The sequence below is a fragment of the Theropithecus gelada genome, chromosome 20, assembly GCF_003255815.1.
Source record: "Theropithecus gelada isolate Dixy chromosome 20, Tgel_1.0, whole genome shotgun sequence".
NCBI lineage: Eukaryota > Metazoa > Chordata > Mammalia > Primates > Cercopithecidae > Theropithecus > Theropithecus gelada.
This window is the reverse complement of record NC_037688.1, coordinates 72,223,477-72,367,655: the sequence shown is the minus strand read 5'-3', so window position 1 is coordinate 72,367,655 and position 144,179 is coordinate 72,223,477. Positions and strand designations below refer to the sequence as shown.

The following is a 144,179-nucleotide window of genomic DNA, read 5'->3' as shown; positions in this document are numbered from 1 at the left end:
AAGACAGGGGAATTGCAATAGAGAAAGGGTTTAATTCACACAGAACCGGCTGTATGAGAGACCAGAGTTTTATTATTACTCAAATCAGTCTCCCCAGAAACTCAGGGATTGGGGTTTTTAAGGATAATTGGGTGGGTGGACACTTGGCAAGTGGAGAGTGCTGATTGGTCAGGTCAGAGATGAAGTCATAGGGAGTGGAAGCTGTCCTTTTGCGCTGAGTCAGTTCCTGGGTGGGGGCCACTAGACCAGATGACCAGTCTATCAATCTGGGCAGTGCCAGTGGATCCATCAAGTACAGGGTCTGCAAAATATCTCAAACACTGATCTTACATTTTATGATAGTGATGTTACCCCCAGGAGCAATTTGGGGAGGTTCAGAATCTTGCAGCCTCTAGCTACATGACCCGTAAACCATAATTTCTAATCTTGTGGCTAGTTTGTTGGTCCTGCAAAGGCAGTCTCGCCCCCAGGCAGGAAGGGGGTTTGTTTTCGGAAAAGGCTGTTATCATCTTTGTTTCTAAGGTAAACTATAAATTAAGTTTGTCCGAATGAGCAAGGACAGCTTGGAGGTTAGAAGCAAGATGGAGTCATTTGGGTCAGATCCCTTTCACTGTTATAATTTTCTCACTTATAATTTTTGCAAAGGCAGTTGCAATCAGCCAGAGAATTCCTTTCAAGCGACCTGCCCGCCTCAGCCTCCCAAAGTACCAGGATTTTACATGTGAGCCGCTGGGCCTAGATCGGGTGGTGAACTTTGAAACCCACAAAGACCTGTGAGAAACAGTTCTCTCACAAACAACCATGCTCTCGACAATATACAATACAAGGAAACTGGTCCTCATCTTTGGGAACACTCTGTATAGTTTTTTCCTAACTGACCCAAATGTACCCTTCACCAATGACTAACGACTTCATTGTTTAATCCATCAATAAAATAATCTGGCAATTTATGTCATCTAAAAAATTTCCTATAAGCCTTTCTTGCCCATCTTGGGTGGTGGTCTCTGGGGCCTGGTTGCAACCCCCATTCCTGAGTAAATGCTTATTTTCCTCTGACCTGTTGATTCCTTTTAATTTTTTTTCTTTCTTTTTTTTTTTTCTTTTGAGACGGAGTCTCGCTCTGTCGCCCAGGCTGGTGTGCAGTGGCGCGATCTCGGCTCACTGCAAGCTCTGCCTCCCGGGTTTACGCCATTCTCCTGCCTCAGCCTCCCGAGTAGCTGGGACTACAGGCGCCCGCCACCTCGCCCGGCTAGTTTTTTGTATTTTTTAGTAGAGACGGGGTTTCACCATGTTAGCCAAGATGGTCTCGATCTCCTGACCTCGTGATCCACCCGTCTCGGCCTCCCAAAGTGCTGGGATTACAGGCTTGAGCCACCGCGCCCGGCCTTTTTCTTTCTTTTCTTTCTTTCTTTCTTTCTTTCTTTCTTTCTTTCTTTCTTTCTTTCCTTCTTTCTGTCTGTCTGTCTGTCTTTCTTTTCTTTCTCTCTTTCCCTCTTTCTTTCTTTTTTTGTAGCAGTACGGACAAAATCTGAACAGAATTTACAGAAAAGTAGAAGAGAGAATAATTGAAGCAGCTCTTATTGGGTCAGGTGCAGTCACTCACTCCTGTATTCCCAGAACCTTAGGAAACTGAGGCAAGAGTATCACTTGAACCCAGGAGTTCAAGACCAGCCTGGACAACAGAGCAAGACCCCACTCTACAAAAAGTAAACAATAAATTAGCCAGGCTTTTTGTGCGCGTCTGTAACCCAGCTACTCAGGAAGCTGAGGCAGAAGGAGCACTTGAGCCCAGGAGCTTGAGGCTACAATAAGCTATGATGGAACCACTGCACTCCAGCCTGGGCAACAGAGTGAGACTTGTCTCCAAAAAAATAAAAATTGGAAAGAAAATTTGATCTCTGGATTGCCTCCTGTAGTCCTCCTTCTATGTCAGCCTTGGAGGTGCGTGTTTACAGTTCCAAGGATTAGAAAGCCCAGAATTTTTTTTCTTTTTCTTTTTCTTTTTTTTTTTTTTGAGACAGTCTCATTCTGTGTCGCCCAGGCTGGAGGGCAGTGGTGTGATCTTGGTTCACTGCAACCTCCGCCTCCCGGGTTCAAGCAATTCTCCTGCCTCAGCCTCCTGAGTAGCTGGGGTTACAGGTGCACATCACCACACCCAGCTAATTTTTGTAATTTTTGTAGAGACAGGGTTTCACCATGTTGGTCAGGCTGGTCTCAAACTCCTGACCTTATGATCCACCCGCCTCCTCAGCCTCCCAAAATGTTAGGATTACAGGCATGAGCTATCGTGCCCGGCCTCAGAAAGTCCATAATTATGTGCTATGAAATCAAAAGGCTGGACCTTGTAAAGGAGCCAGTGGTCACCTCCAACTCCCCTTTAGCTCCTATGTGGGCTCTTTGGCTGGATCTAGACACCAAATTGACACCATGTAGATTAACAAAAATATGCACATTTTATTAGTTTTACCTGTACATGGGGGTCTTCACAATAGCGTGAAGTTCAAACAAGTGGCTAAAGAAAGATGCCTGTATACTATTTAGATAAAGCATGATACATTTGAGAAGAAATGACAGGAAAACCTGGCTAGGGCAATAAATTTTCTAGGGGAGTTGCTAGGAGATATATAGGGGTGTCAAACAGTGAAAGATAAAGGTTGTTTCATTAAGTATGTTTATTCAGGTCCGCCACAGTCCCCAATTCCCAGTCTCTGGCGATAACGGCTGTTTTCTCACCCTGGTATGTGAGGGCCCTCCTCCCAGAGGAATTTTTATGGCCTGCTGCATGCAGGCAGAGACAGGTCAGTTAGCCCTTTTTTTTTTTTTAGAGACAAGGTCTTGCTCTTGCTTTGTCACCAGGCTGGAGTGCAGTGGCATGATCATAGGTCACTGCAGCCTCAAACTCCTGGGCTCAAGCCATCCTCTTGCCTCAGCCTCTCAAGTAGCTGGAATTACAGGCATACTCCACCAAGGCCAGCTCATTCTTTCATGTTTCTTTTTATAGAGATAGGGTCTTGCTATGTTGCCTAGCTGGTCTCAAACTCCTGAGCTCGACCAATCTTCCTGCTAATGAAGAATCACTCTCTTGGGGCCAAGCGCGGTGACTCACACCTGTAATCCCAGCAGTATGGGAGGCTGAGGCAGACACATCACTTGGGCTCAGGACTTCAAGACTAGCCTGGCCAACATGATGAAACCCCCTTCTGTACTAAAAATACAAAAATTAGCTGGATGTTGTGGTGTGTGCCTGTAATCCCAGCTACTCAGGAGGCTGAGACAGGAGAATTGCTTGAATCTAGGAGGTGGAGGTTTCAGTGAGCGGAGGTTGCAGTGAGCTGAGATCATGCCACTGCACTTCAGCCTGGGAAACAGAGCGAGACTCCACCTGAAAAAAAAAAAAAAAAAAAAAGAATCATTTTCTTGTGAAGATCCCCATGTACATGTAAAACTAATAAAATGTGGGCCAGACGGGGTGGCTCACACCTGTAATTCCAGCATTTGGGGAGGCTGAGGTGGGCGGATCATGAAGTCAAGAGATCGAGATCATCCTGGCCAACATGGTGAAACCCCGTCTCTACTAAAACTACAAAAATTAACTCGGCGTGGTGGCGCACACCTGTAGTCCCAGCTACTCGAGAGACTGAGGACGGAGAATCACTTGAACCCAGGAGTCAGAGGTTGTAGTGAGCCAAGATCACATCACTGCACTCCAGCCTGGGCAACAGAGCGAGACTCTGTCTCAAAAAAAAAAAAAAAATGTGTATATTTTCTCTTGTGTCGGTGTGGTGATGCACACCTGTAGACCCAGCTACTCACGAAGGCTGAAGTAGGACGAGTGCTTGAGCCCAGGAGGTGAAGGCTGCAGTGAGCTGTGACTGCGCCATTGCACTCCAACCTGGGTGACAGAATGAGACTCTATCTCAACATAAATAAACAAGCAAACATACCAACCACAATTTCATCAGTGTTTTCAACTCAAAATAATCAATATGCCAATCTAATGTATTTTGGGATGGCACGTTCTTTGCTCCTTCAACTTTTCGTGGGGCCTGTTATGTTTTTAAGGAGACACGCTGGGAAGAAGGGGGAGTAGGCCATCACCTCCCCCCTCATTTTTAAACAAAAAAAAGGCTGATCCCCTTGTCCCTCCTCTGTCCCACTGGTGCCTCTTCTGTCAATTCTGCCAAGGTTCCACCCTCAAATCCAAATCCAGCAATGCATCTGAGGCCACTACATGTGTGAAAAAACCTTCCTGAAGGGCAGGAGAACTCAGGAGGGATTATACATTTCATCCATGCACTGTCAACCAACACTGGGGAGCCACAAAAAAAGGGAGGGACTTTTTATTTTATTTTATTTTATTTTATTTTATTTTATTTGTGTTTTTTGAGACAGAGTCTCTCTTTATCTCCCAGGGTGGAGTCCAGTGGCGCAATCTCGGCTCACCAAAAGCTCCGCCTCCCGGGTTCAAGTGATTGTCCTGCCTCAGCCTCCCGAGTAGCTGGGATTACAGGCATGCGCCACCATACCTGGCTAATTTTGTATTTTTAATGGAGAGGAGGTTTCACCATGTTGGCCAGGCTGGTCTCAAACTCCTGACCTTGTGATCTTCCTGTGTTGGCTTCCCAAACTGCTGGGATTACAGGCATGAACCACCATGTCCTGCCCATTTTATCTTATTTTTGAGATGGAGTTTAGATCTGTCACCTAGGCTGGAGTGCAATGGCATGATCTCGGCTCCATGCAATCTCCACCTCCTAGGTTCAGGTGATTCTCCCGCCTCAGCCTCCTGAGTAGCCGGGACTACAGGCGCCCACCATCATGCCCGGCTAATTTTTGTATTTCTGTAGAGACGGGGTTTCCCCATGTTAGCCAGGTTGGTCTGGCATTCCTGACCTCAGGTGATCCACCTGCCTTGGCCTCCCAAAGTGCTGGGATTACAGGCGTGAGCCACCACACCTGGCCCGGGAAGACATTTTAATCAGGGTTTTTATGCATTGCAATTCAGGAGAAACAAATCTAGCAAATAGCTAAAACGTGTTCCATCCAGGCAAGACTAGGCAGGTGTTTCTCAAAGTTTACTGCAAGTTCGCCTAAGTGGAAGACAGTAGCACAGTCTATGATTGACACATAACCTGTCAACCTCAAAGGGAGAAGCTGAGGCCATATTAATATAAAGTTTATTTGGGTCAAGGTTGAGGGCGGCAGTCCAGGACATACTTCCAACTTGCCGTGGGGTGTGCTCCAGAGGATATTAGAGAGACTGAAGTTTTTAAAGAAAAAATAACCAATCAGGAGAGAGGGTGATTACATTGTTAGGAATTCTCATTGGTTTACAGAAATAACATTGGCTAGTGATTGGCTACACATTGGTGAACTGTAGAGCATTTGGCATTTTAGGGGTACTTGGCCTCGGTTAAGTGTAGAAGCCACATAGCAAGTGGCTTCAAGAGGTGATTATTATTTTATTTGGCTGGGTGCAGTGACTCACGCTTGTAATCCCAGCACTTTGGGAGGCTGAAGTGGGAGGATTACTTGAGCCCAGGAGTGTGACACCAGCCTGGGCAACACAGGGGGACTATATCTCTACTGAAAACTTTTTAAAAATTTAGCTGGCGTGGTGGTGCACACCTATAGCCCCAGCCACTCAGAGGTGAAAGCTGAAGGATTGCTTGGGCCTAAGACTTTGAGACAAACCTGGACAACACAGAGAGACCCTGTCTCTACAAAAAATGTAAAAATTAGCCATGCAGGGTGGTGTGTGCTGGTAGTCCCAGCTACTCAGGGGGCAGAGGTGGGAGGATCACTTGAGCCCAGGAGGTTGAGGCTGCAGTGAGCCACTGCACTCCAGCCTGGGCCACAGAGGCAGACCCTGTCTCTGAAAAAAAAAAAAAAATTAAAAACAAGGTGATTATTAATTGAAGGCGAAGTAACCTAACTGCTGTTTCATTTCAATGCCTCTTTGGCCTGATGGCTTAAAGGGGCTTGTATTCCTTGGATAAAACGCTTCTTTTCTTCTTGTTTGTTTTTTCCTCCCCCTATAGGCCAGTTGACAGCTTAGAAAGTCTCTAGGCCACGATCAGCTTAATTCTCACAGCTGTGTCCTCAGGAGGTTTGTGATCTGCCCCGTGTGAGCAGTTCAAACCTAGTGAAGCTGCTTCTCCAGAACGCTTGGCATTTGGCCCAGTTCAAACAGGTCCGATCCCTCTGGATCCATATATGACTGAGGGCCAACTTTTGCCCTCCTGGCTCCTTGACAGAGACCTCCAACAAATCTCCATGTCGGCTTTCTTCTTCTTCTTTTTTTTTTTTTAAGACAGAGTTTCACTCTTGTTTCCCAGACTGGAGTGCAATGGCGCAATCTCAGCTCACCACAACCTCTGCCTCCCAGGTTCAAGCGATTCTCCTGCCTCAGCCTCATGAGTAGCCGGGATTACAAGACTGCGCCTACACACCCGGCTAATTTTGTATTTTTAGTAGAGACAGGGTTTCTCCATGTTGGCCGGGCTGGTCTTGCACTCCCAACCTCAGGTGATCCGCCTGCCTCGGCCTCCCAAAGTGCTGGGATTGCAGGCATGAGCCACCACGCCTGGCCTCCATGTTGGATTTCTTTTCACAGCACTATGTGTCAAAATATAGCAGGAATTATCGCAATGGCAACTGTTATTCATCACAGTGTAGAGCAAATCACAGGCAAATTGCAAGAACATCTTTTTTTTTTTTTTTTTTTTTTTTTTTTTGAGACAGGGTCTCACTTTGTCTCCCAGGCTGCAATGCAGTGGCATGATCAGGATTCCCTGCAGCCTCCACCTTCCAGGCTCAAGTGATCCTCCCACCTTAGACTCCTGAGTAGCTGGACTGCGTGAGTGCCACCATGTCCTGCGAATTTTTATAATTTTTGTAGACAGAGGATTTCGCCTTGTTGTTCAGGCTGGTCTCAAATTCCTGGGCTCAAGCTAACCTCCCAAGTGCTGGGATTAGAAGTGTGAGCCACCATGCCCAGCACCAGAAGGTCTTATATGCCATACGTCTTTATATATTCACAGAAGCAATGGGTAAGTATATTCCAGTAACATTTTTCAAAACTTCCCCACCCACAACCCACCCTCCACCCCCGCTATTCTTTCTTTCTTTCTTTCTTTCTTTTTTTTTTGAGACAGAGTCTTGTTTTGTCGTCTGGCATAGAGTGCAGTGTCATGATCTAGGCTCACTGCAACCTCTGTCTCCTGGGTTCAAGCGATTCTCCTGCCTTAGCCTCCCCAGTAGCTGGGATTACAGGCACGCACCACCACACCCAGCTAACTTTTTGTATTTTTGGTAGAGATGGGGTTTCACCATGTTGGCCATGCTGGTCTCAAACTCCTGACCTCAAGTGATCTGCCCGCCTTAGCCTCCCAAAGGGCTGGGATTACAGGCCTGAGCCACTGCACCCGACCCAAGTTCATTATATTTTAAGTGCACTTCCTCTTGAGTGCACTTCCAAAATTCACATCCAAAATAGTTTTAAAACTAAATTGATTTTTTTTTTTCCAGCAAATTCATTTGGTAGCAAAGCCTGACTTGTGACTATTTATGGTGTGAAGGAGGAAAATCTTTTCCCCTACCCTTTTAGGTTCTTTTTGGTGGTGGGGGGTGGGGCAGGCTGTTAATTAAGCTGAAGAAAGCTAGATTAACAAGAGAAAAAAGGCTTATATGTATGCATACAGGAGCCAACAAAAGAAGTAGCTTGCAGGCCCGCATGGTGGCTCATGCCTGTAATCCCAGCACTTTAGGTGGCTGAGGTGGGTGAATCACCTGAGGTCAGGAGTTCAAGGCCAGCCTGGCCAACATGGTGAAATCCCATCTCTACTACAAATACAAAAGTTAGCTGGGTGTGGTGGCACACACCTGTAATCCCAGCTACTTGGGAGACTGTGGCAGGAGGACTGTTCCAACCCAGGAGGCAGAGGTTGCAGTGAGCCAGGATCATGCCACCGCACTCCAGTCTATGTGACAGAGTGAGATTCCATCAAAAAAAAAAAAAAAAAAAGCAGTAGCTTGCTGACCGGGTGCAGTGGCTCACGCCTACAATCTAGAACTTTGGGAGGCTGAAGCAAGGAATTGCGTGAGCTCAGAAGTTTGAGACCAGCCCAGGCAACATGGTGAGACCCCGTCTTTACAAAAAGTTAAAAAAAAAAAAAAAAAAAAAAAAATTAACTGGGTGTGGTGGCATACACCTGCATCAACTGCCGAGAAGGCTGAGGGGTGAAAAGATTGTTGAGCCTGGGAGGTCGAGGCTGCAGTGAGCCGTGATCGTACCACTGCACTCCAGTCTGGACGACAGAGTGAGACTGTCTCAAACAAAACAAAAAGTAGCTTGTTTGTTTAATGATTAGAGTTGAAGGCTTATACACCTAAGGGAAAAGGGAGGGGAGAGAAAAGGCTCTTATGAGAAGAACAAATAGGTTTCTTTAGGAAAGATAAATAGGATTTTAGGAGAAAAAAAATGAGAAGTAAAGTCTGCAGTAATGTTTGTTTATGCAGGTGCAAGTGTCTTTCTTGTTCTTGGCTATGATGCTCTGAAAGAGAGAGGGTTTATGGTAGCCTTATTTCCCAGAAGATGCTGCTTTTAGTCAAATGAAGGCAGCTCCCAGAAGGCTTCTTTCCACATCTGTTGAATCTCAAATGTCTTCAGCTTAAAATAATAAGCAAGCTAGGGCTGGCTGTCAGCTGGGAACCCAGCCAGGGCTGGGAGGGAGGGAGTTCAGTTCCTTTCCACACGAGCTCTCTGCAGGCTATTCGGGTTTCCTCAAGGCATGGTGGCTGGGTTCCTAGAGAGTGTCCAAGGGACAAGAAGCAGAAGCTGCCCCTGTCTAAAGGTGGTCCCAGAAACTAGCACAGCATCAATTCTACTTCATTCTAGTGGTTGAATCATTAAATATGAGTACCACAGGCCTGCTGTGGTGGCTCACGCCTGTAATCCCAGCACTTTGGGAGGCCGAGGTGGGGAGAGCACGAGGTCAAGAGATCGAGACCATCTGGCCAACATGGTGAAACCCCGTCTCTACCAAAAATACAAAAATTAGCTGGGTGTGGTGGTGCGCACCTGTAGTCCCAGCTACGCGGGAGGCTGAGGCAGGAGAATTGCTTGAACCCAGGAGGTAGAGGTTGCGGTGAGCCGAGATTGCGCCACTGCACTCCAGGCTGGGTGACAGAGCAAGACTCCATCTCAAAAAAAAAAAAAAAAAGATCAGCAGTCACAGATCATGATGGGAGCAGGGCCATAGAATTTCAGGATCTGGTTTTAAATAGCCATACTACCCTACTCATTCTTCAAGTACAAGTTCCAATACCAGCCCTTCCAAAACGTTTCCTACACTCTTGAAAGAGTGCATGTGACTGAGCACAGTGGCTTATAACTGTAATCGCAGCACTTAGGGAGGCTGAGGTAGGAGGATTGCTTGAGGCCGGGAGTTTGATACCAGTCTAGGGAACATGGCGAGACCCTGTCTCTACAAAAAATGAAAAGTAAAACTTAGTCAGGCTAATTTTGTACACCTGTAGTCCTAGCTACTCAGGAGGCTGAAGTGAGAGGATTGCTTAGCCCAGGAGTTTGAGGCTGCAGTGTGTTATGATCATACTCCAGCTTGGGTGGTAGAGTGAGACCTTGTCTCTCAAAAAAAAAAAAAACATTCTTCTGAAAAAGTGCGAAGTACTCCTTTGTGTTTACCTGCAGTGCATAGTGTTACACACGTCTGTATAAGAGACCACCTGAGCAGGATTAGTGTGAGCAACAAGGCTGTTCATTCACTTGGGTGCAAGTGGGCTGAGTCCAAGAAAGGAGTCTGTGAAAGGTGGTGGGAGTGGAACTGGTTTTATAGGTTTGGGGTAAGTAGTGGAAAGTTACAGTTAGGGGCAGTTTTTTCGGGCAGGGGAAGAATGTCATAAGGTGCATAGTCATGAGGTGGGGAGAGGTCACAAGGCACAATATCACAAGGTCAATTGATGAGTTAGGGTAGGGCAGGAATGGATCACAATGGTGGAATGTTGCAAAGTCGGTTAATCAGTTAGGCAGGAACTAGCTGTTTCTTCTTCTTTAGTGGTTCTCTTGTTGCTCCAGGCTTTGTGACACCAGGAGGCCTGTATGTGTGGGTCACAGGGGTCACAGTGGTTTGACCATGGTATAGCCCATTCAGAGGACCTTATACATAGAGAACCTTACTTTTAAAAATTAACTTTAAGGAGGTATTGAAGCAGAAGACATAAAAAGAAAAACAAGTTTTCCTGTACTAGGCTGACTCACTCTTATGCCCAGTGATGGGCAGGGCTCTGTTGGGACTTTGATAGCACTATCTACAGAGCCTGGGCCCAGAACGGATGGGATCCAGAGCCTCTCCCTCCCATTCCAGAGCAGGGATGAAGAAAACAAGTTTTTCTCTTTCAGCTTCCCCCTTCTGATTCTTCCCCCTTACCATTGTTCCTTGTTCTGTTCTCATAATTATTTTTGCAAGTTTTGTAAGTTCCTGTGTTTCCCTTCTGTGCAGCACGGCAAGGTCACAAGGTATGAGTTGTAAAACCTGTCACTGTTTGACAAATTGCCTTTGTTCTGCTTCTGTAAGCTCACTTGCCCGCTCTACAGGTTTTGCACCATCAAACTGGCCAACCGCATTTCAGATGCATGTATAAAAGTCAAGCCCTCTCTTTGTTCAGGTCTCAGTCTTTGGATGTTAATCCGCTGGGCAGGTGCACACCTAATAAAATCCTCCTATCCCACTCATTGGTCTCTCCTGCCCCTTGATTCCTACAACAATATAACTTATAATAAAATTCCCCTATTTTGGCTGGGCACAGTGACTCATGCCTGTAATCCCAGCACTTTGGGAGGCTGAGGTGGGTAGGTCACCTGAGGTGAGGAGTTTGAAACCAGCCTGGCCAACATGGTGAAACCCCATCTCTGCTAACATATAAAACTTAGCCTAGTGTGGTGGCAGGCACCTGTAGTCCCAGCTACTCAGGAGGCTGAGGCACAAGAATCGTTTGAACCTGGGAGGCGGAGGTTACAGTGAGCCAAGATCATGCCACTGCACTCCAGACTAGGCAACAGAGCAAGACTCTGTCACACACACAAAAATAATCCCTATTTTTAAAAGTATACAAGTCAGGTGTGGTGGCTCACACCTGGAATCCCAGCACTTTGGGATGCCAAGGTAGGTGGATCACTTGACGTCAGGAGTTCAAGACCAGACTGGCCCACATGGTGAAACCCCATCTCTACTAAAAATTACCAACAAAATATTAGCCAGGCATGGTGGTGCATGCCTGTAGTCCCAGCTACTTGGGAGGCTGAGGCAGGAGAATTGCTTGAACCTGGGAGGTGGAGGTTTCAGTGAGCTGAGATCACACCACTGCACTGCAGCCTGGACAACAGAATGAGACTCTGTCTCAAAAAAAACAAAAGTGTACTGTTTCATGGGTTTGACAAATGTTTATACCTGTGTGATAGCCACCACAATCAAGATATAGACTATTTCTATTACCCCAGAAAGTTATCTCAGGCCCTATAGGAAACGTCTTATGTCTTTTTTAAAAAATTCTTTTTTTTTTTTTAATTCTTTTTTTCACTCTTGTTGCTCAGGCTGGAGTGCAATGGCGCAAACTTGGCTCACCGAAACCTCCACCTCCCAGGTTCAAGTGATTCTCCTGCCTCAGCCTCCCAAGTAGCTGGGATTACAGACAAGTGCCACCACACCCAGCAAATTATTTTTAGCTCTGTTGCCCAGGCTAGAATGCAATAATGCAATCTTGGCTCACTGCAACCTCTGCCTTCTGGGTTCAAGCGATTCTCCTGTCTCAGCCTCCTGAGTAGCTGGGATTACAGGCACCCGCCACTACGCCCAGCTAATATTTGTATTTTTAGTAGTGACAGGGTTTCTCCATGTTGACCAGGCTGGTCTCAAACTCCTGACCTCAGGTGATCCACCTGCTTCGGCCTCCCAAAGTGCTGGGATTATAAGCATAAGCCACCACACCCGGAGATAACATCACTATTATAATGCCTAAGATTGTGAATGTTTTTCATACTTTTGCATTCTGGCAACCAATTGACCCTACCTGGACCTGTGACTCATGACTCAACCAGTCCTGTGGCCCTCAGCCAGAGGCAGACTGAGTGCATGAGGACCGTTTTTCATACCGCTATGATTTCATCCCCCACCAGTCAACAACATCCATTCCCTAGCCCTGCTGCCCACCGAATTATCCATTAAAACCCAACCTCTGAGTTCTCAGGAAGGCTGATTTGACTCATAATCACTGGGCTGCATTCCCAGATGGTTAAGACATTCTAAGTCACAGGATGAGATAGGAGCTCAACACAAAATACAGGTCATAAAGACTTTGCTAATAAAACAGTTTGCAGTAAAGGAGCTGGCCAAAACCCAGCAAACCAAAATGGTGACAAGTGACCTCTGGTTGTCCTCACTGCTACACTCCCACTAGCACCATGACAGTTTACAAATGTCATGGTAACATCAGGAAGTTACCCTATATGGTCTAAAAAGGGGAGGCATTAATAATCCACCCCTTGTGTAGCATATTATCAAGAAATTACCATAAATGGACAATCAGCAGCCCTCACAGCTGCTCTATGGAGTAGGCATTCTTTTATTCCTTTACTTTCTTAATACATTTGTTTTTACTTTGCACTGCAGACTCACCCTGAATTCCTTCTTGCGTGAGATCCAAGAACCCTCTCTTGGGGTCTGAATCGGGACCCTGTCCTGTAACACCTCCACTGCCGCACGGTCTCTTCCATAGAAGCTGAAGTTCCTCCATCTGCTTAAGATCTAGACCTACCACAGAGAACAATTGTTTTTTCTTTCACTGCCTATAAGGCTAATAATTTAGCCACACCTGAACAGTATAATGACTGTCTCCAAGGATCATTTAAATCATAAAGATAATTGTTTACAAGTTAATCTCTGCTCCACTCATTCTTCCTAGCAACAACTCCACCAAATTCCTCCTTTCTTCCTTCCCATCACCTGTTTTACCAGGATCCAAGCTCCCATTCTCTCTGTAACCTCAAGATGAAATAGAAGCCTTTTTACTTCACTGAGGTGTCAGATCTTCATTTTGAAAGCTCTCATGTAAGGCTGAAGCAGGAGATATAAAAAGAAAACATGAATTTTTCCTTTAGGCAGCTCCCCACCCACTCCATGCTATTGCACCCTGTTCTGCAAGTTCTGTAGGCTTGTAAATTCATGTGCTCTGCAGCTGGTTTCTTTAAGTACCTGTTCTCCATCAAGGCAGCACAGCGAAGGTCACAAGATAAGCTTGAGCAAGCCTAGAGTGCAGCCATCTGGGCACCACAGTGAAGGTCCCAAGATGTGCTTGAGCAAACCTAAATTACAGCCATAGAGGCCATACAGCAAGGGTCACATGACATGCCTAAGTGAGCCTGAGTTGCAAGCCTGTTACTGTTTGATAAACTGTCTTTGTTCTGTTTCTGTAAACTTGCTTTCACACCACTGCGTTTTGCACCACTGTAAGCTTGTTTCAAACTAACCAACCACTCTTCAGATGCATGTATAAAAGTCAAGCCATCTTTGTTCACAGCTCAGCCTTTTGGATGCAAATCCACTGAGTTGGTGCACACCTTAATAAAATCCTCCTGTCCCACCTGTTGGTCTCTCTGGTCTCCTGATTCCTACAACAAGGCTAGGCACGGTGGCTCACACCTGTAATTCCAGCACTTTGTGAGGCCATGGCGGGTGGATCACCTGAGGCCAGGAATTTGAGACCAGCCTGGACAACATGGTGAAACACTGTCTCTACTAAAAATACAAAAATTAGACTGTCATGGTGGTGTGCACCTGTAATTCCAACTACTCAGAAAGCTGAGGCAGGACAATCGCTTGAACCCAGGATACAGAGGTTGCAGTGAGCCGAGATTGTACCATTGCACTCCAACCTGAGCAACAAGAGTGAAATTTCATTAAAAAAAAAAAAGAAAAAGAAAAAGAAGGCTGCCTTGTATATGTGTTAAATAAATTTGTATGCCTTTTCTCCCACTTAAACAACCTCATGTCAGATTTTTCAGCAAACCTTTAAGGAGCCAAGTGCCTTGGCCTTGGAGTGATACAGCTGCAGGTCAAGGAGTGCCAAGGAACACCTGGAGCCATCTTTCTAGAAGGGGTGAGGAAGGATCCTCCCCGGAGGCCTTCAGAGCAAGCATGGCCTGACCAACACCTTGAATTCAGACTCCAAGCCTTCTAAACTGTAAGATAATACATTTTTGTTTTTTCAAGTCACCCTGTTTGTAGTAATTTGTTATGGTTACCGTTACCAGAAGAAGGTCCTGATCCAGACCCCAAGAGAGGCTTCACGGATCTTGAGCAAGAAGGAATTTGGGGTGAGTCCACAGAGTAAAGTGAAACATGTTTATTAACTAAATAAGAGAATAGTCCCAGCACGGTGGTTCATGCTGTAATCCCAGCATTTTGGGAGGCCAAGGTGGTTGGATTGCTTGAGCTCAGGAGTTTGAGACTAGCCTGGCCAACATGGTGAAACCCTCTCTCTACTGAAACACAAAAATTAGCCAGGCATGGTAGCAGGAGCCTGTAATCCCAGCTACTCTGGGTGCTGAGGCAGGAGAATCACTTGAACTTGAGAGGCAGAGGTTGCAGTGAACCGAGATTGTGCCACTGCACTCCAGTGTGGGTGATCAAGTGAGACCTTGTCTCAAAAAAAAAAAAAAAAACAAACAAAACACTAAAAGAATATAAGAATGGCTACTCCCTAGACAGAACAGGGTATTCCCAAAAGCAAGAGAAGGAAGGTGACCACCTTAGGTACAATGCCTGTTTATATATAAGATAACAAGCCAAAAAATTAAGGGGGAGATTTTCTCTAACACAAGCTCTTGTGACAAAGAATTGTTAACCTTTGTGTAACTATAGACTTTTGCAAGAATCTATTATTTTTATTTATTTATTTATTTAAGACACATTCTTGCTTTGTCACCCAGGCTGGAGTGCAGTGGTACAATCGCAGTTCACTGCAACTTCCACCTCCCAAGTTCAAGTGAGTCTTATGTCTCAGCCTCCCCAGTAGCTGGGACTACAGGTGTGTACCACCACACCTGGCTAATTTTTGTGTTTTTAGTAGAATCAGGGTTTCACTATGTTGGCCAGGCTGGTCTCGAACTCCCAAGCTCAAGTGATCTGCCTGCCGTGGCTTCCCAAAGTGCTAGGATAACAGGCATGAGTCACTGCGGCCAGACTAAAATCTTATCTTTAAAATGAAACTTATTCTCGAAAAGAATGCTTTTATCTTTAAGATATCGGGGCATTGGGACATTTCTTGGGTTTGTTAAGTCCTGGATCTGTTTAGTAAACTTTATTTTATTTTATTTTTTTGAGATGGAGTCTCACTCTGTCACCGAGGCTGTAGTGCAGAGGTGCAATCTGGGCTTACTGCAACATCTGCCTCCCATGTTCAAAGGATTCACCTGCCTCAGTCTCCCAAGTACCTGGGACTACAGGTATGTGCCACCACGCCTGACTAATTTTTTATGTTTTTAGTAGAGACAGGGTTTCATCATGTTAGCCAGGATGGTCTCGATCTCCTGACCTGGTGATCGCCAGCCTCGGCCTCCCAAAGTGCTGGGATTACAGGCACGAACCACCACACCTGGCCTATGTAATGTCTTCGAGATTCATCCATGTTTTTGTATTGTTCCTTTTCATTGCTCAGTAGAATTCCATTCAAGAATGTGTGTAAATTTATCCAATTTTGTGTTGTGGATATTAAAATTGTTTCCAGAATAAATCTGCTAATAATATCCATCTCAAACATTTTTTGTGAATGTAGCTCTCTGGGATACATACCTAGATATAAAAATACTGAGTATTCAGCTATAAAGAAGAACAAAATCATGTTCTTTGCAGCAACATGGATGCAGTTGGAGGCCATTATCCTAAGGGAATTAATGCAGGAACAGAAAACCAAATACCATATGTTCTCACTTTTGAGTGGGAGCTAAACACTGGTTACTTATGGACATAAAGATGCCAACAGTAGACACTGGAGACTCCTAGAGAGGGGAGGGAGAAGAGGAGGCAAGGGCTAAAAAACTCTCTATTGTGTATTATGCTCAGTACCTGGGTGGTGGGATCAATCGGACCCCAAACCTCAACATCACACAATATGCCCAGGTAACAAACCTGCACGTGTACCCCTGAATCTAAAACAAAAGTTGAAAGTATTTTTAAAAAGAAAGAAAAAAAGAAATGACTGAGTGGTATGGTAAATGTATGTTTAATTTTATTTAAAAACAAAACAGAAAAGCTGCCAAACTGTTTTCCAAAGTGGTTGCATCATTTTATGTTTCCATCAGCAGTGCATAAGAATCCGGGTATGGTACATCCTCCCCAACACTTGTTACTGCCAGTCGTTTTAATTGTTGCCTTTCTAGAGGATGTGTAAAGGCATCATATCATGGTTTTTTTGTTTTGTTTTGTTTTGTTTTTGTTTTTTTTTTTGAGACGGAGTCTCGCTCTGCCGCCCAGGCTGGAGTGCAGTGGCCGGATCTCAGCTCACTGCAAGCTCCGCCTCCCGGGTTCACGCCATTCTCCTGCCTCAGCCTCCCGAGTAGCTGGGACTACAGGCGCCCGCCACTGCGCCCGGCTAGTTTTTTGTATTTTTTAGTAGAGACGGGGTTTCACCGTGTTAGCCAGGATGGTCTCGATCTCCTGACCCTGTGATCCGCCCGTCTCGGCCTCCCAAAGTGCTGGGATTACAGGCTTGAGCCACCGCGCCCGGCCCATATCATGGTTTTATATGGAATTTCTCTGATGACTATGAGGACTATGTTGAGCACCTTTTCATGTCATTATAAGTCATTCCTAGGTAAAGCGGAATAAGTTAACTTAAATACAAAGGCAAAAAACAACTTTATTAGTCTGTTCTTGCATTGCTATAAAGAACTACCTGAGACTGGATAATTTGTAAAGAAAAGAGATTTAATTGGCTCATGGTTCTGCAGGCCGTACAAGAAACATGGCTGGGGAGGCCTCAGGAAACTTAAGGTCATGGCAGAAGTCAAAGGGGAAGCAGGTACATCTTACATGGCTGAAGAAGGAGGAAGAGAGAGAAGGAAGAGGTGCCACCCACTTTTAAACAACCAGATTTTGTGAGAACTCACTCACTATCATGAGAACAGCAAAGGGGAAGTTTGCCCCCATGATCCAATCACCTCCCATCATACCCCTCCTCCAACACTGGGAATTACAATTTGACATGATATTTGGGCAGGGACACAAATCCAAACCATATCAGTAACCAAATTTTGAAAAGGTCACAAGCTTCCAACTTGTGCCCCAGGATCTCCAGGCAATGGATTAAAGGATGCATGCCTCTACTGGATAGTTGTGTCTACTTCCTGATGTCCAGAGGTGTGGTGAAACCTATCCTAGCATCCCTAGTTTATAGAAAAGACTATGCAGGCTGGGCGCGGTGACTCAGGCCTGTAATCCCAGCACTTTGGGAGGCTGAGGCAGGCGGATCAAAAGAGCAGGAGTTCAAGACCAACCTGGCCAACATAGTGAAACCCCATCTCTACTAAAAATACAAAAATTAACTGGGCGTGGTGGCAGGCCCCTGTTGTCCCAGCTACTCGGGAGGCCGAGGCAGGAGAATTGCTTGAACCTGGGAGGCGGAGGTTGCAGTGAGCCGAGATCGCGCCACTACACTCCAGCCTGGGAGACACGACGAGACTCCACCTCAAAAAAGAAAAAGAAAAAATCCATCCATGTACTTTTAGACATTTAGGTTTTCTCTGCATATCAGCTATTGTGAATAATGCTCCCAAGAAATATGAGAGTACAGACATCTCTTTGGCATACTGTTTTCATTTATTTTGGGTATATATCCAGCAGTAAGATTGCTGGATCATATGGTAATTCTAGCTTAGTTTTTGAAGGCACCTCCATCCTGTTTTCCAAAATGGCTTTACTAATTTACAAATACGGCCAATAGTGTATATTGGTTTCCTTTTCTCCACATTCTTGACAAAACTTGTCTTTAATCTTTTTTAACAATGGCCAATCTAACATGTGTGAGGTGATATCTCATTGTGTTTTTAATTTGCATTTCTCTGGTGATTAGAGACGTTGAGTATTTTTTCATATATCTTTTGGCCATTGTGTGTACGTGTGTGTATATATATGTGTGCATATATATGTGTGTGTGAATGTGTATCTATTTGTATTATATATGTGTGTGTGTGTGTGTGTGTGTGTATTTTTTGAAATGAGGTCTTGCTGTGTTGTCCAGGCTGGAGTGCTATGGTGAGATCTTGGCTCACTGCAACCTCTGCCTCCTGGCTCAAGTGATCCTCCACCTCAGCCTCCTGAGTAGTTGGGGCCATAAGTGCATGGCACCATGCCTGGCTAATTTTTTGTATTTTTGGTTGAGATGAGGTTTTGCCATGTTGACCAGGCTATTGTTTAATTCCTGTCCTCAAGTAATCTGCCCGCCTCAACCTCCCAAAGTGCTGTGATTACAGGCACGAGCCACCGCACCCAGCCTCTGTATTTCTTCTTTTGAGAAATGTCTATTCAAGTCCTTTACCTATTTTTAAATTGGATTTCTTGTTTTCTTGTTATTGAGTAGTTTAAGTTCCTTGTATATTTTATATATGAGTCCCTTATCCAATATATGACATGCACATGTTTTCTCTTAGAAACAGATTGATTCATTTTTTTATTTACCTTTTTTTTTTTTTTTTCAAGACAGAGTCTTACTCTGTCGCCCAATTTGGATTGCAGTGACTCAATTGCAACTCACTGCAGCCTCCACTTGCCAGGTTTAAATGGTTCTCCGGTCTCAGGTTCCTGAGTAGCTTGGATTACAGGCATGTGCCACCATGCCTGGCTAATTTTTGTATTTTTAGTAGAGACAGGGTTTCACCATTCTGGCCAGGCTGGTCTCAAACTCCCAACCTCAGGTGATCCACCCATCTAAGCCTCCCAAAGTGCTGGCATTACAGGCATGAGCCACCATGCCCAGCCAGATTGATTTTTTTTTTTTTTTTTGAGTGGAGTCTCACTCTGTTGCCCAGGCTGGAGTGCAGTGGCTCAGTGTCCGTTCCCTGCAACCTCCACCGTAGAGACAGGGTTTTGTTTCTACTAAAAAGGCTGGTCTGGTCTCAAACTCCTGACCTCAAGCGATCCGCCTGCCTCGGCCTCCCAAAGTGCTGGGATTACACATGTGAGCTGCTGTGCCCAGCCCAGATAAATTTTTTTTTTTTTTTTTGAGATGGAGTTTTGCTCTTGTTGCCCAGGCTGGAGTGCAATGGTGTGATCTCAGCTTACTGCAATATCTGCCTCCTGAGTTCAAGCGATTCTCCTGCCTCAGCCTCCCGAGTAGCAGGGATTACAGGCATGCGCCATCAAGACTGGCTAATTTTGTATTTTTAGTAGAGATGGGGTTTCTCCATGTTGGTCAGGCTGGTCTCGAACTCCTGACCTCAGGTGATCAGCCCGCCTCGGCCTCCCAAAGTGCTGGGGTTACAAGCGTGAGCCATTATGCCCAGCCCCAGATTGATTCTTAACAGGAATTCTATCATCATGAGACAATGCAGGTTCTGTACAAACATGACCCTGAGGCAGAAATCCCTAGCACAGACTGAGTTATGACATGTGATGAAAACTGTTATGCAGTAGAACTTGATACATGACTCATCTGAATGGATGTTTTAAGAGCTATAGTTGGTTCTATCACAGGAATAGCACATGATAAGTAGGGGCCACTTCGTCAGTCTACGTCCAACTACATCCAGCAATGGAAAGAAGCATCTGGCAGAATAAGAGCCATGACTGACCTGCAACTGTTGTGGGTTGCACTGTGTCCCCTAAAAAAGGTACATTCAATTCCTATCCCAGGTACCTGTGAATGTGACCTTGTTTGAAGATAAGGTATTTGCAGTTATAATTAAGTTAGAATATGAAGTCATACTGGACTAAGGTAGGTTTTAGATCTCATATGACTGGTGACCTTATAAGAAGGGAGAACACATGGAGACACGTAGTCAAGAAGGCCATGTGACAATGGAGGCAGAGACTAGAGTGATGCAGCTAAGAACTCCAAAGACTGCGCAAACCAGCAGAAGCTAGCAGAGAGGCAAAGAACAGATCCTCCCTTAGGGTACCCCGAAAGAACCTGCCCTGCTGAAAATTCAATTCCAACTCCTGACCTCCAAAACTGTGAGACAATACATTTCTGTTGTTTGAAGCCTCCCAGTTGGTGGGACTTAAAACAGGCAGGGCTGGGTGTCGTGCCTGTCATCCCAGCACTTTGGGAGGCTGAGGCAGGCAGATTGCTTGATTTTAGGAGTTTGAGACCAGCCTGGCCAAAGTTGTGAAACCCTGCCTCTACTAAAAATACCAAAATTAGCTGGCATAGTTGCCTGCACTTCTAGTCCTGACATTTGAAGACTGTGCCTGTCCCCTTCTCCTGCCACCATAATTGTTAAGTTTCCTGAGCCTCCCAAACATGTGGAACTGTGAGTCAATTAGATTTCTTTTGGTTATAAGTTACCCAGTTTCAGGTAGTTCTTTACAGCAGTGTGAAAATGCACTAATACAGTATTATTTTACTACCTCTGCTTTTAACACACTTCATGTACTTCTAAAGATCTACAGGCTGGGTGCGGTGGCCCACACCTGTAATCGCAGCATTTTGGGAGGTCAAGGCAGGAGGATTGCTTGAGTCCAGGAATTGGAAACCAGCCTGGGCAACACAGTGAGACCCCATCTCTGGAGAAATTTTAAAATTAGCCAGGTGTAGTGATATATGCCTGTGGTCCCAGCTACTTGGGAGGCTAAGACAGGAGGATCCTTTGAGACCAGTAGTTTGAGGCTGCAGTGATCTCTGATCAAGCCACTGGGTGACAGAATGACATCCTGTCTCAAAAAAAAAAAAAAAAAAAATTCTAGAAAGGCTTAATGTTTTAAACAATGACTTAATTTTGCCTACTATATACACAGTAGTATGGAATCAACTTCACATATAACCATGGTTATATCTGAAAGTGGCTTCTAATCAGGAACAGTCTGGTCTATAATTCATTTCTCCCAATTCCTTCTTTCTGAAACCAATCCAATGAATGAGATGTGTTTTTACAATTTCATTTCCAAAAGTCTCTGTCAAGAGACAACCTAAGTACTTTAACGCAAAATGAACAAAATGTGTTAGTCTACTACCACTATTTTTGTCATTATTGGAGAAATAGAATTAAAAACAAAATCTTCTCCCACAAAAGTAATCTCCCAGAAATCCTCTCCAGAAAAGTAGTAAAGAAAGAAAAATAATTTTATCACTATTATTATTGAATATACATTAAGAAATAACATGATATGCGTCACTGGCAATCCATAAAGAGATTGCAAAGATAGAAATATTTTTTTTGTTTTGTTTTCAAAATGGAGTCTGGCCCAGGCTGGAGTGTGGTGGTGTGATCTCAGCTCACTGCAACTCTGCCTCCCTGGTTCAAGTGATTCTCGTGCCTCAGCCTCCGAGTAGCTGGGAATACTGGCGCGCGCCACCACACGCAGCTAATTTATGTATTTTTAGTAGAGATGGGGTTTCACGGTGTTGGCGAGACTTGTCTCGACCTCCTGACCTCAGGTAATCCACCCGCCTTGGCTTCCCAACGTGCTGGGATTACAGGCATGAGCCACCGCACCCGACCTGTTTTTGTTTTTGTTTTTTTGTTTTGAGAAAGGGTCTCACTCTGTCACCCAGGCTGGAATGCAGTGGTACAATCACAGCTCACTGCAGTCTTGACCTCTCGGGCTCAATCCATCCTCCTACCTCAGCCTCCCAAGTAGCTGGGAGTGCAGGGGGCGTGCCATCACACCCAGCTAATTTTTGTATTTTTGTAGAGACGGGGGTCTTGCCATGTTGCCCAGGCTGGTCTGGAACTCCTGGGCTCAGGTAATCCACCCACCTTTGCCTCCCAAAGTGCTGGGATTACAGGCATGAGTCACTGCACCCAACCAAGGAAGGGATAAATTTCACCCTTTTTTCCTGGCATCTTTTGTGATGTCAAGCAGATACAACCTATAACATACATATTCTCATGATAAATGATAACTTGTCCCCAAGTAAGAGGAGTCGACAGCATCATTCATCACATATAGTCCATTTTAAATTTGTCTGTTGATTGGGGGTGGTCTTTGTTTGCTCGTCGACTTTATCCAAAGAAGAAACAGATGTTTCATATCTCTAAGACAGTAGGCAGTTTTGCAACTTGGAGTAAGTCACCCACTGAAGTTAGACTCCTACCCTCCCACAAAAGTAAGAGTTAGGAAAACTATCCCCATGGAAGATTATATTTCAAAGAGGCAGCTGCCATGTCCTTGAGAAAAGCATTCCTGGCTTTATACACAGTATAGCAAAGTTTAAAGAAGTGCAGCTACTATACCAGGCAACGAGTAATCTGAAATCTTGTAGTACGCACTAGCAAAACACCTTTTGCGATTTCTTCCCTCCAATCTCCCTCAAGCAAATGATCAAGTACAAAGGCGGTTTGAACAATTAACAAACTACTTGCAACTATTCCATTGCAAAGACAGTATTTCCCATCAATTTTTTAAAATGTTGTTATGGTAAAATATATTTGACATAAAATTTACTATTTAAGCATTTTAGGCATGCAGTTCAGTGGCATTAAGTATATTCACACTGTTGTGCAATCATCACTCCCAACAGCTCCAGAATTTTTTATCATCCCAAACTGAAACTCTGTACTCTCTTAGCAATAACTCCCCGTGAGCAGCTCCTCCATCCCCTTGGCCTCTGATAACCACTGTTCTACTTTCTGTCTCTGTGAATCTAACTATTGTAAATACCTCATATAAGTGGAATCATAAAATAGTCACATCAATTTTTTTTTTTTTTAATTGAGACAGAATCTCGCTCTGTCACCCAGGTTGGAGTGTGGTGGTACAATCTTGGCTCACCGCAACCTCCCTCTCCTGGATTCAAGTGATTCTCCTGCTTCAGCCTCCCCACTACCTGGGATTACAGGTGTCCACTAGGACACCGGCTAATTTTTTTATGTTTAGTAGAGATGAGATTTCACCATGTTGGCCAGGTTGGTCTCGAACTCCTGACCTCAGGTGATCCACCCACTTTGGCCTCCCAAAGTGCTGGGATTACAGGTGTGATGACCCACCATGCCCAGTCAGTCCCAGCAATTTTTAAAAACTGTCTACAAAGTGTTTTACTACTACCTCTAATTTCCTTTTTTAAAAAAATTTAGGGACCTATCAACCTAACGGATATCTCTAATTTTAGATACATGAAATACTTGAAAATATCTGGAAAGACTAGATATTTCAAATAAGAGCTTACTTACCTGTCCACTAGATATATAATACTGCTAAATAAAACTGCACACACATAGCAATAGTTATAATAAGGTATCTTCTAAATATGAACATTTTGGCATAGATATTTCAAAAAATACTCATCAATTGTATATACAGGGAGAAATAAAATTCACACAGAGAGCATAGTTATAATATGAAGATGACTTCTAAATATGACCAGACTGCTGTCACAGAAGCTTCTTCTCTTTCTCCTCAGGCCTTTTTTTTTTTTTTTTTTTTGAGACTGAGTCTTGTGCTGTCATCCAGGCTAGAGTACAGTGGCGTGATCTCAGCTTTTTGCAACCTCCGCCTCCTGGGTTCAAGCGATTCTCCTGCCTCAGCCTCCCCAGTAGCTGGGACTATAAGTGCATGCCACCACTCCCAGCTAATTTTTGTTTTCTTCAGTAGAGACGGGCTCTCACCATGTTGACCAGGCTGCTTTCAAACTTGCAACATCAGGTGATCCATCCACCTTGGCCTCCCAAAGAGGTGGGATTACAGGCATGAGCCACCCTGTCCCATGTCTTCTAAATCATTGAACAAAAGTGGACATGTGTTGCTTCTACTGGTGGTCTAACAATTCCATTTCAAAAGGTTGTTTCCAAAAGACATTTCTTTTCTACAATTAAAAAAAAAATAAATGGCCATTTACAAGTTATGTGATTTTCTAGGTCTACTTTAGCATGTCAGCAACCTTTCTATCTAGAAGGCCTAGATATAGCAAACATTTTATTTGTTTATATTTTTATAGAGACAGGGATGTCATTTATTTTCCAGGCTGGTCTCAAACGTCTGGCCTCAAGCAATCCTCCCACTTCAGCAAATGTTTTTTTTTTTCTAATGTACAAAAATTTTACAAAAAAACCTTTTAGGCCGGGCACAGTGCCTCACACCTGTAATCTGGCACTTTGGGAGGCCCAGGCAGAGGGATCAACTGAGCTCAGGACTCCAAGACCAGCCTGGGCAACATAGTGAAATCTGATCTCTACAAAAAAATACAAAAACTAGCTGGGCATGGTGGCACGCCCCACCTGCAGTCCCAGCTACTCAGGAGACTGAGATGGGAGGATCACCTGAGCCTGGGAGATCAAGGCTGCAGTGAGCCATGTTCACACCACAGCACTCCAGCCTGAGTAACAAAGTGAGCCCCTGTCAGGGGGAAAAATAGAAAAAAAGTTTTCTTTTAAAAGGTGTGAGAGGCAGCCGTGGTGGATTACTCCTGTAATCCAAGCTATTCTGGGTCTGAAGCAGGAGGATTGCTTTTGGATAGGAGTTTGAGACCACTCTGGGCAACATAGCAAGACCCCAATCTCTACAAAAAACAAAATATTAATCACACCACTGCACACTAGCCTGGGTGACAGAGTGAGACCACGTCTCTAGAAAAAGATAAATGTAGGCGAGGGTGTGGTGGGTCGAGCCTGTAATCCCAGCACTTTGGGAGGCCATAGTGGGAGGACTGCTTGAGCCCAGGAGTTGGAGACCAGCCTGGGAAACATAGGATGCTGTCTCTATTTAAAAAAAAAAAAGCCTGGGGTGGTGGGGCATACCTATTGCCCCACCTAATCGAGAGGCTGAGATGGGAGGTTCACTTGAATCTAGGAATTTGAGGCTGCTGTGAACCTCAGCAGTGATTGCACCACTGCACTGCAGTCTGGGAGACCCTGTCTCAAAAAAAGAAAAAAAAAAGTGGGATGTGGAGAATGGAGATCAACTTGTTCTTCTCATATGCACAGGACTTCTACACTGCCTCCTAAATCTCCCCGAAGGATGCTGGGCACTTCTTTTTCTTGACCCAGCGCTGTTAAGTTTTTCTACCGTTTCTGGCTTCCACTGCCAGGACCATGCGCAGGAAGGTTGCTAACGGTTTTAACGGTTCTAACCGTCGCTGGGCCGCTCGTTTCCTGGCCTGTAAGGCCTTTTTCGTTATTGTTCCATCTCAGGGGCACTAAGCAGCCGCCCCAAGTCCCCCATCCGCGCGGCTCCTTGGCCAGTCGCTGCTCCACACAGCTTCGCCTTCTGGGCCGGAGGTCTCAGTTGGGCCTTCCGGTGCCGCCATTTTTGTCACCCTGCCTTGTCCACTGCCCAAAGATTCCACGTCCTAGGTGGCCTGGCGGGTGTTTGCTGCCGTCCAACCAATATGAGTCGAAGAGTCCAGACTCGAGGAGGCCACTGGGGCCATCAGGTCGCAGGGCCTGCAGGGTCTGTTGCTTCTAGGCCTGGACCTGGCCGGTGGGTGCAGCCGTCCCTGGGCCTCAGCTGACACAGGTTCCTGAGGCACAGTCCTTGCCCCCTCTGGAGCTCTCTGCAGCAATTATGTCATTTTTTCTTGTTTTTAATAAATGCCAGCAAAACTAACACTATCAGGCTGAAGTTGCTAGCACTGTATAACCCTGTGTTTCTTTTCTATACTTTTTTTTTTTTTTTTTTTTTTTGAGAGGGGAGTCTCGCTCTGCCAGGCTGGAGTGCGGTGGTGCGATCTCGGCCCACTGCAAGCTCTGCTTCCCGGGTTCACGCCATTCTCCTGCCCCAGGCTCCTGAGTAGCTGGGACTACAGGGGCTACCACCACGCCCGGCTTATTGTTATATATTTAGTAGAGACGGGGTTTCACCATGTTGGCCAGGATGGTCTCGATCTCTTGACCTCGTGATCCACCTGCCTTCGTCTCCCAAAGTGCTGGAATTACAGGCATGAGCCACCGTGCCCGGCATAACGCTGTGTTTCTACCCCACATTTTTGAGACCAGGCTTGAGCACAGTGGCACAGTCTCAGCTCACTGTTGCCTCTGACTCTGGGCTCAAGTGATCCTCCCACCTCAGCCCGCCAAGTACCTGGGACTGCAGGTGTGAGTGCATACCACCATGCCCAGCTAATTTTTGTACTTTTTGCACAGAGATGGGTTTCACTATGTTACCCAGGCTAGTCTCAACCTCCTGGGTGCAAGTGATCCTCTCACCTGGGCTTCCCAAAGTGCTAGGATTAAAGACATGAGCCGCCCTGCGGGCCCCACATTTTCAATTACTCTGAATACACAGGATCTTAGTCCCTGCACTGAGGAGGTGACAGGAAACGATAGTTTGCAATCACTAACTACAGAAGTAGTATAATTTTTTTTTTAATCATTAAGTCAGGTGCTTAGTGTTAGAGTCCTCGCCAATACAGCACAGTCTCTCATTGCGAGGTATAACCTGGAGTCCTTTGTCTCATGACCAAGATAATTAAGGACCATGGATACAAAGGGTGAGGTTGGAGCAAAAGTTTAATATGCGAAAGAAGAAAGCTCTCCACAGCAGAGACAGGTGAATGGGTTGCCAAGTATGAAGCTGGGTCCAGGGGGTTTTATGGACTGGGAAGGGAAGAAATGTGCTGACTGGTCTTGGAGAAAGCCCTACTCAGGTTGGCCTGGGACCAATCAGGGGCTGAAGTGATGATTCACAGAGGCTTGGCTCACAGTCCAAAGCATGTCCAAAAAAGAAAAGGAAATTACCCACCAGAACCCAGTGGAGCCCACCGTGTACATGCCCCCAAAAGGAGAACAGGCTGTTTCCTGGAAGCCTGCTGATTATACAAAGGAAAAAGGCATTTCTATGTTGGGTCTTGTTCCCATATCAGTGTAGCTGTGGGCATGTCTTACGACACAAACGACAAAGGCATTTCTATGTTGGGCCTTGTTCCTTTATCTCAGTGGGCCATAGATTTGTGCAAGTTTCCTTATCTGTGCCTTCAGCCTGATTTTTCAGGCTGTTTCTCTGTTTAAAGGAGTTTTACCAAGGACCCACCCTAACTGCTTAACTTTTTCTCTCATTAGTTCTTAGAGCAGTAAATGTTTTTTGTTTTTAAGTATTTTTATAAATGGTACTGGCTAGGCAAGGTGGCTTACGCCTATACTCCCAGCACTTTGAGAGGCTGAGGCAGGAAGATTGCTTTAGCCCAAGAGTTCAAGAACTCATAGGCAGTGCACCCAGAGTCAGCCTAGAGCAGTATATTTAACATATGTATGCTGTCTCTTTTCCCATGATGTTGTCTCTACTCTGGAAGCAGTTTACTCTCAAACCTGGTGTTTTATTAAGAGTGGAAGGATGTGTCCTGGTAGTGGGATGTCCCATGTTTGTAGTGCAGGATGCTTGATCATCTTCAACTTAACAGGCCCAGTCTGAACCAAGGAGGCCCTCTCCTTCTGGAATCTGGGGTTCCACTTTAGATGGATCTCTTGGACAGAGATGTAAATATGGAAGCTTTGAGATTGTAATAGTCTGTCTATTTTATGGATGGAGAAGCCAGGAAAATTGGACTAGGGAAAGAAGCACAGATGAGAGAGAGTCCGGATGGCTTATCAATTCTACATTCCCTTATGCTACCAAAGCCTGGCTGCATTCCTCTGTCTTTTAATAAATATCTTTTCTTTTCCTGTGAGTCACTTTGGGTTGTTTTTTGTTACTTGCCAACAGGCTAACTGGTAAAGATTCTGTCCTTTTTCCTGGAACAACTTCTCTTTCAGAGAATTTCCCCCAACTTGACATTTGACAATTACTGTTAAACTTTAATATACACGTACCCTTTAATGCAGCACTTTTTTCATTCCAAGGTCTCACAATTTCTAGAACTAGAAGGGCAAGACTGAAAAGATTTCACTGCAACAATGTGTACAATAGAAAAAAAGGCAAAAAGGTACATTATCTATGCCTGCCTACTGGGAATTGATTAAGTAAATTACTGTGCATCAACACAATGAAATGTGGTGCAGTTTTCAAGAAGAATGACTTAGCTCTATGCGTACATGGAAAGATCTTCAAGACATGATTTTTTTTGGGGGGGGTGATTGTTTGTTTGTTTTTGAGACAGAATCTTGCTTTGTTGCCCAGGCTGGAGTACAGTGCTATGAAATCAGCTCACTGCAACCTCTGCCTCCCGGGTTCAAGTGATTCTTCTGCCTCAGCCTCTCGAGTAGCTAGGATTACAGGTGCCCACTACCACCAGGGGACTAATTTTTTTGTAGTTTTAGTAGAAATGGATTTTCACCATGTTGGCCAGGCTGGTCTTGAACTCCCGACCTCAGGTGATCCGCCCGACTCAGCCTCCCAAAGTGCTGGGATTACAGGTGTGAGCCACCACACCCAGTCAAGACATGATGTTTTGATTGATAAATGGCATAGTAGGACAAGCCCATTCATATAATAATCAAAACCCCAAACCTCTCTCTCTCTGTCTCGTGTGTGTGTGTGTGTGTGTGTGTGTGTGTGTGTGTGTGTGTGTATTTAGGGAAGTCTGTGAACTTATGCAAGGAAGGTTGGAGTGGAGGTGTGAGTAGGTTTTGTTGTGAAGACGTCATTTCAATTTCTGCTGTATGGAACATGCTTTTATATTGTTTGAGTTTTATAAGGATGTCTACAGATGGAATATCTTTTAAAAAATCAAAATCATTTAATGAATTTGTGGTGGTTTCAAAATATGTTCACAAATTCTAAGATACTCCTCCATTTAAGTGATGAAACTCAATTCCCCAACCCTTTGAATGTGGGATGTTCCAGGTTAAATTGTACTTTCCTGTCTGAGACCTGCAGTCAACTATTTCTTCAGGAAGCTCTGGTTTGATGGAGTGGGAAATAACATTTTAACTGAACACTGGGGGAGTTCATAGCCATTAGGTCAGTCATTGTTCCTGGGTTTTTCAGTGTGGAAAGCTACGAAATGCATATTGTTTTTGCTTTCAAAAGAGTAAATAGATCATGAGTTCAGTGTATGAAAGAGTTATTTCGATAAAGGTGCTTTCCTGATATAGATGAATGTTAGGTTCCCTGTTCTCCTTTTCTCAATTTCCTTTGGGAAACTTAGTTGTCAAGTACACACCATCCAATGTTTTCTTTTGGTGATGAATTTTCTATGTTAGTTGAAAACGGAAAAATAATTATCCTCTCTTTTTCTAATGTAGTTACTTGTCTCTGAATTATCCAAACTAAATTGAGCTGTTGCATGACCAAAATTAGTATCTTTTTTGGGTTTAGCTAAATATTTTTAAAATGATATTTTTGATACTGAAAAGTAAAAAAGAAGCCAGGCACAGTGGGGATTGCCTGTATTCCCAGCTACATGGGAGGCTGAGGGAGAATCGCTTGAGCCCCAGAGTTGGAGACTGCGGTGAGTTATGATTGCACCACTGCGCTCTGGATGACAGAGTGAGATCCCAGCTCTTAAAAAGAAAAAAAAAAAAGTTATGCTGAAGAAAAGAATAATAAATTTTAACATACAGTACTGCGTAATCCAACTTAGAATAAATTCTAAAACAAGTGCAACTAATACATTTTAATTGAAAGAAGGTGAGGAGTTTTATGGCATTGGGGATCAGTGGTTGGAGGATGACTGCAAAGGGCATAAGGGAATTTGGGGTGGTGATGGAAGTGTTCATCTTTGGTACGACAATGTCTATACTTCTCCAAACTCGTTGTGCACTTAAAACATGTGCCTTTTGTTTTATGTAATTTTTACATCCATAAAGTTGACTTCAGTAAAAAAAGAAAGAAAAAAATTTTGGAATGAGTCAAACTTAAACTCATACAGTGGAAAAAAATATTCAAGCAAAGTCTCACTTTAGTAAAATATTTGAAATAATCTATGCAGAAATGGAACTCAGATGCAGAACCTACTTCTGATGTAAACATCTTGGAGACTAGCCTTTGATCCCTTTAAGTAAATGGCCAGGAATATGCTGGGTTTGTTTGTGCTGGCTACTAGACTGATAAGCATGAAGTCATGTCAGCGTTTCCCATCAACACACTGTAGACGGGAGACTGATAACAAGCATATGGTAATCAGGCAGACAGATAACCTAAGTCTATTCCCTCCAGGGAGGGACCATAAATGTACAAAAACTCTCCCAAATCTGGAGGGGTGATATGGTTTGGCTCTGTGTCCCCACTCAAATCTCTTCTCAAATTGTAATCCCCAAGTGTTGAGAGAGGGATTTGGTGGGAGGTGATTGGATTGTGGGGATGGTTTCCCCCATGCTGTTCTTATGATAGAGAGTTCTCATGAGATCTGATGCTTTAAAAGTGGCAGTTTTGGCCAGGTGCAGTGGCTCACGCCTGTAATCCCAGCACTTTGGGAGGCTGAGGTGGGCAGATCACAAGGTCACCAGATCGAGACCATCCTGGCTAACAAGGTGAAACACCATCTTTACTAAAACTACAAAAAATTAGTTGGGCATGGTGGCAAATGCCTGTAGTCCCAGCTACTTGGGAGACTGAGGCAGGAGAATCCTTTGAACCCAGGAGGTGGAGGTTACAGTGAACCAAGATCGCACCACTGTACTCCAGCCTGGGTGACAGAGCAAGACTCCGTCTAAAAAAAAAAAAAAAAAGTGGCAGTTTCCCCTGCACTCTCTCTCTTTCCTCACACCATGTAAGACGTGCCTTGCTTCCCCTTCACATTCCGCCATGACTGTGTGTTTCCTGAGCCCTTCCAGACATGCAGAACTGTAAGTCAATTAAACCTCCTTTCTTTATAAATTACCCAGTCTTGGGTAGTATTAGTATCTTCATAGCCGTGTGAGAATGGAGTAATACAAGGGGGAAAAGCAGTGGTCTCCTGCTGGACTGATCACTCTGCTTGGGCCTTATCTTCGGTACTGATACCATTGTCGCAGTTTCCTTATCGGACACAGGAGGGTAAGGCAGAGTAGAGTTTTTTTTGTTTTTTTGTTTTTGGGTTTTTTTTTTTTTTTTGGAAACAGTTTCACTCTTGTCACCCAGGCTGGAGAGCAATGACATGATCTCAGCTCACTGCAACCTCTGCTTCCCGAGTTCAAATGATTCTCCTGCCTCAGCCTTCTAAGTAGCTGGAATTACAGGCAACTGCCACCATGCCCAGCTAATTTTTGTGTTTTTAGTAGAGACAGGATTTCACCATGTTGGCCAGGTTGGTCTCGAACTCCTGACTTTAGGTGATCCACCCGCCTTGGCCTCCCAAATTACTGGGATGCCAGGCATGAGCCACCGTGCCTGGCCCAGAGTAGAGTTTTATTAAGCAACAGAAAGTTCTCAGGAAAGACAGGGCTCCTGAAAGTGGGTTGGTCATCCCCAGGGTGTTTTGTTTTGTTTTGTTTTTTGAGATGGAGTCTTGCTCTGTTGCCCAGGCTGGAGTGCAGTGTCACAATCTCAGCTCATTGCAATCTCCATATCCCAGGTTCAAGCGCTTCTCCTGCCTCAGCCTCCCAAGTAGCTGGGATTACAGACATGCACCACCATGCCCAGCTAATTTTTGTATTTTTGGTAGAGACAGGATTTCACCATGTTGGCCAGACTGGTCTTGAACTCCCGACCTCAAGTGATCTGCCTGCCTCGGCCACCCAAAGTGCTGGAATTACAGGTGTGAGCCACCATGCCCGGCCTCCCCAGGGGTTTTTATCCTTCCTTTCTAGGGGTGTTTTTCTCATTTGCATCCTACACAAACCTCTGCTTCCTGGCTGCTTCCTGGTCCCAGTTGTTAGTGCGCAGGTGCGTTCTTGTCTATAGTTACTCCATCTTAGTTATTAGCCATAAGCACCACAGAAAAGCCCACTTGGGGGTAAAACTGCACTGCAGATCTCATGTTAATGATATTATAATGAGCTTGGGTCAGGTTAAGGACATTTAGTTGATTTATTGTGCCTGTGTCTAAGTTGGGACAAATATCCTTTTGATCAAAAATTCTGGTAAAAGAGGAAGTTCTTAACCACATTTCCATCTGCTAGCTGCATAACAGGGGTGGTGCGGGTGCATTCCTGTAGGCATTATCTTTCTTCTGAGGTCCTCCCTCTCTATCTGCCTAACCAGTCCCTGTCTCCTCTCTCACAGTCATGTGGGGAGTCCAGGGAGCTAGGAACCTGGTACCTTTACCCATTTGCATAATTTTCACTTTGTAAGTATTTCCTTAAACTATGTTATCAAAGACATAGCTGCAACACTATCTGTGATGAGGCACCTTTCTTTATTATTCTTTTCTTTTCTTTTCTTTTCTTTTTGAGACGGAGTCTTCCTCTGTCACCCAGACTGGAGTGCAATGGCTCGATCTCAGCTCACTGCAACCTCTGCCCCCAACCCCAGGTTTAAGCAATTCTCCTGCTTCAGTCTCTCGAGTAGCTGGTATTATAGGCTTCCGCCACCAAACCCGGCTAATTTTTGTATTTTTAGGAGAGACAGGGTTTCATCACATTGGCCAGGCTGGTCTCAAACTTCTGACCTCAAGTGATCTGCCCACCTCGGCCTCCCAAAGTGTTGGGATTACAGGTGTGAGTCACTGTGCCCAGCCGAGGCACCTTTCTTTTAACCACATCACTGTGCCTAGCTCTGATACGATTGATGTGAATTCCCCAAAACTAAAGCTTTAACAAGAATGGAACAATTTTACAGTTCACAGGGTGAGTGCATTCTAAGAGTATATAAGCTCATTCTATTTTAGTTATGTCAACCTGAAATAATTGAAAGGCTCAAAATCCAGTTTTAAAGAGTTTATTCAAGTGAAAATCTGGGAAAGCTTTTCACCTGAATAAACCTTTCTCACACAAAGACTTCACAGCTATCACAATGTCTAAGATGGAATGTTAAATATACTCTTTTAAATTGGAAAGGAAGCCAGGCAAGGTGGCTCACGCCTGTAATCCCAGCACTTTGGGAGGCTGAGGCAGGCAGATCACCTGAGGTCAGGAGTTCAAGACCAGTTTGGCCAATATGGTGAAACCCCGTCTCTACTAAAAATATAAAAATTAGCCAAACGTGGTAGCACACGCCTGTAATCCCAACTACTCGGGAGGCTGAGGCAGGAGAATTGCTTGAACCCGGGAGGCAGAGGTTGCAGTGAGCCGAGATCACACCACTGCACTCTACCCTGGGCGACATCTTGAGGGAAAAAAAAAAAAAAAACATGGAAAGGAAACAGTCCCTCAAAGTCTTACCTCATTCTAGAATTAACCCAAAAGTGTGACTCCAAAAGTCTCATTGGAGACAAGGCAAGTCCCTTCTGTCTAGGAGCCTGTAAAATCAAAAGCAAGTTAGTTATTTCCAGGATGCCATGGAAGTACAGACATTCGTTAATTGTTCCCGTTCCAAATGGGAGAAATTGGCCAAAATAAAAGGGCTACACACCCTATTAAAGTCTGAAACCCAACAGGGCAGTCATTTTCTTGTCTGGAGACATGAGCACCAGAAAAAATGGAATCAGTGTACTCAAGTTAAAAGTTAAGTTCTAGCTCACATATGCAGAAAACAAAGGAAATTAATAGGATTATGTTTTATTTTCTTTCTTTTTTTTTTTTTTTTTTTTTGAGATGGAGTTTTTTGCTCTTGTTGCCCAGGCTGGAGTGCAATGGCCAGATCTCAGTTCACTGCAACCTCCACCTCCCAGATTTAAGGAGTAGCTGGGATTACAGGTGCCCACAACCACACCTGGCTAATTTTTATATTTTTAGTACAGAAGGGGGTTTCACCATGTTGACCAGGCTGGTCTCGAACTACTGACCTCATGATTCACCCACCTCGGCCTCCCAAAGTGCTGGGATTACAGGCATAAGCCACCAAGCCTGGCCTGAGGATTATAACGTTTTCTATATAAGACTAATTTAACAATTTAATCTGTTACAGATTGTATTCCTTTTTTTTTTTTTTTGATATGGAGTTTCACTCTTGTTGCCCAGGCAGGAGTGCAATGGTGCAATCTCGGCTCACCCCAGCCTCCACCTCCCGGGTTCAAGTGATTCTCCTGCCTCAGCCTACCAAGTAGCTGGGATTACAGGCATGCGCCACCATACCCAGATAATTTTTGTATTTTTAGTAGAGATGGGGTTTCACCATCTTGGCCAGGCTGATCTCAAACTCCTGACCTCAGTTGATCTGCCTGCCTTGGCCTCCCAAAGTGCTGGGATTACAGGCGTGAGTCACCGTGCCTGGCCTCATATGGCTTTTGAAAGAGAATCAATCTGGGCCGGGTGCGTTCAGATGTGGCCTCCCAGGTTCAAGCGATTCTCCTGCCTCAGCCTCCCGACTATGTGGGATTACAGGTGCCTGCCCCCTCACCATCCAGACAGGGTTTCACCATGTTGGCCACACTGATCTCAAACTCCTGACCTCATGATATACCTGCCTTGGCCTCCCAAAGCTCTGGGATTACAGGCATGAGCTGCCATGCCCGGCCCCCTTTTTTTTCTTTCTTTTTTTTTTTTTTTTGGTCTTGCTCTGTCACCCAGGCTGGAGTGCAGCGGAACAATCAAAGCTCACTGCAGCCTGGAACTCCTGGGCTGAAATAGTCCTCCCTCTTCAGCTTCCTGAGTAGCTAGGAATATTGGCACACACCACTACACCTGGCTAACCCCCCCCCCCCAAAAAAAAAACAAAAAACTGTAGAGACAGGGTCTCTCTATGTTGCTTAGGCTGGTGTATGTTTGTTTTCAAGTTAGGAATGTTCAAGATAGGTTAGAGAAAAGGTAGAATAAACTGGCATTTTTTTAGTGCCAATTTGGTAATCACAGTAATAACCCTTTAGAAAATAAAATAGTAACAATCGTTTATCGAACACTTACTGTTGGTTAAGTACTCTATTGAACACTTTACATGAATTGAGTCAATGTAATTTAATTCATGCAATAATTCTAAGTGGTTACATTTTTACTATGTGTTATGTATTGTTAGTCATTTCATTTCATATGTCAGGAAACTCAGGCATGGAGAAGTCTATTAATTAGGGTTCAGTCATGGAAAAACGAAACCACTTCACATATTTCAAACATAATGGTATTTAGTACAAAGAATTAGATGCTCATAAGTTTGTAAGGGCTGGAGGAGCTACTGTCACATTGATTTTCTTTCTTTTTTTTTTTTAGACGGAGTTTCACTCTTGTCGCCTAGGCTGGAGTGCAATGGTGTGATTTCAGCTCACTGCAACCTCTGCCTCTGGGTTCAAGCAATTATCCTGCCTCAGTCTCCTGAGTAGCTGGGATTACAGGTGCCCGCCACCATACTCAGCTAATTTTTGTATTTTTAGTAGAGACAGGGTTTCATCATGTTGGTCAGGCTGGCCTTGAACTCCTGACCTCAGGTGATCCACCTGCCTCGGCCTCCCATAGTGCTGGAATTACAAGCGTGAGCCACTATGCCCAGCCTCATTGGTTTTCATTTGTGCCACTGCCTCTGTGGTCCAGAGAATAAGAAGGGTGCTGCTTCTGCTGCCCAAAGGGCAGAAAAGTTCAGAAAACCACTGTTGTCACAGCTGCTTTTAAGTAACTGAGACAGGGACTGGTGCGAAAGAGAGCCAAAGCCTAAGTAAAAACCCACAACAACATGTATCTCTGCCACTTTCCAAATTTCAGGAAGTGTATTCCATTGGGTAAAACACAATAGAATCCAGAACACAGGAGGCAAGGGTTCCTGGGAAATGTAGTTCATAGGGTTTCCGCCTTGCCTTAGGGAGTGCCGAGAAGAGTGTGGAATGAATGCTTGCATTTGTTTTCTATTGCCATGAAAAGTTACCACAAACATAATGGCTTAAAACACTACACACTTATCTCACAATTCTGTAAGTCAGAAGTACAGTGGACTCAGGTGGGAACTCTGCTTAGGGTCTCAATAGGCTGTCAGTCAGCTAAGGCTATGCAGAAGAATCTGCTTCTGGGTTCATTCAGGTTGTTGGCAGAACTACTTTCATTCTCAAGATTTGCATGTGGTCCCTCTCATCTTCAAGCCAGGAACCATGGGTTGAGTTCTGCCTGTGCTTTGAAAATCTATGAATTTCCTTTCTGCTGCATCTATGTGACTTGTCTTTTGCCTTTAGGGATTCACATGATTACACTGTACTCACCAGGAAAATCTAGGTTAAGTCCTCCATCTTAAGGTCAGCTGATTATAACCTTAATCATATTTGCAAAGTCCCTTTTGCCATGTAAGGTAACTTATAACTGTAAGAGGCATACTAGGAGACAAAGATCATGGGAGTACAAATTCTGCCCACCACAATCCTCAATGGAAGAAAACGAACAAACAAGAAAGCATTCCAACACAAAAATCTAAAGAATTTACTCAAGATCATTGATAGTCTCAGCTTCATTAATTTTAGTAATAGTTACTATACATCAAGTGTCTACTATAAGTCAGGAAATGTACAAGAAACTGTATCTGTTATTATGTTAAGCATTATTTATTTTAAGAAGTCAAATAGCAAATTGAGAGACTTCATAGTACTTCATGTAGCACATTATGTGAATGAATGAATTTATTTATTTATTTATTGAGACTGAGTCTCGCTCTGTCACCAGGCTGGAGTGCAGTGGCGTGATCTTGGCTCATTGCAACCTCCTTCTCTGGGGTTCAAGCGATTCTCCCGCCTCAGTCTTCCAAGTAGCTGGGACGACAGGTGCGCACCATCATGCCCAGCTGATTTTTGTTTTTTTAGTAGAGATGGGGTTTCACCATGTTGGCCAGGATGGTCTTGATCTCTTGACCTCAAGTGATATGCCCACCTTGGCCTCCCAAAGTGCTGGGATTACCGGCGTGAGCCACCACATCCGGCCAACAATAATAAACTTTATTAACATAATGTCCAGTAAATATCAATTATTTTTTTTTTATAGAGATGGGATCTCGCTATATTGCCCAAGCTGGTCTCAAACTCCTGGGCTCAAGCTATCTGTGGGTCTTGGCCTCCCAAAATGCTAGGATTACAGGTGTGCACATGGCCTATTATATTACTATTATTAAAATGAAATACAAGATATCCTAGTACCTTAAATAGACATAACAAAATGCTAGGATTACAGGAGTATGCCTGGTCTGTTTTATTACTATTGTTAAAATGACATACAAGATATCCTAGTACGTTAAATAGACATAACATTTCTAAAGGCTAGTTACTCACTGTTAACTGAATTAAGTCCAAATTCCTTATCTGACTGCAACTTACTACCTTCCACTCCCTCCCACACTATCTCTCTTAGTAACCCTATAATTATTTTCAAAATCATGTTCCAGAACAACAAAAAATGTGCAAAGATTAGGATTGTTTTACATTTTACTAATTTCCTTAATGTCTGACTTAATACAGTAAGACTCTCTCTCTGTTTTTTTTTTTTGAGATGGAGTCTCATTTTGTTGCCCATGGTAGGGTGCAGAAGCGCGATCTCGGCTTACCACAACCTCCACCTCCCAGGTTCAGTCTATTCTCCTGCTTCAGCCTCCCAAGTAGCTGGGATTACAGGCATGTGCCACCATGCCCAGCTAATTTTTGTATTTTTAGTAGAAATAGGGTTTCACTATGTTGGCCAGTCTGGTCTTAAACTACTGACCTCATGATCCTCCTACCTCAGCCTCCCAAAGTGCTGGGATTACAGATGTGAGCCACCGTGCTTGGTCTCTCTCTCTCTTTTCTAAGACAGTCTCTTGCTGTATCACCCAGGGTGGAGTGCAGTGGCACTATCACAGCTCACTGCAGCCCCTAACTCCTGAGCTTAAGTGATCCTCCCCTCCTCTCAGCCTCCCATGTAGCTAGAAGGATGCAGCTTTTTATTTTTACTTTTGTAGAAAAGTGGAGATCTCACTTTGTTGCCCAGGTTGGTAGTTAAATTCTCATGTCTGCTTCTATATTCAATCTGTAGCAGTATCACACATCAATTTTCCAGAGGCTTCTAGAAAATTCCATTGACTCTTCTGACTCAGAGAATGAAAAAAGCAAAAACATCTTTATATTATAAAAATAGTATAATTATAAAAATAGGATTGACATTAAAGATTACCCCTAGATCCCTGGAGCATATTCGGGGAACTGGCTGGTTGGAATATGTTATTCTGTTGATGACCTAACCTAGATTGTCTGGACTCGCCTCATTTTTCTCCTAACCTGAAGTGACAAGGCAGGCAGCTCTAACCTCATGACAAGCGTGGCTGGCTCACGCCTGTAATCCCAGCACTTTGGGAGGCCGAGGCAGGTGGATCACCTGAGGTCGGGAGTTCATGACCAGCCTAACATGGAGAAACCCCGTCTCTACTAAAAATACAAAAAAACTTAGCCAGGCATGGTGGTGCATGCCTATAATCCCAGCTACTCGGGAGGCTGAGGTAGGAGAAGCACTTGAATCTGGGAGGCGGAGGTAGCGGTGAGCCGAGATCGCGCCATTGCACTCCAGCCTAGGAAACAAGAGCGAAACTCTAATAAATAAATAAATAAAAGAGGGCATTATGGACCTAATCTACTGTTGTATTTCCTGTATTTTCTACACAGTGGACATTCAGTAACCACCTGTTGAGTGAGTTCATGGCATCCAAGTGGGCAGCCACCTAAGGCATCTGGCCTCATGAAATCACAGGCAGCCAAGGCTGGCAGGTTCCTGGGACAATTTAGCGAATTCAAGGATCTGGTGCAGGCTGGTGCGGTGGCTCACGCTTGTAATCCCAACACTTTGGGAGGCAGAGGAGGGCGGATCACCTGAGGTCAGGAGTTCGAGACCAGCCTGGCCAACACATTGAACCCCCATGTATATTAAAAGTAGAAAAATTAGCCGGGCATGGTGGCACACACCTGCGGTCCCAGTTACTCGGAAGGCTAAGGCGGGAGACTCGCTTGAACCTGGGAGATGGGAAATGGGGATTGCAGTGAGCTGAGATCACGCCACTGAACTCCACCCCGGGCGACAAGAGCAAAACTCCGTCTCATAAAAAGAAAAAAAAAATAGTACGGTGCTAGGACCAATCTCCTGAGTCGCAAAATTTAAGGAGTCGTCAAAAAAAGTAAATAAGATAAAGTATTTTCAAACAATATTTAAAAAATTCAAATCGCAAACTACCGATCAGGATGAGGAGTTGTTTTTGTAAATACGGTTATATTCCCAATAAGTTTCGAAAGTCTAAATCTTCACACTAGTCACTGAAAAGAAAGGCCCAGCTCAGGCGCCTCCATCTGCGCTATGGCGGGAAAGCCCCGGTGACTGACCGGAAGAAGCGCTCACGGAGGCGAACCCCAGGCAACCCTCAGCTTACTTCCATTTCCCCTCGCGGCCCTTCGCCCCGCCCACTCTAGCTGGCTGTGCCTGATTGGGCTGGGCTGCCGCACATTCGCGCCGCCATTGGTCCATAATCAGCTGGGGGTGGGCGTTGGGAGACCTACTTCAGCAGGTCTGGGCCGGACCACCATTGTTAGCGGCTGCGGTTCGAAGTGGCTTTGGGTATTGCTGCGGCTGGCGCGGTGCCGCTCTAGGTACGTTGGACCCGGGCGAGTGTCCTGCGGGAGCGGCGATTGGCGGGGTGGCGGCTCTGGGGGCGTCGGTCGCCTCTCTGAGGGCAGGTCTCGGAGGCCTCGGAGCGCCGGGCCGACCGGACGTTTGCGGCGAGGCTGCCCTGACTGAAAAGCGCCCGCGGGGCCGTCTGACCCGGCCGGCAAGGGGCCCCTGAGGGGCTGACGGGCGCGTCTGCACAGTTTTCGGAGAGGGGTGCCGGTGAAGCGGGAGTGGTGTGCGGCCCCAGGTCCGGGCGGCACTGGGGTTGGGGACTGCGGAGGGAAGTGGTCCGTGTTTTTTGTTCTGAGGGGTAACTAAAAGCTCGCTCTTGTCCGGAATGCTTTTAGAAATTAATGGATCAATCTCCACTTCCACCAACTTTAGTGTCCCATTGCCAAGTTTTCTTGAGTCGTTTTAATCATCTAATGAAGTCAGGTGCCAGAAGGCAACTGGATCTTGCCAGGCGGCCTTGAAGTTTGTTAAAAAGTGGGGACCAGAGCATCAGGAAAAAATACAAAATTCTGAGTAAAATGCCGAAATCCCGTACCTCTGAGCTTGCCGGTGTAGGGGTGGTAGGATTTAAGGAAGACGACTTCTTTACGGTAGAAGTTCGTTTTATGATTTTTTTAAAGAAAATTCCATCTTATCGCCCTTCTGTAACCACCTTTCTCCAAGTTTGGCAAGCAGGTTTAAGAAAGAGAGGAAGCAGTAATTATTTTTGCTTTATTTCTGTTAAAACCTTACCGCATTTAGGGAAACGGAGTTCTACCTTTCCATGTTCCTATGTTGAAAATGAAGTTTCTAACCACGTGTTGCTTCCTTTAGGACACAATGGCTTTTTCTGCTCTGAAGACTTGTATATGGTTAATATGTATAGAAGAAGAGGACAGTTGTACTGAATAGTCCACATTAGAAAAACTGTCATATTCACTTAAATTGTTATTCTAGATTGCGACTTAATACTGTTTTTATTATGATTTTGTCGTATTTATTGTAGCCAGTAAATGACCTGCGACATAACTATTTGCAAAACAAATGGGAAAGACCAAGATAAAGATAAGTTATATCACAGGAAAGCAATTGAAAAATGCAAAAATGAAGCATCAGAATGAAGGACTAATAACACTGAATTCAGCTTTTGTGAAGTATGCCTTTCTTCTTAGCTTGTTTTTTCTGCAATATGTTTGTAGAAGTGTTGACTCCGATCTTAATCAAATTTACTTCACTCTCAGTCTTATCTGCAGATATGTACAGACCACATCCTAAGATTGACTTCTGCCTCAACAGAAATACATGAGCCAGTGCCTTATTGGAAATGATTTGCGTGTTTTAAGAACTGGTGTATATAGGTACATCTTGAATGTTGTGCTTTCCTTGCCTTATGCCTGTACTTCACCTCAGCCTTCAATTCCATTGTGTTTCCTTGCTACTTGATATCTTGAAATCTGGTACGAAACTATTGCATGATCCCTGCATCTTTGCTTGTGCATATATCATAGTTCTCTTAGAGTGAGTGTGCACAATCTATTTCATTTTATGTAATCAAAGTTTAAATAATATATTGGATAGTTAAAAATAAAATATAACTTTAAATGCACAAGAGTACTAGTTCTCATTGTTCAGTGAGATAATACAAAATACAAAAAACCGTATTCTCTCATTCTATGTCATAGTCTATTTATTTTACTTCCCCCCCCCCCCCGCCCCACACACACACTGCAGTGACTTATCTATCTCTTTTATTTTATTTTATTTTGAGGCAGAGGTTCGCTCTTTGGCTCAGGCTGGAGTGAAGTGGCACAATCTCGGCTCACTGCAACCTCCGGCCTCTGGGTTCAAGCAATTCTCCTGCCTCAGCCTTGCAAGTAGCTGGGATTATAGGCGCCCGACTAATTTTTGTATTTTTAGTAGAGACAGGGTTTCACCATGTTGGCCAGGCTGGTCTCAAATTCCTGACCTTAGGTGATCCGCCCGCCTCCGGTATCTCATGTTCATATATCATTTAGGTACTTATTCTACATTACAGTAGACTAGGAGAGTTCTTTATCTTCATTTTTACCAATTGTGGGACAGATTGAAATCAGCCAGTATCTAGAGAGAAATAATCTCATGACTTTTTGGAGGACAGAGAGATAATGTATTGGATTTTTTTGAACTCCTGATTAAGTTATGAAATGTTTAGAGAGGTGTTACTAAAGTTAGCCATTAATTATTTAGAGGCATTGTATGTGTCTACTAAATGTGGTAATTTCCATTGGTATACCTCTGAGGCTCTAGTGTATACAGTATGCTGATTTGAAATAGCTTACCAGATAGCCATGGCAAAAGTTGCCGACGCCTTTTTAGTACTCTTTATTAAGGAGACAGTGACTTTGGGAGGCTTTTCAGTACTTGTTACTAAGGAGAGAATAATTTTGGGTGGCTTTCCAGAGGTTTGTTTTTAAGTGAATATTCATTAAACAGCATTTATTAAAACTACTGTAAGAAAGGCTATATCACTGAAGATATAAAAAATATTTGTAGTAGGAAATTTAGATAAAGAAGAGGTGATCTTTAAGCTTGATCTTGAAAGAGCGTAGACTAGGGGGAAAGGTTGATAATATGACAGTTCTGGTCAATTTGGCAAGTGAAGGTTAGGTTTATAAGAAGGTTCAGTTGATATCTCCAGGAAAAGACAAACTACTGTTAAAGATAATGTAGTCATGGTAGTCTATCTCGCTATATAGAGAATATTTATAACAACTTAAATATTGATTTAACTGAAAATATGATGAGCTGTAAGAGACGTGTGAACTACAGAACTGGATCTATGAGTGCACGGAAGGGCAGATCACAATGCTTTTCGCATCCTCCCCTGCTTCCCATGGGCAGAAGACCTGGCTGTAGGAAATCTAGCTAATTACAAGAACGTCTTTATAATTTGGAGGGAAACTCTTGGAACTGTGAGTGCTCCCTGTCCAGTGTTACCATTCCCTACCATCCGATTAAAATGTTTCCTCCCCACCTTCAAAAAAATTGTATGAGTTAAATCTTCATCTTCAATTACAGGAAATTGACATGGCTAAAATTTACGAAATACTGAGATTTTAAAAACGGGTTGTTAAAGTGATTGCCATTAGATATTTGGGAGTGCTGGCAAACAACTGCTTTGTTTCATAATGAACATTTTGTACTATTACATTGATAAAACTTGGAAAAAGTAATGTCAGAATTCTATTAGCATTCAGTTGATGCGGATGCTACTGGTCTATGAACCACACTTGGGATTATTTCATGCTCATTATGAGATTAACTGCCACCTGGCCTGAGTTTTGTCATTTTGTTAACCACTATATAACTGTTAAAGCAGGCCTGTTGCTTCATAGTAACGTACCTGTTTTGTGTTTATGATAGATTTCTTTGAGCCTTGAGACCCTCCGTTCAAATATTGGCTGAAGTATCTGACTTTGAACAAGTTTAGTTAAATGGGTTTTTTTTCTAAATTTTTACTTTTTAAAAACAGTAACAGTAAAAATTCAGTTCAGTAGTTTTTTATTTTTTAATGAGAATTGCTCTTTTAAAATGTATACTATCTTGTAGAACATCATTGGAGAACAGAGATGTTTTATAATGGAGAAACCCAATGAAGCAGGGAAAAAACCAACTAAATCAACATGCACCCATAGCTTTGAACTGTAAAAGGAAAAAAGACTAAGGTAACTTTTAACCACAGAGATACAGGAAATATGCTATTGCTTGGAAAGTAACATACTTTTGAATAATTTACAGGTTAAGAAATTACAGTGCGTCTTAGAAAATATTGGATAAGTATCAAATTATAAGGTAGAATTTTTCAAAACTTGGGGGCCCAACTAAAGTAGGGCTTAGAGGAAAATTTACAGCTTTAAGTGAGAAATTAGAAAAAAAGGCTGGGCATGCTGACTCATGCCTGTAATCCCACCACTTTGTGAGGCCAAAGTAGAGGATAACTTGAGGTAAGGAGTTTGAGACCCGCCTGGGTAACATTACAGGACCCTGTCTCTACAAAAAAATGTTTTGTAAAGTTAGCCAGCCATGGAGGCACACACTTGTAGTCCTAGCTACTTGGGAGGCAGTAGGATTACTTGAGCCCAGGATTTTGAGGTTGCAGTGAGCTATGTTCATGCCACTGCACTCCAGCTGGGTGACGAAGTGAGACTCTAACAATAGAAAAGGAAAAAGACTGAAAAATATCTGAGTTTTTACTTGAAGCTGGAGCAAGAACAGCAAAGCAAATGCAAAGAAAGCGGAAGGAGGATAGGGCATGGTAGCTCACATGTGTAATCCCAATGGTTTGGGAGGCCAAGACCGGAGGATTACTTGAGCCCAGGAATTACAATCCAGCCTGGGCAGCATAATGAGACCCCATCGCTATGAAAAAAAAATTAGCTGGGTGCAGTAGCACGCACGGGTAGTCCTAGCTACTCTGGAGAACGAGATGGGAGAATTGTTGAGCCCAAGAGTTCAAGGTTACAGTGAGCTATAGTTGCACCATTGCGTTCCAGCCTGGGCCACGGAGAGACCCTGTCTCAAAAAAAAAAGAAAATGTGCCAGGCATGATGGCTCACACCTGTAATCCCAGTACTTTGGAAGGCTGAGGTGGGTGGATTGCTGGAGCCCAGAAGTTGAAGAGCAACCTGGGCAATAAAAATAAAAAAAAAAGGCCAGGCACTGTGACTGCCAGCTACTCAGGAGGCTGAGGTGGGAGAATCACTTGAACCCAGGAGGCAGACGTTGCAGTGAGCCGAGATCGTGCCACTGCACTCCAGCCTGGACAACAAGAGTGAAACTCTGTGTCAAATAAAAAAGGAAAAGGAATATGGCGGGAAATAATGAAATGGAACACTGTATAATAGCAAGCTAGCAAACTTAAAATATTTTGGCAATCTTTTTGTCTTTTTTTTGTAGTTTACTTTGACAATCTTGATACATGTTTAATAAAAATGATCAAGTAAAAAGAAAAACACATCACTAATATCAAGAATGAGGCCAGGTGCAGTGGCTTGTGCCTGTAATCCCAGCACTTTGGGGGGCTGAGGCAGGAGGATCACCTGAGGTCAGGAGTTCAAGTCCAGCCTGGCCAACATGGAGAAACCCCATCTCTACTAAAATAAAAAAATTAGCTGGGTGTGGTGGCACATGCCTGTAGTTCCAGCTGCTGGAGAGGCTGAAGCAGGAGAATTGCTTGAACCCAGGAGATGGAGGTTGCAGTGAGCTGAGATCGTGCCACTGCCTTCCAGCCCGGGTGACAGAGCAAGACTCTTTAAAAAAAAAAATGAGAAAAAAAAAATGAAAAGAGGGACAGCACTACAGGTATTACAAATACAATTAGAGAATACTGTAAGAACTTTGTGTTGACAAATTTGAAATTGTGTTGAAATGGAAAAATAGATAAAATTGACACCAAAAGATATAAAAAGTATGAATGGTTGTATATATCTTCTTCTTTTTTTTTTTTTTTTTTTTTGGACAGGTTTTCACTCTTTTCCCCCGGCTGGAGTGAAGTGGCAAGATCTCAGCTCAGTGCAACCCCTATCCCCCAGGTTCAAGTGATTCTCCTGCCTCAGCCTTCCAAGTAGCGCCTGCCGCCATGCCCGGCTAATTTTTGTACTTAGTAGAGATGGGGTTTCGCCATGTTGGTCAGGCTAGTCTTGAACTCCTGACCTCAGGTGATCCACCTGCCTTGGCCTCCCAAAGTGCTGGGATTACAGGCATGAGCCGCTGCACCTGGCTTTTTTTTTTTTTTTTTTTTAAACTGGAGATGATGTCTCACTATTGCCCAGGATGGTTTTGAACTCCTGGGCTGTTTGAGTCTTGACCTCCCAGAGTGCTAGGATTACAGGTGTGAGCCACTGCTCCCAGCTGGTTCTACCTCAATTTTAATTGAAAACTTTTACCACTAAGTTAACCCCAGGCCCAGATGACCTTAGTGGTGAATTATTCTAATATTTAAGGAAAAATAACACCATTCACACACAAATTGTTCAGAGACTAGAAAGACTGTAGTTTATATGAGGCCAACAAACCTTTGATATCAACACCCTATAAAAACAGACCCATTTCTCATTAACACTGATATAAAAATTATAAACATAATGTTAGCCGTTTATAGGCCAGGCACAGGCCTGTAAATTTCTAATCTCAGCACTTTGGGAGGCCAAGGCAGGAGGATTTCTTGAGCCCAGGAGTTTAAGACCAGCCTGGGCAACTTAGTGAGACTGTCTTTAAAAAAAAATTAACTGCGTGTGATGGGCGCCCCTGATGTCCCTGCTACTTGAAGGGTCAGGTGAGAGTCTCGTTTGAGTCCAGGAGATTGAGGCTTCAGTAAGTTGTGTTCGTGCCCACTGTACTTTAGCCTGAGCAACAACGTGAATCCCTGTCTCCAAAAGAAAAGAAAAATGAAGTTTTAAAAATGAAACTATTAGGCCAGACATGATGGTTCACACCTGTAATTTCAGCACTTTGGGAGGCTGAGGTGGATGGATCACTTGAGGTCAGGAGTTTGAGACCAGCCTGGCCAACATGGTGAAACCCCTTCTCTACTAAAAATACCAACATTAGCTGGGCATGGTGGTGGGCACCTGTAATCCCACCTACTCAGGAGGCTGAGGCAGGAGAATCGCTTGAACCCAGGAGATGGAGGTTGCAGTGAGCCGAGGTTGCCTCAATGCCAGTATACTCCAGGCTGGGTGACAGAGTGAGACTCTGTCCCAAAAAAAAGACACCATTAGAAAAGTTCTATGGCAGTAAAGGAATAGAACAAAAGGCATGAGATGTAAACTAAAAAGTGAAAGGCCGACATAAATCAAGCTACAAGTGGATCCTGAATTATGATTTGACATGATTTTTAGTTTATGATGCTATGGAAAGTGATAGGCACTCAGTAGAATATAAATAAATTACATGAGAAATTCAAGACATTAGTATAACATCAACTTTGGGTTAAATTATTTTGCTCGATTGTAGGCTAATATCAGTGTTCTGAACATGTTTAAGATAGGCTTAAGCTTAGCTATGATGCCTGGTAGGTTAGTTGTACCTGTATTTACTGCCTCTTTGACCTAGGATATTTTCAATTTCAATTTCTGATAGGTTTATTGGGATGTAATACTATTGCAAGTCACACAGCATCTGTATATCAATAGTAATATAAAGGCCAGGTACGGTGGCTCATGTCTGGAATCCTAGCACCTTTGTAGGCCGAGGATCATTTGAGGCAGGAGTTTGAAATGAGCTTAGGCACCATAGTAAGACCTTGTCTCTACAAAAACATTTTAAAATTAGCTGAGTGTGATGGCGCATACCTGTAGTCCCAGCTGCTTGGCAGGCTATTTGAGCCCCGGAGTTCAAGGCTGCAGTGAGCTTTGATCTAAGCACTGTGCATGATAGAGAGACCTGTCTCTAAACAAACAAAAACAACCAAGTAATGTCAGGTGTGAAAGGATTAAACAATCCAGTGTAATGGCAGAGATTTTCAGACTAAAGGGAAAAATAGCCTTGGCCTATAGGCTGTTGACAGGAGACAGACTTTGGATTCAAAGATGTAAATAGGCTGAAAGTAAAAGGGTAGATGAAGATACAACATGCAAATAGCAACCATAGTAAATCTAGCATGCCTGTACTGATTTCAGACAAAATATACTGAAACAGTATTGCTGGCGATAAAGAGGGACATTCTATAATGACAAAAGAGTCGGTGCCTCAGAAAGGCATACATATCATAAACATATGCACCTAATAAGAGAACAGCAAAATATATAAAGCGACTATTGACAGAATTGAAGGAAGAAGTGCACAATTCAGTAATAACTGGAGAATTCAATGCAACACTGTCATAATGGATAGAAAACTGAGGAAATCAGCAAGACAAGAGAAGACTTGAGCGACACTAAACCAACTAGACTGAAGAGACATCTTTGAACAGTCCACCCAACAACAGCAGAATAGACTTTCTTTTTGAGTGTATGTAGAACATTCATCAGTATAGTCACATTAGGCCATGAAGCAAACGAACACATTTAAAAGGATTGAAATTATGAAAAAGCATTATCTGACCGGTGAATAAAATCAGAAATCAGTACTAAAAAGAAACTTGAGAAATTTACAAATACGTTGAAATTAACACTTCTAAATGAGTCAAAGAAGAAATCATGAGGTTAATTAGAAAATACTTTGAGGTGAATGAAAATGAAGACAAACATATCAAATGTTTTGGAGGGTGCAATTACAGCAATTCTTAGAAAATTTATAGTGATAAATGCTATATTTAAAAAGACCTCAAATCAGTAACCTAGACCTTTTAAGAAACTGGAACTAGAAGAGCAAACTGAACCTAAAGTCAGCAGAATGTAAGAAAAAATTAGTGTGGAAATTAATAGAGAATAGGCAAAAATAGAAAAGGAAAACCTTTTTTTGAACGATCAACAAAATTAAACATTCAGTAAACTGAGCACGAAAAAGGGAGAGAAGACTCAAATTACTAAAATCAGGAATGAATGAGGGGACATTACTACAGACCTTCCAGTAGTTAAAATATATAAGGGAATACTGTAGAATAATTCCAATTGTATGATACTCCATTTAATAGGTGAAACAGACAAATTCCTAAAAAGACGCAAAACTACCAGAACTCACTGAAGAAGAGGAAAGTCTGAACAAACATAAACAAGTAAAGCAGTGGAATTAGGACAAAATGAAAAGCCCCAAATCAGATGGTTTTATTAGTAAACTCTACGAAACATTTAAAGGTACAGTTCTTCAATTCTTCCAAGAAATAGAAGAGGATGGAACATTTCTCAAATAATTCTTTAAGGCTACTATTATTTGAATACCAAAAGCAGACCCCAACACTATAGGAAAAGAAAACTGAAGAATGATATTTTTTTAAAGTATGTAGATGTGAAAACCCTTAACCAAATGCTAGTAATTTGAAACTAACATAAAAGGATTATACACCATGACCAAGTGAGATTTGTCTCAGGAAAGCAAAGTAAATTTCTCGTTATGTGCCATATCAAAGAGAACAAAGCTACATGATCTTTTTAAGAGATAGTGAAAAGCATTGATAAAATCCAATGTCCCTTCATGATAAAAACATTAAACAGCAGGGAAAGTTTGGAACTTTCTTAACTTGTTAAAAAGCATCTGTAAAAAACCCACACAGCAGGCCGGGCACGGTGGCTCAGGCCTGTAATCCCAGCACTTTGGGAGGCCGAGGTGGGCAGATCATGAGGTCAGGAGATCGAGACCATCCTGGCTAACACGATGAAACCCCGTCTTTACTAAAAATACAAAAAAGAAATTAGCCGGGCTTGGTGGCAGGCGCCTGTAGTCCCAGCTACTCGGGAGGCTGAGGCAGGAGAATGACGTGAACCCAGGAGGCAGAGCTTGCAGTGAGCCAAGATAACGCCGCTGCACTCCAGTCTGGGCGACAGAGCGAGATTCCGTCTCAAAACAAAAAACAAAAAAACAAAAAAAACAAAAGAAGCAAAACCCACAGCTAACATCGTGGTGGAGGATTGGAGGTTTTCCTGCTAATTCAGGAACAAGATGACCCCTCTCTGCATTTCTATTCATGATTGTACTGGAGGATCTAGTCAGGAAAATGAAGCCAATTTTTTTTTTTTCAAATAATAAAAGCATCAAATTGGAAAGGGAGAAGTAAAACATACACACATAATGTGATTTAATATGTAGAAAATTCTAAGAGATTCACAAATCATTAAAGATAAAAGTCAGTGCAACAAAGTTGCAGGATGAAAGATCAGCATACATAAATCTATTTTATTTCCATATACTTGCAAAGAGGAATCCAAAACTGAAATTGAGGAAAGCATATATAATAGCATCGAAAAGAAGTACAAAACATATACTCTGAGAACTGCAAAATCCCATGTTCATCTAACCAGAGGACTCATATTTTGAATATTAACCCCTGATCAGATGTATGGTTTGCAAATATTTTCTCCCATTTCATACATTGTCTCTTCATTCTGTAGATCTCTTCCTGTACAGAAGGTTTTTAGTTTCATATGTAATTCCAGTGCTCTATTTTTGCCTTTGTTCCCTATGCTGTTGGGATCATATCTAAAAAAGGTCATTGTGCTGACCAGTGTCATCAAGTTTTTCCCTATGTTTCCAGTAGTTTTATAGTTTTGGGTCTTACATTTAAGTTTGTTTTCTTTTTTTGAGATGGAGTCTCGCCCTGTGGCCGAGGCTGGAGTGCAGTGGCATGATCTCGGCTCACTGCAGCCTCTACCTCCTGGATTGAAACGATTGTTGTGCCTCAGCCTGTTTTGTTGTTGTTGTTGTTGTTTTAATTGAGACAGTGTCTCACTGTCTCACAGGAAGACAAGAGGCACATGACACCATACCTAATTAAAACAAAATTTTTTTTTAAAGGTTTTTGTAGTGACAGGGTTTCCATGTATTGCCCAGGTTGGTCTCAAATTCCTGGGCTCAAGCAGTCCTCCTGCTTTTTTGACCTCCCAAAGTGCTGGGATTACAGGCATGAGCCACCACGCCCAGCCTACATTTAACTTTGTAGTAATGCATTTAAAGTTGACTTTTGTTATGTGGTGTGAGATACTGCCTAGTTTCTTCTGCATGTAGATACTCTGTTTACCCAGCACCATTTATCATAGCAGCTGTTCTTTCCAAATTGTACGTTTTGCCTTTTGGTTCAAAATCAATTTAATATAAATATGTGGATTTTATTTCTGGGTTCTCTATTCTGTTCCATTGGCTATATCTGTTTTTATCCCAATACTGTAGTGTTTTGTTTACTGTAGCTTTGTGGTATATTCTGAAATTGTCTAGCATGATCCCTCCAGCTTTATTCTTTTTGCTTAAGATTGCTTTGGCTATTTGGGCCCTCCTGTGATTCCACATTAATTATCCATTTTAGGATTATATTTTCGATTTCTATGAAAAGTGACATTGGAATTTTTATAGGGATTACATTGTCTCTTTAAGGTGTTCTGGGTAGTATAGTCATTTTAGCAATATTAATTCTTCTAAAATATATGAGGAACTCAAATAACAAGAAAACAAATAAGCCAATTAAAAAATGAATTCCAGAGTTTGAGATTACGGTAAGCTATGATCGCGCAGTTGCATTCCAGCCTGGACCACAGAGAGATCGAACCTCAAAAGAAAATGGGCTGGGCGTGGTGGCTGATGCCTGTAATCCCAGCACTTTGGAAGGCCAAAGCGGATGAATCGTTTGAGCTTAGGAGTTTGAGACCAGCCTGGGCAACATTGCAAAACCCCATCTCTACAGGAAATTAGGTGTGGTGGTGCACGCCAGTGGTTTCAGCTACTCAGGAGGCTGAGGTGAGAGGATCTCATGAGCCTGAGAGGTGGAAGTTGTAGTGAGCTGAGATCGTGCCACTGCACTGCAACCTGGGTGACAGAGTGAGACCTCATCTCAAAAAAAAAAAAGGCAAAGGACCTGAAGAGACATTTTTCAAAAGAAGACATGCAAATGGCTAAAGTGCACATTACTAACATTCATGGAAATGTAAATTAAAACTACTATGAAATATTTCACACCTGTTGGAATGACTTATCAAAAATAAAAGATAAGACCAGGCGTGGTGGCTCACACCTGTAATCCCAGCACTTGGGGAGGCTGAGGCAGGTGGATCATGAGGTCAGGAGTTTGAGACCAGCCTGGCCAAGATGGCGAAACCCCATCTCTACTAAAAATACAAAAATTAGCTGGGTTTAGTGGTGGACACCTGTAATCCCAGTGACTCGGGAAGCTGAGGCAGGAGAATTGCTTGAACCCAGGAGGCAGAGGTTACAGTGAGCCAAGATCACACCACTGCGCTCTAGTCTGGGCAACTGAGCAAGACTCCATCTCAAAAAAACAAAAACAATAACAAATGTTGGCAAAGATGTAGAGAAAAAGGAACTGTTGCACACAGTTCATGGAAACATGAATTAGTACAGCCATTATCATTTTTTAGAAGTTCAAAAAATTAAAAATATAACTATGATCCAGGAATCTTATTATTGGATATATATCTAAGGGATATTAAATCACTATATTGAAGAGATACTTGGACTCACATGTTTATTGCAGCATTATTCACAGTAGATACAGAATCAACCTGTCTATCAAGGAATGAACGAAGAAAATGTGGTGTATGTACGTAACGGAATATTTTGCCTGTCATTTGCAAGAACATGAATAAACCTGTACATTGTGTTAAGTGAAATAGTCTAGACACAGACAAATACTGTATGATATCTCTCATTTTTGGAATCTAAGACTCATTTAAGGAAGAAGTAGAAAGGTGATTATACAGCTAGGGGGTGGGGTTGAATAGATAATTGGTCAAAGGATGTAGAATTTCAGTTAGGGAAGTATATTCAAGAGATCTGGTGGGGCGAGGTGGCTCATGCCTGTAATCCCAGCACTTTGGGAGGCCAAGGCGGGCAGATCACCTGAGGTCTGGAGTTCAAGACCAGCTTGACCAACATGGAGAAACCCCATCTCTACTAAAAATACAAAATTAGCTGGGTGTGGTGGTGCATGCCTGTAATCGCAGCTACTCGGGAGGCTGAGGCAGGAGAATCGTTTGAACCCAGGAGGCGGAGTTTGCAACAAGCTGAGATTGTGCCTGGGAAACAATGAAATTCCGACTTAAAGAAAAAAGAGAGATCTATTGTGCAAAACCTGACTAGTCAGGAACAATATGCTGTATACTTAGAAAATTATACAGCAGTAATGTCAAAATTCATAAATAATAACTGCAATCTTAAATGAAAATAGTAATACTAAACTGATTACAAATTCAACACAATGCTTATGAAAATTGCAGCTGGCTTGGGAGAAATTTATGATTTTTCTTTTCTGTGTATATTTAAGGTGAGTTTATTTTTAAGTATTGTGAGAGATAGGGATTCAGTTTCATTCTTACACATAGGTCAATGCAGTTTTCACAGCACCATTTATTGAAAAGAGTCTGTCCTTTCCGCAGCATATATTCTTGTTAACTTTGTCAAAGATCACTTGGCTATAGATATGTGGCTTTATTTCTGGGTTCTCTGTTCAGTTGATCTGTATGTCTATTTCTATACATTGCTGTTTTGATTACCATCAGCTTTGTATTATAATATTGTTAGAAGTCAGGTAATGCAATTATCTTCAGCTTTATTGTTTTAGCTTAGGATTGCTTTGGCTATTTGGGCTCTCTTTTGGTTCCATGTGAATGTCAAGACTGTTTTTTGTAATTCAGTGAAGAATGACATTGGTACTTTGATAGTGAATGCATTGAATTTGTAGATTGCTTTGGGCAGTATGGCCTTTTTAATAATATTAATTTTCCTGATCAGTGAGCATGGGATATTTTTCCATTTGTGTCAGCTGCAGTTCCTTTTGTCAGTGTTTTATAGTTTTTCTTATATAGGAGGTCTTTGACCTCCTTGGTTGAAAACATTCCTGAGCATTTTATTTTATGTTTTGTAGCTATGGTAAATGGCATTGCCTTCTTGATTTGGCTCTCAGTTTGATTGTTACTGGTGTATAGAAATGCTACGCATTTTTATTTGTTGATTATTTTATTTATTTATTTTTTGAGACAAGAGTCTTACTCTGTTGGCCAGGCTGGAGTGCAGTGGCATGATGTCGGCTCACTGCAACTTCCGTCTCCCAGGCTCAAGCAATTCTCCTGCCTTAGCCTCCCAAGTAGCTGGGATTACAGGCATGTGACAGCACGGCCGGCTAATTTTTGTGTTTTTAGTAGACATGGGGTTTCACCATGTTGGCCAGGCTGGTCTTGAACTCCTGATCTCAGGTAATCCACCTGCCTCGGCCTCCCACAGTTTTGGGATTACAGGCGTTAGCCACTGCTTCCAGCTATTTGTTGATTTTTGCATCTTGAAACTTAGTTTGTTTATCAAATTAAGAGTTTTTTGGTAGAGTCTTTAGGGTTTTCTAGACATAAGATCATGTGTCATCAGCAAACAGATACATTGATATCCTATTTCCTTTTTCTTTCTTTCTCTTACCTGATTGCTATGGCCAGGATATATATAGTAGTATGTCGAATAGAAGTGGTGAAAGTGGGCATCTTTGTTTTGTTCAAGTCCTTAGAGGGGGTTCTTTCAACCTTTCTTGATTTAGTATGATTTTTGGCTGTGGGTTTGTTGTATATGGCCTTATGGCCTTTATTATTTTTAGCTATGTTCATTCCTTTTTGTTTTGTTTTATTTTGTTTTTGAGATACAGTCTCACTGTGTTGCCAGGTTGGAGTGCAGTGGCACGATCTTGGCTCACTGCAACCTCCATCTCCCAGGTTCAGGTGATTCTCGTACCTCAGCCTCCCGAGTAGCTGAGATTACAGGTGCCTGCCACCATGCCCAACTAAATTTTGTATTTTCAGTAGAGATGGGGTTTTGCCATTTTGTGGCCAGGCTGGTCTCGAACTCTTGACCTCAGGTGATCCACCCGCCTCAGCCTCCCAAAGTGCTGAGATTATAGGCATGAGCCACTGCACCTGGCCTTAGCTATGTTCATTCTATGCCTAGTTTATTGGGGGTTTTATCATGAAGTGATGCTAAATTTTATGAAATGCTTTTTGTGCATGTATTGAGATGATCATATGGTGTTTGTTCTTAGTTGTGATATATCACATTTATTGATTTGCATGTGTTGAACCATCCTTGCATCCTTAGTGTAAAACCCACTTGATTATGGTTTATTTTTATTTATTTATTTATTTATTTTTGAGTTGGAGTTTGGCTCTTGTTCTTGTTGCCCAGGCTGGAGTGCAATGGTGTGATCTTGGCTCAGTGCAACCTCCACCTCCCAGGTTCAAGCAATTCTCCTGCCTCAGCATCCCAATTACCTGGGATTACAGGCACACTACCATGCCCAGCTAATTTTTTTGTATTTTTAGTAGAGACGGTATTTCACCATGTTGGCCAGGCTGGTCTCGAACTCCTGACCTCGTGATCCACCCACCTCAACCTCCCAAAGTCTGGGATTACAGGCATGAACCACTGCCCCTGACCTATTGTCTTTTTGACGTGCTGTTGGATTCAGTGTGCTAGTATGTTGTTTAGGATTATTTCATTTATGTTTATCAGGGATATTGGTCTGTAGTTTTCTTTTTTTGCTGTGTCCTTGTTTGGTTTTGATATCAAAGTGATACCACCTTCATGGAATGTGTTAAGAAGAATTCCCTCCTCTTTTTTTTCCTCTTTTTTTTTGAATAGTTCCAAGAGGATTGGTATTAGTTTAGCTTTGTATGGTAGAATTCAGCTGTGAATCCATCTGGTTCTGGGCTTCTTTGTTGTTGGGAGAATCCTTTTTTTTTTTTTTTTTTTAATTGATTCAATCTCACTAATTATTCATCTATTATTTAGGATTTCTGTTTCTTCCTGGTTAAGGCTTGGGAGATTGTATGTTTCCAGTAATTTATCCATTTCCCATAGGGTTTCTTGTTTGTCAGTATATACCTGTTCATAATAGTCTCTGTTGTTGTTTTGTATTTCTGTGATATCAGCTGTAATGTGTCCTTCTTAATTTGATTTTGTTTATTTGGACCTTACCTATTCTTGGTTGGTGTAGGTAGTAGTTTCCCAATTTTGTTTACGTTTTCAAAAAACTAACTTTTTGTTTTATTTATTCTTCTTTTTGGTCTGTATTTCATTTAGTTCTGCTGTGACCTTTATTTCTTCTGCAAATTTTTGGTTTGATTATTTTTCTAGTCTCTTGAGGTACAATGTAAGATTCTTAATTTTTGAACTTTTTTTTTTTGATGGAGACGTTGAATGCCATGAAGTTCTCTCTAAGGACTGCCTTTGCTGTATCCCAGAGGTTTTAGTATGTCATCTTTCTATTTTTGTTTGTCTCAAATATTCTTAATACCCATATTCATTTTTTCAATGACTCAGTGATAGTTCAGAAGCATGTTGAATTTCCATATATTTTTATAGTTCCAGAGATTCTCTTGGCATTGATTTCTAGTTTTATTCTGCTGCAGTCTGAGAAGATACTTGATATGATTTTGATTTTTGTTTTGTTTCATTTTGAGACAAAGTCTTACTCTGTCACCCAGGCTGGAGTGCAGTGGCATGATTTTTGATTTACTGCAGCCTTAACCTCCCGAGCTCAAGCAATTCTTCCACCTCAGCCTCCCAAGTAGCTGGGACTATAGGCATGTGCCGCTATGCTTGGCTAATTTTTGTACTTTTTTGTAGAGACAGAGTTTCACCATGTTGCCAGACTGGTCTAAAACTCCTGAGCTCAAATGATCCTCCCACCTCAGCCTCACACAGTGCTGGGATTACAGGCATGTGTGACTATGTCTGGCCTGGTTTTGTTCTTTTAAAAAATATGTTCATAGCCAGGTACAGTGGCTCCCCCTGTAGTCCTAGCATTTTGGGAGGCTGAGGCAGCAGGATTGCTTGAGGTGAGTTCGAGACCAGCCTCTCAACACAGTGAACCCTTTCTTAAAAAAAAGAAAAAAAAAGTTGTCTTGTTTCGTGGTCTAATGGTCTGGCTTGGAGAATGTTCCATGTGCTAATGAGAAGAATGTATGTTCTGCAGGTAGAATGTTCTGTGAATGAATGTTAGGTTCATTTGATTTAAAGTTCAATTTCAGTCCAGTATTTGATTTTTCTGTTTCCATCTGTCTAGTGATGTTTGTGTGGAGATGAGAGATTTTCCAGGTTAATGGATGTCAGGTATAAACCCTACTGCTACCACTGCAGCTGGCTCTTAACTGTAAGTGCCACCCTACTGGCCTGGAGGTCAGCCCACATAGCTTATTACAACATGTGACACAGTGCACAGAGCTCAGGAGTGTGAGGTGAGTTCCATGCTGGCTACTCAGGAGATTGTGAACCTGCTCACCTACCTGTTACACAGCTACTACTACTGGCATTTGAGAAAACTACCACACTAAGGCTTTTTAGAACCAAGGTAATAATAGAGTTTTCACCACTGAACTCGTCCAGAAGCAAAGTCACAACCTCAAGAAAAAAAACTTCTCTCCTAGCAAAAGTAAGTTTAATAATAGCAAGAAGCAAATACGTCTCTGGATGTGCAGAAATAATCATAAAGTTACAGGAAGCATGAAAAAGTAAGGTATTATAACACACTCTCAAAGGAACATAGGAGTTCCTTAGCAATGGATTCTAACCAAAAATAATAATTGAAATGCTGAGAAGCTCAAAATGTTTTAAAGGAAACTTAATGAAATGCAAGGGAAATCTGAAAACCCATACAAAGAAGTTGGAAAATCAATTTAGGTTATGAATGAGAAATTTACCAAGGAAATTAGATATGTTTTCATAAAACCAAACAACTTTATGGCAATGAAAAATTCTTTGAAGGAATTTTGAAATGCATTTGAAAGCCTCAAGTATAGACTAGACAAAGCAGAAGAAATAATGTTTATGAATTAACCTAGTCAGAGAAAAATAAAGAATATGTAAGAATGAAGAAGGCCTTTGAAACATACGAGACTACATAAAGCCGCAGAACTAATGAATTAACAGTATTTCCAAAGGGAAAGAAAAAGCAAATATTTAGGGAACCTTTTTCAGGAAATAATTAATGAAGACCTCCCTAGTCTAGCAAGAGATTTAGACATCTTAGATACAGGAGGCCTAATGATTCCTAGGAAAATATGTGGCAACATGGGTTTAATGCCATATAGTCATCAGACTGTCTCAAGTCAAGGTGAAGGAAAGAATTATAAAATCAGCAAGAGAAAAGTGTCTAATCACATAAAAGAAACCTCATTAGACAAATAGTGTACTTGTCAACAGTAATCTTTTGTTTTTTCCTTTTTGGGACAGAGTCTTGCTCTGTCACCCAGGCCGGAGTGAAGTGGTGTGATCTCGGCTCACTGCAACTTCCACCTCCCGGGTTCTAGCGATTCTTCTGCCTCAGCCTCCCGAGTAGCTGGTATTACAGCTGTGTGCCCCCACACTCAGCTGATTTTTAGTGGAGATGGCGTTTCACCATGTTGGCCAGGCCGGTCTCAAACTCCTTACCTTAAGTGATCCACCCACCTCAGCCTCCCAAGGTGCTGGGATTACAGGCGTGAGCCCTGTGCCCAGCCTTTTTTTTATTTTTTGAGACAGTGTCTTACTCTGTTGCCCAGGATAGTGTACAATGGCAAAATCATAGCTTACTGCAACCTCTGCCCCCAGGTTCAAGCAATTCTCATGCCACTGCCTCCAGTTGGGACTACAAGCATGTGCCACCATGCCCAGATAATTTTTTTGTATTTTTAGTAGTGACAGGATTTCCCCACATTGGCCAGGCTGGTCTCAAACTCCTGGACTCAAGTAAACCACCCACTTTGGCCTCCCAAGGTGCTGGTTTTACAGGTGTGAACCACTGGGCCCAACCAAAAGTAACCTTATAAGTCAGCATGGGATGAGATGGGATGGGATGGGATTGTCAAAGTGCTGAAAGAAAAAAACTGGTGAACCAGGAATTTTTTATCCAACTAGATTAAGTTTCATAAATGAAGGAGAAATAGTTTTTCTTACAGAAGCAAATGGTGAGGGAATTGATCACCAGTAAGTAGACCCTCCCTACAATAAATCCTCAAAGAAATCCTAAGCATCTTAATGAAAGGTCAATATTTGGCTGGGTGTCATGGCTCATGCCTATAATCCCAGCACTTTGGGAGGCTGAGGTGGGTGGATTGCCTGAGGTCAGGAGTTCAAGACCAGGCTGGCCAACATGGTGAAACCTGGTTTCTACTAAAAAAATACAAAAAATTAGCTGAGTGTGGTGGTGGGTGACAGTAATCCAGCTACTCGGGAGACCTGAGGCAAGAGAATTGCTTGAACCCAGGAGGCCGAGGTTCCAGTGAGCCGAGATCACACCATTGTAGTCCAGCCTGGGGGACAACAGCAAAACTCCATCTCAAAAAAAAAAAAAGTCAATATTCATTATCATGAAGACACCTGGAAGGGGTAGAGCAAGGTGGCTGAATGGAAGGTGTTAGTCCAAGCTGCATCATTTTGTAAGCCTGCCGCCATTTTACAGAGCTTGCTCAGAGTGAAACATTCCACAGGGGCTTGGGCTGTGAGAAACATCCTGCCTAACCACCTGACTACAGAAACATTCTTATCACATCCTGCTGGACAAAGGCCCAAGGAGCATTCTTATCACATCCTGCCGGACAAAAAGGCCAAATCACCTGACCACAGGAATATCTATCAACATCCTCCCAGGCAGCAAGCCATACCACCTAGATCCCTCCTGCCCAGACCTATAATTACCCCAGCCTGTAAGTGGCAGTGGGCCTTGACACTAAGTTGGTCCCCCTATGTAGGTTTCTACTGACAATAAACCTGTGTTGCTGTTGAGCTGCCAACTCTCTGTTCTTAACCCTTGACTTTCCTTCAAATCTAACAGAAGCTTTCACTTGAAGTCAGGAGTTCGTGACCAGCCTGTCCAACATGGTAAAACCCCATCTCTACTAAAAATAAACTAGCTGGGTGTGGTGGCACATGCCTGTAATCCCAGCTACTCAGGAGGCTGAAGCAGGAGAATCGCTTGAACCCAGGAGGCGGAGGTTGCAGTGAGCCAAGATCACGCCACTGCACTCCAGCCGGGGCGACAGAGCAAGAATGCCTCAAAAAAGAAAAGAAAAGCTTTAAGTAATTTTTTTTCATAGACTATTTTGCTCTGTCACTCAGGCTGGAGTGCAGTGGCGCAATCACGGCCCACCATAGCCTTGACCTCTACAAGATCAAGCAATCCTCCTATCTCAGCCTCTCGAGTAGCTGGGACTACAGGCTTGCACCACCACCCTTGACTAATTTTTTATATTTTGTAGAGATGGGGTTTTGCCATGTTGCTTGGGCTGGTCTTGATCTCCTGGGCTCAAGCTATTCACTTGCCTCGGCCTCCCAAAGTGCTGAGATTACAGGCTTGAACCACCATGCCCAGCCAACTTAAACTAATTAACCTAATGATGCATCTTAAAGAACTAGAAAAGCAAGAGCAAACCAAACATAAAAGTAGTAGAAGAAAAGAAGTAATAAAGATCATTGCAGAAGGAACAAAAGATCATTGAAATTAAAAGTTAGTTTTTTTTAAAGATAAAGCAAATGTTTATGCAGACTATGAAAAATAATACCTCAGACATTCAAAGCATCATTTGTGGCTACTGTGAGCAACTTTAGGCCAATAAATTGGAAAATCTAGAGGAAATGGATACATTCCTGAGCGCATACATCCTACGAAGATTGAACCATTAAGAAATCCAAAACCTGAACAGACCAGTAACAAGTAATGACATAAAAGCTGTAATAAAATGTTGCCCAGCAAAGAAAAGCCTGCGCCCCAATTGCTTCACTGCTGAATTCTACTGAACATTTAAAGAAGTAATACCAATCCTACTGAAACCATTTTGAAAAGTAGGTGAGGAGGGAATACTTCCAAACTCATTCCATGAGATTACCCAATACCAAAACCAGACAAAGACACATTAAATAAATAAAACTACAGACCGATATCTCTGATTAGTATTGATATAAAAATCAGCAAAATGGTAGGTAGAAAACTGAATTTAACAATGCATTAAAAAGATTATTGATCATAACTAAGTAGGATTTCACTCAGCTTCAACATATGCTAGCTATCAATGTGATACATTATATCAACAAAATGAAGGACAAAAATATGGTCGTTTCATTTGATGCTGAAAATGCATTTGATAACATTCAACTTCCCTACATGATAAAAACCCTCAAGAAACTGGGTATAGAAGGAATGTATCTCAATGTAATAAAAGCCATATATGACAGACCACAGTATCATACTGAATGGGGAAAACATACAAAAAAACTAGAAACCTTTGGTTTGAGATCTGTAACAAAACAAGGATGCCCATTTTCACCACAGTTACTGAACATAGTACTAGAAGTCCTAGCTCAATGAATCAGAGGAGAAATGAGGGGCATACAAATTGAGAAGGAAGAAGTCAAATTGTGCTTATTTACAGATAATAAGATCTCATATTTGGAAAATCCTAAACAATCCACCAAAACTAGTAATACTGATAAATTGAGTAAAGTTGCAGTATACAAAATCACCGTACAAAATTCAGTAACATTTCTATACACTAACAGTGAATGATATGTAAAGGAAATCAAAATAGTCTCATTTATAATACCCACAAATAAGATTATTTAAAAAATTTTTTATTTCTGTGGGCTATTCAGGAACAGGTGTTACTTAGTTACATGAGTGAGTTCTTTAGTGGTGACTTGTGAGATTTTGGTGCACCCATAACCCAAGCACTATATACGGAACCCAATTTGTGGTCTTTTATCCCTCATCACTCTTTCCCCTGAGTCCCCACAGTTCATTGTATCATTCTTAATGCCTTTACATTCTCATAGCTTAGCTCCCACTTGTGAGTGAGAACATGCAATGCTTGGTTTTCTACTCTTGAGTTCCTTCTTTTCTTTTTTTTTTTTTTTCTTTTTGAGATGGAGTCTTGCTCTGTCACCAGGCTGGAGTGCAGTGGTGTGATCTTGGCTCACTGCAACCTCTGCCTCCTGGGTTCAAGTGATTCTCCAGCCTCAGCCTCCCTAGTAGCTGGGACTACAGGCATGCGCCACCATACCCAGCTAATTTTTGTATTTTTTAGTAGAGATGGGGTTTCACCATGTCGGCCAGGATGATCTCGATCTCCTGACCTCATGATCCACCTGCCTTGGCCTCCCAAAGTGCTGGGATTACAGGTGTGAGCCGCCACGCCCAGCTTATACCACAATTTCTTTATCCACTTGTTCATTAATAGGCATTTGGGCTGGTTCCATATTTCTGCAGTTACGAATTGTGCTGCTATAAACATGTCTGTGAAAGTGTCTTTTTTGTATAATGACTACTTTTCCTCTAGGTAGATACCCAGTAGTGGGATTGCCGGATCAAATGGTAGTTCTACTTTTAGTTCTTTAAGGAGTTGCCACACTGTTTTCCATGATGGTTGTACTAGTTTACATTCCCACCAGCAGCATAGAAATGTTCTGTTTATAGCACATCCACACCAACATCTATTATTTTTTGACTTTTTGATTATGGCGATTCTTGGAGGAGTAAGGTGGTATCTCATTGTGGTTTTGATTTGCATTTCCCTGATCATTAGTGGTGATGAGCATTTTTTCATATGTTTGTTGGCCATTTGTATATCTTCTTTTGAGAATTGCCTATTTCCTTAGCCCACTTTTTGATGGGATTATTTGTTTTTCTTGCTAATTTGTTTGAGTGCCTTGTAGATTCTAGATATTAGTGCTTTGTTGGATGTATAGGTGATAAAGATTTTCTCCCACTCTGTGGGTTATCTATTTAGTCTGCTGACTCTTCCTTTTTCTCTGCAGAAGCTGTTTAATTAAGTCCCACCTATTCATCTTTGTTGTTGTTGCATTTGCCTTTGGGTTTTTGGTCATGAAATTCTTGCACGTCAGTGTCTATGCTGGAGATACATGCCTGGTGTCACAAAGTGAAACCAGCACTCAGGCAAAAGTTTTCTCAGCAAGGCAATTTAGTTCTGCGGAAGGGTGCTTGTGTCAATCATGATCTCAAGAGCACACTGAACAAAGGAGGGAAAGGGTTTTTATTCCTAACATGGCCCCTGCATCTGTGTCAATCCCCTATGGGTAGGGGGTAGGTGGGTCGGACTGCACATTCTAAGTTGACCTGATTGGCTATTTGTGAATATTTTCCCAAATAAGGAAGGGAAGGGGGATGTGAGTTACAGTGGTGGGACATGCGGTTTTAAAGGGTGGAATGGGCGCAGAGTGAGCAACCAAGGGAGCAGATGTGAGTTATTGATTAAAGCTGATAGGAAGGTTGTTTACAGTAATTAGGGGCAAGGAGGCATGTAGAACAAGAAGGCTGAGTTTGAGAACAAAGAACAAGGAAGTTAACAGGCTAAACCTTTGAAGGGGAATATATTATATCCTACATCTAGAAGGGTTTTTCTGATGTTATCTTCTAGAATTTTTATACTTTCAGGTCTTAGTTTTAAGTCCTTGATCCATCTTGAGTTGATTTTTGTCTAAGGTGAGAGATGAGGATCCAGTTTCATTCTCCTACATGTGGCTTGCCAGTTATCCCAACTCCGTTTGTTGAGTAGAGTGCCCTTTCCCAACTTTATGTTTTTGTTTGCTTTGTCAAAGCTCAGTTGACTTTAAGTATTTGATTTTCTCCGTTCTCTATCGTGTTCCATTCGTCTTTGTGTCTATTTTTATACCAGTAGCAGGCTGTTTTGGTCACTATGGCCTTATAAAGTAGTTTGAAATCAGGTAATGTGATGCCTCCGGATTTGTTCTTTTTGCTTAGTCTTGCTTTGGCTATACAGGGTCTTTTTTGGTTCCACGTGAATTTAGGATTCTTTTTTCTAGTTTTGTGAAGAAGATGGTAGTATTTTGATGGGAATTGCATTGAATTTTTAGATTGCTCTTAGCAGTGTGGTCATTTTCACAGTATTGTCTCTACCCATCCATGAGCATGGGATGTGTTTCCATTTGTTTGTGTCATCTCTGATTTATTTCAGCAGTGTTTTGTAGTTTTCCTTGTAGAGATCTTTTGACTCCTTGGTTAGGTATATTCCTAAGTTGTTGTCTTCCCCCCCACCCCGCCCCGCCAGCTGTTGTAAAAGGCATTGAGTTCTGGATTTGTTTCTCAGCTTGGTTGCTGCTGGTATATAGGAGAGCTACTGATTTGTGTACAGTAATTTTGTATCCAGAAACTTTGCTGAATTCTTTGGGAGCTTTTTGGAGGAGTCTTTAGGGTTTTCTAGGTATACAGTCACATCATCAGCACACAGCGACAGTTTGACTTCCTCTTTATTGATTTGGATGCCCTTTATTTCTTTCTCTTGTCTGATTGCTCTGGCTAGGAAGAGAAGTGGTGAGAGTGAGCATCCTGGTCTTGTTTCAGTTCTCAGAGGGAATGCTTTCAGCTTTTCCCCGTTTAGTATTATATTGGCTGTGGGTTTGTCATAGATGGCTTTTATTACATTGAGGTATGTCCTTTGTATGCCAATTTTGCTGAACGTTTTAATCATAAAGGGATGCTGGATTTTGTTGAATCCTTTTTCTGTGTTTATTTAGAGATGAGTGTATAATTTTTGTTTATAATTCTTGTTATGTGATGTATCACATTTATTGAATTGCATGTGTGAAACCACCCCTGCATTTCTGGTATGAAACCCACTTGATCATGGTGGGTTATCTTTTTGATATGTTGTTGGATTCAGTTAGCTAGTATTTTGTGAGGATTTTTGCATCTATGTTCATCAGGGATGTTGGTCTGTAGTTTTCTTTTTTGATTATGTCCTTTGCTGGTTTTGGTATTAGGGTGATACTGGCTTCATAGAATGATTTAGGGAGGATTCCCTCTTTCTCTATCTTTTGGAATAGAGTCAGGATTGGTACTGATCTTTCTTTGAATGCCTGGTATAATTCAGCTGTGAATCTGTCTGGTACTGGGCTTTTTTTTTTTTTTTTTCTTTGAGACAGAGTCTCACTGTTTTGCCCAGGCTGGAGTGCAGTGGCACAATCTTGGCTCAAGCGATTCTCCTGCCTCAGCCTCCAGAGTAGCTGGGATTACAGGCGTGTGCCACCATTCTCGGCTAGTTTGTATTTTTAGTAGAGATGTGGTTTCACCATGTTGGCCAGGCTGGTTTGAACTCCTGACCTCTGGTGATCCACCCACCTTGGTCTCTCAAAGTGCTGGGATTACAGGTGTGAGCCACTGCGCCTGGCCTATGTTGATAATTTTTTAATTGCCGTATCAATCTCGCTGCAAGTTATTGGTCTTTCAGGGTATCTACTTCCTGATTTAAGCTAGGAGGGTTGTAACTTTCAAGAATTTATCTATCTGCTCTAGGTTTTCTAGTTTACACGCGTAAAGGTGTGGAATTAGCCTTCAATGGTCTTTTATATTTCTGTGGTGTCAGTTGTCATATCTCCTGTTTTGTTTCTAATTGAGCTTTTTTGTTTTTTGTTTTTTTCTCAGCTTTTCTTGGTTAATCTTGCTAATGGTCTATCAATTTTACTAACCTTTTCAAAGAACCAGCTTTTTGTTTCATTTTTCTTTTTTTGTTGTTGTTGTTGTTTGTTTTTATTATACTTCTAAGTTCTAGGGTACATGTGCACAACGTGCAGGTTTGTTACATAGGTATACATGTGACATGTTTGCTGCACCCATTAACTCGTTTCATTTTTCTTTTGTATTTTTTTTTTGTTTCAATTTCATTTAGCTCTGCTGTGATCTTAGTTATATTCTTTCTTCTGCTGTGTTTGGGTTTAGTTTTTTCTGGTTTCTCTGGTTCCTTGAGGTGTGACCTTAGATTGTCTGTGCTCTTTCAGACTTTCTGATGTAGGCGTTTAGGGCTATGAACTTTCCTCCTAGCACCGCCTTTGCTATATCCCAGAGGTTTTAATAGGTTGTATCTCTATTGTCATTCAGTTTGATGAACTTCTTAATTTCCATCTTGATTTCATTGTTGACCCAATGATCATTCAGGAGCAGGTTATTTAATTTCTATGTGTTTGCATGGTTTTGAAGGTTCCTTTTGGAGTTGATTTCCTGTTTTTTTCCACTATGGTCTGAGAGAGTGCTTGATATAATTTCAATTTTATTTATTGAGGCTTGTTTTGTGGCCTATCATATGGTCTATCTTGGAGAAAGTTCCATGTGTAATGAATAGAATGTATATTCTGCAGTTGTTGGGTAGAATGTTCTTTAAATATCTGTTGAGTCCATTTGTTTCAGGGTATAGTTTAAATCCATTGTTTCTTTGTTGACTTTCTGTCTTAATGACCTGTCTAGTGCTGTCAGTGGAGTATTGAAGTCCCCCATTATTATTGTATGGCTATCTATCTTGTTTCTTAAGTTTAGTAGTAATTGTTTTATCAATTTGGGAGCTCCAGTGTTAGGTACTTCCATATTTATGATTGTGATATTTTTCTGTTGGATAATGCTTTTTATCATTATATAATGTCCGTCTTTGGTCTTTTTTAAGTGCTGTTGCTTTAAAGTTTGTTTTATCTAATTTAAGAATAGCTACTCCTGCTCGTTTTTGATATTCATTATGCATAGAATGTATTTTTCCACCCCTTTACCTTAAGCTTATGTGAGCCTTATGTGTTAGGTGAGTCTCTTCAAGGCAGGAGATAGTTGGTTTGTGAATTCTTATCCATTCTGCAATTCTGTATCCTTTAAGTGCAGCATTTAGGCCATTTACATTTATTTATTTATTTATTTATTTATTTATTTTTTTTTTTTTTTTGAGACGGAGTCTCGCTCTGTCGCCCAGGCTGGAGTACAGTGGCCGGATCTCAGCTCACTGCAAGCTCCGCCTCCCGGGTTTATGCCATTCTCCCGCCTCAGCCTCCCGAGTAGCTGGGACTACAGGCGCCCACCACCTCGCCCGGCTAGTTTTTTGTATTTTTTAGTAGAGACGGGGTTTCACCGTGTTAGCCAGGATGGTCTCGATCTCCTGACCTCGTGATCCGCCCGTCTCGGCCTCCCAAAGTGCTGGGATTACAGGCTTGAGCCACCGCGCCCGGCCGGCCATTTACATTTAATGTTAATGATATGGTTTGGCTGTGTCCCCACTCAAATCTCAACTTGAATTGTATCTCCCAGAATTCCCATGTCTTGTGGGAGGGACCCAGGGGGAGGTAACTGAAACATGGGGGCTGGTCTTTCCCATGGTATTCTCGTGATAGTGAATAACTCTCATGAGATCTGATGGGTTTATCAGGGGTTTCCGTTTTGCTTCTTCCTCATTTTTCTCTTGCCACCGCCATGTGAGGAGTGCCTTTCGCCTCCTGCCATGGTTCTGAGACATCCCCAGCCATGTGGAAATGTAAGTCCAATTAAAACTCTTTTTCTTCCCAGTCTCAGGTATGTCTTTATCAGCACATGAAAATGGACTAATACAGTTAGTATTTAGTTGTGAGGTACTATTCCGTTCATCATGCTATTTGTTGCCTTTATACCTTGGTTTTTTGTTTGTTTGTTTGCTTATTGTATTTTTGCTTTATAGGTCCTATGAGATTTATGCTTTAAAGAGGTTCTGTTTTGATGTGTTTCCAAGATCTGTTTCAAGATTTAGAGCTCCTTATAGCAGTTCTTACAGTGCTAGCTTGGTAGTGATGAATTCGCGCAGCATTTATTTGTCTGAAAAAGACTGTGTTTCCTTAATTTTTGAAGCTTAGTTTCACCGGATACAAAACTCTTAGCTGATAATTGTTTTGTTAAGGAGGCTGAAGATAAGGCCCCAAATCCTTCTAGCTTGAAGAGTTTCTGCCAAGAAATCTGCTGTTAGATTACCTGTTGCTTTTGCCTTACAGCTCATAAGATTCTTTCCTTTATCTTAACTTTAGATAATCTGATGACAGTGTGCCTAGGTGATGATCTTTTTGCAATGAATTTCCCAGGTGTTCTTTGAGCTTATTGTATTTGGATGTCTAGGTTTTTAACAAGGCCTGGGAAGTTTTCCTTGATTATTCTCCCAAATACGTTTTCTAAACTTTTAGCTTTCTCTTCTTCCTCAGGAATGCTGATTATTCTTAGGTTTGGTTGTTTAACATAATCTCAGACTTCTTGAAGGCTTTGTTCATATTTTCTTATTCTTTTTTTTTTTCTTTGTCTTTGTTGGATTGGGTTAATTTGAAAACCTTGTCTTCGAGCTTTAAAGTTTTCTTCTGCTTGTTCCGTTCTATTGCTGAGACTTTCCAGAGCATTTTGCATTTCTATAAATGTGTCCATTATTTCCTGAAGTTTTGATTGTTTTTTATTTATGCTATCTATTTCACTGAAGATATCTGCCCTTATTTCTTGTATTTTTTTGATTTCCTTAAATTTGGGCTTCACCTTTCTCTGGTGCCTCCTTGATTAGCTTAATAACTGACCGTCTGAGTTCTTTTTCAGGTAAATCAGGGATTTCTTCTTGGTTTGGATCCACTGCTGGTGAGCTAGTGTGATTGTGTGATTGTGTGTGTGTGTGTGTGTGTGTGCAGGCGGAGCAGGGGAGGGGAAGTTAAGGAACCTTGTTTTGTCATATTACCAGAATTGGTTTTCTGGTTCCTTCCCATTTGGGTAGGCTCTGTCAGAGGAAAGGTTTAGGGGTCAAGACTGTTGTTCAGATTCTTTTGTCCCATGGAGTGTTCCCTCAGTGTAGTACTCTTCCCCTTTTCCTAGGAATGTGGCTTTCTGAGAGCCAAGCTGTAGTGATTGTTTCTCTCTTTAAAATTAAATACCTACTAACTAACCGAAGAAAGATACCTACAATAAAGACTGTAAAACCCTGATGAAAGAAATTTAAGAGGACACAAAAAAATTGAAATATATTTCATGTTTATGGATTAGAAGAATTGATATTGTTAAAATGTTCATACTAGTTAAAGCAGTCTGCAGATTCAGTGCAGTCCCTATCAAAGTATGGATGACATTCTTCACAGAAATGGAGAAAACAATCCTAAAACTAGTATGGAACCACAGAAGACTGAGAATAGCCAACAGTATTCTGAACAAAAAGAACAAAACTAAAGGAATCACGTTACAACTTCAAGTAAGAGCTATAGTAACCAAAACAGCATGGTACTAGCATAAAAACAGACCGAACAGTAGAACAGAATACGTATCCCAGAAACAAATCCATATACCTACAGTGGGTGAACTCAGTTTGACAAAGGTGAAACATTTGCGAGAAGACGGTCTCTTCAATAAATGGTGCTGGGAAAACTGGATATTCACATACAGAAGAATGAAATTAGATCTGTTATCTCTCACTGTATATAAAAAGGCAAAATGGATTACTTAAATCTAAGTTCCCAAACTATGAAAGTGCTAGAAAAAAATCATTGGGGAAACTCTCTAGGTTGTTGTTCTGGGCAAAAAATTTTTATAAGCATTGGTAACCAAATGAAAAATTGACAAATTGGATCACTTCAAGTTGAAAAGCTTCTGCACAGCAAAGGAAACAATCTACAAAGTAAAGAGACAAGGCACAGAATGGGAGAAAATATTTGTAAACTACATGTTTGACATGGCATTAATAACCAGAATATAAGAAGTTCATACAGCTCTGTAGGAAAGAGTCTAATAATCCAATTATACAATGGTAATACCTGAATAGACATTTCTCAAAAGGAGAGATACAAATGGAAAACAGACATGTGAATAGCTGCCTAACGTCATTGATCATCAACAAAATGCAAATCAAAGCAACAGTGAGATATCATCTTACCTCATTTAAAATAGCTTTTATTCAAAAGACAGGTAATATGAAATGCTGGTGAGGATGTGTAGACAAGGGAATCCTTGTACATTGTTGGTGGGGATGTAAATTTGTACAACCAGTATGGAGACCAGTTAGGAGGTTCCTTAAAATCTAAAAATAGAGCTACCATGCAATCCAGCAATCCTGCTGCTGAATATATACCCAAATGAAAGGAAATCAGTTTATCAAAGGGATATCTGCAGTTTCATGTTTATTGCAGCACTGTTCACAATAGCCAAGATTTGGAAGCAACCTAAGTGCTCATTAGCAGATAAATGGATAAAGAAAATATGGCACATATACACAACAGAGTACTATTCAACCATGAAAAAGAATGAGATCTGTCATTTACAACAATGTGGATGGATCTAGAGGTCATTATCTTCAGTGAAATTAGCCAGGCACAGAAAGACACACTTATGTTCTCACTTATTTGTGGGAGCTAAAAATTAAAACATTTGAATTTATGAGAGTAGAAGGATGGTTACCATACACTGGGAAAGGTATTTGGTGTTGGGGAGGAAGGTGGGGGTGGTTAATGGGTATAAAAAGTAGTTAGAATGAGCCAGGCACAGTGGCTTACACTTGTAATCCCAGCAGTTTGGGAGGCCAAGGCGGGTGGATCACCTGAGGCCAGGAGTTCGAGACCAGCCTGGCCAACATGGCGAAACCACCTCTCTACTAAAAAACACAAAAGTTAGCCTGGTGTGGTAGTGGTGGGCACCTGTAATCCCAGCTACTCAGGAGGCTGAGACAGCAGAATCACTTGAACCCAGTAGGCAGAGGTTGCAGTGAGCCAAGATCACACTGCTGCACTCCAACCTGGGCGACCGAGCAAGACTCTGTCTCAAAAAAAAAAAAAAAAAAAAAATATTTAGAATGAATTAAGACCTAGTAACCTAGTATTGCACAAGTGGGTGACTATAGTCATCAATAACCTAATTGTACAGTTAAAAATAACTAAGACTATAATTGGATTGTTTGTAACACAAAGGATAAATGCTTGAGGGGGTAGATACCCCATTTACCAGTGTGATTATTACACATTGCATTTCTATATTAAAGTGTCTTACGTACCCACAAAAGTTACAAATTAAAACTGGAAATAAAAAGAAAACCTCATGAAAGTCTAAGAATCAGAGGTCATATAAAACAATCACATAAAGGAAGAAGAGAAAGGAATCAAATGGCAACACAGTACAATTCAATTATACCACAAATACAGAGGAAGACAAGGAAAGAATTTATAAAACAACTAGGTAATAATAATGTGACAGGATCAAAACCTCTCATATTGATATTAACATTGAACATGAATGGATGAAATACTCCACTGAAAAGAGAAACTGATGGAATGGATTTTCAAAACCCATCAACCAAGTATATGCTGCTTACCAGAAACTCATCTTACATGTTAAGACACATTTAGACTCAAGTTGAAGGGGCAGAAAAAGATATTCTGTGCAATGGAAACCAAAATTGAGCAGGAGCAGCTATACATATCTCACATACAATTAGCTTTGAATCAAAAGCAGTAAAGAAAGACAAACATCATTATTTGGGATCATTTCAAAAAGGGGATACAGCAATCCTAAATATGCATGCACTCAACACTGGGCCACCCAAATTCATTAAATATTACTGTAGTTAAAGAAAGAGATAGACAGCTGAACAATAATGGTAGGGAACAACACCACACTCATACTAGACAGAAACTGATAATCTGATCCTAAAATTTATATGGAAATTCAACGGACCCACAATAGCCAAAACAGTCTTCTCCAAGAATAACAAAGTTGGAGGACTTACACATCCTGAATTCCAAACTTCTCACAAATGATAGTAATCAAGATAGTGTGATACAGACCTATACACAAATGTAATAATTGTGAACCCAGAAATATACCTTCTCATTTAAAGTCAATTTGTTTTGTATGAAGGTGTCATAAGAAAGGAAAGTAACAGTGTTTTAAAATTGTGCTGGAACAATTGGATGTCCACTTCAGTCATAGAGACCCTAACCCTGTGGCACTAGAGGAATTAAAGACACATACATAGAAATACAGAGTGTGGAGTGGGCATCAGGGGGCTGACAGCCTTCAGAGCTGAGAGCCACGAACAGAGTTATTTACTGACAGCAAGCCAGTGATAAGCATTGTTTCTATAGATTATAGATTGACTAAAACAGGAAACAAAGGGATGGGCTCTGGCTAGTTATCTGCAGCAGGAACATGTCCTTAAGGTACAGATTGCTCATACTATTGTTTATGGTTCAGGTATCACTTAAGTGGTTTTCTGCCCTGAGTGGGCCAGGTGTTCCTTGCCCTCATTCTGGTAAACCAACAGCCTTCAGCGTGGGCATCATAGCTATCACGAACATGTCACACTGCTGCAGAGATTTTGTTTATGTCCAGTTTTGGGGCCTGTTTATGGCCAGATTTGGGGGCCTGTTCCCAACATATCCCCCTTTTTTGTTTTTGCAAGACGATGAAAGCAAAGGTGGCTTTATCACGGTGAGCTGCTTCTCTCAGGAGTCAGGATCCGCATCTGCAGACTATACAAAGACAACACAGATTAAAGGCACAATCATTATTGAAATCACAGAGCCTCCAAGTGTTTTTATCCATTTTAATGGGTTAATAGCTGCTAATCTGTCTGCAGCTCCTTCAAGCACTCTAGCTCCTGGTATTAAGGTTAGGTGTGCCTGAGATGCTTTAAATATTTGTTCTTTTAATTTTGCAATGTCCAAAAACAAGTTTGTAGAGGGTCCTTCTAGATGCCTTTTTATTCTTTCCCAAATTTTGATCCTATTAAGAGCCATTAATAGTTTCCACAAATCCTTGTGTTTAGCTCCTAGAGCAGGCCATATCATTTGAGGTTGAGGTGCCACTATACTGCCATGTTTCCAGATAATAGGCACTCTTGTCATTCTTCTTACCATTTCTGCCATCTGACCACTTTGTTCAGACCAGCTGAATATAGTGTGACCATGGCATGCTGACTGAGAGGTACAATTCATGCTAAACATCCCCTTCAGGGACCAATCAATAATGATTCCATGGGAATCATTGCGCAGCACCTCTGCCTGTTCTGCAATGCAATTGTCCCAAACAAGTACGTTCATTTTTTTGGGCCAGGTCCAATTCTGTTTACAAATAGGACCAGAAGGCACATGTAACTGTGTCATCTAGTAATTATGTCTAGGCACTATTGCCAGCCAGGATTGATAGCGAGGGGGTAGGCAACTAGTGGCCTTTCCCAAACAGATAGGTGAATGTTCAAATCCTAAAGAAATATTCTTAACAGCTCCTTCCTCATGTGGGTGAGACGGGCCTCTATCATCTGTAGGACCAAGCATCCAAGAGCTATCATTAGTGTATACCTCCACTGGGGGGTCCAGCCAAGTTACAGGCTGTAAAAATGGTGGAAAAGGTAAATATGCCCAATGACTATAATTGTTGTCTGTGTCAGCCCTTGCTAAAGGAATACTCAGGGCAGTGGTGATCACTGCTGTCATAGCTATCATTAAATTACTCATTGTGACTGGTTGTCCCACTTTCCTCAGGTTTTCTTCCGCCATCTGTGACAGCTTCTTGATCTGTCCCCAGGTAGGTGGCTGCATTCAACAGGTGTTGCTTGTGACAGTTGGGGTCCTCCTAAGTGTCAGTCTCAACATGACTGCAACTGGTGGGTCTTTGGGATCCTCCCAAAACCTCTTCCTGAGTATCTGGCTCATAGTAAGGCTTTAGGTGTCTCAGTGGCACCCAGATTGGCTGTTGATTCGGTCCTGGCAAAACACAAGCATAATCTCTACCCCAAGTTATTAATTTACTTGGGGGTAAAATAATTAGTTTCCCAATTTTTTATCGGATCTCTCCACCAAACCAGTTGTTCTGCTTCTGTCTTTGCAGCTGGTTCCTGTAAGTGCTGTTCAGCTGCTGATAGCATCTGGCCTTTAGGAAGGCTCAAAAAATTTAGTTGATAATGCTAGATTCAATTGCATATGTGGTGTCCTGTAGTCCCTGTTTCCCCACTTTTGCTTTTGCAACTGCTGTTTCAGGGAGAGATTCATTCATTCCACAGTGGATTGTCCTTGAGAGTTACATGGGATGCCAGTAATGTGTTTAATATTCCATATAGAGAAAAATGTAGCTAGAGCTTGGTTAGTGTAGCCTGGGGGCATTTTCCATTTTAATAGAGACTGGGATGCCCGTCACCGCAAAACACTGCAAAGGTGACATTTAACACAGGCAGAAGACTGTCCTGATTGGCATGTAGCCCAGACAAAGTGAGAAAAGGTATCTACACATACATGCACATATGCTAGTCTCCCAAATGAGAACATGGGTGACATCCATTTGCCAAAGACAATTAGGTTCCAGTCTGCAAGGATTAACTCCTCCTGTAAAAGATGAGGAATGTACCATTTGGCAAGTTGGGCATCGCTGGATAATAGCTTTAGCTTCTTTCCAGGTAATGCTATATCTGCGTTTGAGACCAGAGGCATTCACATGGGTTAAATTGTGAAAGTGTCTGGCATTAGATATTGCAGTAGCAACTAGGCAATCAGCCATTTGATTCCCTGCAGTCAAAGGTCCTGGAAGAGGTATATGAGTGCTAATGTGAGTGATGTAAAAGGGTGCATTCTACTCCTAACTGCTGTTTGCAGTTGGGAAAATAATCAGTTGTTCATCTATATGAAATCATAACTGAGCATTTTCAATTAATTGTGTGGAATGAACCACCTATGAAGAATCAGAAATCACATTAATAAGTATATCAAAAGCGGTCAATACCTCAATTATAGCTACAAGCTCTGCTTTTTGAGCTGAAGTATAGGGCGTCTGAAAAACTTTACCTTTCAAGCCAGAATAAGAAATTTACCATTACTAGACCCATCTGTGAAGACATTTTGAGCACCCTCAGTTGATTTAAATTTAGTTATTTTAGGGAGAATCCAATTAAATTTTAAAATTTTCAAAAATTGGAACAGTTTTGTTTTAGGAAAGTGGTTATTGAGAATACCCACAAAGTTAGCTAAATGGGTTTGTCAAGTAGGACTATTTATAAAAGCTTGCTGTATTTGTGCCTTCATAAGAGGGGCAGTAATTTTTCCAGGATTATATCCATGTAATTTAACAATCCGAGTTCTCTCATTTCCTATCGTAATAGCGATTTGATCTAAATGAGAAGTTAGAGTCCGTGAATTAGTATGTGGAAGAAAAAACCACTCTGCAAGATCGTGCTCTTAAACAGTAACACCAGTAGGTGAATCTGAGTTGAAAAAATTAGCAAATCTAGAGTCTTCTCTGGATCTTTTCTACTTATTTGAGCCTTATGCACGTGGTTCTCAATTAGCTGTAACTGTCTCACCCTCCTTTGTTAATTGCTGAGGGCTACTGAGACTAGGATCTCCTCTAAGGATAGAAAACAGATTACTCATGGCATAGGTAGAAATGCCTAGAGCAGGTTATATCCAGTTAATGTCCCCTAGTAATTGTTGAAAGTAATTTTTGAAACATTTAATGTTTTCAATTGATCTCTACGTATGGTTACTTTCTGTGGCACTATTGTGTCATTTACTAAGGTCCCCAAGTAGGAGTAAGGAGCAGTAGTCTGAATTCTGTCAGGAGTTATAATTAAACCAGCGTAAGCAATCGCAACTTGCACGTGATCATAAGATTGGAGTAATAATTCTCGAGTGGGGTCAGCACAAAGTACATCATCCATATAATGAATAATGTAACACTGTGAACATTTTTTATGAGTAGATTCAACTGCTTGCCCTACATACGTCTGGCAAATTGTTGGACTGTTTAACATGCCTTGTGGCAACACTTTCTAATGAAAACGCTTAGCAGGCTGCAGGTTGTTTAGTGCAGGAATTGTAAATGCAAACCATTCAAAGTCTTGCTCAGCTAAGGGGATAGTAAAGAAACAGTCTTAAATCTATGACTGTTAAAGGCCAGTTTTCCAGAATGATAGCAGGAGAAGGCAATTCTGGCTTTAATGCCCCCATAGGTTGTATAACTGATTTAATGGCCTTGAAGTCAGTTAACATTCTCCATTTACCTGATTTTTTCTTAATTATGAAAACTGGAGAATTCCAAGGGGAGATTGTTGGAGCTATGTGTCCTTTTTCTAATTGTTCAGTAACTAAGTCCTGTAAAGCCTCCAGTTTCTCTTTGCTCAGCGGTCATTGTTCTATCCAAATTGGCTTATCTGTTAACCATTTTAAAGTATAGGTTCTGGAGGCTTAACAATGGCCACCATCAAAAATGATATCCTAAACCTTGGCGGAAACTTTCTTTCCACTTGAAGCGGTTCCTTCAAACCTTGCAAAATTTTTCCAGCCCCATACCAGGGACATACTCCGTTTCATGCATCATATGTTGACTTTAAGGGCTGTATAATTGCTCTGGAATTAGAATTTGTGCTCCCCATTGTTGTAATAAATCTCTCCCCCATAAATTTATAGGTATAGAAGTTACAATTGGTTGAATAGTCCCAGGTTGTCCATTGGGCCCTTCACAATGTAAGATACAACTACTTTGATATACTTCCGGTGCTTTACCAGCTTCAACTGTGTTAAATTGAGCAGGTTGAATTGGCCACGCAGACAGCCAGTGCTGTAGAGAAATGAATGAAATGAAATGTCCGTTCCTGTGTCTACCAAACCTTTGAACGTCTTTCCCTGAATAGTTACTTCACAGATAGGACATTTGTCAGTAATTTGATTCACCCAGTAAGCTGCTTTGCCTTGTTTATTTGTGTTTCCAAATCCTCCTGTTCGTTTAGTTTCACTTTTCCCCATTTCCACATACGGCACAATCAGGAGCTGTGCTATATGCTCTCCTGGCTCTGCTTTCCAGGGAACAGAAGTAGATATAACAATCTGAATTTCCCCATTGTAATCTGAATTAATGACTCCTGTATGTACTTGCACTCCTTTTAAATTTAAACCAGAGGCCGGGCACAGTGGCTCACGCCTGTAATCTCAACACTTTGGGAGGCTGAGGTGGGCGGATCATGAGGTCAGGAGATCAAGACCATCCTGGCTAACATGGTCTTGATCTCTACTAGAGATCTACTAGTAGAACTCCATCTCTACTAGAAATACAAAAAATTAGCCGGGCGTGGTGGTGGGCATCTGTAGTCCCAGCTACTCAGGAGGCTGAGGCAGGAGAATGGCGTGAACCCGGGAGGCGGAGCTGTCAGTAAGCCGAGACCTTGCCACTGCACTCCAGCCTGGGTGACAGAGCGCAACTTCGTCAAATAAGTAAATAAATTTAAACTAGACCTACCTAGAAGTAATCCTACCGTCCTGACTGCTGGCATCATCTAACTGGAGACAGCAACATTCTTTAACAGTCCTATTATAAAAGGAGAACCTGGTCTATATTGATTAATAACTTGTTTAAATTCTTTAAGTATTTTAAAAAGAAAAGGCTCAAAAGTAGCTGTAGTATTTCCCTGTTGATCTGGGTGGTGTATTCTAACAGGGAACTGCGAAGCCTCTATATCACCCTCTTGTCTAGCTTACTGAATTCCTGAATAGAACTGAGAGTGGTCGCTTGAGGCGCTGCATGAACAGTTACTGCGGCAACTACTTTTCACCCACTGTCCTCTGGAAAAGAAAGATCTGGAGGGTCAGGCCACTCTTTTTCTTCAAAATAATGAGGGGGTACAGAAGGGTAGGGACAAACCTCTCCCTCCTTTGCTGCTTTAGCTTTAGCTGATCAACAGACCTGCTCTGTCACCTCTTATGTTACTTTGTTATACCCTCCTTCCTCCTCATCAGTGTGAAAAGGTTCCAAGGTGGAACGAACCAGAGCCCACACTTGTCCCACTGTGTTATCCTGATGCTTCTAAGCTCCCCTTCTTACTCACCACAGGGATTGCTTAAGAGTACTCGGGTGTCCTCCAGCGTAGTTCCAGGTTCTCCAGTCATCACTCTGGCGACCCTTCGACCTGGGTTCAAGCCCCACATATGGGGCTCAGTCATGGAGACTCTAACCCAGCGACACTAAAGGAATTAAAGACACATAGAAATATAGAGTGCAGAGTGGGAATTGGGGCTGACAGCCTTCCTAGCTGAGTGCCACAAACACAGTTTTATCCACATATTTATTTACAGCAAGCCAGTGATAAGCATTGTTTCTATAGATTATAATTTAACTAAAACGGGAAACAAAGGGGTGGGCTCTGGCTAGTTATCTGCAGCAGGACCATGTCTTTAAGGCACAGATGGCTCATGCTGTTGTTCTCGGTTCTGGAACACCTTAAGGGATTTTCCGCCCTGGATGGGCCAGGCGTTCCTTGCCCTTATTCTGGTAAACCAACAACATTCAGCGTGGGCGTCATAGCCATCACAATCATGTCACAGTGCTGCAGAGATTTTGTTTATGTCCAGTTTTGGGGCCTGTTTATGGCCAGATTTGGGGGCCTGTTTCCAACAGACCCCTATCTCTCACCATATGCAAAACTTAACGAAAATGGATCAAAAACCTAAATATAAGCACTTATAAAACTTCAAAATTCTTAGGACCTTGGATTAGGCTGTGATATCTTTGCTAAAAACACATGTAAATGTGTTTTCAAATCTTTAGAAATTATGCTTTATGAAAATTTTACACTGTTTTCTAAGCATGCCATCAAGGAATGGGAAAGACAATCCATAGAATATGAGGGAAAGTTTGTAAATTATATCTTATAAGGGACTTAATCTAAAATATATGAGGAACTCTTACAAGCCAGTAATAAAAAGGCAAATAACACAGTTTTTAAATTCTCAAAGAATCTGCATAGACATTTATCTAAAGAAGATGCACAAGCCTCCAAGAAGTATGTGAAAAGATGCTCAACATCATTAGCCATCAGGTAAATGCAAATCAAAATGGCAATAAGGCACCACATCAGTTGCAACAGGATAACTATACTAAGACAAACAGATAAGAAGTGTTGGTGAAAAGGGTGTTAAAATTGGAACTCTCATTCACTGCTGGTTTGAGTGTAAGTTGTTCCAGACATTTTTTAAAACAGTCTTGGTTGGTAGTTCCTCAGAAGGTTAAATCTAGAGTTACCACATGACCAAATAATTCTGCTGCTAGGTATATAGAACAAAGAAACATGAAAACATTATGTCCACATAAAAACTTGTACATGAATGTTTATATCAATTTTTTTTTTTTTTTTTTTTTTTTTTTTTGCGACTGTTTCGCTCCTGTTGCCCAGGCTAGCGTGCAATGGCTCAGTCTTGGCTCACTGCAACCTCTGCCTCCCGGGTTCAAGTGATTATCCCACCTCAGCCTCCTGAGTAGCTGGGATTACAGGTGCCTATCACTATGCCTGGCTAAGTTTTTTTTTTTTAGTAGAGACGAGGTTTCACCATGTTGGCCAGGCTGGTCTTGAACTCCTGACCTCAAGTGATCCACCCGCCTCGGCCTCCCAAACTGCTGGGATTACAGGCGTGAGCCACAGTGCCTAGCCAGAAATCTTTAAAGGTAGTCAGTTCCATGCAATTGTGAAGCAGAGTCAGATCTTTTTTAAAAAAAAAAAAAAAAAAGACACCTTAATATTAAATAATATAGAAACAATAATGTAAATTAGGGTTTTAATATGTTATGTATAACTAATGTAAATGGATTAAATTCTGTTGAAAGACATTAGATGAAAATTTTTGGGTATTACAAGAAACAAATTGATAAAAAAATGTTAAAGGTAGGCCAGGTGTGGTGGCTCACATCTGTAATCCCAGCACTTTGGGAGGCTAAAGTGGGCAAATCACCTGAGATCGGGAGTTTGAGACCAGCCTGACCAGCCTTGAGGAACCCCATCTGTATTAAAAATACAAAACTAGCCAGGCGTGGTGCCACACGCCTGTAATCCCAGCCACTCGAGAGGCAGGAGAATCACTTGAACCCTGGAGGCAGAGGTTGTGATGAGCCGAGATCGCACCATTGCACTCCAGCCTAGGCAACAAGAGTGAAACTCCGTCTCAAAAAAAAAAAAAAGTTAAAGGTAAAGGATGGTCAACATCATATTCAGTAGAATTTACATCATCATAAAACAGATGAAAAGTACAGATTAGATTATTTTATGATTTTAAAATGAAGTTAACAGTGAGGATACAGCCAAGCAATTGTACATCTGAGGGAAAAATGAAAATAAGTCCTTTCCTCTATGTGCTAAAATAAATTCTAGATGGATTAAGGACTTAAATTGTAAAAGACTTGAGAAAATATAATTAAAACTTGAGAAAATATAATTCATCTTTTGCAGTGTGTTTATAGGACAGTGTTTCCATCTCAAAGATCTGTGAGTTTTGGTTTATGTGACAGCAAAGAATTCAAGTTGGCTGAAGAGAGGAGTTCTGGTGATGGTAGGGATCCCCAATTAGTTTGGGTGGTTATTTTTTATTCTCAGCAATGAATTCAACTTCACTAAACAGTTTCAATGATAGGCAAACTATATAGTTAGAAATATTTAACTTACTTGCACCTTTTATTGGCAGTTTTGCTTGTCTCCCCTAAGCATTCTCATGCAGACGTTTTCCAGGTGAAATACCTCTCCTCAGAGCCGTAAGTTTAACCAGTTGCGAAGTATGTAATGTTAATGACCATTTAGTTCATGTTTTTTATGAAGTTTAACAATAATGTACTCTGAGCTGGCACTCTGCAATCCTACTGTATATTGTAATAATTGCACAGCCGTGGTATAGCACCATGTCCTTAAATAACTTACATCAGTGAAAGGCTTCTTTACCACCAGTAGGCTTCACTATTTCACACAACATCATGGGGTAGAGAAGGATGTCACAAGGAAGAGAGATGAAACTTTAACCATAAAAGAAAAAAATATATTTAATTTGACTATATGAAAATTAGGAAGAGCCTGATAAGACACCTGTAACTCATATAACAAAGGATTGACGAAGGAATATGTTATTGTTTTTGGTTTTTGTTTTTTTAAGACAACGTCCAACTCTGTTGCCCTGGCTAAAGTACAATGATGTGATCTCAGCTCACTACAACCTCCACCTCCTGGGTTCAAGTGGTTCTCTTGCCTCATCCTCCCAAGTAGCTGGGAATACAGGCGTGTGCCACCACGCCCAGCAAATTTTTGTAGTTTTTAGTAGAGACAGGGTTTCACCCTGTTGGCTAGGGTGGTCTCGAACTCGCCTCAGGTGATCCGTTCACCTCAGCCTGCCAAAGTGCTGGGATTACAGGCGTGAGCCACCACACCTGGCTGGAATATGGTTTATAATATGTTAAGTATGCTTTAAAAATGAGAGAGGAAAAACACCCAAGAAGTCATGAGCAGGAAATAACCAGGAATTTTTACAGACAAGTAAACATAGCTAATAAACATAGGAAAAGATGACAGTAATTAGGGAAAGGCAAATTAAGACAATGAGAGCTAATTCTTTATCCAAGTAGATTGACTAAAATCAAGTCTGGCAGTACCAAGGGTTCAAGAGGATGTGGCTCAGTGGTAACTCATATATTGACTGTATAGATGCAAACTGGTAGAACTGCTCCAGGAAATAATCTGGCTTTCTTGCCGGGCGCGGTGGCTCACGCCTGTAATCCCAGCACTTTGGGAGGCCGAGGCGGGCGGATCACAAGGTCAGGAGATCGAGACCACAGTGAAACCCCGTCTCTACTAAAAATACAAAAAATTAGCCGGGCGCGGTGGTGGGCGCCTGTAGTCCCAGCTACTCAGGAGGCTGAGGCAGGAGAATGGCGTGAACCCAGGAGGCGGAGCTTGCAGTGAGCCGAGATCGCGCCACTGCACTCCAGCCTGGGCGACAGCGCGAGACTCCGTCTCAAAAAAAAAAAAAAAAAAGAAAAGTTGAACATAGATACCTTATTAGCATCCAGAAATTCACCCAGGAAATGCTTACACATAAGCACCTTGAGACAGAAGTGTTCAGAATAGTGTTGTTGTGTCAGAACATCAACAAGAACTGGAGATGTAATCCCAGCACTTTGGGAGGCTGAGGCATGAGGATCACTTGAGTCCAGGAGTTTCAGACTAGCCTGGGCAACATAGTAAGACCCAATATCCACAAAATTTTTTTTACAAATTAGCCAAGTGTGGTGGTGCATGCCTGTAATCCCAGCCTCTTAGGAGGCTGAGGTGGGAGGATAGCTTGAGCCTGGGAGGTTGAAGCTGCCGTGAGCCATGCTGCACTCCAGCCTGGGTAACAGAGCAGCAAGACCCTGTCTCAAAAAAAAAAAAAAAAAAAGGCAACTGGAGGTGACCCAAAGATCTTTCACAAATGATCAGATAAACAAATTTTGGAATATCTGCCCAATGAATTATTACAGTGCAAAGAAGAACATGAATTATTGCTATACAGAAGCACATGGATGAATTTTATACATACATATAACTGAAAAAACAAGTATTAGCTATAATTTGCTCAACAAAATTAAACAGTATATTTGTTTACATATGACATTTATGATGAAACTGTAGAAAAAGTAATAGAATTATAAACTAAGTTTAGGAAACTTCATCAGGATGGAGAAGAGGTGCAAGGGGCATTGTTTGGAGAAACATGAGTAAATGCAGGTTACTGATAGTATTCTACTTATTTGTTGTGGGTGTTTCAAAGATGTTCACTTTATTATACTTTGTAATTAACACATATTACAAGTCTTTTGTATGCATCAAATGTAGAGGTACTTTTTTACTCTAGAGCTTAAATTCCAGCACTTTTTACTAGTTTGGGCCTTTTCCAAAGGCCCTTAGAAGGGCCATAGTAACAATATGTTCGCGTGGTTGGACGTTTTCATCAGATTTACAATAGTAAGATATTTTAAGTATAGTCATTTGAGACCCCTGTCTCTCTTCACCTTGATTTCTTCTTTGTGTCAGCTGGCAGTAGAGTGGTTTCAGGCATTTTGTGATTGGTGGCTTTGTTTGTGTTTAGTGGGATGTGTTTGTGATTCAGAGTCATTTCTGGATGTAGGTAATTATAGCCTGTCAACCTGATTGTGTTGGGAATGTGGTCTCTGGTGCCTGGCACCTGTAATATGTGAGTATTAGAGAAGCCAAAGTTTGAAATTTATGAAACCAGAAGGTAATCAGGAAAAAATTCCCAATTATCTGATGTTTAAAATTTTAAGTATAGGATTTCGTTCTCATCAATTTCCAGTCAAAACAGCACTTTTCTCCTGTCAGAAATAACAACATACCACATTCAATTATAAATTCACCATATTTTTATTTTCTTTTTTTTATAGGAATCCTGCTTTTTTTTTTTTTCTTTTTCTTTCTTTGAGACAAGGTCTCGCTCTGTCACCCATGCTGGAGTGCAGTGGTGCAATCACAGATCACGGCAGTGTCTAATTCCTGGGCTCAAGTGAACCTCCTGCATCAGCCTCCTCAGTAGCTGGGACCACAGGCATGTGCCACACCTGGTTGAATTCTCCCTTTAAAATAATATAAGAATGTTTTTATTTGTAGGACACAAAACTGTAGCAGTGTCTTCAGGTAAAGCTGCTAGTTTTATGCATCATGATTATCAGTTTTAGCAAATACATCATTAAACCATGCTAGAGAAAAGATTTGATTTGTTCATTTTCTTTGGAAAATAATGCAAGAATTGTATTCACGAAGAGACAATCAAATAATACACAGTCCTATAGGAAAAATATAATTATATAGGCACATTAGGGTCTTAATGAAGAGTGTTCTTCTGTTTTTCTGGATTTATTTAGTATACATATCAGGTTTGTTTGTTTGTTTAAGACAGAGTCTCGCTCTGTAGCCCAGGCTGGGGTACAGTGGCACTATCTTGGCTCACTGCAACCTCTGCCTCCTGAGTTCAAGTGATTCACTTGCCTCAGCCTCCCAGAAGGTGGGATTACAGGCATGTGCCACCACGCCCTGCTAAGTTTTGTATTTTTAATAGAGATGGTGTTTTGCCCTGTTGGCCAGGCTGGCCTGAACTCCAGACCTCAGGTGATCCACCTACCTTAGCATCCCAAAGTGCTAGGATTACAGGCGTGAGCCACTGCGCCCGGTTAGTTGGCTTGTTTATTTAAGCTGGAATGTTAGGTATCTTAGTGCTTATTTTATTTTATTTTATTTTTTTTGAGACCATCTCACCCTGTTGCCCAGGCTGGAGTACAGTGGGGCGATGTTGGCTCACTGCAACGTCCACCTCCCAGGTTCAAGTGATTCTTGTGCCTCAGCCTCCCAAGTAGCTTGGGATTACAGGTGCATGCCACCATGCCTGGCTAATTTTTGTATTTTTAGTAGAGACAGGGTTTCATCACGTTGGCCAGACTGGTCTCGAACTCCTGACTGCAAATAATTCTTCCGCCTCAGCCTCCCAAAGTGCTGGGATTACAGGCATGAGCCACCACACCCGGCCACATTTATTTTAGAAACTTGAACATTAGGAAATCTTAAACAGATGCCATTATGTATAGAAAATGGAATGTTTTATACAAAACTTTTTTTTTTGTTTTTATGAATTAGTACAATTTAATCTTTAGATTATTTAAACTCTGACTTACCTTGATGAGTAAATAGTGAATGGTTATGGCACTGAGGTGATACAACAAGAAGTGGCTAGATAAAACTATCAGGTAGAGGCTTACTAGCAATACAGATTTTGAATTTATATAGTTTTGATTTATAGAAACAATAGAAATGATTTCTGTTTTCAGTAACATGAAAATGGATATAATTTTCATTAAGGTGATTATCTGGAGAGACAGTATCAATGTTATTTTAATATTCTAAATAAATAACTTTATTTCAGTAGTAAATAACTTTTATTCACTAGAGGAATGCACTTAAATATGATGTCTTGAATTCCAGGATATGAAAGATGGCAAGTCCAGATAGAATTAAACGGAAGATATTAAAAGCAAAAAAAACAATGCCCCTAAGTTGCCGGAAGCAAGTAGAGATGCTGAATAAGTCCAGGAATGTTGAAGCACTGAAAACAGCAGCAATTGGGAGTAATGTTCCAAGTGGTAATCAGCGTTTCAGTCCTAGTGTCATAACTACCAAATGTAGCCCTTCTGAAAATGGTGCATCCTCACTGGACTCTAATAAAAATTCAATATCAGAGAAAAGTAACGTATTCTCTCAGAATTGCATAAAAGCAGTAGAAGAAATCATTCATTCAGAAACAAAATTGGAACAAGTTGTTGGTTCGGACCAAAAGCCAAGTAAAACAACAGATTCCCCCAGCAAAGTCTTCATAGAAGAGGCAAAAGATTCACTGAACACTTCTGAAAATGATTCTGAGTGTCAGACAAATGTAACAAGATCCCTTTTTGAGCATGAAGGGGCTTGTAGTCTGAAGTCCAGTTGCTGTCCACCCAGTGTATTGAGTGGTGGTGTTCAGATGCCAGAGTCTACAGTAACCAGTACCGTGGATGATAAAACTGACCAGATGGTTTTCCATTTAGAAACAAACTCCAATTCAGAATCACATGGTAAAAAGCAAGGTGACAACATTTTATGTTCAGAAGAGTCAGGTTTTGTGCCTGTTGAGAAAACACCTAATTTAGTGAATTCAGTCACTTCTAACCACTGTGCTGATGACATTTTGAAAACCAATGAGTGTAGTAGACCCTGTCCTTCCAGTATTTCAAATTGTGAAAGTGCAGACTCAACATGGCAGTCATCACTTGACACTAATAACAACAGTAAGTATATACTTATGCACCTTTTAGAAAAATTAAAATAGTCAGTTTTCCTTGGGGTATTTTAAAGTCTCAAATATATGAACAAGTAGAATATAGACAGGAAAAAGGTAAATGGTGACAACAATATCACAGTATCTTGTTTCTGAACCATTCTTGGTGAGGTGGGGGACAGGTATCCACTATATTAAAAGGGTAATTATTGCAAAGAAGGAATCGATCACTTTTCCTTAAGTACAAAATATCAAAAGGTGGTTTATAGCAATTATTTGGTTCATTTCATATACATCTCTTCTTATTTTGAAGTTTTATTAGATTAAGAAGGAGGCTAGTTTAAGGAGAGTGGGTTTTAAAAATTGTTGGTAACCCTATTTCTTTCTTTTTTTTCTTTTCTTTTTCTTTTTTGAGACGGAGTCTTGCTCTGTCGCCCAGGCTGGAGTGCAGTGGCACAGTCTCGGCTCACTGCAACCCCCACCTCCCAGGTTCAAGTGATTCTCCTGCCTCAGCCTCCTGAGTAGCTGGGATTACAGGTGGGCACCACTACGCCTGTCTAAGTGGTTTTTTTTTGTTTTTTTTTGTTTTTTTTGTATTTTTTGTATTTTTAGTAGAGATGGGGTTTCACCGTGTTGGTCATGCTGGTCTCGAACTCCTGACCTCGTGATCCACCCGCCTTTGCCTCCCAAAGTGCTGGGATTACAGGCGTGAGCCACCGCACCCAGCCAACCCTATTTCTTTCTGTAGAATTGACCTGTAAATCACATGCTAAGTATAAGATGATAGATAATATATTCACACGTGTATATATGTGTATGTAGAGAAAGAGAAGCACCCCAAATAGTAAAATGAAGTCCTTGGGTTATAACATCATTAAAATAGCAAAAGTGAATTTCATTTGAAGTAGGGTGTTTTGTTAATGAAATAGAAAAAAACTGATTTAATGCTATAAATATTGTGTTCTTGTCCAGATTACAGAATGGTCTTTTAACAAGATGAATTTAAAATTACTTAAAAATAATAACAGTATCATCTATTTAAAATATGTATAATACGACTGGCTGGGTGCGGTGGCTCATGCCTGTAATCGCAGCACTTTGGAAGGCCAAGGCAGGAGGATCGCTTAAGCTCTCCAGACCAGCCTGGGCAACAGATCCAAGACCTTGTCTCTTAAAAAAAAAAAAAAAAAAAAAAAAACACGCACTGTGCCTAGCAACTATAATCCCAGCACTTTGGGAGGACAAGGCAGGTGGATCATCTGAGGTCAGGAGTTCAAGATCAACCTGGCCAACATGGCGAAACCCCGTCTCTACTAAAAATACGAAAAAAATTAGCCAGGCATGGTGGCGGGCACCTATTATCCCAGCTACTCGGGAGACTGAGACAGGAGAATTGCTTGAACCTGGAGGGGCGGAAGTTGCATTGAGCGGAGATCGTGCCACTTCACTGTAGTGTGGGCGACAAGAGCGAGACTCCTTCTCAAAATGAAAAAAGAGTACCTTTATATAAAATAACGTAGAACCACTTAAGTCACTATAAATAGAGAATTAAATGCCATAATTTGTTAAGTTTTTGTTCGTATATTTGTATTGAATTGGAGACCAGAACCCTACCTAAGATAACTCATTTTTTTTAAGATTAGTTTGTGGGTATGTTTTTATTCAGTTGAACATTCTAAAAAATGCTGCAGTGTCACATTTTAGTTTTTCCATTTGCTCAGAGGGTCTCTAAGTTAGAGAATTCCTATTTCCTTCTCTTTTTTTCTTCCTTGAAACGGGGTCTCACTGTGTTGCCCAGGCTGGAGTGCAGTGGTCGAGGTGCTCACTGCCACCTCAACTTCCCAGGCTCAAGCAATCCTCTCACCTGAGCCTCCTGAGTAGCTGAGACTACAGGCATGTCCCACCATACCCAGCTAATTTTAAATTTTCTGTAGAGATGAATTTCCACTATGTTGCCCAGGCTGGTTTTGAACTCCTGGCCTTAAGCCATCGTCCCTCCTTAGCCTCCCAGAGTGCTGGGATTACAGACATGAGCCACCACGATGAACTTGTTTTTTTCTTTAAAATATCTTTCTAATTTTTCCATCTCCTCAAGGCCATTATCAAAAGAAGAGAATGTTTTCAGAAAACAAAGAAAATGTTAAACGCATGAAAACTTCAGAGCAAATTACTGAAAATATTTGTGTAAGTTTGGAAAGGCAAACAGCATTCCTGGAACAGGTAAAATATTGGGGCTTAAATAAAACTTTTACTTTTGATTAGTAAAACATGGTAAAAGTTAATTATCTGGTCTCCACAATGACATAACACAGACAACTTTGACTTGATGCAAAGCTGGTATGTGAAAGCCAAGTTATCAGACAGACTGGGGAGAGAGAATTATTTACATCACCAAACAGCTCTGGTTTCTTGAAAATGCTCTCATGCAGAATAACCTAGGGATCATGTGTAGGTAGAGTCCTGTTGCAAAAAGAGAATGGGCTTTCAGTCAGTATTACACTCAGATTTGTCTGTAAGTCAGACACTGCATGACCTTCAGCTTTGTTAAACAATCCAGTGTCTTTTGTACTAGTCATGGGGTTCTTAGATCTGCAGCTATATCCGTTTGTAGATCTCACCACAACCCAGAAGACTCAACCTGAAAGTCCATTGCCAAGTCCCTCTGCATTCAGGTTTCCTTGCCCTATTTTCCAAACTTAAACGGATATGGTGCATTATCTGACATTTTGCTTTATAGCATCATTAAATACACTTCTTGCTTTCATTGTGGCCTCATTTTACCTCATTGTACTACAGTCTCAATATGTGTCTGATCAATTTTTAGCTGAAGTGTAGCGTGTTTCAGTTCTAGTAGAATGGCTATACTCAGGACGCGTTTTGATGACCATGTTTTCCTATTTCACTACCACTAGAATGCCACCACTATAAATCATTATGTGGTAGACTAATGTCTCCCAGCTGTAATGGACCAAAATGTCCCCATCCAAACTGCCCTGCAACTGTTTCAGAAACAGAAACACTACTTTTGAAAACAGACCATTACAATTACATAGTTACATATACTATGAATGTGTATTCTTCACCTAATAGTAAGGGAAAATAAAGAGAAAGACTTATGCAGAACCAGCTTAAAGGGTGAGTCGGCAGTTTTTCCCGGTCTACCTTTTGGTTTTCTTCAAAGAAGAGCAAAGGAGACACAATAAAAAATATGTAAGTGTTCTGTTGTTGGCAGGGAAAGAGTAGAAGTATGGTAAGCATAGATCCTAGCCCTAAGGACCATGTTATTCAAGAAGAAGGTTGGGGATTCCAGCTGTGTCTTGTTTCCAGTAATTAGTAGCTGAAGTGAGAAGTTTCTGTTTGCTCATTTGTTTGAGGCAGAATCTCACTTTGTCACCCAGACTGGAGTGCAGTGGCACAGTCTTGGCTCAGTGCTACCTCCCCCTCCTGAGTAGTTGGGACTACAGGTGTGCACTAGCATGCCCAGCTAATTTTTTGTGTGTATTTTTAGTAGAGACAGGTTTTGCCATGTTGGCCAGGCTGGTCTTGAACTGCTGATCTCAAGTGATCCGCCCGCCTCGGCCTCCCAAAGTGCTGGGATTACAGGTGTGACCCCCACACCCAGCCAGAAGTAAGTTCTGATGTGTACATAACCATCTCTAAATAGCTAGCTTTTCCTCACTTCTTATTCCTGTCCAAACAGTTATCTCTCTAAACCATATCTATATGTTTACTTTGTTTGAATCTCAATGAGATAGCCCTCCCCATCATTCTGACATTGTTCTCCCCTACTGAAAGAGTCCTACAGTGATCGTTTCTTAGCCTTTTGAGGTTTCATAAGGAGCATGGCCTGGTTAATTCCAGTTAAATTACTGAAGAGAAAGGGTTTTTCCTTTACAGTCTTAAGTTATTCACTCTACCCACTATCTCAGAAAGTTGGCACAGATTGGAGATAAGTTTATACTTTCTGCAAACTTCAGGCCAGTTTGGCTGCCATCTCCACTTTGAAACCAAGACTTCAATCTGATTCCCTGTTCATGGGCACATTACCATTGGTAAAAACATTTATGAGGTATTTGATGGAGGTTATTGTGTCTTCCTTCTGTATAAGGAACATTACCATTAAATTAGAACAAATGTATAGTCTAACCGACAGGAGTTACCCCATGGTGGGTACTTAGTCTAAAATGATCAAATTTAAGGACCTGTCCCAATCTGAACCACCAGGGAGTACTTGTTTAAATTGTGGTTTCTTGAACTCATAGTTGAAGACTGTTGTTTTAGACTACTGCTTTCTCAAACGTACCTGATAAAAACAATTTGTAGTAACTGTTTAGTATACAACTTTCCAGGCTCCTTTCCAAAAGATTGTGTTTGGTGGATCCAGGATGGGGCCTAGGAATTTGATTTTAACAACCATTCCCTGTGATTGTTCCTCACCAAGGATGAGGAACACTGTTAGAGAAACACTGTACAAAACAGTGTCTCCACGATCAAAACATTTAGATCTGTTTCTCCAAGATTCATGTGGGTATGAGCTTCACATATTGAACCCAGCCAGTGAACTAACAAACATGTGATCATAAAACACCACACGAATAATAGGTAATGGTCATCGGTAAAAATAATAGTATTGGCTGGACATGGTGGCTCATGCCTGTAATCCTAGCACTTTGGGAGGCCAAGGCGGGTGGATCACTTGAGGTCAGGAGTTCAAGACCAACCTGGCCAACAATGGCGAAACTCTGTCTCGGCTAAATATAAAAATTAGCTGGGCATCGTGGGGCATGCCTGTAGTCTCAGCTACTAGGGAGGCTGAGGCAGGAGAATCACTTGAACCTGGTGGGTGGAGGTTGCAGTGAGCTGGGATCACGCCACTGCATTGTAGCCTGAGCAACAGATTAAGACTCTGTCTCAAAAATAATAATAATAATAATATGTGTTTCTAAGCCTTTTTTTAAACATAATACATTTTGAGCACATTCATTTGCTCACCTGTTTAAAAGTTACGAAAGTAAAGTGACAATCATGTCTAATAATGTAGAGAAACCATGGAAGAAATGTTAGTGAAGCAAGCATTAGAGAAGAGATCAAGTAGACAATGTTGAAGAGTAAGAACGCTTGGAAACAGGAAGGAAGAGCCTTGGGAATGATCAAAATTAAAGAATATAATCATCCAGGTGATATCAATATAAGAGTTTAACGTGGGAACTATGTGTTCTGTTTTGAGCATCGTGAAGCAAGATACTGGAGGAAAAAATATGTAAATATTTTAAATACTTTAAATGTAGCATAGCAGGTCATATTAACAAAGACTACATACACTGTGATGAAAATTGCTTACCAGAAGGATACACACTGAGTAAAAAACTACAGTGAATGTTTCTGAATGTATGGTTCAGCAGAGCTGCTCATATCAGTGGCATTGAAGTTATTTTCAATGTATGGCTCAGCAGAGCTGGTCCTATCAGTGGCATTGAAATTATTCTCCCTGAAAATGGGCCAGTCTGTTTTCAAAAAAAAAAGATAATGAAGTTTGTTAATTTTTCATATTATAACTACTACGATTTGTTAGAACGGCATGCATGATGCCAGATAACATTGGTAACTACATAATTGTCCTTGGCTTCCCCCCTAATTTTTTTTTTTTTTTTTTTTTTCTGAGATGGAGTCTTGCTCAGTCACCCAGGCTGGAGTACAGTGGCGTGATCTCGGCTCACTGAAACCTCCACCTCCCGGGTTCAAGCAGTTCTCCTGTCTCAGCCTCCTGAGTAGCTAGGACTATAGTCGCCTGCCACAATGCCTGGCTAATTTTTGTATTTTTAGTAGAGTCGGGGTTTCACCCTGTTGGTCAGGCTGGTCTTCAACTCCTGAGCTCGTGATCTGCCCACCTCGGCCTCCCAGAGTGTTGGGATTACAGGCATGAGCTATTGTACCCTTCTTTCAGTTTTAGCACCATGCTCTAACTAGCTGAGCTAACCAGCTGATTGATATTTAAATTTTAACAATAAGAAAGCCACGCCCTAAAAAGTTATGGTAGTGGTGGTGATTATCTTGCATATTTATTTCTTTCATATCAATTCAGTGTTTTTTATTTTATGGTACTCTTTTGCGTATTACTTTATGTTCCTATAAAAATCCTTTGAGTATCGCTTGTTCAACATTTATTATATTATCTACTCATTTGTCAAGAAGGAAAATGAAGCTCAAAAATAATGCGACTGACTAAAGGTAGCTCATTAGTGGTAATGTCCAGTCTCACACTTGTGTAATTTGTTCTATATCTACTACAGACCAACCATTTTCATCAGGCTCTGGTTTTCAGATAAGTAGAGTTCCTTTATGTGGAATACTAACTAGGAGTTATAGACATTAAAAAATATAAATGGTATATAGTCTTTTAATTGTTTCTATAATGTATAATATGGAATTCAAGTGGAACTCTAGGAAACTAAAGTTAGCATTATGAGAATAAATTTAATTTCTAACATGTCCAGTATACTTAAATATTGGGTGTGTTCTGAGTTTAATATTCAAGTTTTATAAAACTTACTGGTATAGTTATATGAACATACAAATATAAATAAATAAACTATAATTGGTTATAGTAAATCTGGAAAAGAGCATGGCTTTTTTTTTAAGTAGAAAGTAAAATTGCTTTTAAATTTGAAACGTGAGGTGTTTTGGTTTTTATTTTAAAATTCTAGGTCAGACATTTGATTCAACAGGAGATCTATAGTATAAATTACGAACTATTTGATAAGAAACTGAAAGAATTGAACCAACGCATTGGGAAGACAGAGTGCAGAAATAAACATGAAGGAATAGCTGATAAACTCTTGGTAAGTTTTGATTTCATTTTAGTCCTTTTTAGGGGAGTGGGGGGTGTTCTTGCTCTGTTGCTCAGGCTGCAGTACGGTGGCTCACTGCAGCCTCTGCCTCCTGAGCTCAAGCAGTCCTCCCACCTCAGTCTCCAGAGTAGCTGGGACTACAGGCGCACAGCACCATGCCCTGCTAATTTTGGGGATTTTTTTGTAGAAATGAGGTTTTACCAGTTGCCCAGGCTGCCCTCAAACTCCTGAGCTCAAGTGATTCTCTAGCCTCAGCCCCGCAGAGTGCTGGGACTACAGGTGTGAGTCACCACACCTGGCCCATTTGAGTCCTTTTAAAAGGAAGAATTTGGTGGTATTTTTCATATTCGTAAAGGAAAACAGTAAGGGAAGACATACCTGATTCCTGGCCATTAGCCTAATGTAAGAACATATCATAGACAATGTAATTTATTATAGCTTAGCAATATTGGCTTTTGAGAAATATTCATAGAACTGTTAGGCATTCTGTGTCAATTGACAGGCTTAATACTTAGGCAATTTTGGCCGGGCGCAGTGGCTCATGCCTGTAATGCCAGCACTTTGGGAGGCCAAGGCGGGTGGATCACAAGGTCAAGAGATCGAGACCATCCTGGACAACATGGTGAAACCCAGTCTCTACTAAAAATACAAAAATTAGTTGGGCATGGTGGCATGTGCCTGTAGTCCCAGCTACTTGGGAGGCTGAGGCAGGAGCATTGCTTGAACCAGGGAGGCAGATGTTGCAGTGACCTGAGATTGCACCACTGCACTCCAGTCTGTTGACAGCAAGACTCCATCTCAAAAAACAAAACAAAAAAATTACATAGGCAGTTTCTTTTAAATCTAAATATATCCTTTATTAGAACTCATATAACCTGTTTCAAACTTTTTTTTACTTTTTGTTTTCCTCTTCTAGGATTACTTGCTAACTGATATTTTTACCCACATTAATTTTATTGTAGACCAGTTAGAAGTTTTGTTTTGTTTGTTTGTTTGAGATGGAGTCTTGCTCAGTCTCCCAGGCTGGAGTGTAGTGGTGCGATCTCAGCTCACTGCAAGCTCTGGACTGCAAGTCCCAGTAGCTGGGACTACAGGCGCCTGCCACCACGCCTGGCTAATTTTTTTGTATTTTTAGTAGAGACGGGTTTCACTGTGTTAGCCATGATGGTCTCAATCTCCTGACCTCGTGATGTACCTGCCTTGGCCTCCCAAAGTGCTGGGATTCCAGACGTGAGCTACTGCCCGGGGCCTTTTTTTTTTAAAAAACAAAACAAAAAAAAAAACAGAGTCTTACTCTGTCACCTGGGCTGGAGTGCAGTGGCATGATCTCGGCTCACTGCAACCTCCACCTCCCAGGTTCAAGCAGGTGTCGTGCCTCAGCCTCCCGAGTAGCTGGGATTACAGGCCCCTGCCACTACATCCAGCTAATTTTTTGTATTTTTAGTAGGGATGGGGTTTCTCCATGTTGGTCTGGCTGGTTTCAAACTCCTGACCTCAAGTGATCCGCCCGCCTTGGCCTCCGAAAGTGCTGGGATTACAGGCGTGAGCCACTGCGCCCGGCCGAAGTTTGAAATTTTTGTGTTCCTTAACTTTAATATTATAGAAGCATAGGCTGGGCATGGCGGCTCATGCCTGTAATCCCAGCACCGTTGGAGGCAGAGGCAGGTGGATCACCTGAGGTCGGGAGTTCAAAACCAGCCTGACCAACATGGAGAAACCCTGTCTCTACTAAAAATACAAAATTAGCCAGGTGTGATGGCACATGCCTATAATCCCAGCTACTTGGGAGGCTGAGGCAGGAGAATGGCTTGAACCTGGGAGGCGGAAGTTGCAGTGAGTCGAGATCACACCATTGCATTCCAGCCTGAGCAACAAGAGCGAAACTCTGTCTCAAAAAAAAAAAAAAAATATATATATATATATATATATAGCATAAAATGTTATTTCAAGCTTTTGCATATATTAGAATTTCTCATTTGGATAGATGTGTAAGTCTTACACAACTACTTTGGCAAATAATTGACCCTCCATCTCTATATGATATATAGCACTCTGGCTTAGTATTTCTTTTCTTTTTTTCTTCTAGGCAAAAATAGCAAAACTTCAAAGACGTATTAAAACAGTATTATTATTTCAAAGGAATTGTTTGAAACCAAACATGTTAACCAGTAATGGAGCCTGTAAGGTTCGTATAAACACACAGGAATTTTAGTAATTTAGTTGACTCATATAAGCGGTTTGATTATAAGAAATGAATATATTTCCAAGCTAGGACAGAAGGTGTAAAGGTAAGTAAGTTTTTACTTAGAGTGTTCCCATGAATCTGTCTCTGGAGAAGACACCCTTAGGTAGTAAATGCCACTTGTATTTCTGTAGTAAAGGGAGCAGAAAGAGGATTGGTGATTGCCAAGATTGTCTTCCCCCACCCCCATTTTATCATGAAAAGTGTCAAATATGTACAGCGAAGTTGAAATTACTTATTTTTAATTATAGTTTAAGTTCTGGGGTACATGTGCAAAATGTGCAGTTGCATTACATAGGTATACACATGCCATGGTGGTTTGTTGCACCTGTCATCTACATTAGGTATTTCTCCTAATGCTATCCCTCCCCTAGCCCCCCACCACCCAACAGCCCCTGGTGTGTGATGTTCCCCTCCCTGTTTCCACATGTTCTCATTGTTCATCTCCTACTTATGAGTGAGAACATGTGTTCAGTTTTCTGTTCTTGTGTTAGTTTGCTGAGAATGATGGTTTTCAGCTTCATGTCACTGCAAAGTACACAAATTCCTTTTTTTTTTTTTTTTGACTGCATAGTAGTCCAAGTTATATACATGCCACTTTGTCTTTATCCAGTCTATCATTGATGGACATTTGGGTTGATTCCTAGTCTTTGCTATTGTAAATAGTGCTGCAGTAAATGTACATGTGCATGTGTCTTTATATTAGAATGATTTATAATCCTTTGGGTATATACCCAGTAATGGGATTGCTGGATCATATGGTAGTTCTGGTTCTGTAGATCCTTAAGGAATCACCACACTGTCTTCCACAATGGTTGAACTAATTTACACTTTCACCAACAGTATAAAAAGCATTCCTATTTCTCCACATCCTGTCCAGCATATGTTTCCCGACTTTTTAATGATCGCCATTCTAACTGGCATGAGATAGTATCTTACTGTGGTTTTGATTTGCATTTCTGTAATGACCAGTGATGAGCTATTTTTCATATGTTTGTTGGCTACATGAATGTCTTCTTTTGAGAAGTGTCTGTTCATATCCTTCACCCACTTTTTGATGGGGTTGTTTTTTTCTTGTAAATTTAAGTTCTTTATAGATTGTGGATATTAGCCCTTTGTCAGATGGATAGATTGCAAAAATTTTCTCCCGTTCTGTAGGTTGCCTGTTCACTCTGATGATAGTTTCCTTTGCTGTGCAGAATCTCTTTAGTTTAATTAGATCCCATTTGTCAAGTTTGGCTTTTGTTGCTGTTGCGTTTGGTGTTTTAGTCATGAAATCTCTGCCCATGCCTATGTCCTGAATGTTATTGCCTATGTTAAAAACAAGAGCTCGGAGTCGCAAAGAAAATGAGCACTCAAACAAAAGATTTCTCAGCAAGGTAAATTTACTTCCACAGAAAGGTGCTGCCTGCATCAGTGATGATCGCAAGAGCACACTGAACAAAGGAAAGCAGGGGTTTTTATTCCTAATGTCATTCCTGTTTCTGTGTCCTCCCGCCATTAATTGGGGTCGGATTGTACAATCCAAACTGATCCCAATTGACTAGATTTAGCATTTAGAATAGGACAAAGAACCAGGAAGTTTATTGTTTGTACCTAACAACTTCAAGTAAGGTGGTGTGGGTCAGCTACAACCATGGTAAATGGAGGCATGCCTGGGCGTGTTAAAGGCAGGAAAGCTTACTTACAAAATAGAATGAAGGACTAGGGGGGTGAAACCCTTTGAAGAGAAACTGTTCCTAATACTTTTCCCCCTCTGAGAATTTATACATTTTCTTCTTCAAACTTATTTAACATGTCTTGACTTTGCTGTTCTTTTTGATTGTCTAGAAGTAAAAGCTTGTCAGAATAGGGTGGAAAAGAAATGAAGTTTTAGTAGGGTCTGTTTTGTTTTTGTTTTTGTTTTTTGAGATGGAGCCTTGCTCTGTCTCCCAGGCTGTAGTGCAGTGGCATGATCTCAGTTTATTGCAACCTCCACCTCTTGGGTTCAAGCCATTCTCCTGCCTCAGCCTCCCCAGTAGCTGGGATTACAGGCACGCACCGCCATGCCCTGCTAATTTTTGTATTTTTAGTAGAGACAGGGTTTCAACATCTTGGCCAGGCAGTTCTCAAACTCCTGACCTTGTGATCCACCCGCCTCGGCCTCCCAAAGTGCTGGGATTACAGGCTTGAGCCACCGTGCCCAGCCAGTAGGGGCTGTTTTTATAAGTTATTGTTTTATTGAACTAATCCATGAATAGAGGGTATGATAGAGCAGCCAGTGGGAATGAGTACCCTAACTATAATTGCGAGGGAAGTAAAAATAGAAGCCGTGAGTCCTTTCCATTTACCAAACCACCTTTCTAATCATCCTGTAAAGGGTCATTTACCCCAGAATTCCTGGTTTAACTCATTAGATAAGGAGGTAAGACCTTGTAGAGGTTTATTGATTGTTCTATCAGGGGCTGTATTGTTAGGGATGAAGGTACAACATTGGGTTCCTATCATGATACAGACTCCATCTTTTTCTGCTAGTATCATATCTAGTGCCATCCTGTTTTCACAGGCCATTTGGCTAGTAGGCCCTAATTGCTTAGCTATTCCTTTAATGGCATCCTTAGTATAATTGACAAATTGTTGTTGGTTATAGTAGATATAATTTATCAAATCCACGTTTTTATTAACAGTTACCCACCAGAACAAGGATTCAAACCTTGCAGCTGTTTAGTTTCATGTTTTAATTTATCTGGTACCCCTTGTGGGACTCCAATGGTATCTGTATAAACGTGAGAATCAAAAGATCCATGAGGGGCCTCTCTTGTTTTATGGTGTTGTTTTTCCTTTTTCTGGTTGATGGAATGCCAGGGTGAAAGGGATGGCCAATTGAATTAGAGTGCAAGTACTGCTCCAGTTGTTTGGCAGTGTCCAGTAAGGGTCCACCACAGTACCACCATACATCCACTCAAGGATGAGTAAGGGCAGACTGATTGGTAAGCTCTTGGAAAGGCTTAAGCTCACTGCATCCCTTTAGGTCTCCAAGGAAGGCTCAATTTTCTCCCTGTCATGAGAGACACAAAGTAAAATTGGCATCAGAAGATGGAAACTGGGTGGCCCTCAGGGACTGACCTACAGGGTGCTGGACTTCGGGGAATAACAGAGAAAGAGCTTGGCATGACTTATTACCCCAGGCTGTGGGGTGCTAGAAGAGAGCTACCATACAGTCCATGCCCGGTTGATTTGAAGGCCATGTGAGTAGAAAGGGGACAACATGGGCCTCTGGCCTACCATTTGCACAAGTGTAACAACTGCTTTTGTTTAGAGTGTTAACAGAATATTCAGTTCATTCCATGCAGGCATTTGCTTCTTGGTATCGAGTCTCAATTGCTAAAGTCTGTTCTAAATCTTTTACTTTTACAATAGCTACTTTAGTTTTGTCATTGGGAAGGGGGTGAGGAGTGGCACCCACTATTTGATTTGGTGGATTTAGGGAAGGTGAAGTGGTAGGAGGTGGAGAATGGTGGACAAAAATGTATTTCAAGGAGGCTATAGGGTCCCTTCCAGCAACATTTGCTCCTAAACCGTAGAGACAGCCTAAGGTGGGCTTAGGGTCAATGGAAGTAGAAGCAGTAGTGGAGATGAGGACTGGGTTACATTGGTAGGATTGACAATTAGAAGGGGTGGTTCATTTAGCGATGTGGAGATAAGGCTTTAGGGCGGCACAGGGACCTTCCGTGAAAGTCCAGCCTTGGTACTGGGTGGTCCAATAAAAATGTTCCCAAGAGCTACAGGATTTCAAGTACTATGCTAGATGGTCACAACGGTGAAAATTAGGGGTGGGTTCTGTGAGTTCTAGAGGACCAGGGCAAAGGTACTTCCCTAAAGAGGCTAGTTACCTTTGGGTTTGTAGGTCCCCACAGGGCATAACAAGACAAGCATCAAATGTAATTGTTTGAGGAAATGATGATCGGGTTACATTGATAATAAAATGTTCCTGGGTAGCTAACAGAAGAAAGAGGAAGCAAATTAGACAGGTTAAGCTTTTCTGAATATTAGTTTGGAAGGTGTTGGCCCGGGAGTGATGACCCATGACTCCAAAGGGGGTGATGCCTTTTTCACCTGAGTGTGGTGGGTCTACCCTTTCTTAACGGTCCAGACTGCTGTCTCAGTGGCTAGGAGCACTAGATAAGGTCCCTCCCAGGTTGGTTTGAGTTTTTCTTCTTTCTGGCTTTTGATGAGGACATAATCTCCAGATCGACATGGATGCACTGGGAACTCAAGAGGTGGTGTTTGTGCTAAGAGACCCTGGGTCCTAAGAGAAGACAAAGTAGAAGATAAACCAAATATATAATGTCTTTTTGAGGGGCAGTTCGAATTCCGAGCAAGGCAATGGGGAGACAGGTGGTCCAAGGCAATCAAGTTTTCAAAATCAATTTAAATGATTCTTTAAAGTTTGGTTCATTTTTTTCTACCTTCCTTGATGAAGGTGGATGCCATGGAATATGTTATTCACAATTTATTCCTAGAGTTTGAGTAAGCCCTTTAACAATATTTGCAGTAAAATGAGTTCCATTATGTGAATCAATGTTTTTTATTATTTCAAACCTGGGTACAATATTTTCCATTAATGCCTTAACTAGATTATTAGCAGTTGTGTTTGAAAAGGGAATAGCTTCTACCCAGCGAGTGAGGTGATCTACTATTACTAATAGGTATTTTAGGCAACCAATTGAGGCATTTCTGTATAATCAGTGTGGATACTATGGAATGGTCTTAGTCCTGGACGTCTTCCCCCAAGGGGTGATTTTTTTAGCGTTTGCTTATTAGTATTCTTACATAATAAGCAACTATCTGTAACTTGTTTGGCTAGGGTATATACTCCTATACACCCATAAACTCTGAGAACTGCATCACACATAACTTGGGGTCCCCAGTGGGCTCCTTGATGTAGCTGAGACAAGACCTCCCTCATGAGGGGTTTGGATAACATTTCTCTTTGGTCTGTTAATACCCATTTCCCTTCTGAGTTTTCTTTAGCCCCTGTTTTTATTAATTTTTCTTTTTCAGTAGAAGAGAAAATGGGGAATGCGGTAGGGGGAGGAAGGCAAGGAGTTAAGTGAAAAACAGGCCTCTCAGAGGAAACAGCCACTTGTTTGGCTATTTGATCTGCAAGGTTATTTCCCCGACTTTCAAAAGAAAGGCTTTTCTGGTGTCCTGGGACATGGACAATAGCTATTTATTCTGTCAACTGGAGATTATTTATTTATTTATCTATTTATTTATCTTGAGACAGGGTTTTACTCTTGTTGCCCAGGCTGGAGTGCAATGGCGTGATCTTGGCTCACAGCAATATCTGCCTCCCGGGTTCAAGCAATTCTCCTGCCTCAGCCTCCCAAGTAGCTGGGATTACAGGCATGTGCCACCGTGCCCGTCTGATTTTTTTGTATTTTTAGTAGAGACAGGGTTTGTTTGTTGGTCAGGCTGGTCTCGAACTCCCGATCTCGGGTGATCCACCCACTTCGGCCTCCCAAAGTACTGGGATTACAGGCATGAGCCCCCGCGCGTGGCCCTGGAGATTATTCAATACATGGGTGATTAATTCTTTGTGAACTAGGTCTTGACCTTTGCTATTAATAAGGCCTTGTTTGGTCCAAATTTTTCCAAAAGTGTGAGCTACCCCGAAAGTGTAGTTGGAATCAGTATAAGTAGTCCCTTCTTGGTTCTGCAAGTGCTTTAGGCTTGATATAATGCAAACAATTCACATGTTTGGGCAGACCATTATTGGGCAGTCTTCCTGACTCTACTTCTTCAAGGGCTTCCCCAACGATTGACTACTGAGTACCCATTATATCTTTTTCCTTCAATTACTTGGGAAGAGCCATCTATAAATAAGTGCTGCCCTGTTTTGAAAGGGGTCTCTCTTAAATTAGGCCTAACTTTTGTATGGTAATTAATTAAATCTAAACACTCATGTTCATGTCTCTTTAGATTTGAATCTCCAGTCAAGAAATCTGCTGGGTTAAGTGAATTATCACTGGATAGTGTTAAATAATCTCTTTCTAACAGGATAGCTTCATATGTTAAGTAAGTTGGTAAGCCACCTTCCTGCCTTTTAAGATGGTTCTAACTTGATGAGGTGTGATTACAACCAACTTTCCACTGAAAATTAGTTTTTGACTTGTTCCCTCCAGTCTTTCAGGGGTAAAGGAGTGTACAGGTCCTTGCCACCAACATATGGCATAACCTATTTCCTCTTGGGAGGTAGGGCTCTTACAATTAATATGTCCTATTGAAAGCTGACAGAGCCAATCCTCATATGACCCAAACTTTGGCCAGAAAACGGAGGGTTCGAGGATTGGTTCCTGAGTCTAGATGTAACAAAAATATTTTGTCATCTGTTGCTTTTTCTTGTGTTTAGTCCTTTCATTATCTTTCCAATATTTTAACATAAGCCCTAGGGAGCAATCGGGGAATGTTATTCCTGCTAGCATTATCCTTTTTATGCCCTACCTTATTTGGGGTATTTCCCATCTTGGGGGTTTTGTGGTGAGGCTTAATTTTCCCTGTTGGAAATTTCTTGCCTTCCCGACTATTGGAGGTTTGTGTGAGGCTCAGTGCCCCCTACTGGAGATTTTTTGCCTTTCCTTTCCTAGAGCCTCCACGGACCCCCACCACTGGAGGTTTCTTGCACTCTTCTCCTTTTGCTTCATCTTCTCTGGCCACTTCCCCAGAGGAAATTTAGGTACCTCTTAACATTGGTGGATCAGTACAAACCCCTTATGGGACCTCTGAAGGGCCACCATAAGCCATATGAGTTGACCACGGAACCGTAGATTGGACTCACTCACTCCGCACAGCAGTAGTGCTTGTTACCATTCACGCGCTTTCAACCTCCAAGATATCCAGACCATCAAGGAAGCACTTCACTGCCCCAGTGGCTTTTCTTACCTTGGTCTGTGCACAGAGTTACCTGGTCGCCATGGTATTTGTAGGCCTTCTCTTCTCACATTGCTGAGATTCCAGGTTTATTCGTCACAGCGGGTGGGTCTCGATCTCCAGCCTTTGAGGCCACTGCACCGAGTCAGTGGGATGCATCCCCTCCCAGAAGATGACTAGAGACCCTTCCCTGGAGGAGAATGGGATCCTGGGCAGGGCCCCCAAATTGTTAGAAATGAGCTGGGAGTCGCAAAGAAAACGAACACTCAAAAGACTTCTCAGCAAGGCAGATTTACTTCTGAGAAGGGTGCTGCCTGTGTCAGTCACAATCACAAGAGCACACCAAACAAAGGAAAGCAAGGGTTTTTATTCCTAATGTTGTTACTGTTTCTGTGTCCTCCCTGCCTCCCCCCCACTTTCCACATTAATTGGGGTCAGACCTCACAATCTAAACTGATCCTGATTGACTAGATTTAGCATTTAGAATAGGACAGAGAACCAGGAAGTTTATTGTTTGTACCTATTAACTTTAAGGCAGTGTGGGTCGGCTACAATCTTGGTGGATGGAGGCATGCCTGGGCATGTTAAAGGCAGGAAAGATTACTTATAAAATAGAACAAAGAACAAGGGGGGTCAAACCCTTTGAAGAGAAACTGTTCCTAACAACTAGGTTTTCTTCTAGGGCTTTTATGGTTTTAGGTCTTACGATTAAGTCTTTAATCCATCTTGAGTTAATTTTTGTATAAGGTGTAAGGAAGGGGTCCAGTTTCAGTTTTCTGTATATGGCTAGCCAGGTTTCCCAACACCATTTATTAAATAGGGAATCCTTTCCCCATTGCTTGTTTTTGTCAGGTTTGTCAAAGGTCAGATGGTTGTAGATAGGTGGTGGTATTTCTGAGGCCTCTGTTCTGTTCCATTGGTCTATATATCTGTTTTGGTACCAGTACCATGCTGTTTTGGTTACTGTAGCCTTGTAGTATAGTTTGAAGTCAGGTAGCGTGATGCCTCCAGCTTTGTTCTATTTGCTTAGGATTGTCTTGGCTATGTGGACTCTTTTTTGGTTCCATATGAAATTTTAAGTATTTTTTTCCAATTCTGTGAAGAAAGTCAATAGTAGCTTGATGGGGATAGCATTGAATCTATAAATTACTTTGGGCGGTATGGCCATTTTCACAGTATTGATTCTTCCTATCCATTAGCATGGAATGTTTTTCCATTAATTTGTGTCCTCTCTTACTTCCTTGAGCAGTGTGGTTTGTAGTTCTCCTTGAAGAGGCCCTTCACATCCCTTGTAAGTTGGATTCCTAGGTATTCTCTTTGTAGCAATTGTGAATGGGAGTTCACTCATGATTTGGTTCTGTCTGTTATTGGTGTATAGGAATGCTTGTGATTTTCGCACATTGATTTTGTATCCTGAGACTTCGCTTAAGTTGCTTATCAGCTTAAGGAGATTTGGGGCTGAGATGATGGGGTTTTCTAAATATACAGTCATGTTATCTACAAAGAAAAATAATTTGATTTCCTGTCTTCTTATTTGAATACCCCATATTTCTTTCTCTTGCCTGATTGCCCTGGCCAGAACTTCCAATACTATGTTGAATAGTAGTGAGAGAGAGGGCATCCTTCTCTTGTGCTAGTTTTCATAGGGAATGCTTCCAGTTTTTGCCCATTCAGTATGATATTGGCTGTGGGTTTGTCATAAATAGCTCTTATTATTTTGAGATACGTTCCATCAATACCTAGTTTATTGAGATTTTTAGCATGAAGTGTTGAATTTTGTCAAAGGCCTTTTCTGCATCTTTTGAGATAATCATGTGGTTTTTGTCATGGGTTCTGTCATATCTTTGTTTTCCATTAGTTCAAAATGATTTATAATGTTCCTTGTATTCTTTGACCTGTGAATTATTTGGAAGTGTGTGTTTAATTTCAAAATATTTGTGACTTCTAGGTATTTTATTTTTCTAATACCTGATTTCATTTAGTCAGAGAACATACTATGTAAACCTTAAATTTTGAAAGTTGAACTTATTTTATAGGCCAGCATATTCACTTGATGAATGTTCCATGTACAGAATGTTGGCTGTAATGTTCTGTAAATGTCATGTTTGAGTTAATTGTGCCAAGATAGTTGATAGTGTTTTTTCGACCTTCTACAGCTGTGGTAGATGGAAAAAATGGTCCCTGCAAGATGTCCATGACCTAATTGTCAGAACTTGTGAATATGTTACCTTACATGGTGAAAAGAGTCTTTGTAGGTATTATTAAGTACCTTGAGATGATGGGTAGTTAATCCTGGATTATCTGTGCGGGCTCATTTTAATCAAAAGGGTTCTTACAAAACATGTGGCAAGGTCAAAAGCAGAAAAAAGAAATGAGACAATGGAAGCAAAGGATGGAGAATGAAGTACACTGAAGATGGAGGAGGGCCTCAAGTCCAGAAACAGGCAGCCTCCAGAAGGAAGGCCAGTACCTTGATTTTAGCTTAGTAAAACTGATTTCAAACTTTTGGCTTCTAAAACTGTGATAAAATAAGCCATGCAGTTTGTGGTAATTTGTTAAGGTAACTTCAGGAAACTTACAGAGAATTTGGTATCGGGAAGTATGGGATGCTGCTATAACCAATACCTAAAAATGTGAAAGTGGCTTTGGAGTAGGGTAGTGCTTAGAGACTAGAAGAGTTTTGAGGAGCATGCTTTATAAAAAGGCTAGATTGACTTGAACAGACTCTTAGTAGAAATTTGGAAGTTAAAGACTGCCCGTGGGGGTTAAAAGGAAATGAGGAGCACAGTGGAGAAAACCTACCATGGACTTAATACCTAGATCATAAACAAACTTTTGGTAGAAATATAGACATTAAAAGCATTGTTGGTGAGGACTTGAAAGGAAGTGAGGAACATGTTATTGGAAACAGGAGGAAAGGGGATTTGTGTTATATAGTGGCAGGAAGTTTAGTTGCATTGTATCTTATAGTTACATGGAAAGCAGAACTTGTAAACAATGAATTTGGATTTTGTTTGACTTATGAGATTTTATTTCTTCTTTTTATTTTTTGGAGTCAAAGTCTGGCTCTGTTGCCCAGGCTGGAGTGCAGTGGCACAATCTCGGCTCACTGCAACATCTGCCTCCTGGATTCAATCAATTCTCATGCCTTAGCCTCCTGAGTAGCTGGGATTACGGGGCGTGTGAGTTTTCTGAGCAAAGTGTTGAAGGTTTGGCCTGATTTCCTCTTGCTTCTTTTTACAATGTGAGAAAAAGAAAAACTGAAGAAGAAACTGTTTAGCAGAAAGGAATCAGGACTTAATGATTTAGGCAATTCTCAACCTGTCCAGATTGCAGAAGACTCTAGGAGGCTCACTGTCAGAAGAGTATGCAGAGAAAGTCAAGATTTTGGCTGGACACCCTTTTAATACTGCCTTGGAAGGATCAAATGTCTCAGTATCCAGTCACATGGAGGGCTCTTTGAAAACACTAACCATAGGACTCTTTCAGCAGGAAGTTCCCCTGTTTAGCTTTAGTGTATAGATCCTGGCCTCTTCTTTTAAGCTGCGGTTTCAATGACAGTTTACTTTTCAGAGCTCTTACAGTGCCATACTGCTTAGCTTCACTCTTCTGGCTCCACAGGGTCTCCCATTTAGCCCTTGCAGGTGCCACCTCAATCCCCAGTGCTATTGGGTGGGAAATTCAGGAAAAGTTGGCCTATGGTCACTACCACTGCAACGGATTGGGCCTGCCATTGCCCCAGATGTCAGATGAGCACCCAACTGATAGTGCTGCTGTGGTGAACTGGGCCCCCGATCCTGCAAGTATAGAATTGGGGGGTTAGCCACCACTGCTACGGGTTTGGGGCAACAGACAGGTGCCCTGGCTTCCATGGCACCCAGTACATTTTTGTTCATGCTGTCCCTTGATCCTTTTGAATTAATGTACATATATATTTACATATATATAAAATGCTGCAAATTCTTAACCAAAGCTGAGAACACTGAATGTTTCAGCTTCAAGTTTTAAATAAACTCAGCAATTGGAAGAGCAAGTTAGCAATCTGAGTTATTTTTAGTCTTATTAGAAGTATAACAAAAGTAAAATTTTCTTAAGTTATTAGTTCCTAAAACTTAGTCTAACAGGAATACAGTGTTGTCTAAGTACCTGAACATTTGTTTTTCCTTCTTTCCATCCAAGCTAGGAAGTTGATGTATACCATCATTTTTATTTCTTCAGAGTTTTTAAAAATTCATTTTGGCAGGCAAATCACAATCATGGTCATCAGCCATCGAAATACATGTGATTTAACTTATGTTTTGCCATATGTATGCAAGAATACTTTGAAAATCCTTATTTTGTTTGGAAGGATACGATTGGTAAAATTCCCCTCAACTGCTTTTTTCTCACGTATTTAATAGGTTGCAAATTCAGAGGCTATGATTTTGGATAAGAATCTGGAGTCAGTTAATAGTCCAGTTGAAAGGCCTTCTGTGAATTATGAGCCTTCTAACCCTTCAGAAAAAGGAAGTAAAAAAATTAATTTGTCAGCAGATCAAAATAAGTCTGTTTCTGAAAGGTAGGTGTTTCTGCAAACATGCATAAATTTATCTAAATCTATAATAATGAATTTTTTCTTCATCACAGTTTTGGATCTTTATAATATTGATTATTCTTAACATTGACTCTTAAAATGTCCTATAGTTTTACTTTTACATATTATACTTCAGTTGTGGGTTTTTTTTGGTTTTAGGGTTTTGTGGGTGTTTTTGAGATAGGGTCTCACTTTGTTGCCCGGGCTGGAGTATACTAGTACAATCACGGCTCACTGCAGCCTCGACCTCCTGGGCTCAAGTGATCTTCCACCTCATCCTCCCAGGTAACTGGGACTACAGGTGTGCAATCACCATACTGGGCTAATTTTTTGTATTTTTTTGTAGGGGCAGGGCTTCACCATGTTGCCCAGCCTGGTCTGGAACTCCTGGGCTCAGGCAATCTGCCTGCCTCTGCCTCTGCCTCCCAGAGTGCTGGGATTACAGGCATGAGCCACTGTACCTGGCCCTATACTTGAGTTTTTAAAAAGAGGAAAACATAAAATCAAAGATAAGTAGATTGAATGATGGCCATTGTTTGAAGAACACCCTCTCCCACAAATAACTATGCGTACACAAGGAGGCTCTAAAACAAAGGAGAAGCATTACAGATCTAAACCATTTATGTTTGTGTTGGGGGATTTAACATGCAGTTGTGACCACATTTTGTTTTAAGCCAGGAAGCCTCTGTGAAGGAGGCATTTAGTTCATGAAGGCAAGAGCCGCATTTCAGTGACACTTTGTGGTGTGACTTATTGATGCATGTGCTGAAACTCATGAAGTAACAAAAAATAAAAAGTGGTAGTGATGGAAGTGAAAAAGACACCATTAAAATAGCACTTTATAGAAAAATATATCCAATTTAGCAGTGGTTTGTGTCTGTTATATGAACAAATCTATCTCATGTTCTATTCTGAAGGAAGAACCCTGGGATTTATAAAACTGAGGCAGCACTCTCAGCCCATGGTGAATGTGCGGATAGGTGTAACAAATGTGTAACTTGAATCTGATGGCTTTAATGGTGAGTTCTATAAAATATTTAAGCAAGAAATAACACCAGCTTTAAGCAAACTCTTCCAAAGAACAGAAAAAAAGGGAACGTTCTTCAGCTCATTTTATGAGACTAGCATAACCCTAATACTATTATAAAATCAATTTTAAAATTTTACAGAAATGGAAAATTACAGCCTGCTTTAAACCACAAAATAGATGCAGGTGTCCTAAACAAGATAACTAGTAAACCAAGTTCAATAGTCTACAAAAGTTGAGTTTGACTCAAGAGTATGGGAACCTTGGTTTAACAATTAAACATCAATTCATGTGGCTGGGCGTGGTGGCTCATGCCTGTAATCCCAGCACTTTGGGAGGCTGAGGCAGGTGGATCACTTGAGGTCAGGAGTTTGAGACCAGCCTGACCAACATGGTGAAACGCCATCTCTACTAAAAAAAAAAATTAAAAATTAAAAAATTGGCCAGGCACGGTGGCTCATGCCTGTAATCCCAGCTCTTTGGGAGGCCGAGGCGGGCAGACCACCTGAGGTCAGGAGTTCAAGACTAGCATGACCAACATGGAGAAACCCTGTCTCTACTAAAAATACAAAATTAGGCCGGGTGCGGTGGCTCACGCCTGTAATCCCAGCACTTCAGGAGGCCAAGGTGGATCACGAGGTCAGGAGATCGAGACCATCCTGGCCAACACGGTGAAACCCCGTCTCTACTAAAAATACAAAAAATTAGCCAGGCATGGTGATGGGCACCTATAGTCCCAGCTACTCAGGAGGCTGAGGCAGGAGAATGGCGTGAACCTGGGAGGCGGAGCTTGCAGTGAGCCAGGATCTTGCCACTGCGCTCCAGCCTGGGCGACAGAGCTAGACTCCATCTCAAAAAGAAAAAAAAATACAAAATTAGCTGGGCATGGTGGTGCATGCCTGTAATCCCAGCTACTCGGGAGGCTGACGCAGGAGAATTGCTTGAACCCAGGAGGCAGAGGTTGCAGTAAGCCAGGATCACACCATTGCACTCTAGCCTGAGCAACAAGAGCAAAACTCCATCTCAAAAAAAAAAAAAAAAAAAAAAAATTACCTAGGCATGGTGGCACGAACCTGCAGTCCCAGCTACTCGGGAGGCTGATGCAGGAGAATCGCTTGAACCCAGGAGGCAGAGGTTGCAGTGAGCTGAGATCACGCCACTGCACTCCAGCCTGGGCAACAGAGTAAGACTGTCTCAAAAAATAAAATAAATAATGTGATTTGCCTGGAGAAAAACCATTATCAACTCACAACTCACTATAGATACAGGACTTGATAAAATACCCATTTATGATTAAAATAAATTATTGGCAAACTCAGAATAAGAGGTAACTTCTTTAATTTGACAAAAATTATCTACAAAAACCCTAAGACAAATCTGATGGTGAAACATTGGAAGTGTTCCTTGGAGATACAGAAGAAAGACGCCTGCTGTCACCATTTTATATAACATACTGAATGTCTTAGCTAATGCAAGAATGCCAAAAAATTGGGGGAAAAAGAAAAATACAAAGTATAGTAAAGAAGGAACAATATTATTACTATTTTTGGGTGACTGGGGTGTGTATGTATGAAATCCAGTGAAGCCTACAGATTATTAAAATTAATAAGAGTAAAAGAAGATTGCTGAATTCAGATATCTAAGAAATCTTTTGTATTCCTGTTGAGAATACAAGATAGAAACAATTAGGAAATATAATTTTGGAAAAGCTGTAATACCATTATAGAAGCCCCAAAACTTATCAGGTACCTGGGAATACATTTAATAAGACAAACAATAGCTGAAGAAAATATAAAATGTTAGATATTAAAGAAAAAGCAATTTAAAAGATATACTATATAAATATAATACTCCTTTGTCCACATCATAGAGTACAATTTGTCAGTATCTCAGTGTGTAATTTTATAGAACTTAACGTGATTCTAAAATGCAATGGGTTCAGAGCTCAGGATACTGTTTAGAGAAACAAAATGGAAGGAATTTGCCATCAGATGTTAGGATATTACAAAGCTACAGTAATAGCAGAGTATGAGATGGGCACGTGCTAGACAAGTAGATCCGTGTAACAGTAGAGAGTCTAGAAACCCATGTATGTATGTACGTGTGCTATGTGGTGGAGACTGTGTGGCAGTCAATCATTTGGGAAATGATTGACTTTTAGTAAATGGTACCATCTTGTTTGCTGTTTATGTTGGGGGAAATATGAAATTGGACCCCTATGTAAAGCTATAAAAACAAACTCATGTGGATTAAGGAACTAAAAATATCTAAAGGAAATTATAAAGCTTTTAGAATATGTATCATAAAGCTTTAGATATTAGAATTATATTAGAATAGAATATTAGAATATTATAATTATAGAGCTTTTAGAATATATAATGTCTTCATGAACTTGGGTAGGGAAAGATTTCTTAAGACATAAATGCCCTTGCCATAAAAGAAAAATGGATTAATTTTACCACATTAAAATTAGAAACTTCTTTTCTCAAAAGGCACTATAAAGATAGTGAGAAGACAGGCCATCCGAGTTGAAGATACTCGCAGCACATATACCTGTAGAGGACTAGTACGCAGAATATATATAAAGAACTTCAACAAGTCAATGAGTAAAAGCCAAATAATACAAAAGAAAAATGGGCAAAAGACTTGTGCATCCACTTCACAAAAGAGGAGTTCGAAATGGCCAATAAACATATGAAAAGGTGTTCATTAGTAATCAGGGAAATGCAAATTAAAACCACAATGAGATATCATTTCATATCAGGTAAGGAAAAAATACATTTAAAAATCTGACTACTGGGTATTGGTGAGGTTTTGAAATAAAGGAAGTTGTATTTAATATTTTGTTGTTGGGTGAGTAAATTGGTATAGTAGTCTAAAAGAAAATTGGCATTATCGGGAAATATCAAAGATATGAATATCCTTTGACCTGGCAGTCCCATCTCTTGATATTCCCTAGTTAGAGGTATGCCTATTGCATGTTGATATGCCATAGAATATATGTATAGGAATGTTTATTAGCAGCATTTTTTATAACGGCCAAAAACTGAAAGAAAGTGTCCATCTACAGTTGAAAAGGAAATTACAGTAAATCTGTACAGTGGAATGTTGTGCATGAATGAAAATGAAGGAACTGCAGTCACATGCAACAGTATGGATTATTCCCACAAAGTATGATTGGAAAGCAGACACAAAGGACGTGTATGATTCCATTTAAATGAAGTTCAAAAATAGCCATAAAGCAAAGTGTATGATTCAGGGATTCTAAGCTGCATAGTAAATCTAGAGAGTAAAACAAGGAGATTAGTACCACATATGCCATTTATGGTGAGGAAGTTTATGATACAGGATAGAGGCATATGGATTTCTGAAGTGCTGATAATTTAAAATTTACTTACCTGAATATGGCTGCATGGACACTAGCATTGTATTTAATCAGCAAAGTGATGTATGCTTAGTGTAATCTGACTGATGTGTGTGGATTTATAATTACAATCTTACTGTTTTCTATTTGCCCAGTTTTATGGTCCTTTTCCTCATATGTATCTGTCTGTCTGTTTTAGCCGTCTTTTGAATTAATCTTTTTTTCCATTCCCCATTACCTTGTTAATTTTACCGTTTTCATTATTCCCTTAGAAGTTATCCTGATGATATGTATTCTTTACTCATTGGAGTACCACTTCTGCTCTTTTATAGACAATGCTTGATCTTAGAATACTTCAGCTTTGTTTACTGTTTTCCCCATCTTATGTGTTTTTGTGCACTTCAATTTTACATTAAGTCCCAGAGGATGACTACTATGTACCATCATTGTTTATTTAGAGTTACCCACATATTTATGTTTTCTCTTGCCCATTTCTTCCTGTAGTTTCATCTTTCCATCTGGGCTCATTTTTTTTTTTCCACATGAAGATCTCTATTTGTTATTTCTTTTGCTTTTAATTCTGCTTAGAAAAAAATGCGGTCAGTTTTTATCCGGAAATGACTTCATGTTGTCTTTATTTTTGAAGGGTATGTTAACTTGGGTATAGAATTATAGGTTGGCAACTATTTTCTTTGAGCACTGTTATTTTCATCACATTGCTTTCTGACTTCTATTTCTGTTGAAATGTTTTAACATTTGTTTTAGTTTTGCTTTTTCGAAGATATGTCTCCAGCTGCTTTTAAGATAATCTACTTTGGTTTTCATCAATATACTATTAATATAAGGTGTTAGGTGGTGGGGAGTATACTTGGCCCTTCTTGAATCTGTAGCTTGATACTTTTCATTGTCTTGGGAAAATTATTGATATTGCTTCAGATATTGCTTCTGGAGCGTTCCATGTCTTCTATCTTACTGGTTTCTAATTATGTGCTTTTCTATATACTGCATCTGTTTTGCTCTAGATACTTTTGTCTGGGTATCTTCAACTGACCTGTATCGTGTTCCAGCTTATTAATCCTAATCCTTTCTTTTACTTGATCCAAGTAGCTATTAAACTCATGTATTGAATTCTTAATTTCAATTTGTATATTTTTCAGTTCTTGGTTATTTTTTACAGATTCACATTCTCTGGTGAAATTATTTACCTTGCCATCCATGTGTTGAACATTTTAGTCACTGAGATTTTCAGATCTATTTCTGACAACTCTCCTATCTGGGTCACTTTGAATTCTATTTGTGTTTGCTGTTTTACATCTTTGTCCTGTCTGTTAGGACAGTTGCTAATTTTGTGTTTGATTACTGGATATTGTATATTGGAAATTGTAAAGGCTCTGAATGATGTCTTCCCCTAGACTAGACTCACCCTGTACTCTGGAAAGCAGCAGAGAGACACAGCACCTGTGCTGGATTTTAGATATGTCCACAAATTTTCAGTACCCCTCCTTTAAAATGTGGAGCCTAATTCCATCTTGGACTATACTTAGTGACTCACTTCTAATGCATAGAATATGGCACAAGTGACATTATTTTAGTAGATCATAAAATACATTAGCTTCCTTGTTCTCTCTTAGATCACTTGCTCTGGAGCAAGTGACTACAGCACCTGCCAGCATCCTGACTGCAACCTCATGAGAAAACGTGACCCAGAACCCTTGACTCCACGACTTCCTACTTATTTACCCACAGGAATTGAGATAATGAATATTTGGATTTTTAGGCCATTATGTTTTGGAGTAAATTATTATGTGGCAATAGAGATACAGTACAACATTTCAATCTATTCAGAAATTGAGCAGAACTGAGGCTGATCTGCAGATTTTATAAGACTTGGTGATTTCTTATTTTTCTCCCATTCTTGTGTTACAGCCCTCTTGCCTGGGATATGGTCTGTGGCTCCCCTCCTATTGCTGGTCTTATATTCCAGTTCTTGGCTCCTCAATACCAGCCCTCTGTGATTTCAGTCACTTTTTGCTTGGTTTCATAGCATCCTGTGTGCCTGAGTTGACAAATGCCTTGAGTTCTGAAGAACACTGGCCAAGTGTCTAGCTCACGTCTCTTGGATCTTGGTCTCTCTAGTTATTGGTCTCTCAGGTTATGGCTGCCTCCACAGCTTTCTAATGTCTTCCAATAGATATTTTTTCCCCCAATTTTTCAGATTCCTTAAGTGTGGGGCTCCATCATAGCTGTTCTACATGTCATTCATGTACTTTTGTATACATTATCTATTTTTAAATTTTTAAAAACATTTAAGAAATAAAGGAACCCTTACAAAGGAAAAAAGACATATATTGTTCCCCCTGTTAATATCCTGGCTCTAGAGAAAACCGGATTTTATCATTGTTTTTTCTCATGCCCCAGGTATTGAAGGAATTAGTGCCACTGTTGTCTGTGTCTATAGTATGGCTGGATTTAGAAGTTTAAGCATTTTTGTTTTTAGAGTCAAGAGGAAATGGGAAAGGCAATAACAACTGAGCTGCAGAAGCTCATAGAAGAGAAAGTTTATGGCCCAAAACACATGGCAAAAATGAAACTTGCTTAAGTTGGAAGAAAATGCCTTTATATGCAATTACTTCCAAAGAGTAAGCAGCAGGGTCTAAGGCACCCAAGAGCAGACCATTTCACCAATACTGATTGAATAAAATATTAATACGGCCTAAAAAAATCTCACATTGAATTTCATGTGATAAAGAAATGTTTACAGAGATAGAAAGGGGGACAGGAAGGAGTTATGAGCCACAGTATCTTAAGAAAGTTACTACTATTTTGCATGTGTTCCTCCATACTCATTCTTTTGTTGCTGCTGCTGTTGATGTTGTTGATGTTTGGGAGACGGAGTTTCGCTCTTTTTGCCCAGGCTGGAGTGCAATGTGGCACGATCTCAGCTCACTGCAACCTTCACCTCCCAGGTTTAGGCGATTCCTCGGCCTCAGCCTCCTGAGTAGCTGGGATTACAGACATGTGTTGCCACGCCTGGCTAATTTTGTGTTTTTAATAGAGATAGGGTTTCACCATGTTGGCCAGGCCAGGTGCTCTCGAACTCGTCACCTCAGGTGATCCGCCTGCCTCAGCCTCCCAAAGTGCTGGAATTATAGGCGTGAGCCACCACGCCTGTCCATCCTACTCATTCTTTATTAAAATTTATTTAATCCTAATAATAAATGTATCCCTCTTTTACAGATGAGGAAATCAAAGCAGAGTTTCTTGCCCCAAAACACTCAAGTAGTAAATGGCAGAGCCTGGATTTGGATCTAAACATTCTGTCTTCAGAACCTATGCTCTTACCTACTACATAATAACAATGCCTGGAGAAATGAATTACTAATTTTAGACATAGAAGTGTTTCTCCAAGGTAAACTACAAGTAGATAACATATGTTAGTCACACTCAGGCTTCCATAAAAATTACCAGTTTCCTCAGTTTTCCTCCCAGATGTGGTTCATTAAAAAAGAGCTGGGCTGGGCACGGTGGCTCACGCCTGTAATCCCAGCATTTTGGGAGGCCGAGGCTCCTGAGCTCAGGAGTTTGACACCAGCCTGGGCAACATGGTGAAACCCCATCTCTACTAAAAACACAAAGAATTAGCTGGGCACGGTGGTGTGCGCCTGTAGTCCCAGCTACTCAGGAGGCTGAGGCAGGAGAATTGCTTGAACCCAGGAGGTGGAGGTTAGAGTCACCTGAGATTGCGCCACTGCACTCTAGCCTGGGCGACAGAACGAGACTCTGGCCAAAAAACAAAAAAGAGCTTTCACTGGTAGCAGTTAATTGAATAGTTTCATATCATTACATCAAAATCTAGTGGAATTCCAGTTAGACTATAAGTTTGCCGTTTTACAAATGGGTTTTTCAGGATAAGCATTAACAGCTTTATATACAGACATAATTTTAAAAATAAAGTTAGTTGACATGTAATATCTACTGAAAGCTGCATGAACAGTGTGTTAGCCTGATGACTTTTCACAAAGTGACAAATGACCCACATTAAGAAACACCAATGGCATCCAGCCTGCCTTATGCCTGTTCTCCTAGTCATCAGTCTTCTAACACCATAAATTGTTTTTGCTTTGTTTTTGCCTTTATAGAAATGGAATCATACTCAGTGAGCTCTTTTATGTCTTCTTTCATCCCACATTATGCGTTGTGAGATCCATCCGTGCTGTTGCTATTCAGCAGTTTATTCATTGCTATATAATATCTATCATATGAATATGCCACAATTGTGTAGTATCTATCATATGAATGTGCCACAGTTAATCTGTTTAGTTCATGGCCATTTGGATTGTTTGCAGGTTGGGGAAAGTATAAATGGTGCTGCTGTGAACATTCTTTTACATGTCTTTTGGTGAATGTACATACATACACTTCTGTTGGACATATGCCTAGAAGTGGAATTGCTAGGTCATAAGGTATGTGTATCTTGAGGTCTGATACCACCAACCAGTTTACCAAAGAAGTTGTACCAAGTTATACTCCCACTGTAAGTACAGATTTTTGTTGCTGCATATCCTTGTCAACTCTTGGTGGTATCTCTTTCTTTTTAGCCATACTGGTGTATAGCATCACATTGTGGTTTTAATTTGTATTTCCTTCTAATAATGAAAATTAAGCGAATTTACATGTTAGCCATTTGGATATCTTCTTTTATGAAGATTTTTGCTTTGTCTTTTCAAGTTTTTTTGACAGATACATTTATTATAAATACTTTCCTGACCCAAAGTCATGTTGTTTCCCTGATGGTGTCTTTATATGAACCGACTGTACTTAATTTCAGTGTAGTCTTTTTTTCATAGACTGTATGAATGCTCCATCTTCCATATTTTTAAAATTATTAATCATAGTTGTTTTAATGCTCTTGTTTTAACTCCAGTATTTGGATCACCTGTGCATCTGTTCCTATTGTTTTTCTGTCAGTTTCTGGTTTTTTGTTTGTTTGTTTTGTCATGCTTGATAGTTTCTGAAAAATTGTTGAGGCTCTAAGTGATGTCTTGCCATAAGACAAGGCTAATCCTCTGCTTGCCAAAAGACAAGGCTAATCCTCTGCTTGCCAAATAGAGTAGGGGTCTCATCACCTAATCTACTCGGGGAATGGTATCACAAGCCTTGTAGTAATCTTGGTAAGGCTTCTTCTACCTCTAGTTCATTCTGGTCTCTAAGACATAGCCTACCATGGATCCCATCTGAAAGTTTGGACTGTTTGCCAGGGCTCCTTCACCTTGGTGGGTCCCAAATATTATTATTTACCTCGTAAATATAGTGAGACTGCCAAAAATTCTTCCTTTTTAAAGACTTTTTGCTCAGTTTCTTATACTCTCAAATAGCATTAATTGGAAGTACTGTAGCTTCAACCAAAGAAAAATTAAGTGAAGGATTTTGAGATTGATAAAGTATTTTGACTGTCATATAATGAACATCTGAGAAGAATTACTTAAAATTTTCTTACAGATTAGCAATGAAAAATACAGCTATCAGTCTTTCATCCAATTTATGACTTATTACTAGAAGACAAAAATATATATAAAAGAAATTTGACAATTTAGAGGGTAAAAGTGGATAGAAAATCAAATATTCTTTTTTTTTTCTTTTTTGAGGTGGATTCTCTCTCTGTCACCCAGGCTGGAGTGCAGTGATGTAATCTTTGCTCACTGCAACCTGTGCCTCACGGGTTCAAGCAATTCTCCTGCCTCAGCCTCCTGAGTAGAGCTCCCACCACGCCTGGTAATTTTTTGTATTTTTAGCAGAGACGGGGTTTTGCCATGTTGTCCAGGCAGGTCTCGAACTCCTGACCTCAGGTGATCCAACCACCTCAACCCCACAAAGTGCTGGGATTACAGGCGTGAGCCATGGCACCCAGCCAAAAATCAAATATTCTTTTTTTTTTTTTTGAGATGGAGTTTTGCTCTAGTTGCCCAGGCTAGAGTGCAATGTCACGATCTCGGCTCACCACAACCTCTGCCTCCCAGGTTTAAGCGATTCTCCTGCCTCAGCCTCCCAAGTAGCTGGGATTAAAGGCCTGTGCCACCACGCCCACCTAATTCTGTATTTTTTAGTAGAGACGAGGTTTCTCCATGTTGGTCAGGCTGGTCTCGACCTCCTGACCTCAGGTGATCCTCCCACCTCCACCTCCCAAAGTGCTGGGATTACAGGCTGAGCCACCGCGCCTGGCCCAAATCAAATATTCTTAATAAAATTTAGATTTAAATATTTGTGTTTCTTAGTTAGAAATAATGGCAAATGTTAGAGTCCCACTGAGAAATGTGATATTTAAAAAGTTGTTGAATTTGTGTTTTTTTAAATCTGCATGGAAAACTGTTGAGCATGAACTGAAAAATGAACATGATTCTTGCCTCTCCCCGTGCAGTCAACAGCTACAGGAACTGACATTTTGCTGTAAACAAGGCAAATCGGGCTAAAAAAAAAATTGTTTTCAGATACTGTTCAACCAGGAGTTCAGGATCATGACTGGTAAAACGAATGAAATGAACTCTACCATTGTCCCAGGTTACTGCCTGGAGGCATTTTCCAGGTCAAGAGCAGGGATGGAGGAGGGATTCCAAACAGAGCCTTGTGGTCTTGCTGAGTTTAGGTCAGAGATTGGAGAGTCTGAGTTGGCTAGAAGTTATGAGGTGGAACAGTGAAGAGAAAAAAATTTAGACAGAGCTCTGAAGATCTGCAAAGGGTCCTTGAAATATTGGCTGAATACAGATCTGCATGCAAAAGATGAAACTACGAGAGACTGGGGAAAGAACTATTGGAAAGAAGGCCAAGTGATTGATTCCTAGAAGTCATACATCTTCTTTTCCCTCTGGCTAGGAGGATTGGGAACATTTTGCTTTCCCCTTGGCTAAAATGAAGAAAATTTGTAATCAGAAGTAACAGGTAGGGTCCACAGATGGGGATTGCTTTAGTGGGGCTCAATTAGTCCCAGAGATTGCAAAGAATCTATACACAGAAAAGCCAAAATCAAGCTTCAAAGGAATCAGGGTAATCCTAAGTAATTTAATTGCATGCCAGAACAAAGTCTAACACTCTTTTGAAGGAATGGAACAACATCCATTACCCAACAGCATAAATTTTACAGTGTCTGACATCTAATGAGAAATTCCCAGGCATGCAACATAGTAAAAAAAAAAAAAAAAAAAAATGGCCCATTAACAAGGAGAAGAATGAAGTGATCTACCTAGAAATAATGTGGACTTAGCAGATGACATAGAAGAGCTATTGCCAATATATCAGTGAAATAGGTATAGAAAATGTTCAGCCTAAAGCATGGAGAGGAAAAAGACCGAAAAAACAATGAACAGAGCATCAGAGACCTATGGAACAGTATCAAGGAGTCTAATACACATATTATTGGAGTATCACTAAGGCAGGGGCTGAGCAAATGTTTGAAGATACAATGTCTGAAAATTTTCCATAGTTGATGCAAACTCTCAATCCATAAATGAAAAAAAACTTAAATTCAAACAGAAGAAACATAAAAGCATACAAAACCACATCATCAGATTGCTGAAAGTCAGTGAGGAAGGGAAAATTTTTAAAAGTAGCCTCACAAAAGACACATCACATAGAAAGGAACAGAAAGTCTGACCAACATGGAGAGACTACATCTCTGCTAAAAATACAAAATTAGCCTGGCATTGTGGCGCATGCCTGTAATCCCAGCTATTCAGGAGGCTGAGGCAGGAGAATCAGTTTGAATCCAGGAGGCAGAGATTGTGGTGAGCCGAGGTCGTGCCACTGCACTCCGGCCTGGGCAACAAGAGCGAAACACCATCTCAAAAAAAAAAAAAAAGGAACAAAAAGTAGAATGGCACCAGACTTCATGCTGTAAGCTGAAGACATCTCTAAAATTGAGATCATAGATACTTCTAAAGTATTGAAAGGTTAAAAAAAAAAAAAAAAAATTCCATTCAGAATTCTATATGCAGTGAAAATATGTTTCCAAAGTACAGTGGGAAAACAGATTTTTTAAGCCAAAAAAAGGTGAGAAGAATACATCAACAGACCTACACTACAAGAAATTTTGGAGATTTTCCAGGCAAAAGGAAAATAGTATTAAATAGAAATTTGGATCTGTACAAAGTAATATAGACTGACAGACATTGTAAATATGTAGGCAAATAGAAAATATTTTTGTTTCTAAAATAGTGTATACACACACGCACTCTATATGGAAACACTACATCCTATATATGTACAATATATAGTTTAGAAATTATATATACACACACATACAAGCAAGAAACAATTGGAATTTGAAATTTAAAATGGATACCATTTACAATAACTTCAGAGATCATAATATGTTTAGGAATAAACCAAAACTACCTAACCTAAAACTACAAAGTATTACTGAAGAAATTAAAGGAGACCTGAATAAGTGGTGAGATATATATGCAACTTTCATGAATTCATTAAGATGTTACTTCACCACAAATTGTATATCTATCAATGCCTCAGCCATTTTTGTAGAAAGTAACAAACTAGTTAAAAACTTAAGGCCAGGTGTGATGGCTTACACCTATAATCCCAGAACCTTGGGAGGCCAGGGCAGGAGGATCACTTGAGGTCAGGAGTTCAAAACCAGCCTGGCCAACATAAAAAACATTAAAAAAAATTTTTTTTGTTTAAAGTTAGCCAGGCCTGGTGACACATGCTGTCTTCCCAGCTACTTAGGAGGCCAAGGTGAGAGGATCCTTTGAGCCCAGGAGGTCTAGGCTTCAGCAAGATACATTTGCACCACTGCACTCCAGCCTGGGATACAGAGCAAGAGTTTGTCTCTTAAAATAAAAAATTTTATATACATTGAAAATGCAGAGACCTAGAAGATGAAAACAATGTTGGGAAAGAATAAAGTTAGAAGACTACACTATCTTTGTTCAAGCCTTAACTATAAAGCTGTAGTATTAAGACAGTGTTGTTGGCATAGAGATAGGCATGTTGACCAGTGGGCACACTAGAGAGTACACACACATGCAGTTCATTGGTTTACGACAAAGGTACCAATGTAGTTTAACAGGAAAAGATGTTCTTTTCAACAAATGTTGCTGGAATAGAGGGAAAAGTGAACCTCAGCTCTTACTTCATACCATAAACAAAAATTAACTCAAAATGGATCATACACCTAAGTACAAACAGTAAAAATATAAGATGTCTGCAAGAAAATGGTATAATTGGACTGGGCACGGTGGCTCACGCCTGTAATCCCACCACTTTGGGAGGCCAAGGTGGGCGGATCACCTGAGGTCAGGAGTTCAAGAGCAGCCTGACCAACATGGTGAAACCCTGTCTCTACTAAAAATATAAAAGCTGGGCGTGGTGGCATGTGCCTATAATCCCAGCTACTCAAGAGGCTGAGGCAGGAGAGTCACTTGAACCCAGGAGGCAGAGGTTTCAGTGAGCCCAAGATTGCGCCATTGCGCTTCAGCCTGGGGGACAAGAGCAAAACTCCATCTCAAAAAAACAAAAAAGTCACTCATAAAAGAACAGGGTCAAAATGGCTTGAAATATTCTATAACCATAATCAGCATCATTTATCATCATTGCCTCAATTAAATTTGTGGTCAATATTGCTACTGGAGAGATACAGGAGCAGTTCTTTTTAAAATAATTTTCTTTGTTATAGTTTTCTACCTTTAGGAGTCCAGGTGTCTTTATGGGTCTTAATAGATTTCCATCATTAAATGATGTTTCATTTTTATAGAAGCAAGTATATATGCTCAAATGAATTTGCATGTTTTATACATTTATGTCCATTGTATATTTATATGTATTTTGAGTCATTGTGAAGGACCCATAAAACGTAGTAGAGATCTAATTACTGGATTTTGATGAACCTTTGGTCATATAACTGAATTGGTAATAAATGGAGTTTTTTTGGGTATTTGGTTTTATCATTTCTATTTGCCCCCACGATTGTTCAATTAAAACATTATGAAATGTTAAGTTAGAGGACTCTTAACCACTAATTGCATGTTTAAGCCTGATAATGCATGTTTAGTTTTTGTTTTTAATTTCTTTTTATCATTTTAGTAACAATGATGATGTTATGTTGATTTCTGTGGAAAGGCCTAATTTGACAACTCCAATTACATCAAATCCAACAGGTATCTTATAGCTGATTAGAATATGATCTATCAAGTTAGAAGGCCTTAAATCAATGTTTGCTTAAAAGTGAAAAATTGAATAATATCTTTTAATAAAATGAAAAATTTAAATGTACTCTCAAATGTTCTAACTTATATCATGGTTAATATTACCTAAATGAATGATTCCTTAATGTAATTGAGATTTCATTTTAACCTTCTGTTTTATCAGTTTATGGCCTTTTTGTTTCTTTTATATGTTTAATGACTTTGTAAGTTGTAAAACTACTTATTTTTAATCGTTTGCCCTGGCCTTCTGTTGATGGTAGTGATGGTTTGTTTTTTGTCTTTTTATTTTTTATTTATTAAGTTATCTTATAGTCAACTTAAGATTTAAAGTTTTTCTTGTCAGTCTGGGTGTGGTGGCTCATGCCTGTAATCCCAGCATTTTGGGAGGCCGAGGCAGACAGATCACCTGAGGTCAGGAGTTCAAGACCAGCCTGGCCAACAAAGTGAAACCCCATCTGTATTAAAAATACAAAAATTAGCCAGGCGTGGTGGCATGTACCTGTAATCCCAGCTACTTGGGAGGCTGAGGCAGGAGAATTGCTTGAACCTGGGAGGCAGAGACTGCAGTGAGCTGAGATCATGCTACTGCTCTCCAGCCTGGGCAACAGAGCAAGACTCCGTCTCAAAAAAAAAAATTAACCTTACATTTCCAATGATAACATTTCTCAAAAAAAAAATTTTTCTCTCTGTCAAAAATAGCCATCTTGTTTGGCTCATAATTTCTTATCCAAAATTCCCCATTTTCATTTCATTTTCTACTATGTTAGAGTATTTGCATCGTAATTTTAAAGCTTTGCCTCCACTTATAGCTACTTACTTGTCCCCACAGTTTGGGCTGTTAAGATTGTGAATCAGAGAATTACAAAGGATGTTAATCATTTATCTTAGGCTTCCTACTGGTTCCAGGAAGGGCGCTTCTCAGCCATGTCAGGCAGTTGTAGTCTAAAGATACTGTGAATTAAAAGTGCGTGCATTTCCAACTGTATTTTCTCATGCAAATTTCTAGGTAGAAGGATTTTCAAAAAAAGAGTTACTAATATAGTTGCAAAGTTACAGAAAGAAAAAATGGCTTGACCCAAAGTTACATTTTTAAAAAAAAATTCATTCAGTCTTTGGAATAGGTAAAGGCAATTGAGTTACTTTTTATCACTATATAATTAACAGCTAATTAGCATCCCCATTATTTTGTTTTAGCATTCATATTTCACAAAGCCCATAAATATTGTGTAATCAATTTGTCAAATGTCTCATTTCTTTCAGATACCAGAAAAACTACATCAGGAAATTCTAGCAGTTCTCCTAATGCTGAAGTTACAGTAAGTAAGAAATACTAACTCTGAATATTGTTCATTTAAACATGTTAGTTCTAGGAACTTTAGTGTTTGCTACATGTTGGATGATTTAGTTTTAGTCCAGCTTACACATTGAAAAGCAGCTAATGATAAGCATAATTCATAACGATACTCATTTACCAAATTCATTTACGTTCTCCTTAGTCTTATTCTCAGAAACCATATAGTATTTTACAAGAACTTTTTAATAGAGTTAAACCACAGGAGACTTAGAGATGTTCCATCTCTAGTTTCTGAATGGTAATTTGAAATTACCATTTAAAATTACCAAATTTTTCTGAATAATAATTTAAAATTACCATTTAAAATTACCAAATGTTGAAGTTTTTAAAAACATTTTCAGCTATTGAGGCAAAGCTTTATTATTTACAATTTTTTTAGGCTGTACAGAAGAAACTTGATTTTATAATTGATTTGACAAAAGAAGGCCTATCCAACTGCAATACAGGTAAAATGATTTTTTAGATCTTTCTTTTGTAAAAAGGAGGGAAGGGTAACAACTCACAATGCACTGGGTTTACTTATGAAGTTTGTTTTAATATGTTAGTGTGCAGATGTTTATATCTCTATGCAGTTTTAGCACATGTGCAGATTCATGTAACTGCCATCACACTCAAAGTACGGAACCTATAGCCACAAGGCTCCTTCATGCTACCCCTTTATACTCACAGCTTGTTTCTGCCCCAATCCCTGGCAAACACCAATCTGTTCTGTACTATAACTGTTATTTCACAAATTTATATAAATTAGGTAATGCAATATGTGTTCTTCTGAGATTGACTTCTTCCATTCAGCATAATTCTGAGGGTCATCCACATTGTTGTGTATCAGTAGTGTGGTCCTCTTTATTGGCAAGAGTAACCCGTGGTGTGGATGCATCATAATTTGTTTATTCATAAACCCACTGAAAGACATCTGGCATGTTGGGGACTTTTACAAATTTCTTTTCTTCCTGTGGTACATACTTTTTCCCCTAACCACAACAATAGCTACTGAGAGGACGCACGGAGAGACAGAAACTGGGGTATAACATGAAAATGTAGAGGGAGAGTGACAACAGTGTCTTTCACAGATTTAAGGAAAAACAAGTGAAATACAATCATGGGGCTGGGGATCACTTACAAGGTCTCATTCAAATTTAATGAGAAGTATAAACCCACATATCCAAGATGTTTAATAAACTCCAGGATAAACGCAAAAGAAGTCATACCAAGACATATCATAGTCAAGTTCCTGAAATCCAGTGATGAGGAGAAAAGTGAAGATACAATGTGGGTGAAAGAACAGAGAATTCACAGGTTTCTAGGCTAGAACAACGCAAGCCAAAAAACAATTGAATGACTTCATTAAAAGTCTGGAGGAAAATAACTATCAACCTGTAATTCTTTATCTAGAAAATATCTTTCAAAAACGAAAGCAACTTTGGGAGGTCAGGTCAGGAGGATGGCTTGAGGTCAGGAGGATGGCTTGAGGCCAGGAGTTTGAGAACAGCCTAGGCAACATAACGAAACCCCATCTCTACAAAAATAAGAATAAATCAAAATTAAAATTTTTCAGATCAACAAAATGCGTTGCCAGCAGACCTTTGCTATCAGAAATAAAGGAAGTTCTTCAAGTGATAGTAAAAGATACCAGATAGAAAGCAGATCTACACAAAGGAATAAAACTATTATAGAATGTATATAGAAGTCAGTAGATGAAAACAGTAGTGCAAAAGATAGTCACAGGATTGAAAGTATGCTGTTATAAGGCTCTAAAGTGGAGTGGTGTCATGTTGTTTGAAGCTAGAGATATATATGGTAATGTCTAGAGCAACAGTTTTTTCTTTTACATAGAAGTAAAGCTAAAAAACCAGTAGTGGAGATAAACGAAATTTTTAAAATACCCAATCTAAGAAGCCAGAAAAAAATAAAAAATAAGAGAAAAAAACAGCAGAGAAAGAACAAACAAGACTAATAGAGAACAAAAGGCAAAAGAATCAATTTAAACCTGACCACACTGATAATAAATATAAGTGGTCCAAACACTCCATTGAAAAGCACTGTTAGACTGGAGAACAATACAAGTCTCAACTGTGATTACAAGAGATGTACTTTAAAAAGGAAATAAACATTAATTGGGTTGGAATGAAAGTCCTGTCTCGTCTCTTATTATCATAAAGTTGAGCTTCTATTGCAGTCTGTTTTAATTTGCTAAGGGCCTATTGACTTACTGCCTTGAAAGAAGGAATATTATTTACAAGAAATTATATTTGCTAGGATATTTTAAATATTCAGCTGTTGGCTAAAAATTTAAAGGTTATTTGTATTAGTTCTTAACCTACAGATTATAATTTTACAAATCTGTCTCTTAAAGCTAGTACAAAACAGCTCAACAGACTCTCTAAAATAATAAACTCATTAATTCTTCTAGGAAGGTTTTTGTAAAAATACCAGTAAATAAGGGACTAACTCTGAAACAACAGTACAGAATCTTGTTCATCTTTGTCAAAAGAAAAATACAAGTAAATTTCATTTGGAGGATTCATAAAATGTATTAGTTATATCATAGGATATAAAGGATCTAAAATGGTTTTTACTGCTTAATTCTGGGATTTTTAGCTACCCAGCTTTCATACTTTCCAGTATAAACCCCCTTTTCTTAACCATCCCTGTATTTACTCTCCCCAGTTGTGTGTGTGTGTGTGTGTTTTAACTTTATGTTCTGATGTACATGTACAGGACGTGCAGATTTGTTACATAGGTAAATGTGTGCCATGGTGGTTTGCTGCACCTATCAACCCATCACCTATGTGTTAAGCCTGGCATGCATTAACTATTTTTCCTGATGTTCTCTCCACCCCCCACCCTCCCCCAACAGGCCCAGTGTGTGTTATTCCCCTCCCTATGTCCATGTGTTCTCATTGTTTAGCTTCCACTTACAAGTGAGAACATGTGGTATTTAGTTTTCTGTTCCTGGATTACTTTGCTGAGGATAATGGCTTCTAGCTCCATCCATGTCCCTGCAAAGAATAGGATCTAATTTCTTTTTATGGCTGCATAGTATTCCATGTGTATATGTACCACATTTTCTTTATCTAGGCTATCATGGATGGGCTTTTGGGTTGATTCCATGTCTTTGCTATTGTGAATAGTGCTGCAATTAACATATACATGCATGTATCTTTATAGTAGAATGATTAATATTCCTTTGGGTATATACCCAGTAATGAGACTGCTAGGCCAAATGACAATTTTATGATGAAATCGTCAAAAGCAATTGCAACAAAAGCAAATATTGACAAATGGGATCTAATTAAAGAGCCTCTGTACCGCAGAAGAAACTGTCATCAGCAGACAGACAACCTGCAGAATGGGAGAAAATTTTTGCAATCTGTCTATCTGACAAAGGTCTAATACCCAGAATCTACAAGGAACTTAAGGAAATTTACAAGAAAAGTAACCCCATTAAAAAGTGGGCAAAGGGCCGGGCGCGGTGGCTCAAGCCTATAATCCCAGCACTTTGGGAGGCCGAGACGGGCGGATCACGAGGTCAGGAGATCGAGACCATCCTGGCTAACATGGTGAAACCCTGTCTTTACTAAAAAAAATACAAAAAACTAGCCTGGCGAGGTGGCGGGTGCCTGTAGTCCCAGCTACTCGGGAGGCTGAGGCAGGAGAATGGCATAAACCCGGGAGGCGGAGCTTGCAGTGAGCTGAGATCCGGCCACTGCACTCCAGCCTGGGCGACAGAGTGAGACTCCATCTCAAAAAAAAAAAGAGTGGGCAAAGGACACGAACAGACATTTCTCGAAAGAAGACGTACATTTGGCCAACAAACATGAAAAAAAGCTCAACATCACTGATCGTCAGAGAAATGCAGATCAAAACCACAGTGAGATACCATCTCATGCCTGTCAGAATGGCGATTATTAAAGTCAAAAAACAACAGATGCTGGTGAGGATATGGAGAAATAGGAATGCGTTTACACTGTTGGTGGGAATGTAAATTAGTTCCACCATTGTGGAAGACAGTCTCAGTGATTTAGAACTGGAAATACTTTTTTTTTTTTTTGAGACAGTCTCGCTCTGTCCTCTGTCACCCAGGCTAGAATGCAGTGGGGCTTGATCTCAGCTCACTTCAACCTCTGCCTCCCAGGTTTAAGCAATTCTTCTGTGTCAGCCTCCCGAGTAGCTGGGACTACAGGCATGCACCAGCATGCCCGGCTAATTTTGTATTTTCAGTAGAGATGAGATTTCACCATGTTGCCCAGGCTGATTTGGAACTTCTGACCTCAAGTCATCTGTGTCCTAAAGTGCTGGGATGATAGGCATGAGCCTCTATACCCAGCCTCCCCAGTTGTTTTCAATCCATTCTTTTACCTACTTGTACCTTCTTTCCCTCCCACCCACCCACATTTTTCCTATTCGCCTCCTTTCTTCTTCTCACCATCTATTTTCCTTTCCGTTTCTCCTCCTCCCCCTCTTCTTTTCCCCACTCCACATTTTATATGTAATTCCTTCCAGATGAGCACAGACCTCATTAGTTGAGATTTTTTAAATCCCAACCCACATGATTTTTAGTTTGAATTCCTAAAACTTGGGTATAGATTATAAATGGCTCTGTGTTTGAACATCTTTGTTGGCCTAATGAGAAAATTTGCCTCTAAGATCGTTGATCAGAGGTCTGTGTCTCATGTGTAAACATATCTGGTTCCCAGCTACACAGTGTCTAAAGTGTTTACCTTAAGCGGAATTTTTGTCACCCTAAAAATTTTCTATTTTTGGTACCTCTGTATCTTGAACTTTAACTAAAAGTGTATCTTCATAATTCAGTTTTATAATTTTAATTCACATTTAATTATCACCAAAGATGTAAACTATATCTTAAAGGCTATGGAATTGATTCTTGCAGATAAAATTTACTTCTTAAACCTTGTGTTGTTCACAGAAAGTCCAGTATCCCCTCTGGAGTCACATTCGAAAGCTGTTTCAAACTCAAAAGAAACAACCCCATTGGCACAAAATGCAGCCCAGGTACTGATTCAGAGTGCTCTGTAAGGGATATTTATTCCAAATTGAGTGGGAAGTACCTATCTTACTCTTGAAGAAACATTTGGGTCACATTTCAGCTTAGAAAACAATTTAATATGCTGTTGTTAATCTACTTATTTATACAGTTAAAATCATTCAATTGAGTTTTACAGAAGCTACAGAAGTTAAAACAAATACTTTTTTTAAATTGAACAAATTGGAAAAGAAGCAATAGCCATTGTTGATGAGGATGGGAGGAAAAGGGTGTTCTCATACACTGACACTTTTTTTCTTTTTTTTGACACCACATCTTGCCCAGACTATACCGAATCTTGCCCTGTCGCCCAGGCTATAGTGCAGTGGCGTGATCATGGCTCACTGCAACATCTACCTCCAGGGTTCAAGTGAGTCCCCTGCCTCAGCCTCCCAAGTAGCTGGGATTACAGGCGTGCACCACCACACCCAGCTAATTTTTGTATTTTTAGTAGAGACGGGGTTTCGCGATGTTGGCCAGGCTGGTCTCAAACTCCTGACCTCAGGTGAGGCAACGCACCCAGCCACGCTGACACTTTTCATGTAAATTAGTACAGTGTTTGAGAACGCAATTTGGAAATGAGATGGAATATTTATCCCACATGTCTAGAACCTAACCCATTCTGGATTATTGACATTCCAGGGTGTAGAAATCTTAAATCCAAAAGAGGATTATGCTTAAAGGACTGGATCCAGCCTCACATATTATTGAAATACACTTTTATTATTTTGATAAATGGATTGAAGAATGGGAAGTATATATTTCTACAACTGCAATTGACCACTTTAAAAGCTATACTTTCTTACAATTGTGTTTTTAGGTTCCTGAGTGCTTTGAGCACCTGCCACCTCTCCCAGAACCACCAGCACCACTACCTGAATTAGTAGACAAAACCCGAGACACACTTCCTCCCCAGAAGCCTGAGCTCAAAGTGAAACGGGTTTTCAGACCAAATGGCATTGCCCTGACTTGGAATATAACCAAAATCAATCCCAAGTGCGCTCCTGTAGAAAGCTACCACCTCTTCCTGTGTCATGAGAACTCTAATAATAAATTGATTTGGAAGAAGATTGGAGAAATTAAAGCTTTACCACTCCCCATGGCCTGTACTTTATCTCAGTTTTTAGCTTCCAACAGATACTATTTTACTGTCCAGTCAAAAGATATTTTTGGACGATATGGACCATTCTGTGACATAAAATCTGTCCCTGGGTTTTCTGAAAATCTTACCTAAAAGAGAGGTCTTTAATAATTACATATTATACTACTTTTTTTTCATATTTGTTTGTTTGTTTATAATGTTACTGTAATACTATTTGCCGTTGTAAAAGGCCAGCTCAGATTGTGAGCCCTTTCTATTGGGACAGTCCTCTTCTATATGTTGTAAGTGGCCAGTACTTTGATGAATTTCTGGTTTGTATTAAATATGTCCTTCCACTGGATAAGTTCTAAAACATATGCTGTCTTGGTCGCGTGTTGCTGAGGTGTGTTGTGAACAATGCCTTTGACTGTGAAACTGCTGCTTCTATGAGAAGACCTAGGATACAAGCAGCCACTGTTTCCTCCATTAACAATCAGCTTTTAGTGACCTGCTATGGTCAGCATAGCTACAGGAAAAGTCAGCCCTTGACTGAGGGCCAGATCATCCCTGGAGTGTACCTCTACCAAGATTTTATGAAAAGATGACATGTTGGACTGCATAATACAAATTAATATAAAAATTAAATTTTTTTTTTGAGATGGAATCTTGTTCCATTGCCTAGGGTAGAGTACAGTGGCACAATATCAGCTCACTGCAACCTCCATCTCCCAGGTTCAAGCAATTCTCCGGTATCAGCCTCCTGAGTAGCTGGGACTACAGTAGCTTGCCACCACGCCCAGCTAATTTATTTTTAGTGGAGATGAGGTTTCACCTTGTTGGTCAGGCTGGTCTCAAACTCCTGACCTCAGGGGATCCACCCACCTCGGCCTCCCAAAGTGCTGGGATTACAGGCATGAGCCACCACACCTGGCCAAAAACTAAAAGATTTTATGAAAAGAAATGGCTTCCCATTCTATTCAGCTTCTAAGTGGGCTATTCATTTGTGCCCCTCCTCTTTTTTGTTTTGTTTTGCACTATGTCAGTCATTTGGGGAAAAAGCCTGGAGGTCTTTCCTGAATCTGTTCGTAGACATAATAAAATGTGTGCTGTGTACACAAAAACATAATAGTATCTCTCATGAAAGCATTACCCAACCTGCTGTTTGAGTTGAGAATGGATTTGTCCACCTTAGATGTGAGGCTTTAGTTTGCTGATTTCCGAAATGCTACCCTTTGATCATTTCCTGGCTGCCATCCCAATACTAAGGGGCTCAGATGTGTCTTGTGCCCACCTCTTCCTGAGAAGAAGTGGAGCTGTGACTAGTACAAGCAGCCCAAGAAACTCTGAACAGGACCCAATGGAGGCAAACTTGGGAAAATAACTGGGATGATAAAAAATAAAAAAAATCCCAACTGTTTGAAAGTTCGAAAGAGGGGCGTTCTTTCCTGGTACATGGTGAAAGTTCAGGCTCCAGAGGCTCAAAACAGGGAACGGTTTTCCTTGGCATTTTGTAAATGCTCTCACATCTGCAGTAATAAAGCTGTTATTTTCTGCAGTCTTCTATGTCTTTATTTTTAAGCAAAGTACTGATTCATGAGAGGAACTGCCCTGTGGGTTCCCATTTCCTGCTCAGAGCCACCCTGGGTGAAGATTTCACCCTGGGATTGTCATGGACTAGACATTCACTCACTGTGAAGCCCAAAGACGCAGCCCATAAACAAGATTTTGGTACCCATCACCAAGTGAACCTACATCTGCAACTACTGGGCCATCTGGAAAGATGAACGATGCTCAAGTCTCTAGCAAATGAGCCTTTATGATCAAAGGAGGAGAGAGAAAGGCTGACAGCAAACATCTTAGAGGTGGTACCTCAGAAAGCATTACTGTTTTGCCTTTTGGAGAGGCAGGGGCAAGATCAACTGTTCGTTCATTTGTTTTTGAGATAGGATCTCTGTTACCCAGGCCGGAGTGCAGTGGCACCACCATCAGCGTCCCTGCAGCCTCGACTTCTTGAGCTCAAGTGATCCTCCCACCTTAGCCTTTCAAGTAGCTGAGACTACAGGTGTGCACCACCATGCATGGCTAATTTGTTTGAATTTTAGTATTGCTGAGGTCTCACTATATTGCCCAGCTTGGTCTTGAGCTCAAGGGATCCTTCCGCCTCGGCCTCCTAAAGTGCTTGGATTATAGGCAAATCCTCAACTGTTAACACATCAGTGACACCAGGAAGGAGCTAGCCAGCCTAAGGACGAAAAAGTCCTGCCAATAACACAGTCACACAGTACAGAGAACCCACACCCTGACCCCACCCTATGAAATGCTTCCTATACTTCCAGTGGGAAACCTTTATACCTTCATTAGGTAACAGAATCAAACTGAGTAATGACTGAAAATTGAATACATTGAGAAAAGGCTATGGAGTGGCCCAAGGAATTACCAGGAATCCTAGAAACTCAAGGAAAAAAATACTTTGCAACAACCCAACCAAGTTTCAAACCTCATACAGTTTATGCAATTCACATTCTACATAATGACACGTTGGACATGTTATGCCCATTTTAAAGATGGAGAGACAGGCCTAGAGAGCTTAGGAGACTGGTGCAAGGTCACAGAGGCCCAGGGAATAACTACAGTCGGGATTCAAAACCAGCTACATGGTTCTGATTCATGCTGTGTACACCATGCTCTGCTGTCTGTGGGAACTACACTGAAGGAACAGTTAGAATTCACACTCTGCTGCCTTGTGGCTCCAGATTGAAATCCCAGCATCTGATTGGCTTATCCTAGGGCATACGTTCAAGTTGCAAGGTGAATTGGAGAAGCAAATCTCTGGTATTTCTAATCTTCAGTGAGAGGTGTACACAAGGTAAGTGTGGTGGTTCTGCACTGTGTCCTGTAGCTAAGCTAGAACTACCTACCCAGAATTTCTTTCCCTGGCTGGTTCAAGGTTAGCACTGATCACAAGACATTATGCTGAGATTTGAAGAGCAGAAGTGAAATGGCATTACATGTCTTAGGTTCCGAAGGGCAGTGCAGGACATCAGAATGAGGCAGCTGATGTGCGCTGTTGCTGATCTGCGAGTTGATGGACCTGCAGCTCCTGCAGCTGCCATCAAAGCCATCTCTAGCCTATCCAAGTACAGGACACGTATGGGTGCTGCTGTGTGTTTTTCCTACAGCCCATTATTCCCATGGCGTCAAGGTGGGATTGGTGACACAGGTTCCAGTTTGTACTTGGTCCCAACCACATCCATCCTTCCTCCCCAACAGCCTGCCTGGCTGACTGATGGTGACTCCAGGCTTCACAATAGACACAAAAGGAACAGTTTGTGTGGACTTCTCTACCAGTTCTCATGCATAGGAACAAATCTAACTCCATGAGAGATATGTCTTGTTGAATACCATGAGTTCTAAATTTCTCTTCAAACAATCAGTATGTCAGTATATTCAGTTCTTTGTTCTCCATTTTAAAGCTTAACTTCCTCATTCTCCTCACCCCTAGTTTCAGTAAACAACCTTTTCCACCAGTTCTAATCAGTAGTTCAGCTCTGTTCTCCTGTTCTGTCCTGAGTCACCCTGGTCACCTGCTCTGACCTGAGTCATCCTGAGTCACCTGTTCTGTAACCGCCCTTCCCGCCAAACTACTCACCCCACCACTCCAGCTCGTATCCCTGCTGTCTTTAAAATAGCTACTCGGAATTAGCTTACACTGTGTCGTCCAACCCTAGCCAATAAGGGAATGACACAGCAGTAGGGGCTACCTGTGTCAGAATAAAAACCCCTTTCCCCTCCCTTGTTCAGGTGGGCTCTCACCATTGCTCCACCCACAAGTTGCACCCTTCACCACAACCTCGTCGAATGTTGGGTGGAAGGAAAACTCAAACTGGCTTGGGAAGGACTCTACCTAGTGCTTCTAACCATCCGAGATCACAGTTCGAATAAGTGACTCATCACACCTGGGTCAAAAGAGCAACACCCCTTCCAAAATCATGGATAGCTATTCCAGGGCCAATTCCAACCAAGCTACAGCTAAAACGGGTTTGATCTTCTTATATTGCATCTCTTTCTTTTCCCCTTCTATTGCTAGTCCTCTCGTTATTAATGTAACTAGGTCAAGTTCACCCCAAACTATTACTTTTGATGCTTGCCTTGTGATACCCTGTGGAGATTTGCCAAACCAGAGGCAACTCACCACCTCAGAAAAGTATTTTTATCCTTCCTAGCTCTCCTCAGACTAGAAGTCTGTTAACTGGGATAAGTTAGTTTGGGTAGAGTTTGATGAAGATTCCAGTATAAACTGGGAATCTTGTCCTCCTAGAGCAGAAGTTCTCTGACAAAGTTGGTCCAATGCTCTACAAAATACTAAAGAGCAAGGATGGACCGCCCCAACTAGTACTTGCAGCTTCTTGAAACCATATATTTGTTTTACTAAAGGAGTTACCGCTCCCCATTGTCAGCTGAACCAGTGTAATCCAGTACAGGTTACCATCTCTTCTCCCCAGAGGTCTTCCCCTTCATTAAGCTGTTTCTATGCTATAGGAACAGAAATCTCAGAGAAGGATCCCATAAGATCCTTAGAAATGTGCTTCATTGCCTCCTCACCTCCTGCACCGCCTTCTCCCTCCCCTAAGTTCTCCACTAACCAAACCTTCTCTCGTTATATACGCAGTGATAGGACCAAAGTAGATGTTGAGGAAGTAAATCATTTAAAATAAACTTTAGCAATAGAGACAGGATATTGAGATGCAAATGCCTGGTTGGAATGGATGCAATATTCTGTTCGCACGCTAAACAAAGCAATTGTTACGCCTGTGCTCACGGCAGGCCAGGGGCCCAGATTGTCCCCTTACCACCAGGATGGTCCTCCAGTCGACCAGGCATGGGCTATACAGTAGCTCTTTTCCAGGATCCCACCGCCTGGGGTAACAATTCATGCCAAGCTGTCTCTCTGCTATATCCCAAAGTTTGATACCCTGTGGGTCAGCCCACGAGGGCCATCCAACCTCTATCTCCTGACACTAAGTTCATTTCGTGTCTCTCATGACAAGGAGGGAACTTAGCATTCCTTGGAGACCTGAAAGGATGCACTGAGCTTAAGACTTTTCAGGAGCTTACCAGTCAGCCCTTGTTCATCCCCGAGCAGATGTGTGGCAGTATTGTGGTGGGCCTTTACTGGACACTCTGCCAAGTAACTGGAGCAGCACTTGTGCTCTAGTCCAACTGGCTATCCCTTTCACCTTGGCATTTCATCAACCAGAGAGAGGGAAAATATAACATCATAAAACAAGGGAAGCCCTTTAAGGGTCTTTCAACCCTCATGTTTATTTAGATTCAACTAGAGTCCCATGAGGAACACTAGATAAATTTAAAGCCCAAGATCAAATATCTGTAGGATTTGAGTCAATATTTTGGTGGGTGACAATAAGAATGTAGATTGGATAAATTACACTTATTACAACCAACAGCGGTTTATTAACTACACTAGAGATGCTGTTAAAGGAATAGCTGAGCAATTAGGGGCTACTAGCCAGATGGCTTGGGAAAATAGAATAACCTTAGCCATGATATTAGCAGAAAGAGTAGGAGTTTGCATCATGATTAAAACTCAGTATTGTACCTTCATCCCAAACAATACCACCCCTGATGGAAGTATAACCAAGGCATTGCAAAGTCTAACCATTCTGTCCAATGAATTAGCCAAAAACTCAGAAATAAATAACACTTTCTCAGGGTGGCTAGAAAGGTGGTTCAGTAAATGGAAAGAAATCATAGCCTCAATTCTTACTCCTCTTGCAGCTGTAATAGGTGTACTCATTCTTGTTGGGTGTTGTGTCGTACCATGCATCCATGGGCTGGTGCAGAGACTCATAGAGATAGCACTTACTAAAACCTCCCTTAACTCTCCTCCACCTTATTCAGAGAAGCTTCTTCTTTTAGAGAATCAAGCAGAACAACTAAGACAAGACATGTTAGGGAAGTTTGAAGAGAAAGAACTGTAAAATTCAAGAGGATGGAGTTGTTGAATATAGTGAATTCTAAATTTCTCTTCAAAGAATCATTATGTCAGTATGTTCAGTTCTTTGTTCTCCATTTTAAAGTTTAACTTCCTCATTCTCCTTGCCCCTAGTTTCAATAAACAACCTTTTCCACCAGTTCTAATCAGTAGTTCATATCTGTTCCCCTGCTCACCTGCTCTGTCCTGAGTCATCCTGAGTCACCTGTTCTGTAACCGCTCTTCCTGCCAAACTATTCACCCCACCACTCCAGTTCATACCCCTGCTCTCTTTAAAACAGCCATTCAGAATTAGCTTAGACTGTGTGGTCCAACCCTAGCCAATAGGGGACACAGCAGTAGGGGCTACCTACATCATGAATAAAAAACCCTTCCCCTCCCTTGTTCAGGTGTGCTCTTGCCATTCATTGCTCCATCGTGAGTCACACCCTTCTATAGAAGTAAAATTGCCTTGCTGAGAAAATTAAATGTATGTTCGAGTGCTATTTCTTTTGTGGCACCAAAAAATTATTTCTAACTTTCTATAGCCTCGATGGCTCCCTCCCTGAGATGATGGGGACTCCCAGAACACAGGAAGAACAACCTTGCTCTGAGGAGTTGAGGAGGGCAGTAGCTTCCCAACCTATCCTGGAAAGCAGCATATCTCATTCACTGGTGTGTGCTAGAATATGGACTTCACAAATACACCCTTGGGTCTGAAAGTCAGTTCCAACACTTAACTGATTTAGGCAACATGTTTTATGTCTCTGAGCCTTCTTTTTCTCTATGTGCAAAATGTAGACAGTACTGGCCGCCTACATTTTGTAACAGTTTCCTTTCCTTCTCTGCCCTTCTCTTTTCTCTTTCCCCCTTCTTTCCTCCTTCCTTCTCCCTCTTTTTCTCCATTTCTTTTTCCATAATTAATCGGTTCTTCTTCTATTAAGAGGTGAGACTAAGCCAGGTGTGGTGGCTCATGCCTGTAATCCCAGCACTTTGGGAATCTGGGGCAGGCAGATCACCTAAGGTCAGAAGTTTGAGACCCACCTGGCCAACATGGCAAAACACCCCCTGTACTGGAAAAAAAAAAAAAAAAAATTAGCCAGGTGTGGTGACGCACAACTGTAATCCCAGATACTCAGGAGGCTGAGGCAGGAGAAGTGCTTGAACCTGGGAGGCAGAGGTTGCATGAGCTGAGATCATGCCACTGCACTTCAGCCTGGGTGACAAGAGCAAAACTCTGTCTCAAAAAATAAAAATTAAAAAAAAGTAAGACTAAGAATCCTGATAGATACATACAGTGCCATTGTAAGGAATAAATCAGTGTGGTAAATTCTTACAGTTTTATGGTTCTGTTTGCTTTTTTTAGTTCAATAGTTTTTGGGGTATGGGTAGTTTTTGGTTACATGGATGAATTCTTTACTGGTGAATTCTGAGATTTTGTTATACCTGTCATCCAAGCAGTATACACTATACCCAGTATGTAGTCTTTTATCTCTCACCCAACTCCCAATCTCAGCCCACCTCAAGTCCCCAAAGTTCATTATATCACTCCGTATGTTTTTGCATCCTCATAACTTAGCTTCCACTTAAAAGTAAAAACAGTGCTTGCTTTGGTAGCATATATACTAACATTGGAATGATACAGAGAAGATTAGCATGGCGCCTGTGCAAGAATGATACTCAAATTTGTGAAGCATTCCATATTTTTTTGGCTGGGTATGATGGCTCATGCCTGAAATCCTAGCAGTTTGGGAGGCCAAGGTGGGTGGATTGCTTGAGGTCAGGGTTTCAAGACCAGCTTAAACAACATGGTGAAACCCTGTCTCTACTAAAAATATAAAAATCAGCCTAGCCTGATGGCGCACACCTGTAATCCCAGCTACTTGGCAGACTGAGGCAGGAGAATTGCTTGAAGCCGGGAGGCAGAGGTTGCAGTGAGATTGCCCCACTGCACTCCAGCCCAGGTGACAGAGTGAGACTCTATCTCAAAAAAAACAAAAAACAAAAAAAAAAAAAACAGTGAGAATGTACAGTATTTAGTTTTCCATTCCTGCTACTTCACTTAGAGTAATGGCCTCCAGATCCATCCAAGTTGCTGCAAAAGACATTGTTTTGTTCCTTTTTATAACTGAGTATTCCATGGTGTATATATACCACATTTTCTTTATTTACTCCTTGGTCAATGGGCATGTAGGTCGGTTTCATATCTTTGCAATTGCAAATTGTGCTGTTATAAACATGAATGCATGTGTCTTTTTCAAATGACTTTTTTTCCTTTGTGTAGATACCTAGTAGTGGGATTGCTGGATCAAATGGTAGGTCTACTTTTAGTTCTTTGAGGCATACTATTTTACAAAGTATTTGTTCTAATTTACATTGCCATCAGCAGTGTAAACATGTTCCCTTTTCACCACATCCATGCCAATATATATTGTTTTTTGACTCTAATTACGGCCATTCTTGCAGAAATAAGGTGGAATCTCATTGTGGTTTTAATTTGCATTTGTATGGTTCCATTTTGAATACAAGTTACACTTTCCTGTACCAGAAGCAGGGCTTAATTCCAATTTGCAGTTCTCCACCTCCTCCCAGTTCCTCAGTGTCATCCATGCAGATGTCTGCCCTATCCCGGTGACCACCTCCCCATGGAATAGCTAGATACAATCTTCCTGACTCACTCCAGTAAACCTCACAGCCTGCAAGTGCTGTGCAGCTATGCCGCAGTGACCACCTTTCAGTCACAGCCCAACCCGTGCCTGCTTGCTTTAAACCAGGGCTGTTCAACCTTTTGGCTTCTCTGGGCCACATGAGAAGAGGAGTCATCTTGGGCCACACATAAAATACACTAATGCTAATGAAAGCTGATAAGCTTAAAAAAAACACAAAAAAAATGCAAAAAAAATCTCATAGTGTCTTAAGAAAGTTTATGAATTTGTGTTGGGCCACATTCAAAGCCATCCTAGGCCACATGCAGCCCGTGGACCGTGAGTTGGACAAGCTTGTTTTAAAGCCACCAGTGGGAACTCCCCACAGGAAACCTGCTGTGGTGATGCTCTGGACCTGAGTAAAGGCTTTAGTCCTGCAGATCCTTCTCTCTCTTGCTCCCCATCCACTGGATGAGCTCCCTGCTGCCTCTGAACATCCCATCAACCCTGTGGTCACCACTCTTCTCCTTGAATCTGTGAGTAAGAAAGCACTGCTGTGATTTCCTGTGTTTTGTTGCACTGCTGCCTCTGTGTCACCTGACCCACACACTTGAGCCTGACTCTCCTCCTGGTCAGGGCTCTCCTCCCAGAGAGTGGCTGTGTTGGTAAGAACAAACTGGACACAGGTCAGACACGAGCAAAAGGGTGCCTGCCAGTACAAATAAGTCTCCTGGGAGAGGGACACCTGGTAACCAGTTGGACACAGGCTTCAGGTTGTCTACCAGAGAAAGAAGAATCCCATGAAAGGCACTGTCCAAACGCCCACTTCCCCTGGAGCCCCATCAGGACAGGTCTAGAGTTTATACATCCTCGCCTGAGAGAGACTTCAAGACCAAGTCAGAGCAAAATCCCAACAATGAGATAACGTGAAATACTCAGGACAAGGCAAAAAGGCTAGGGGAGGGGGAGAATGAAAAAGACCTTGTTTCCTAACTGCTAATTTACTGAGACAAGAAGGTGAACAGGAGACAGCAAGTCACTCAGAAGTAGTCATGGAAATAAATATATATATCACTTATTTTTATATTTATTTTTATGTATAATAAAAATAAATAAAAGATATATATTATATAATTATCATTTATTTTATATAGCACTTTATTATATATCTTATTTATTTTATATATAATAAAAATAAATAAAAGATATATATTACATAATATTACATAATATATATCTTTTATTTTATTTATAAAAAAGATATATAATATATAATTACATAAAAGCTATATATCATTAAATTATATATTATATATTTATATATATTAATATTATATATTATAAATATATATATTGGGTTTTTATATAATATGTATTATAGATAATACATATATATTATATACGTTGAGTCTGTTGTGTTTTTTTTGAGACAGAGTCTTGCTGTCTCCCAGGCTGGAGTGCAGTGGCACGATCTCGATTCACTGCAAGCTCCGCTTCCCAGGTTCACACCATTCTCCTGCCTCAGCCTCCCGAGTAGCTGGGACTGCAGGGGCCCACCGCCACGCCCGGCTAATTTTTTATATTTTTAGTGGAGACAGGATTTCACCGTGTTAGCCAGGATGGTCTCAATCTCCTGACCTTGTGATCCGTCCGCCTTGGCCTCCCAAAGTGCTGGGATTACAGGCATGAGTCACCGCGCCTGGTGTATTTTTATATATTATATATAATGTATATATTTTTTATTTTTATTATATATATAAAAATAAATAACTGATATATATATTTACCTCCATGACTACTTCTAAGTGATTTGCCATCTCCTATTGATATATGTTAAATATTATATATATAAAATATAAAGATACATATATTAAAATATAAATATATTTTATTTGGTTTTTGAGACAGGGTGTTTCACTCTGTTGCCCCAGCTGGAGTGCAGTGGTACAATCTTGGCTCACTGTAGCTTTGACCTCCCAGGTTCAAGCAAGACTTTCACCCCCCAAGTAGCTGGAATTACAGATGTGTGCCACCATGCCCGGCTAATTTTTGTATTTTTTGTAGAGATGGGGTTTCATCATGTTGGCCAGGCTGATCTTGAACTCCTGAGCTCAAGCAATCCACCTGCCTTGGACTCCTAATTTTCTGGGATGACAGGTGTGCTTGGCCTCTTTTCTTTCTTTTTTTTTTTTTTTTGAGATGGAGTCTCAGTCTGTCACCCAGACTAGAGTGCAGTGGACCTCGGCTCACTGCAAGCTCTGCCTTCCGGGTTCACACCATTCTCCTGCCTCAGCCTCCTGAGTAGCTGGGACTACGGGTGCCTGCCACCACGCCCAGCTAATTTTTTTGTATTTTTATTAGAGACGGGGTTTCACCGAATTAGCCAGGATAGTCTCGATCTCCTGGCTTGTGATCCGCCCACCTCAGCCTCCCAAAGTGCTAGGATTACAGGCGTGAGCCACTGCGCCCGGCAGCCTCTTTTAAAAAAATCACAATATGTGATCATATTCCCAATAGAAAATTATAAATACAGCACTTAAAAAAAATCAAAAGTCTCATTTTAGCACCACTCACTCCCAACTCAGTCTTTCCATGGCAGGCCAGGTCTCACTAACACAGGCCTCCAAAACAACTGTTTCAGCACTGAAAGGCTAGAATGTAACAAAAGCCCATCAAGAGTTTTGCCTAGGCCTTTCCTGGGCCTTATAAAGCATGACAAAATAACGAAGGAATTCTTAATGGGACCTGTTTAGGATTAAACAAGTTTTATTGGGAGGTCTGAAAAAACTCCCCAGGCCTTCAAAAAGAAGTTTACTGGGGGTCCTATTAGAGCAGAGGGAGAGACGAGAAGGAAAACGAAACAAGAGAGTGGCTCAAACACTTGAGACAGGTTTATTGAGAGTAAACCTGAGAAGGGCTTCTGGCTAGCAGGATCGGGGCAAACTTCTCTTACAGCATGAGGAGTTTAAAAAGGGCCCAGTGGGGGAAGTGTGCTCTGGGTGTGGTCCTACTGGGGAAGGGTTAGGGGAGTGCTGGCTGGTTGGAGACTGCTGGGGACTTTGATATGCTTGGTTAGGGTTGTTATGCTCTGTAGAAGATATAGGTGGGGCTGACTTTTGCGGTTTGGTCAGGTGGCAATGGACAGTTCTGAGAAATGGAAACTTGATACTTTAAGGTGGTGGAGTCTTGTTAAGATGGTGGTACTCTTGTCCTATCAAGACTAAGGAAATCCCCAAACCTCCATGATTTAGCAGGAGACAAGATAAGGGTAATCACCCCAGCACCTGGAGCCATTTAGATTAAGTAAATTTACAGAGGAAGGTCTTCAGGATTGAGATCTTAGTTACAGACTAAAAGAAGTTAACCCGGTGTGGTGGCTCCAGCCTGTAATCCCAGCACTTTGGGAGGCTGAGGTGTGTACATCACCTGAGGTCAGGAGTTCGAGACCAGCCTGACCAACATGGTGAAACCCTGTCTCTACTAAAAATACAAAAATTAGCTGGGCGTGGTGGCACGTACCTGTAATCCCAGCTACTTGGGTGGCTGAGGCAAGGAGAATCACTTGAACCCAGGAGGCAGAGGTTGCAGTGAGCCAAGATAGTGCTACCATACTCCAGCCTGGACAACAGAACAAGACTCCATCTCAAAAAAAGAAAAAAAAGTTAATCACTTATATCTTTAGATAAATACACACTTACATGTAGACATACTGAAAGGAATGAGGCACATCCCCCATATATCTCCCAACTTCCTGAGCCCAGCACAATCACATTCCTCCATATTTCTTTCAAACTTCAGAAAAACATCACCTGGGAGATCTCCGATAAGGAATGCTAAATGTATAATGTTAACCAATTGTAATGCTGTAACCGAGAGAATTACCTTGTTCCCTGTAACTTTGCATATCCTGTTTACATCGGGCTATAAAGGGCAAGCACTCGCATTGTTCGAGGCCCTCTTGTATGCTGTGGAATGGAGGGACCAAGTTCGAATTTGTAGTAAAGATCCTTGCCGCTTGGCTTTGACTCTGGACTCTGGTGGTCTTCTTTGGGGAACAAACGGTCTGGGCATAACATCTGGGGGCTCGTCCGGGATTCCCCAAGCCCACCAGACCCCTGGTCAATGGATCTACTAGGATCGATCTACTGATAGGTGAGCCGGCTCGTCTCCATTTGTCTGTGTCTGTTCTGAATCTGAATCTGTGACTCGCGAGGTCTGAAACTGGAGCTGGCGCCGTCCTGGCAGACGCGCTATAGGACAGCCAGCGGAGACCGGTGGCAGACGTCCCCTGGCTCTCGTCTGATCTAAATTGCGATCTGGGCTGCCGGAGCACGATCGCGGTCCGAGCAGCTAACTCTGACCCGGGCCACCAGTGCGCGCTTGCGATCTGGGCTGCCGGAGCGCGATCGCGGTCCGAGCAGCTAACTCTGACCCGGGCCACCGGTGCACGCTTGCGATCTGGGCTGCCGGAGCGCGATCGCGGTCCGAGCAGCTAACTCTGACCCGGGCTACCGGTGCGCGCTTGCGGTCTGGGCTGCCGGAGCGCGATCGCGGTCCGAGCAGCTAACTCTGACCCGGGCTACCGTGCACGCTTGCGGTCTGGGCTGCCGGAGCCGCTTGCGGTCTGTGCTGCCAGAGCACGCTTGCGGTCTGGGCTGCCGGAGCGCGCTTGCGGTCTGTGCTGCCGGAGCCGCTTGCAACCGGTGCTGCCAGAGCACAGTTGTAATCCGAGCAGCTGACTCTGACCCGGACTGCCGGAGCGCGCTTGCGACTAGATATTATTAATAAGCCAGATTTCCTTTACAGGGATTCTAACCCATATTCCTTTACAGGAAGAGACTACAAATTAGTACAGGATGGGTAATACCCAGAGCACTCCCCTATCTCTCCTTACAAGTAATTTCAAAGATGTAAGAGCAAGGGGCCATAATCTTAGTTTGGAAATCAGGAGGGGAAGGCTCATTACCCTATGCCGCTCTGAATGGCCTGCCTTTGATGTCGGGTGGCCACCTGAAGGGACGTTCCGACTTGCTGTCATCACTAAAGTCCAAGATTTTCCTACCTGGGCACGCGGGCCACTTGGATCAAATCCCATATATCCTCATATGGCAGGACCTTGTTGAGAACCCGCCTCCTTGGCTGTCACCTTTCCAATTAGCCCCTGAACCTTGTAAGGCACTGGTTGCTCGGCCGCTAAAATCCAAGCAACCAACTGCCCCCCCCCCATCCTGTTCTACCTGATAGCGGGGACCCACTGTTCACAGAACCCCCTCCGTACCCCTCTGGGCCCCAGGCCCCAGTCCCCCGGGCTGAGCTAAGGGAAGGAGCAGGCGGACAGGAGGCGGCTGACGCACCCGGACCCACCCCCCGGGCTGAGCCGCAGGAGGAAGCAGGCGGACGGGAGGCGGCCGGCACACACGGACCCGCTGAGAGTGAAAGTAACTCTGAAGGGCCGGCGGGGTGGACGCGAGGGCGCACTTCACAGGCTCGCCCCCCCCCAGCCACCTGACTCCACAGTGGCTCTACCCCTTCGGGAAATAGGACCCCCAGATGACACGGGAATCCCCAGGCTCCAGTACTGGCCATTCCTTACCAGTGATCTGTATAACTGGAAGACCCAGAGTGCTCGGTTTTCAGACAACCCCAAAGATTTAATGGCTTTACTGGATAGTGTCATGTTCACCCACCAGCCCACTTGGGATGATTGTCAGCAGCTCCTCCAAATCTTGTTCACAACGGAGAAGCGAGAGAGAATACAGGTAGAAGCTAGAAAGCTAGTCTCGGGGGACGACGGTCAACCGACTGCCAACCCCGACCTCATAAATGCGACTTTTCCTCTGACCAGGCCGGCGTGGGACTACAACACGGCAGAAGGTAGGGGACGGCTACGCCTTTATCGCCAGACTCTAATGGTGGGTCTCCGGGCAGCTGCTCGCAAGCCCACTAATTTGGCTAAAGTATACTCTGTTCTGCAGGGAAAGACAGAGAGCGCAGCTACCTACTTAGAAAGATTAATGGAAGCTTTCAGACAGTACACCCCCGTAGACCCAGACGCTCCAGGAAGTCAGGCAGCTGTTGTAATGTCTTTCGTAAATCAGGCAACCCCAGACATTAAAAGGAAACTCCAGAAATTAGAAGACTTAGAGGGAAAGCGGATTCAGGACCTCCTTCAGATAGCCCAGCGGGTTTATAATAACAGAGATACCCCAGAGGAAAAGCAAATAAAGGCCACTGAAAAAATGACCAAGGTCCTGGCAGCAGTAGTACAGAAAGAGCATCTATAGCCAGAGAACACCCAACCTAGGCGGCCTCCCAGGTATAATAATCTGAGCAAAGACCAATGTGCCTACTGTAAGGAAGCTGGCCATTGGGTAAGAGACTGCCCCAAAAAGAAACAACAAGGACAGGGACCCCCTAGGTCTACACCCGTACCAGTCACTCAAGACGAAGACTAGGGAAGACGGGGTTTGGACCCCCTCCCCGAACCTAGGGTAACTTTGCAAGTGGAGGGGTCCCCAGTCCAGTTCTTGGTCTATACGGGAGCACAGCACTCAGACCTAGTTAAAACTAATGGAAAATTATCCTCTAAGTCCTCATGGGTACAAGGAGCCACAGGAGTTAAGAAATACCCATGGATAACACAAAGAACAGTAAACCTTGGAGCCAGGAATGTAACCCATTCTTTCCTGGTCATCCCTGAGAGCCCCTGTCCCCTGTTAGGGAGAGACCTGCTAACTAAAATAGGAGCACAGATCCATTTCCTCCCTGAGGGGCCCATCGTGACCAACTCCCAAAATCAGCCCATGTCCGTCCTGACTATAACCCTAGAAGATGAGTACCGGCTCCACCAGGAGCAAGCGGCCCCTGACCAGGACATAGCAACCTGGCTCCAGCAATATCCAGAAGCTTGGGCAGAAACGGGGGGCTTAGGACTAGCAAAACACCGGCCTGCCTTGTTTGTCGAACTTAAGCCTGGGACAGACCCCGTGCGGGTACGCCAATACCCGATGCCCCTAGAGGCCAAGAAAGGAATTGCCCCGCATATTCGCCGGCTCCTTGACCAAAGGGTCCTTCGCCCATGTCACTCGCCCTGGAATACTCCATTGTTGCCGGTACGAAAACCTAATAGTGGAGAATACAGACCTGTACAAGACTTAAGAGAAATAAATAAGAGGGTTGTGGACATACACCCAACTGTGCCTAACCCGTATACCCTCCTGAGTACCCTAAACCCTAAACATCAATGGTACACTGTTTTAGATTTGAAAGACACTTTCTTCAGTTTGCCTTTAGCCCCTCAGAGCCAAAAGCTCTTCGCCTTCGAGTGGAATGACCCTGGAAGGGGCATAAGTGGCCAACTGACATGGACCAGGCTGCCGCAGGGATTCAAAAACTCTCCTACCCTGTTCGATGAGGCCCTCCATGAAGACCTGGGTGAGTACCGACGTAAACACCCTGAAATAGCTTTACTACAGTATGTTGGTGACCTCCTGATTGCTGCTGAGACCCAAGAAGCTTGTATTCAAGGGACCAAAAGTCTCTTACAAGCTCTAGGAAATCTAGGCTACCGAGCCTCGGCAAAGAAAGCTCAAATCTGTAAGCCAGAAGTAACATATCTGGGGTACCTGCTAAAAGGAGGGCAGCGCTGGTTAACAGACGCTCGGAAGCAGACTGTTCTGCAGATCCCCAGGCCACAATCCACCCGACAAGTGAGGGAATTCCTGGGGTCGGTGGGATTTTGTAGACTATGGATACCTGGGTTCGCAGAACTGGCTAAACCCTTGTATCAGGCAACACAGGGGCAGCAGCCATTTAATTGGACAGACGAAGCCGAGTCGGCTTTCCAACAGATCAAAACCGCCCTACTCTCTGCGCCTGCACTGGGACTACCTGATGTCACCAAGCCCTTCCACTTATACGTGGATGAGAGTAAGGGTGTCGCCAAGGCGCTAATAACTCAGAACTTAGGCCCCTGGCGGAGGCCAGTTGCCTACCTGTCAAAGAAGTTAGACCCAGTGGCTGCTGGGTGGCCCCCTTGTCTCCGAACGATTGCGGCCACCGCTCTGATGGTACAAGATGCTGATAAACTTGTCATAGGTCAAGAATTGCGGGTCGTTACCCCACATGCCATCGAAGGTGTACTCAAACAGCCACCTAGTCGATGGACAAGTAACGCCCGGCTCACCCACTACCAAGGACTACTACTAAATCCTATCAGAATAACCTTCCTGCCCCCAACGACCTTAAATCCTGCCTCGCTGCTGCCC

At 41.6% G+C, this 144,179-nt stretch overlaps 1 protein-coding gene and 1 non-coding gene across 4 annotated transcripts; both read left to right on the top strand.

Annotated features, from left to right (window-relative positions):
- Positions 1–39,494: 39,494 nt before the first annotated feature.
- On the top strand, positions 39,495–128,830 carry ATF7IP2 (activating transcription factor 7 interacting protein 2). 3 transcript variants are annotated; one of them, XM_025370491.1, is made up of 13 exons: positions 39,495–39,618; positions 72,515–72,557; positions 82,203–82,363; positions 83,791–84,629; positions 86,715–86,839; positions 91,324–91,458; positions 93,554–93,652; positions 105,022–105,179; positions 119,675–119,748; positions 121,057–121,112; positions 121,530–121,596; positions 126,078–126,163; positions 127,015–128,830. In XM_025370491.1, the coding sequence occupies exons 4-13, from the start codon at positions 83,801–83,803 to the stop codon at positions 127,426–127,428; spliced, it is 2,043 nt and encodes a 680-aa protein (XP_025226276.1). In that variant the 5' UTR covers positions 39,495–39,618; positions 72,515–72,557; positions 82,203–82,363; positions 83,791–83,800; the 3' UTR covers positions 127,429–128,830. The 3 variants fall into 3 exon arrangements, with proteins under 3 accessions (XP_025226276.1, XP_025226275.1, XP_025226277.1); XM_025370490.1 differs by lacking the exon at positions 72,515–72,557; XM_025370492.1 differs by lacking the exon at positions 121,530–121,596.
- A 6,038-nt stretch (positions 128,831–134,868) lies between these two features.
- LOC112614923 lies at positions 134,869–134,975 on the top strand. Its single transcript, XR_003117219.1, has one exon. It is a non-coding gene; the product is annotated as a U6 spliceosomal RNA (small nuclear RNA).
- The last annotated feature ends 9,204 nt before the right edge of the window (positions 134,976–144,179 follow it).

Bases quoted from the DNA above. Each gene is read 5' to 3' on its own strand.
- ATF7IP2 (XM_025370490.1), top strand. From the start codon at position 83,801: ATGGCAAGTCCAGATAGAATTAAACGGAAGATATTAAAAGCAAAAAAA. The intron at 93,653-105,021 runs GTTCGTATAAAC...CGTATTTAATAG, and splicing joins CCAGTAATGGAGCCTGTAAG to GTTGCAAATTCAGAGGCTAT. The intron at 119,749-121,056 runs GTATCTTATAGC...CATTTCTTTCAG, and splicing joins AATTACATCAAATCCAACAG to ATACCAGAAAAACTACATCA.